This window comes from Oenanthe melanoleuca, chromosome 8 (assembly GCF_029582105.1).
Source record: "Oenanthe melanoleuca isolate GR-GAL-2019-014 chromosome 8, OMel1.0, whole genome shotgun sequence".
NCBI lineage: Eukaryota > Metazoa > Chordata > Aves > Passeriformes > Muscicapidae > Oenanthe > Oenanthe melanoleuca.
The window spans coordinates 18,721,619-18,859,849 of NC_079342.1; the positions used below are offsets into that span (position 1 = coordinate 18,721,619).

The 138,231-nt window shown below is 48.2% G+C and overlaps 7 protein-coding genes and 1 long non-coding RNA gene across 12 annotated transcripts; 3 read left to right on the forward strand and 5 right to left on the reverse strand.

Annotated features, from left to right (window-relative positions):
* The first annotated feature begins 20,276 nt into the window (after positions 1-20,276).
* RAD54L (RAD54 like) lies at positions 20,277-38,086 on the forward strand. Its single transcript, XM_056497689.1, has 18 exons — positions 20,277-20,359; positions 20,518-20,607; positions 21,618-21,737; positions 22,452-22,512; positions 24,088-24,223; positions 24,987-25,056; positions 27,110-27,398; positions 27,810-27,934; positions 29,288-29,438; positions 30,576-30,702; positions 32,847-32,921; positions 33,243-33,373; positions 33,473-33,583; positions 33,728-33,851; positions 34,169-34,247; positions 34,353-34,532; positions 35,924-36,087; positions 37,209-38,086. Exons 1-18 carry the CDS (start codon positions 20,357-20,359, stop codon positions 37,408-37,410), a joined length of 2,238 nt encoding a protein of 745 aa, XP_056353664.1. The 5' UTR covers positions 20,277-20,356; the 3' UTR covers positions 37,411-38,086.
* On the reverse strand, positions 38,087-45,980 carry LRRC41 (leucine rich repeat containing 41). The gene is made up of 10 exons (XM_056497688.1): positions 45,542-45,980; positions 45,370-45,456; positions 45,049-45,119; positions 43,162-44,293; positions 42,528-42,773; positions 41,527-41,691; positions 41,134-41,232; positions 40,550-40,672; positions 39,623-39,698; positions 38,087-38,961 (listed from the first exon to the last, which is right to left on the reverse strand). The coding sequence occupies exons 1-10, from the start codon at positions 45,978-45,980 to the stop codon at positions 38,727-38,729; spliced, it is 2,673 nt and encodes an 890-aa protein (XP_056353663.1). The 3' UTR covers positions 38,087-38,726.
* On the forward strand, positions 45,934-47,166 carry LOC130256231 (cytochrome b-c1 complex subunit 6, mitochondrial). Of its 2 annotated transcripts, XM_056497692.1 has the most exons (4): positions 45,934-46,002; positions 46,086-46,106; positions 46,343-46,504; positions 46,912-47,166. In XM_056497692.1, the coding sequence occupies exons 1-4, from the start codon at positions 45,979-45,981 to the stop codon at positions 46,942-46,944; spliced, it is 240 nt and encodes a 79-aa protein (XP_056353667.1). In that variant the 5' UTR covers positions 45,934-45,978; the 3' UTR covers positions 46,945-47,166. The 2 variants fall into 2 exon arrangements, with proteins under 2 accessions (XP_056353667.1, XP_056353666.1); XM_056497691.1 differs by lacking the exons at positions 45,934-46,002; positions 46,086-46,106 and having other exon boundaries at positions 46,241-46,504.
* A 793-nt stretch (positions 47,167-47,959) lies between these two features.
* On the forward strand, positions 47,960-51,652 carry NSUN4 (NOP2/Sun RNA methyltransferase 4). Of its 2 annotated transcripts, none has more exons than XM_056497696.1 (6): positions 47,960-48,174; positions 48,728-49,146; positions 49,292-49,446; positions 49,604-49,695; positions 50,397-50,521; positions 51,231-51,652. In XM_056497696.1, exons 1-6 carry the CDS (start codon positions 48,052-48,054, stop codon positions 51,502-51,504), a joined length of 1,188 nt encoding a protein of 395 aa, XP_056353671.1. In that variant the 5' UTR covers positions 47,960-48,051; the 3' UTR covers positions 51,505-51,652. The 2 variants fall into 2 exon arrangements, with proteins under 2 accessions (XP_056353671.1, XP_056353670.1); XM_056497695.1 differs by having other exon boundaries at positions 47,966-48,174; positions 49,604-49,758.
* An 8-nt stretch (positions 51,653-51,660) lies between these two features.
* LOC130256232 (vitamin D3 hydroxylase-associated protein-like) lies at positions 51,661-62,070 on the reverse strand. 2 transcript variants are annotated; one of them, XM_056497693.1, is made up of 15 exons: positions 61,685-62,070; positions 60,300-60,413; positions 59,843-59,986; positions 58,590-58,723; positions 57,460-57,666; positions 57,035-57,075; positions 56,699-56,823; positions 55,488-55,613; positions 54,963-55,060; positions 54,700-54,799; positions 54,557-54,600; positions 54,073-54,112; positions 53,560-53,668; positions 53,157-53,302; positions 51,661-52,719 (listed from the first exon to the last, which is right to left on the reverse strand). In XM_056497693.1, the coding sequence occupies exons 1-15, from the start codon at positions 61,892-61,894 to the stop codon at positions 52,540-52,542; spliced, it is 1,818 nt and encodes a 605-aa protein (XP_056353668.1). In that variant the 5' UTR covers positions 61,895-62,070; the 3' UTR covers positions 51,661-52,539. The 2 variants fall into 2 exon arrangements, with proteins under 2 accessions (XP_056353668.1, XP_056353669.1); XM_056497694.1 differs by lacking the exon at positions 57,460-57,666 and having other exon boundaries at positions 51,732-52,719; positions 61,685-62,028.
* A 6,417-nt stretch (positions 62,071-68,487) lies between these two features.
* On the reverse strand, positions 68,488-74,266 carry LOC130256234 (uncharacterized). Its single transcript, XR_008841081.1, has 3 exons — positions 73,902-74,266; positions 73,075-73,174; positions 68,488-69,052 (listed from the first exon to the last, which is right to left on the reverse strand). It is a non-coding gene; the product is annotated as an uncharacterized LOC130256234 (long non-coding RNA).
* A 3,952-nt stretch (positions 74,267-78,218) lies between these two features.
* Positions 78,219-89,973, reverse strand: LOC130256335 (fatty-acid amide hydrolase 1-like). Its single transcript, XM_056497863.1, has 16 exons — positions 89,848-89,973; positions 86,392-86,811; positions 85,383-85,496; positions 84,571-84,714; positions 84,121-84,254; positions 82,984-83,190; positions 82,600-82,640; positions 81,954-82,078; positions 81,684-81,809; positions 81,382-81,479; positions 80,964-81,063; positions 80,627-80,667; positions 80,207-80,246; positions 79,561-79,669; positions 78,602-78,747; positions 78,219-78,518 (listed from the first exon to the last, which is right to left on the reverse strand). The coding sequence occupies exons 1-16, from the start codon at positions 89,971-89,973 to the stop codon at positions 78,390-78,392; spliced, it is 2,100 nt and encodes a 699-aa protein (XP_056353838.1). The 3' UTR covers positions 78,219-78,389.
* Positions 89,974-116,362: 26,389 nt separating this feature from the next.
* DMBX1 (diencephalon/mesencephalon homeobox 1) lies at positions 116,363-135,840 on the reverse strand. 2 transcript variants are annotated; one of them, XM_056497712.1, is made up of 5 exons: positions 135,700-135,840; positions 122,503-122,668; positions 118,719-118,897; positions 117,197-117,551; positions 116,363-116,763 (listed from the first exon to the last, which is right to left on the reverse strand). In XM_056497712.1, exons 2-5 carry the CDS (start codon positions 122,654-122,656, stop codon positions 116,363-116,365), a joined length of 1,089 nt encoding a protein of 362 aa, XP_056353687.1. In that variant the 5' UTR covers positions 122,657-122,668; positions 135,700-135,840. The 2 variants fall into 2 exon arrangements, with proteins under 2 accessions (XP_056353687.1, XP_056353688.1); XM_056497713.1 differs by lacking the exon at positions 135,700-135,840 and having other exon boundaries at positions 118,719-118,914; positions 122,505-122,656.
* Between the last annotated feature and the right edge of the window lie 2,391 nt (positions 135,841-138,231).

A 138,231-nucleotide genomic window follows, 5' to 3' on the forward strand; every position in this document is an offset into this window, starting at 1 on the left:
TAGAAATACTTTGGAAACTGCTGACTTAATGAGCATGAATCCAGGCTCTTCCCAGAACACTAATAGCATCCATTAAAAAAAAAAAAAAAAAAATCCAGGCCTCTATTTTGTGGCTGCTGAAAAGCCTGTCGTTGTTAACTGCCCATGTCTGGGGTGTGCTGAGGGAGACTGAACTCTCCAATTCACAGGAGGATCCAAACTGTTCCCTCAGAGAGCCTGGGAAAGATTAAAAGCAGCTGAAAGCAAACCATGCTGGCTTGATGAATGGCATTTGGATGTTGTCACGTTGTGGCTGCTGGCACTGTCTTCCTTGAGAGCTGTAGCATGATCCTAAAAACCAGTGCTTGGGGCAAAGCCTTGAGGAGTCACAGGGTGAGCTGAGGATCCCACCTTGCCTTTCTACTTGGGTTTTTAGAGTTTCACAGTGATGAGATGGAATTCCAAATTGAGAAAGGTGGTCAGACAGCCCCAAAAGGCTCAGAGGAAAAAACGAATTAAGCAAAGTGGATTGTTATGTTTTGAAGCCATGCATGTGCTTTTTGAACCTTTGAAATTCACTGCCTGGGGTGAGGAAAGGGGAACTCAAGACTGGTCATTCCTTTACTCAGAGAAGGACAAGCCTGTACCTTGGGGGCTTTAATACAAGCTATTGTTTATTTAATCATCCTGCCACTGCCCACAGGGATGGTCTCCATGGCAGGAGACGCTGTGAATGTGTATGATGCAGCACTTGTCACTCCTGCTTTCTGGAAAAGCAGCACTGATGGTGCTGAGCAAACAGCCTGATGCGCATCCCACCAGGAATGACTCCAGCATGTGGCCAGGACCTCCCACCATCCCTGCCGCACTCTTGGGAAGGGTGGCACAGCTGTGAGTGACAACTGGGACAGTCTGGCTGGACCAGAATCGTCTCCAGATGGCTGCTGTCACATGTTTATATCCTCACGTGGCTTCCAAGCAATAAGAGTGATTAATCACAACTGGAAAAGCCACATTTAACAGTGTCTTTTCCTAAGTAGGTTTTGAGAAAAAAAGTTCATGCTGTTAAGGGATGTCTTGGGCAAGTTTTTTCCTTTGTGCAGGAAGGGTGATTGACTCAAAACAAAGAATAAATTCAGCAAATCAAAGTGAAGTTCTGTGCAGACTCTCTAGTCCTTACTGGAATTATCAAATTCCAGATTTTAAGGCTCTGGACTTTATTATGGACTTGGTAAAGCAGGGTTACAGTCTGTGGTTTGTGTGTTTACACTGCAAACACTTCCACACTAAGATTACCTCCTAGCTTGTCCAGCTGGGAATTGTTGGTTTAATTTTCAGATGGAAACTGGGCACATGCTGTTTTGTAGCAAACAGTGAAGAGAATTCCCATATGTCCCTAATGACTCGAATAGGCAGGATTATTCACTCAGGTTTCCCACCCAAAAAAACAGAGGAAACAGCTGTCACAACTAAAATACCTTTCAAGAGCTGAAAAACACTTCCCAAGCATGGGCTGGAATGGAAAACTGAACATTGACTTTTGTCACACTACCAAACTACTTAACCCTCAGCATGGGTCAAATAATATATTTCCTTAAGATACTCTGATATATTTTATTTTATTTTATTTTATTTTATTGATAGTTAAACTTTACTTGAACTTTTATTTTCTAAATTAAATTAACTAAGTTGAAAAGATGAATAATTTTTTTAAAAAGCTGATGTCTGAAACTGGATTTTTAAAATTTCTATAGCCATATAAAGAAAGAATGTGGAATGAATCAGAGTGCTTTTTTGGTTTGGAGTTTTGTTTGGTTTTGGTTGTTGTTTGTTTGGGTTTGCTTGTTTCAGACAAAATAGCTGCCTTAGCAGGGTTTGGCAAACATTTGGCAGGGAGACCCATCTTTGGCCCATTTTTCCCACCTGTAGATGGACCCTCACTACAACTCATGGAGTTAAGGAGAGAGAAGATGGGTCCAGTCCCAGCAGGATTCACTAACTTGCTGATAAACACCCATTACTGACAGGAAATTATTTTCTACATTTCACCAGAACTTCAACTGTATGTTGAATAATCTGCTTTATTCACCAGACAGCACAACGCAGGAATTTCCTTAACATTCAAGTGGCAAATATTTAAATACTGGTTTCACTGGCAAACAGCCCCTGGGCCAGAAAGGACTTGCTTGGTTTATTTATTTGGTTGTAGTTTTCTTTTATTGAACACAGCTGTTCAGAGAAAAAATGGAGAAAACACAAAAATACTAAAGAGGGAGCTGCCCAGGCATCCCAAGAGAATCCAGACTTAGAAACCTTCTCTTATCACCAAACAGGAAGGATTCAGATGAGAAACACAGAAATTAGTGCTTAGAAGTTCTTTTGCTTGAGCTTAGTGTCTGTTCTCCAGAGACGCACAAAGATGTTTGAGTTAGAAATAGGTCAAATTAAAATGAAAAAATAGGAATTTTCCTGGCCAATCCAAGATAAGGCAAATCCCAAATAATAGCATTTTCTCACATAGTATTTGTATATATAAAATGGTGGGAGAGAAGCCTCAAGAATCTTGAATAGAACAAAAAAAAAAAAAAAGACAATTAGTAAATACATCATGCTCCTCACATCAAAAAATAAAGGGTACCAGTGAGAATCAGAGGATTTGAGCCAAGCAAAAAATATATATATTTTTCCCCACATTGAGTTATTTAGTGATGAATGTTATTGCTCCAGGCAAAAATGTAATAGATCCAAAAACTGCCTGGAGTTTTCACGGGAGAAGCAGCAGGGCCTGTTAATAGCTGTGTGTCAGCGTCCACTTCAGGAGCCCATCAGCCATAAACTGCTTGAAAGAAGGAAGCAATTCCAAGGAACAATCACTCCAAACTCGGGGTTTTTTTATTTTAAACAACATCCTGCTAGAATTCCCTACTGGTGCCAGATACAGGTGCAGGATCATACGGACTTCTGGTAATCTTTTTTGGTTTATGCTTTTCATTGTCAGTGCCTTAATTCCTACCCATGACAGCTTTTCCTTCCACTAGACTGGAATTTCTCACCAGCATGCGGCTGGTCCAATGCCAGGAGGAACAGGCTCAGCCCACCAAGCCTTTGGAAGCCCAAGTCCCCAGGATTCAGTTTTGACTCAGAAACCATGAACACTGAGCTGAGTTTTTCCTGGTGACCAGACCAGGTTTTGCCCAAAGCCTGTGCTCAAACATTTTTCTGTTCTGCAAGACCAAGGAACTTGGATTTTCTTGCAATTAGGAGACAAAGAAGTGCCAGAGCATTTTGTTCACGTGCCCATGTACCACAAACTTTTAAATGCCACCTTGGAACCAAGCTGGCTCCTCTCTGGCTTGAGAATGTCACCAGCTCCCTCTTGAAGGCACCCAGGGATACTGAGGCCATTCTCCTTGAGTTTGCTCTTCCAATTTATCTCCCCTCTGCTAAAGATATGCTCCCCATGTCTTATTTGCATTTGTCTGCCTTCATCTCTCAGCCACTGGCTCTTGTTCCGGCTTTCTCTGATAGATTAAAAAGCTCTTTAGAAACTGGTGTTTTCTTCTGCTGACGGCACTTAGGCACTGTAATCAAATCACCTCTTGACCTCCTTTCTGATAAGCTAAATAGACTCTTTCAAGGTCTTGTTGAAATTTTTTCTGTTGCTCTCAGATTATTTGCAAGCTCTCTCCTGCAGCACTCAGCCTGTACGCAGCACTCCCGGCCTCCTCCTAGGATGGGGAGGTGGAATATGTTTTTTTTTTAAGAAATGGGAAAAGTTGTGGACTAGCTGAGGCTTGACTTTTCTTCAAGGGCATCTATGTGCCCACAGCCTACCTGATACCCATGGCATGCTCCTTCTTTATCCACACATGCCCAGATTCCCCCTTCTTAAAATGACTTCTCCTATTAAGGTACAAATGGTCTCATCACATGTCAGCCCCAATTCCCAGGCAGGAATCCTTCTCTTCACCTGGAGCTCTCAACACCCACTGAACAGACCTGTAGACTCGGGACAGAGCTGTGTCCCAACACATCTGGTGCTTGCTACTCCTCTCTGCAGCTGTCCCCTTCCCAGAGCACATCTTCATCTCTTCTCCTGCACCCTTCACCCCCTTTATGGGCCTGCAGCCCTTCTCCTCAGGACACAGAGCAGCATCCTCACCCTGCACTTGTCCCCTGCAGAGGTGGCTCCCTCCCTCAGAGCCCTTCCTTTGCCGCAGGATGACCAAGCATCTTCTCTGCAGTATTATAAGAACTGCAGGATGTGGAAGATCCTGCTTTTGCAGCCAGATGTTGTCAGCCTTTAGTTTCTAGCGCTGTTTTTATTAGAGATCCTCCAGTGCTCCCACAGCCTCCGCATTTTTTCATCGATGAAGCAATGAGTTCCAGATTTGAAGCCCTTCCTAAAGTGTGTCAGACTTGGAATGACTCCACCAGCTTTTCCCACAGCTCAGAGGCATTCAAAAGATATTTAATTAAACCCACATCAGATTGCTGTTAGCAAGCTTTCTCCAATTAGCAAGGTGGAGAAGACTACATGTCATGGGGGGAAATGAGCAGACATGAAATGGTTTTGTTGCCTATGACTTCCTCAGTGTCAGATTAATTGGCACTTTTCTTCCAATTTGAGGCAGAGCTCTGGGTGCCCACGGGTCACAGCATCGCAGAGCAATCCCATCCCATTTCATAGTTTCCTCTTGCTCTCAGTATGATTGAAAATTTCCTTAGGCACTTGAATCATGTTGTGCTCTGTCTGCCAGAGGAAAAAAAAAAAGAAGGAAAATTAGTGGTGCTCAGACTGGTCCTAGGCAGAGTTCTTTGAGGATCTCCACTCTCCTCTTCCTTACCCATCTGTGTGCAAGTGTGTTGGCTTTTTGTGCTGTTTGAACACGTGCCCCAAAACACAACTGGTTAAAGTCAACCTCAAATGGACTTGCAGTCACTCAGGCCCTCTCTTGATGAAACAAGTTGAATTAGTCAGAGGGTGATCCAGCTTGACTGAGCATCTGCCTCTGTGTTTGTCACTTTGAACTTCCAGGGATTACCTGCAAGGAGAGCTGCTCCTTCAAAAGCAGTGCCAAGAGACTTGCCTAGCACAGGTGCTCTCTCTGTGACCCCAAAGATCTGATGGCTCTCAGGATGTGTGTGACACTCATTTAAGTCCTTCCATGCACTGTCACATCCTGGTGTTGTGTCCCGGTTGGGGCTGAGTTTGCATCCTTGGAGCTTCTTTCAGAGGTGTCCTAATGGTGTTGAGAATCAGCTCCACTTTTTCTCCCACAGTCACAGTCCCAACACAACAAATTCTCTTCTATCAAATTGGGGCACCAGGCTTTGTTTATTATTTGGAAATTGCAAACCAAACCTACCTTGATGTGTGAGCCCACGATGAGGACATGCTGCTATGACAACACGAGGCTGAATCATCCAGACAGACAAGACACACATAATTGTGTGATCACCTGTTCCTGCTTGTTCAAAGGAAATTTTATTAGTGCTGCTGAAGGTACATTAGTGAACAAAGCATAAAACATCCACACATCAGTTGGGGCTCAGCTAATTGGTGCAAGCACGGCCTGAGCCTGGCGCCTCATTGTTTCTGCCACTCAGCGTTTCACAGGATTTAGAACAGAATTTACAGAAACCTGTGTCTACATGTAAGGGATCAAGGAAAACTCACTTTCTACTCATATATCACATTTATACCTTCTGTTTTCTTGAGAACATTGGAGTTTTGACTGTAGGATATTTGTGGTCAGTGGAGGAACAGCCTGGATCCAGGACGATGGTAAGAGAATGGACATGACTGACGGAAAACATGACTCTTTTTAATATTAAAAATCCCAAACCAGCAATAATTAAGAATGGTAGGTGGGAAAGACGGTCAGTTGTACTGCATACAAACAGGAATATGCAGGGCCATCATTCATTCAGCCATATCATAAATCTGAATGTGCTTATACTGTGCAGGTGCATCAACCACAGCATCCATTTCCAGCTGCTGAGAGCACAGTTCCACTTGATTCCTTGCTGCCTTGTTCCTCCTAACTGAGGGTGCCAAAATCACAACTCCAATCATGGGACTGCTTTGTATGTCTTTTTTTTAGCCATATAACCCCCAGGCAGCACAAAAATGGCCTAATGCCAGAATACTCCTAAATGGGGGTGTCTGGTGCTCCTTTTAATGCTCTGTCTTTTCCAGATCTGTTGGTGGTTTTGCTTCATGAAGTCTTTCATACCTTTATCTTGTTCACCCAGAAGACTCCAGCAGGTATAAAGAGCTGCTCAAGTGGAAGAAAAAGCCCATTGTGTTTATTAATCACACTCTTTTTGAAACGGTGGTCAAAACATTCATAAGGAACTTTTTTTTTTCCAGGCTTTTTGTCAAGATTTCAACACACAGTGACAAAAAAAAAAAAAGCAATTTCAATAGTGTATTTACAGCATTTGAAGATTTTCTACCAGGAGAATCAATGGCATTTTTACATGACTTGGGGAATTTTCTGCCAGTGCTCCATTCTGATAGTGCCCAAATAAATATCAGTCAAATTTCCCCAGAAGCTGACAGGGGGCATTGTTGGCAGCAGCAATAAGACCTGAGATGTGGATATTTCCTCTGTAGATAATGCGCATGCATGAGTGTCTCACAGAGAACATTTCCATCTGCTCCATGGTGAGCGGAAAATGTGGGTATTCCACAAGAACCATGCTGAGACCACTCAATCAACCACTAATAAAATCAGCCTTGGAGTAATCTGAAAACAAGAGGCTCAGATGCACAGACATGAAACATTGCTGGATGAGCCTGTGCTACAAACTCCAGTGACAGAGCACATTGTGAAGAGCAGCATCTCTCCCACCTGCCCCTGCATGTGGCACCAAGGCTTAGCCAGGTCCAAGGAGGTACTGCTTGAAAATCAGCTTCAAAAGGCATTGAGGAAGGAAAAAAGTCCCAGAAGGGAGGATAGTGAAGCATAACAACAGATTTGCAGACAAAAGCAAGACCTCTGTGCGGAAAAGAGAGTGAAATGCATTGAAAACTGTCTGAAGGGCCATTCCAGGGGATGGTCATCATCAGCTCAAGGTTTAGTTGGAGTCCAGCAGGTCACAGTGTGTTCCAGGGGTCAGTACTGGACCCAGTCCAGTTCAACATCTTTATTAAGGGTGTGGATGATGGGGTAATAGTGTATCCCCAGAAAGTTTGCTGATCATACAAGACCAGGAGGAGTGGCTGATACCTGAGTGAGGGTCATGCTGCCATCCAGAGGACCTTGATGTGCTGGAGAAGTGAGCTGACAGGAACCCCGTGAAGTTCAGCAAGAGTGAAAAGTCCTGCACCTGAAGAACTGCTCCAGGCACCACCAGTACACTCTGGTGGTTCAGCACTGGTACAGATTGCCCAGAGTAGAGTCTCCATCCTTGGAGATATTCGAAAGTTGACTGGACATGGTCCTGGGCAAGCAGCTTTAGGTGGCCCTGCTTGAGCCATGCAGACCAATTGATCTTCAGTCCCTGTCAGCCTCAACCATTCAACACTCTGCCCTGTCATTCTGAGGAGGTTTTAAAGGGGAGGTTGAACAAATATATATTCAGATTCTTTTAGAAGCATGGACTAACCTTGTGAAGGCTCCCCCAGTCCTGCCTGGGTTCTGGCTGGGGTTGAGAGGATCTTCACACCAGGTCTGCACCAGCTGGCAGTGTCTCTGACTGCCACCAGAGCAGATCTAGCAGCTGCGTTTGCTCAGTGACACTGTGCTGTTAATAGGAATCTTCAAGAACAGATGGTGCTAGGAGATTTTTTGCTTAAGAATGGGGGAAATCTTGACTGCTTTGTTAATATTTAAACTGAAAGCTGTGTGGGAAAAAAAAAAAAAAAAGCCATTCCACCCTCTTTCTGGATTTGGGTTTTCTTCTGCAACTCCATCTCCGGTCACAAGATCGTCATGTTGCTGCACAGCTACAGAAGAAGAGGGGCACCTGAAGGCATGGCTGTCACCTCTTTGCATGTTCTTGGTGCTACAGGTTTGAGTTAGAGAGACAAATTCTCAAGCAGGAATCTAAAAAAAAAAAAGACAAAAGGAAGCAATCCTATGCACTGCTTAGAAATCTGGGGATGCCTTTTGATGGCATCCTCTTGCCACAGGTGAGGCAACCTTTTGCATTAGCCGTTAAGCTCAGTTTTCTTCCACAGCTTGGCAGATGGATTTCATGATTTGGAAAGGTCTGAATAAGCTATAGAGAATGGATGTCCCTCAGATCTATGCCTTGAACCCCTCTCCTGTCAAACAAAATGCAGGAGATGGACACAGCGTGAAGTGTGGGGGTGGCTGTCATTCTGCTACATCATGTCATCAGTCATCTCCCCTCCCCCCAGCCTGACTTGGGGAAGATGGGATCCTTTCTACCTGTCTCAGTGAACAGAGCCAGGGGAACACACACACATACAGCAGAGAACAGAAATAACCTAACCTGGCAGAAAGCAGGCAGGCTGTCACACCTCCAAGGGGAAAACTGATACAGCCTCTTGCTTCTGTTTCAAAATCAATTTCAAGCTGGTTCCACAAAAGAAACGGCATAAAGGGCATTAGATCTGGCAAGAGAGGCTGCTGTTCCCAAGATGATGTATGGGAGATGAGTACAATTACCTGCATGCCTAAAGCTGGTACACAGCCTTTTAGGTTCAGCAGACTCTGGCTGTCCTTCCCCATCAGCAGGAAGATCAACACAAAGTCTGCAAAGCCTCTTATGGGGCTGGGCTTGTCTCTGCTCCTGCTGTCTTGGAGAACAGAACAAGGAGCAGCAGTGGCAGCTACTCAGCAAGGACCATCTGTAATGCTGTACCAAAGATGATCTGCTGCAGTGATGCAGGGGAACCTCTTGTGCACCAGCAATGAGTGCCATGGCTGCTCTGCCACTCTTCCCTACGCTTGCCATCTCCCAAACTCACCATCCCCTTCTATTCTGCACCCAAGGAGAGAAGCAAAGCAGAAACTACAACACTAATTCCTACGCACACCCTGTTGCAGGTGCCACCTTCTTTCCTTTGAAGGCTCACCTGGAGTTGGCATGGACAGTGGGACCATCATGAGCTTGTGGGGAAAGAGATGCTGAGGTCCTGGCACCATCCACTCAGCCACTGTTTAGTGGGCCACCCCACAGAATGGGGACACCTGCTCAGGAGCTGTGTGATCCTCACAGCAGCAGGTAGAACATGGTAAAACAGCTGAACACCTCTGACCCCTGGATTTAATTTCTGTGGAAGAAGAAGACATAGGCAAGCAATGGTTGCTGCATTTCCCCCATGAGCACCAAGGGCCTTGCACCGGCTTCTTCTCTCTGCTTTTGTTTGGAGGCCAAATGCAATATGAAATACCAAAAGGTGGAAGTTGTCTCCAGCTGGTGGCTCTGGCTTTTCTCAGGCTGACAAAAGCTTGGAGATCTACAGCCCATTTACGAGAGATGGGGCCAATGGTGTGTCATGTTATTTGGTGAAATTAATGAAGTCTAATCTTTTTTTTTTCCTCTTGAAAATTGAAATGCCTTGGGAAAACTGTATCCTCTGTCTCATGGCTACAGGCAGCTCTCCTGAATAAGCTATTGTCAGGCCTCAGAGATGTGAGTCACAGCATCTTTAATCTCTGGGCGGGAGCATTCTCTATGGCTTTCATGCCTTGGAATAAATCTTCAGAGATGTTCCCAAATTAAGCATGATTCCTTTCTAATCTCCTTGCACTTCTTCCTCTCCCCATTTTATCAGCCAGGCTCAAACACATTTCACATGGCCTACTTCGAAGCAAACTGATTAATGTGATCGCTTCAGGTTTTAGGAGGGATCAGTGCTTACAGCAGAGGAAAGGGCTCCTAGTGCTGCTGGCAGCCCCAGCTCCACAGTGACTTGGGGGGCTTAGAGAGGTCTGCCTGAGCAGAGCTGACAGCAGAGGGTGGAATCACAGACTCACATGGGCACCTTCCCAAGTCCAGGAAGGACTTGGTGTCCAGGTGATTCCCTGAGCCCTCAAGGACCAGAAGCAGCATCACGCTGTATAATGTGGCTGGTGCTTCCTGGGCTTGGGGCAGCAGGAGGGAGGAGCTGCTGGTCAGCAGAAGGGCTGTGCTGTGCTGCCCAGGGCTGGCCTGCAGAAGGGATGTGCTGTGCTGCCCAGGGGCTGGCCTGCAGAAGGGATGTGCTGTGCTGCCCAGGGGCTGGTCAGCAGAAGGGATGTGCTGTGCTGCCCAGTGGCACTGATTCCCTTTGGGAGCAGCTGGGTACCACAACCTCTGCCAGTTCCTTCAGCCAGAGGCAGCTGAGCAGAGGGTCACAGCTCGTGCTGCTGTGCTGCAGCTGGCACACATCTGGTGTAGAACAGGGGGTTTGGGTCTGCATCACTGCCACGTGGGATCCAGGCCCAGCTGTGGGGTGTGAAAAGTTTGAGTTGGGAAGCAGTTGTCTGAATGTCAAGGATAGAAAAGGATGTTGGAACAGGGCAGTGAAATCCTTTGGAAAAACACTAGCTGTGGATCCATATGTGTATTGATGTTGCTTACAGAGAGAAAACTGCTCCTCTTGGCTTTTGTGAATCAATTTTTCTGATAAAAGATGCAATCTCTCTCTGCCAGCCTGCCTGTGTTCAGCTCATGCAGGTCATCCTCTGTTGCCTGACAGAGGGGCTGCTCGCCTGTGGTGTCCTTGGACAGCCCCCAAGAACTACACAGACAAAAGCTGTGCAGTGATCAGCTGTGTTTTATAGACAAGGAGCTAGAGATAGAAGAACTATGAAGGAAAGAACCTCCCTCTGCAACTGCAGTTTTGAAGCAACAGGATCCTGAATCCAGGGCTACATTTGCCTGGGGCTGGAGTCTCAGTAGAATAAGTGTCCTTTGATTTGCCACCAGGCTTCAGAGAGGGACAGGCTACAGTTTCTGAAGGTGAACGAAATAGTAACTAAAATGCTGAAGTAAAAAACCATCTTGATGGGTAACACCAAATGGGACATTTCCCATGGAAAGCTGAACCTCGTGGAGCCCCACAGAACTCTTGGAGCAGAGTAAATATTGACAGTGGAGGAGATAGGAGAAGCACAATGAAAGAAAAGAGAAGTCTTGACAGGTGTGGGCCTCCTGACACTGCTTGTTTCCTGCAGAGTCTCTGCCTCGAGCAGAGCAGGGTGATGAGGAGCCCTAGAGCTCCTGCCTTTGCAGTCTGGCCCATGTGTCTACAGTCATGAGCATTTTTTTGCCTTGATTGACAAGAGTGAAGGACCCTTGTGTTTTAGTGAGTGTATAATGGCTGCCTTGATGTCATTTATTGAAGCTTTGGAGTAACTGTGCTTTCTAATTACTTCTTCCCACCTGCCTGAAGAGCACCTTTTGCTTTCAGATTAACTTCTTGCTGTCTCTTTGAACTTGTGCCTCTGTACTCCAAGCACCCTGGGTTTTGTGAGATCAAGGCAGGCTTGGTTAAGGTAAAAGGCAAGTAGTGATCAAGGTGGTTTTTATTTCCTTTCCTGCATGGAGACGTGCCAGGTTTGCTGATTAGACTGTGTGTGGCACAATCAGAGCCCTTGTGCCTTCAAAGAGACCCTCCAAGAAGAACAAGTTAGTAAGTGGCCTTTGAAGGGGAAAAGCCTTCTTCCTAATCTTCAAAGGGGCATCAGCAGTGTCCAGCATGAGCATCCATATGCACCGCACATACATCCTGGATGTGTGCAATAGCTTCTTTGCTCCTGCAAGCAGAGAGATTTGGGGGCTGTGTGATAGGTGCCTCCTATGTGAATAATGTTTGCAATTCAAGATGCAAGGGCGGATTTACTGCACAGTTAATGTCCTGGATAGAAATGCCAATGTCCAGATCCAGACCACTATATAGTGGGATAGTAGTTTGACTGAGTTTAAATTGGCAACAATCACATTGTCCTTACCAAATATGGACTCAGTGGAGCTTTTAAAATTACAATTCACTGTAGTTTAGTTGTGACATGGAGCAAAGTCCTAAGGTTTTCCTGAATACGTATAAGACATTTAGGCATGAATGATAATCTGGAATTTCCAGCATCCTTATTGTCTGAAGCAATGGGGTAGGAGTTGTCCTTGGGCTTTGTGCAGTACTGAGCACACCAGGCAAGCTGAAAAAATGACATCCTCTCTTGTAAGATTTGTGTCCTACCCAACTATTTCAAGCAGAGCATTAAGTTGCTGGTGGTCTCCTCAGAGATGGTGCTTTTTTATGGAAAACTAGAAATTAAGTCACGAGGGAGGTCTATGGGTCACTTTCATGCAAAGCATAAACCCAGCTGAAGGGTGTACTGCCTGCTCTTAAAAACTGCAGTGGTGGAAGGCCACCCCTGTCCAGACAAGATTTTACCTAATTTCTGACCCATACATATTCTCTTGAGCTGGAGCCTACCACCTTCCTTTCTTACTTCTCATCACAGAGAAGACGCCCTACTTTGCAAGAAGTTCTTACAAATTTGCAGATTGATCTCACATTCCCCTTCCCTGAGATTAAAACAATCTATCCTTTTCAGTTTTCCTCTGCACTTCCTATTTTCAAGGGCTTTGATGATGCTGGTCACTTCTCACCTCCTAACACACTGAGACTGGGTACCCAAAACTGGACATGGAATTGCAGTGTCGAGGGAAAGGATGCAGTGTGGCATCTGATAGTTAATGCCTGATGATACAGTCCAGGATGCAGCTGAGCTCTTTACCAGCTTCACATGTGGTGGCTCCAGCAGCTGAGGACTAAAGGAGCCCTGAGCACAACCTCCATCCCTGCTAGAAATTATCACTGCTTGCACACAGGCATTGCTCAGAGCAAACAGCAAAACCCTGCTGTAAAGCAGGACAAGTTACTTGGGATAATCTGAGCACAGTGCATTTCCCATGGAGTTATTCCTGAAGGCTGAGCTCTGCTTGGAGTCCATGGTGTCCTGTAAATGAGATGTTTCATGCTCTGGTGTGGCTGTCAAGAGGCATTTTGCACTAGCAGAGTTTCTCTCTCCTCTCTCCAGCTGCCTGTTTACTCCAGACCTGTCAGAATGGCACGTCTGGCTCCCCTGTGAAAAATTTGGTGCAAGCAGCCAAGGATTTAAAAGTTATTAGGAAAAAAGAGAAAGAAAAAAAAGAGAACAGCAGAATAATTCCACTTCCTTCAAAAATAAAGCTTAAAAAAGATGAAAGGTATTTGCCTTCACTCTCTGTAGGCTCCAACTCAGCAGCCAGCTGGAGAGAATTTGGGGAAGCAATTCCAGGAGCCTGGAGCTCTTACTGTCAGTAAAACCTGCCGCTGGGACAGCAGAGCCACCTCACTGCAATCCACTTTCCTCTGCTTCCTGGCAGTTTCAGCCTTTTTTATAGTGTTTTCTTTGAGCTGAAAGACCCCAGTAGCTTGATCCACTTCCTGTGCAAGATGGCAAGTGATTGCTCAAAATTGGCAAGTCAATTCCTTGCCTAGCAGTCCAGGCTGTGGCATTGAAGTTCTTCCTTTTTAGTTGTTTTTTTTTTTTTTTTTTTTTTTTTTTTTTTTTTTTTTTTTTTTTGCTGCAGAGACTCATAAATATTCTCATACAGGAGGAGAAAACAAGGATGACAAACAAGGTGTCAGAGTTTTAGAGTTCATCTTGAAGTCTGTGTTGTGGTGGGGCTCAGTGTGTCCAGCACAGCTGGACAAGGCACCCACACTCAATTATTCATGTTCCTGCTGTGGACAGAGCCTGAATGTTTCAAAAAGTTCACATCTCTTCCTTTCAGAGGCTCCTTCCCCCATGACTGTAGATGCCACTGCACACCCCAGATCTCCTTCCATGACAATCCCAGGGCACTGAGGATTCCTCATTGACATTCTTCATCAGGGCACTGATCCAGAATGTGGAAAACTCGAGTTAGTGTGAGTGGGATAAGGGGTTGGGGTGCCCATCCTCAGAGGTCTTCAAAGCTTGACCAGAAAATGCCCAGAGCAAACTGATTTAATCTTTGAAGCTGGTCCTTGGAAACTGGAACAAGATGTTGGGCCAGAGACTGCCAGAGTCCCTCCTTACCTAAATAAGACTGTGACTGCAGCCAGGTTTGGGGTAAAACTCTTCCTTCTGGTCCTGAGGTCTCCATCTCCAGTAGAGGAAGAGTCACCTTCCTGATTCTGCATTACCCATCCAGCTGAAATTATAAAGCAGAAAGTCAAAAATAAAATACCCAATCCCTTTTTTCAAGGCTGGAAAGATTGTTGTGCTTGTCAGACATTTCATTTTTTATGACACTTTCACTGATTTTTTTTTCCCTGAAAATGTTATTGCTTTTTAGCTTGACTGAAAACCCTGCTTTCAGAGTGAACTTCTCAATACCCATCTTGATAATGCTTTCTGTTGTTTTTTAAAAAACCCCAAATGATTAAAAGCCCTCATTACAAATGCTGAAAAACCCCTCACAGTCTGCCTGTTTTGAACCCAGCAAAATGAGAACAACAGATAGTTCTGTATTTTTCACAGAATAGTTCTTCCCCTGTACTTTTTTAAGTCTTTCCATTCAGGCTGGGAGCTTTTCAGGGCAAAAATTGCCTCTTTAACAATGTCATTTTCCAGCTCCCACTTCACCAAGGTTTTCAATTTGGATGGGAACTCTAAGTCAGATAATCATTTAAGACCACAATGTCTCTGGTTCAAAGCAGTGCTGACCATTTCAGCTTACAACTCTAAACCTAAGACTTTCAGTTTATTAAAGCCCTAAGTTTGATGATGTTTTGGTTTGTTTTTTTGTTTGTTTTTCCAGTAGCTTTGTTCATTGGTGCCCTGTTTGTTTTGCAAGCTATCATAAAAAAGCTTTTTTTTTTTTTTTTTCCAAGGAGATGCTCTCAGCTCTTTGCTTTTCAGGAATTGCAGATATCAGAAATGATTGTCATAGTGCCTAAGAGATCTGTCATGTCTGCCCCTTCCCTTAACACTTACAAACATGTATCATGTTGATGAATTTAGATGGTCATTTAAAGGCAAATTGCTTGTCCTACTTTTTGCTTCTTATTGATTGTCATATAATTAACTGATTCATTTTGTTAATATAATCCAGAGTGCCTGTAACCCAGTTAACCAGCAGAGCCTGATCGGAAGACTTGGGTTTAATTAGACTGCTCTAATTGCCCCAGTGAAATGATGTTTCCTCTGTCCTGAGCCATTACTTACAGAAGGCAGATTTTTTAATTTTATATTGAGATTTAATCAGGGGCAGAGAGAATAATATGTTGCCTCCTGCCAAAGACAAAGGGGTTAGGGAGAGCAGTCCCACATGGTTAGAGGTGACACATCCCTTATTACCTGGTGAGCACCCAGCAGGATCAGGGGCGGTCCACGGTCCATGAGGCTGAGATCTGCCCTTGGATTTGCTCTGCAGCTCTCTGAGTGCTCTCTAAGTGTCTGAGCTTGGCAAGGAAAATTGTAACTGATTGTGAATTTCTTGCAAAAATGGACCTTCAGCAGGGCTAAACCAATTTGCAAAATCAAGCTGAATTTGGGAAGCCATTTCTGTCTCGCATCCTCCCCATAAGAAATGAGGGATGTGCTTTTGGAAGTGCCAATATAGCTTGACTCTGATGTTCCCTAAATCCAGGCTTTTTCATATTCACAGGTTGTGTTGTTGGCTTGCATGTGCTTATAAAGGTGAGCGAGATAAGACTGGCTAATTAGCTGGTAAACAAAACAGGACATTTTGCTTTGCATCAAATAAAATATCTTGGGTTGCTGAGTCAGACTTATGCATGTTTAAAAACATTCTGGCAAAAAAATTAAATTAGACACAAAGGTGGTGCAGGGGAAAATACCCTGTGGGGATTGCCTTCCTCTTGAAGGAAGGGTTGGCTCCTGAAAGCAGTCCCAACTAGTGGGAAAATGCCTGAAGCAGTCAAACTGCTGATGGCTTTTCTCAGAGTGGGGGGGACATCATTTGGCGGGTGAGCCTCTGTTTACAGGTACTTTTCAGCCAGTGCCACAAGCCTGAAGAGGAATCAGCTGATTAATGTGAAATTAGTGCCAAACAGTGATTAATGGTGGGTGCAGGAACAATGTAGAAGGAGAGAGCCCAGGACTTTGCCTCTGGAGGCAGTTCTTGCATTATCTGGAGGCCATCCCTCTTCCTGCCATCCCACATTCTCCTCCTGTCTCTGTGCCACTGGCTCTTCTCCACCTCATGACTCTCAAGCCATGGCTTGTAGCTCAGCATGGTGTGCAGGTCTCTGTCCTTAATTTCCAGCACAGGGACAAGGAGGTATCTGGAGAGGGATGCAGCAAACCCATGAGAAATAAAGTGAGCTTGCAGCATTTCTTGGGCTCAGAGCTCACTGAAGCTGTGGCTGGGGAGATTTTTCCCTGCTCCTTTTGCCTTTGCTGCTTTAAGAAAACAGGATCTTTCTTTCTTTCTTTTCTTTCTTTCTTTCTCTGCCTCTCTCTCTCTTTCTTTCTCTCTTTCTTATTAGCAAGTATTTATTTTTTCCCTTCTAACACTAATAAGGATTAGGCACCACTGGAGCTAAAGGGACAGCAGTCAAATGAACCAAAAGAAACAGTGAAGTCTGGTATGTAATGTTTGAAGGTGAAGGGCCCTCAGAGTGACTCAGACAGGGTCACCCAGCTGTGCCACCCCACCGTGGGACACAGAGCTGTGCCCTGGGTGTGCTCAGGCTGCAGTGGGTGATGGAGGGGGTGAGGGGTGGGATGAGGGTCACCCCCCAGCCCTTCCCTGCCAGGCACAGCTGTAAGAGCTGGAGGCTGTGCCAGCTCAGCATCCAGACACCGGGGGTGGGACGTGGCTCAGCCGCCTGACTCACATGGCTCTGCACTCGTGACTCTTCTTTTGGGTGGTAATCATGCACACGTGCCAAGAGCAGCAGCACTGCTGGCATCCTTGCTGCCCATCTCCTGTCTCCTTCCTGCCTGTGACCTGGCTGCATGTAGAATGGCACCTGGCCTCCAGAAAGGAAAAGGATTTTTCTCCCTGAAGTTAATATTTTCAAAGCACTCAGTGTTTTCCCTCTCAGTAAATGGCTCTGTTGGAAGGGCAGATGAGCTGTCTCTGGTGGTGATGAGATGGGATCACAACTCCAGCTGGCAGTAACTTGGTATGATCATAGTTTCCCTCTCGTGGTTTGCAAAGGAATTAACTGGAAGAATATATAATTACTTTCTCAGGTGAATATGATCAAGCTATGCTGGAGCATCCTGCAGTTCTGGTCCCTTCATAGCTTCACCTGGGAAGATCCAGGTGGCACTGCTGAATTTTGTTAAAGCTGTACCTCTGCCCTCCTGGTCATAATTACAGATTTTTGCCTCTCCTTTCCATTGCAGAATGGCTGGAGCTGTTAGACAAGGTCGGAGGTGTCCTTCCATTAGGAGATATTTTCTTACATTATCTCTCCCTCATGGTGTTTTCTGCCTACTACAAAGGTCACAAGTTCTCTTGCCTATGAAGAGCTGGGTAAGAGGCCCCAGTTCTTCCAAACATTTCTTAAAAGTTTCTGTGGGGAACTGGGGGAGGTCTGCATTCCACAGAAAAGGAAGGAGCCTCAAAAAGAAAAGAAAAAAAGGGGGAGGGTGTGAAAGGAGGGCGATCCCACTAGTCAGGGAGGTCAGCATCCACAGAGTCTCAGAGTGCAACAGTGGTCCCAGGGAAATGTGGTGGTGGTTGACATCCAGGGAGTATGAGCTCATACTATGGTGGTGACTGGAAGACAGGTTCTGATTGGACAAAAAATATAAGCAATAAATATTTTTAACTGCCTTTTTTGCCTAATTCTAGAGTCCCTAAGGAAGATGTTTGGCATCCTCCCCTCTCCTTGCTTGTACTGGAGGGACTCACTATCCTGCAGAGACAGCAAGGGAAATGACAGGATTATTCCCCATGGTGATTATCCTGTGATCTCTCAGGGCTGTATAAATGGGACCTGATTACAGTAGAAAAGGAGTAAATTGTGTAATTAGAGAGGGGGAAGAGGGGAGGACTTAACCTCTGCCTGAAGGTGCTGGTTTGGAGAAGAGTGGAAAAGAGAACACTGAGCAGTGTCTGTTCTGGGACAGCCCTGGAAAGGGCTGACCTGGTCCCTGGCTGCTCCTGTCGCTTTGTGCAAGCCCTTTGATCTTCCCTTCTGGAGGAAGAACAAAATATTTCTTTCTGCTGGAACTCTTGGCCAGTTTCTTTGTGAAGAAAGTCCCTCTTGCATGTCCACCTTGCCCCAGGCCTGCAGTGTGGTTGCCTTATGAGGGGACTGGCTGCACACAGACATTGGCATCACCCCAAATTTCCCTCTGGGACTTGTCATGAATGGTTAGAAGAAAAAAGCAATCACAGGATGGAACCCACAGCAGTTCTGTGTTGGGTGTAAGATGACTAAGATCCTTCCTGCTGCATGGAGCAGGAATTTTGCCTCCCCTTCCCTTTATTATTGACCCAGCCTGGTCTGGGCCATAAAGTGTGTCTGTTCCCATTGCAGGGAAAAAAAGCACACAGCAAAATGGCTCTCAGAGCCACGGAGAGGGAGGCTATTATTGTTAATATTATTCATGCCAGGAAAAATAGCCAATTACCTTCCTATAGAACCACTCTCTGCCCAGTGAGCCAGTAATTGCAACATCTAACATTCATCACAGAGCTCTGAAAGTGCTTTGGGAATAAAATACTGGCAAATGAATGGACTTGAAAAAGACAGAGGAAAAAAAGTAAAGTTAAGGCACTAAATATTCAGGGGGTATAAAATGCTTGCAGGGAATCTATGCCCACTTACCCCTCAAGTCCTACAGATGCAAGAATTTGGCTTTGTCTTATATCCACTTTTTTTTTTTTTATTTTAAAGGTACATAACTGTATTAATGTAGATGTTTAATAAACTGAACAGTGAAATAGGATGTAACTAAGATGGGACACTGCCCAAGGTGCTTTCTTGATGTTTAAGAAGGTCAGCTGGGCAACAGTGACACAAGGAACTTCTTGCATTTATTTCCCAGGTTTACCAGTGAAACAACCAATGAAGGGGAAATCCATCTTCTCCTTTCTTCTTTTCCTCCTCCTTGGAGGAAGAAAAGACAAAGTCCTTTCAAGAGCTGCAGGGCATTGAATATGTTTGCTCTGCTGGACTGCACTAAAGGCCACGTTTCACTCCCTGCCTGTCCCCAGGGTGATCTGTGAAGAATGTCTGGAGATTTGTCAGGTTTCCCAAAATCTATTAAATGCTATCAGCTGCTGAAGCCTCCAGGAGCCCACAGGCTCTGGGGGATGTGCTCCAAGGCCTGCAAGCAGCACCTCTTCCCCACAAGCTGTGTGGGAATCTCGTCCCGAGGAGGATGCCTTTCCTAAGCAGCAATGGAAGGGTTAACCGCATGTGTCGGAGGACTTGGCTCATTTCATTGTTTGGGGCTTTCCCTGTGTAGCCAGAAGGATAATTTAGCTGTGTGTCTTCAAAAAGCTGCGGTTTTGCACCCTGTAAAACGTCTGTCCTTTAAATTGCCTGGTGAGCAGCAGCCCTCATTTATCATGTCAGCTGTGATCCATGGAGCAGCCACAGCCCGGCTCCTTCCTGAGGACTAGCCTGCCCTTCTCTTTGAAGGAAAACAAATCTACGCTGAAATTGCTGCTGCCCTGAGTTTGCTTTGTCGCCCTCAACCCTCACAAACAGCCTGTAGGGCACTCCAAAGGGATTTTCTCTTTGTTCCACGGGTGCAGAAAACGATGCAGAGATTTTGGGTCAGCCATAATGTCACACACGGTATAGGTAATGTCAAACCTGTCAGAACAGGTAAGCTGGCAAAATAACCTAAGATTGTGCCAAATTGAGACAAAATTGTACAGGGACAGCTTTCCCCTCAGCACTGCTCTTTCCAAGGGTCACATCACAACACCCAGGGCTGCAATTGCTGCTGCCAGGATTCACCACAGCCATGGCCCCGCTCTCTGCTGCACACCTCTGTGTGGAGATGGCTCCCTCCACCTCAGAAGAGCCAAAACTAATGGCTTAACTGCTTATTCCCTCGTACTGATTTCCCTACCACAGTCTTACACCCTGACTCTTTCGCGGCGCAGCTTCTGTAGGCCAGCACTACTCCTACTTGAAGGGAACAGACCGGGCGGGATCTTTCTTTGGACATCAAGAAAAGTCACTTTTTTTTTTTTTTTTTTTTTTTTTTTTTTTTTTTTTTTAAATTCTCCCAGTCCCCCCTCGAACACCTCCACTCGACACAGAAATCCACGATAAATCTCAAGGCACACGGCCCCTCCGCGGCGCCCCGAGCGGGTCGATGCGGCTCGGCGCTCGCTTGGCCAGGCCTGAGGGCGGGGGGCGGAGCCGGCCCCGCGCTTTTCCCGCCAGCGGCGCGCGCGGGCCGTTACCACGTCCGCGCGCTCCCGTGAGGCGATGGTGGGTGCTGGGGGTGGGGGGGGGCACCGGACCCGTGTCCGTGTCCGTGTCCGTGTCCGTGTCCGTGTCCGTGTCCGTGTCCGTGTCCGTGCCGGTGCCCGTGCCCGTGCCAGGAATCTCCCGGCTCCTCACATGTGTGTGTTGTGCCTCTCTTCCAGAGGAGGAGCCTGGCCCCCAGCCAGCTGGCCAAGAGGAAGGCGGGCGATGAAGATGAGGAAGAGGAGGAGGAGGACTGGCAGCCGCCGACGGTGAGCGAGAGGCGCCGGGACGTGTGTCTGTGTGTGTGTGTCTGTGTGTGTGTCTGTGTGTCTCTGTGTGTGTGTTCTCGGCCCCGTGTGACCCCGCATCCCCGCCGCTCGCCGGTGCCTGCGCCTCCCCATCCTCTGGGCATCGCGCCCCCGGTTTGCGCTGCCGTAGAACTCCGTGTCTCGGCATGTGGTTGGTGGGAGAACTTCATTGCACAGATGGTGCTTCGTGGTTATGGAAAAGCTTCTCCCTGTGAGAGCTTCGAGGGCAGTGTGTAAGGAATGGTGACTGGGTAGCTAGGAATAGGCTGTTTAAGCAGAACGTTACGTATTTTTGTAACAGGACACCGGAGGATCAGTATCACCGATTATCTGTAAGAAATAGTAATAGCCATTTATAATGAGTCCCAGCCCTAATCCTAATTTTCAGTTTTGTTCTATGTCTTACAGGTTAAAGACTCTCATGTAATCTTTTCTGTGTCAAATCCATTTTTCTGTGCCAGCAGATGGTTGAAACTGTGCCTCATGCTGAAGAGGACTGTGCTAAATCAGGAAACAGATCAATAATCTATTTATTTTCATGCTTTTTTAAGTGTTTGAAATGTAGGGTTCAGTGCAAGGCCTTTCACCTGCATAACACCAGGTGCTCTGGAGCCTCTGGGGACTTTGATGTAGTTTGTTCCATGCTACTGACCCTTCCTTTTCTTAATTCTGCTTTTTTCTTTTAAGTGGCGGGACAGGACAAATCTTAGCTTTTACAGGCTAAAATGTTATTTCTCCTAGTTATTTTCTTAACTAGGAGAATGTTTTAAGCTTGGTGTAAATTAAACTTTAGGGTGCAGTGACCTTGCTGTGTGAGTCCTGTGGCAGCGGGGGTGAGTGATGGCTGTGTGTGCTCAGAGCTGCTCGGCTGCCTGGGCCATGGTCTGTGTGCTCTGGTGCTTACTGGGTGTGACTGCAGGGCATCTTCTGCTCTCCCCAGCTGCCCCCGAGTTCTTGGTTCTGTTTTCCAGAGCCGGAAGAGGCAGAAGGCGGCCGGTGAGGTGGAGAGTGGAGAATGCTACAGGTCACCTTTCCGCAAACCCTTGGCTCAGCTGACCAACAGACCCCACTGCCTGGACAGCAGTCAGCACGTGAGTGGGGCTGCTGCTGGGACACACAGCTCACTCAGCAAAGAAGACCAAGTGCCTCCGTGGTCCCATTTAAACTCGGTGTTATGGAAGTGCTATGCAGACACAAAGTCTTTCGGAGAAGCTTTTTGCCAGCTCCAGCCCTTTGATGTTGAAGAAGCTGTGGTGGGGGAGCTTGCTGTAGTGGAAATCCTGAGTGAGGGAGTTCTGTGAGACCCAGGTGAAGGACAGTACCCAGAGATGTGAGTTGCTTTCCATCCTGTCTGCCTGCCCAGTTCTTTCTGGGCTTCCACTGCTGGACTAGCTGGGTACTTCCTGATCCAGCATTGATGTTCCTGCAGTGGTAACCCAGCTTATTTACAGGAAATTAGTTTCCTGACTGAATTACCAAGGCAGGACGAAACCATAGCCTTTAAGAAATTAATAAAGCCAGTGGATTTAGGAAGATGGGGGCTATGAAAAATCAGTTTTATGTATTAGAAAACCCAAAGGAAAATAGTTTTGAAAAGCAGAAGTGGTGGAGGAAATTGTGCTGAATTGTTATTTTTTTCCTTTTGGATAGTCTTGAAAGTAGTTGGAGTTGAAGCTTGAGTAGATTAAATAGAGGGACTCTGAGTACTTGGCAAAACTGAGTTCTCAAAAAATGTCCTGGACTTGCTTTCTTGAACAATCTCTGATTTCAGACTTCTGAAATGTGTTTTCTTTCTGAATTCCTAGGAGGCTTTTATCCGCAGTATTTTGTCCAAACCCTTCAAAGTCCCCATTCCAAATTATAAAGGTAAGATGAGGAGGTTTAAGGATTGTCTGTCTTGGCTGACTCGGGTAAAACAGATGATGCTTAGGCCTGTCAAATATATCTGTGGGGATTATTGTTATTTTTTGCACTGATGCATATGTTCCAGAAATCCTGACTTAATTTTAAAAGAAAAATACTGGCATATTAGCAAAGTCTTCATATTTCTTACTAGTGTTTAGTTTGGATAATCCTACATTTCAGAATTGGATTTTATAGTCTTACTGCTATGTATTTGATGTAGTGCCAGGAGATTTTACAGCATATCACAAATACAAAAGCAAAATGAATTCCAAGCCACTAAGGTTTATCATTTAAATAATGATGCTAACAGACAGAAGGCTGAGGTGAAAAAGATTTGTATGTGCCAGTTTTATTTCTACTTGGCTTGGTGTGTTGAGCCTCAAGGTGATCTTCAAAATGAGATTGTTTTGAAGTTCAAAGCCTCAGCTGGTTCGAATCAGTGAAACATAAGATCTCAGAAACAAATAGGCCTGTTCATGTCCCCTGCTTCCTCTTCACCCTCCAGCTGCAAAACTCGAATGCAGATCAACCAGTTTCACTCAAACTTGGGTTATAAATATGTCTGTAAGCAGCCACTGAATATGGAATGACAAGCCCCAAAAGAGTTTGGCAAAGCTTGCTTCTGGAGAAGTGAATTTGTCAGGAGACTCAAACAGAACTGTAACTGGGAAAGCTGCTTTCTGTGGCTGTTAACTTGCTCTATTAATTGGGAAAAGTGGCAGTTCTTGTGCTTTCTTTCTTGCTGTCTGTGCATTGCTGCCTCAGCTTGTGATACACTCCTGTTTTGCAAGGAGCTTTAGTAAACAGTGGACAAACAGACTGATAAAATATTTTTCAAGCAAAATCAATCCTGGAAGCACAGTTGCCTGAATTTTGATGGGAAAAGGGTTTTTCTGTATGTTCTTGTGTTCATTTCCATTTCAAAACTATGGCATCAGAATACAGTTCTAGGAAAAGGGACTGATGCTTGGTTTCTATTTTTCACAGAAATTGGCTCCAAGGCCAAACATCTACTATTGCTCAGCAGAGAGAAAATAATACCCCAGAGCAAGTAGTGACAATATGATGCTGGCTGTGGTGCTGTAGAACTTCATCACTGTTAAAGATCAATTCCTGACCTTGCATCAAAGATACACTCCTACATATAGAATATGCTGGGGGAAATCCTCTTTTGGGGCCACCTAACCCAGACTTAGCCAGAGTTGTATTTGTTGAGCTATTGAGATGTACATTGTGGAGCCCTCTTTGGCTTTCAAAAAACTGAGCAACTGCCTTGGGTGAGCAGTGCCATTGCTCCATCTTCACCTCTGTTCCTTCGTTCTGTTTTTTCCTGCTGCAGAGCTTCCCACTGTGTGCTGCCAGAGCGCTGCTGAACAACAGCCCCGCTCAGTTTGCTGTCTGCACCAGCTGTGTGTGCACCTCCACTCCAGCATCCAATTAATTCACTGTTCCTAGGTGTAATCAGACTCTGCTGCCAGGCTCTGCTTGCTTCCAGGAAGATGTTGTTGTTTGAGCTGTGCCTTTGTTTGCTTTCAGGGCCCCTGGGCTTGCGCTCGCTGGGAGTCAAACGAGCAGGACTGAGGGGTCCTCTCCATGACCCGTTAGAGGAAGGAGCTTTGGTTCTGTATGAGCCCCCAGTGCTGAGTGCCCATGACCAGCTGAAAATAGACAAGTGAGTCATCACCTGGCATGAATGATGCAGCTCTGACCTCTTTCTTGGTATAGGTTTATGTGCTTTCCTCTGAAATGTCTTTGAGCTGGGGTCTGAACATCAAGGGGAGTTCAATTCCAAGTATTCTGCCTGGATTGGTTCAAGTATGGTTTCAATCAAAGAAGGAATGTAGCCATTTTGGATTGTTTGTGTTCTTTCACTGACTATTCTATCTCTCATGCATCAAAAATTTAAACCTGTTGCAGGGAATGAGCATACATGCAGGGAGAAGTTGCTTAGAAGATCTCATGGCTTAGTCGTTAAGCAGGAAGCATCAGCATCTAAGGACAAGCAAAGGGAGATAACTCTCAAATATTAGGCTGCCTACTGGTCTATATTCTGACATAGTAGTTTCTTTTGTGCTATTGTTGTAACTTAAAGGCTGTCAGCTGGATCTTCATGGACACAGGGAGGGGTTTCTCTCTCCAGAAATTTAGTTGCAGTATTGTTACAGAAACAACAAAAACAATACTGACTTTTTGACTGTGTCTCTGAACCACAATCTGCCATTGTTTTAATTACAGCCTACGTACATGGTTTCACTGATGTTTCAGACTGTGCTCTAACGTCATTCTCAAAGCTGAATTAATTGATTTTTCACTTTCTTGTTTGAAATTGCTTCCCCTGTGCCACAAGAGAGTCCTCAATGTAGCAGTGAGATTTAAACCTAAACATGTGCCAAATTCCTTATCACAATCTCTTCTTCCTTGACTGCCTCCTGCAGGGATAAGATACCTGTCCATGTTGTGGTGGATCCTGTCCTCAGCCGTGTTTTACGACCCCATCAGAGAGAAGTAAGTTTTCCATTGGGACTTGAGGGTGTGGCTGGAGGATTTGCTCCATTTCAAAAAGCTGCATTTCCTCTGCTGGAATTTGTTACAGGTCTGCATAGACCTCACAGACTGACAGTCTAACAGACTCTAGTCTGTTGCAAATACCAAGTGAAACATTTGTTTTAAGCATCCTCTGAGAGGCCTGAATGCTGACGATACTCCCTGTCCCTTTTCAAGTGAAGAGTCAGGGCTGAAAGTCCTGCTTTTATTTACCTTGAAGTCTGGAGATGTAGCTCTGCTGGGTGGAATTCAGTGTGGAAGATCATGGGATATAGTTGCAGTTAACTATATTGCAGCCCAGTTTTGAGTCAGGCAGGGCAGACTGTCCACCACTGTTTACTGCTCAGCAGAATTGATTGGATCTGCAGTCCCTGAGCCAGGAAACACTAAGGCTCCAATTTCTGGTACCATGGTTCCCAACAAAGTGTAGAGTTGGTTCCTACTTCAGTGTGCTTTGTTTGGAGGCTGCCCTTGGTAGGTGTGAGCTGTACCTGACCTATGCAGACTTGAAATTTGACAGTGGAGACTGCCAAAAATATTTTATGTTGTAAATATGTGCAACACTGTAATATGGCAGCAGTGGGTACAACTCTCCAAATATCTGATGTAGGCTTCTGGACAGCTCAAAGTTCATCCCAGATGCAGTATATTATCATTTAAACCTGGAGGGAGTACAGATGGAAGCTGTGATTGCTGATCTTGCAGGCTAAGCAGGTCAGGCTGGATGTGTCCCTGCATGGGAGATCTTCAGATGGCTCTGAGAGCATTGTAGGCTGGTCATGTAGTTTTGTCTCAGCTCTGGTAATGAACTTGTGACCCAGTGTAATCTACATCTATGGCTACATAGCTGGAGGCACTCTGGTTTTGAGTAAGCTGCTGCCTGCTGCTGCTTTTGTCAAGTAATCAAAGTTGTGTTGGTGTCCTAGGCACACTGTTTATTGGCAGGTAAATGTCGATGATAAAGCAGTTTCTGCTCTAGGCTGACTAATAAGTCTCTACCTGCTAAGATTCCTATGCTGCTTTATTCAGCTGATGCTCCTATGTAGTTGTACAGGTCTACTCCAACTTTGTTGTGACATTTGCCTAGGTGCTGGTTCTGCAGCAAAATGCAGTCTTATAGCCAGTAATGTACTTCATAATTGTACAACTGGCTTAAATAAATTCCATTAGCCTGTTACTAAAAGCCTAAGAAATAAAGAAAATGACTTGAAAGTGCAGGTCAGGGTGCTCCATCTTCAAGTCCTAAGTAGTGGAGTAGAAAGGATGAATCCTTGCAAGTTTAGCTTATACATTCCCAGCACAATGCCCTGGTTTTCTTTGACTCTCTTATCACATGGTATGGGAACATTTTGAAGTTTGTCTCTTGCCCCCTCCTCCCCACTTTTTTTTTAATCTGTCTCAGTGATATGTCAGAGCCTAATGCAGGGCTGAGCTCTTCTCTCACCATGTGACATGGGTTATAACCTCAGCTCTCTGTCTTCTCTAAAGCTAAATCTGCTTTGGACCTTGAGCTCCCAGGTGAGTCACTGCTTCTAGGCAGAAATGATGAGGGCTGATGATGGTGTTCTGGGAATTATTTGGGCAGCAGAAACAACTCTCTCACTCTGATTCTTTAAAATTACCTGATTTTATGGTGTTAAGATGATAAACCTCTTTGAAATGATTGATGCATGTTAGTTCATGGCCAGGCCCTGTCTAATGCAGCCAAGGGTAGAAAATTTCTGGGAATTCATGTTAGGAAGCTGGTTAGAATTGTACAAGTAAAATGTAGGAAGATTTTGTGCATGTTGTGAGAAACACATTGGCACCAGTAGTGCAGATTCACTCCAGATGTGACAGCATTTTAGCTGTGCCTCAGGTGATTTCCCTGTCTCATTAGAGCACTGCATGTCCCAAGGGATGAGTGTGATACACAGATCTGCTTGTTGTGCTATCAGTCCTGTGCATTGTGGTAATGAAGTTGTCACTCTGCTTGATGTCCTCATCCTGCTCTGAGAGAACAATTTTTTGGCAGGGGGTGAAGTTCCTCTGGGACTGTGTGACGAGCCGGCGGATCCCCGGGAGCCATGGCTGTATCATGGCAGACGAAATGGGGCTGGGCAAAACTCTGCAGTGCATCACACTCATGTGGACGCTTCTCCGGCAAAGCCCGGACTGCAAGCCCGAAATCGAGAAAGCCGTGGTGGTGTCTCCCTCCAGCCTGGTGAGAAACTGGTACAATGAAGTGGAGAAGTGGCTGGGGGGAAGGATCCAGCCACTGGCCATTGATGGAGGCTCCAAGGAAGAGATTGACCGTAAACTAGGTACAGCAGTGTTTGCAGTTCTGGGCGTTCGGCTGGTTGGGGTCAAAGTCTTGCGCTGGAAGAAGGCTGCAGCAGCTCATGTTTACTGGATCTCTGCACACTAACGACTGTCTTTCCACTAACGTGTTTAGATCTGACCCTTGCATGTTTGGTAATAGTTGATCTTTTGCCACAATCCAAATCTAGTCAGGTGTTAGGGTAGTCCCTAACACCTCTTATTTTTGCTTTGCTTTGTTCCCAGAAGGCAGGAAAGGAGGCAGAAGGGACGTGGAAATGGGAACAGTTGTGAGGGAAGGAGAATGGGTATATGTGGGAGGATGGGTTTGCATAAATTTTTAAGGCAGATGTTTTGACCTGTTTTCTATTAGATTTCCTGATCCTTTTTTTTCTTTTTCCCTTTCCCATCTGCAGCTGGCTTTATGAACCAGCGTGGCCTGCGAGTGCCTTCACCCATCCTGATTATCTCCTATGAGACATTCCGACTGCACGCTGAGGTGCTGCAGAAGGGCACTGTTGGGCTGGTCATATGTGATGAGGTATGGGGGCACCTTTCAGGGGAATCCATTCCTGGTGTTTTCTCAACATCTGGGTGAAACTGCATCTGCTTTCTTAAAAGGAGAGTGGACAATAGCATTCAAAACTTATCTGTGGACAGCACCTATTCTGATGTTTCAGAGGCTCTGAGTAAGATCAGCCATACTGTGTGAGGTGTCTTCATGAGCCAAGATATGAAGAAAATCCAGTTGGTGGTAACTGCATCCACTTGTAGGTTCCTGATCCGTCCCTACTCAGGCCCCCTCTCCATGTGAACCAGAAGGGATGTCCCTGCCTGTCTCTGTTGGTAGTGCCAGGTGGCTTACTGGTTTTTGTGCATTGCTGTGCATTAAGCTCTGCTTGCACATGGCCTAAACTGAGTTGTTTTTTCACTTGTCATTCCTATCTGTGGTTATAGGTAGTGAGAGCCAGAGATGATTTGAAGGACAGAATAAAACAAGTGTCCTCTGCCTCCTTGAAATGGTCAGGCTAAGGCCTGGCAGGGGTTGAGGTGTCCTCTGCTTCTGGGTAGAAGGAATTTATTAAATAGGGGTGCCACCCAGTGGCTTGGCTCTGTATTTGCCAGAACAGAGCTGAGAGTGGCTTAAAGAGAGTGAGTGTCCTCAGGAGTGTAGCTCCCATTTTATCTATGAGTCCATGACTGCCTATGCCTCTCAGTGTCTCTGGAAGGGGGCCAGCACCTCGGGAGTCTGGGAACCCATGTCCTTGGCCTTGTGGTTTCTATATGGTCCCAATAAATACCTCTGCTGTAGTCTGGCACTCATGAAAAGCATCTTATCTTGTGCTTTGTCCTACCCAGCACTCAGATGCTAATAAAGTTGCTTTTCCCAGGCATGAGAAATAGGGCCTGTATTCAGATTACCCCTGTAAGAGGTGAATAACCCATTTTTATTAGGGTGCAAAGGAATCCTCTCTATATGTGGTCTGAGTGGCTTGGGGTCTTGTCCTTGAGTGAAGCAATTTTACTGGTCCAGAGTTCAGTGCTTGTGTTGATAGCTGAAAACATTCCCATCTTTGAACAGGAAACAGTTCTTAGTTATATTGTGTGATGGTTGTTATTTTCATGGTAGACTTTCTTGCCGGGTGGAGCTCAGATATTTCTGCTCTGGGAATCTTGTAATGTCTTGCTTCCTCACATAATGGCTTCAGGCTTTTCACTAGATCCTTGTCTTTGAAACAAGTCTGTTGCAACACTTACTCCACTACCAGGAATAGGAAAAGTCGTGAGATACCTTTTATCAGTGCTGATGTGGTTCTCCAAGCTGCTTCCTAACAGGGTGACTGGATTTATCAGCCTTATTCCTTTTCTCTGTTATTTTTTTTTTTTTTTACAGGGCCATAGACTGAAAAACTCTGAAAATCAAACTTATCAGGCTCTCAACAGCTTAAACACACCTCGACGAGTCCTTATCTCAGGCACCCCTATTCAGAATGACCTGCTGGAGTATTTCAGCCTGGTGCACTTTGTCAATTCGGGCATTCTGGGTAAGAGATGAATGTGTGGGAGATGGGAGGGAGGGGGAGGTGCTGGCCAGGCTTCCCTCAGTGCCAGCAAAAGCAACAACTGAGAAGTTGCTGCAAAATCATGCCAGGGGCTTATAACTAGATGATCCTTTAAGGTCTTTTCCATGTCAAACCATTCTGTGATTCTATGAGACTCAGTCTCTTTCAGTTTGTATCCAAAAAGCCTAGGTCAGAGTGCCCTGTTCTAGAGGCCTATGTATAATCTGAGCTCTGTTGCAACAAAATTCTAATGAAAAGTCTAACAGGTATTTTAGAAGGGGAATCAGTTAAAGTAAAATGAATCTGTGAAACTGACTGCTACTGTAAATTATTTATATTTTCATCACCCATGATTGTCTCAGGTTGTTAGGCATCTAGTCCAAGAGGCTTCTCATTAATTCTAGTCTGTGCACATCTCTAGTTAAACACAATTCATCAGATTTGTAGTCTTACAAGCACAATTTTGGCTGTGTCTTTTTCTGTTCAGCTGTTTTGCTCCCAGGAGTTCTCAAGGAGAGGATGGAATGGGATGGTAGATGTTCTACATCTGCTTTTTCTGTGTGCTTCAATTTTGGGTAGTTATTACAGGGAGCTGATGGGATTTCACCTGTCGCCCTTGACCTGTACTTTGGGCAAGATTACTCTCCCTGTACTTGCAGTTCGTTCTCTCTGAGATGAGGTTAATGGTGTAACTACTGCAGCAAAGCTGCATGCACTCAGTAGGCATTTTTTCCACTTTCAGCCTGTGGCCAGTAACAAGCAACTGATTACAGATAATTTTGGACTAGGCACAGGTAATGCCTGTGCTGTGGTTTCCACGGACAAAAATAAAAGTATAACTGGAATGTGAGCAAAAGCAGTATGTGCATGACTGTTTAAGTAAAATTCTATAACCTTTGGCTTTGCATTGTTGTTGGAGTACAAAATGATTATCTGTTGTACTGATTTGTCTGCCTTGTGTGAGTCTGTCTTGGCTAGAAAAAAATACCAATCTTATGGATGGGATGAGGGTTTAGATCTGCTGGGCTCAGTGTTTGGGGTGTGGCAATCGGGGCTGTGGGAACCTGATCAAAGGTGCTTTGGTAGTGGTTGTTACCTTTTCACTTCTGTTTTATACAGGAACTGCACAGGAATTTAAAAGACATTTTGAAATGCCAATCTTGAAAGGAAGAGATGCAGATGCAAGTGAAGCTGAGCGACACAAGGGAGAAGAGAGGCTTAAAGAGCTGATCAGTATTGTGAACAGGTGAACTTCATCCCTCTTCTCTTTGCAGAGCTTTTGCATAAGCCCTTTGCATAAGCTCTGCTATCTTTCCAAATTACAGTTGTAGCTGTAATGAATTCTCTTGCCTGTTATGTATATTCAGCAAGTGATTGTGGAAGTATTTATTGCCTAAGAAATCCACATAGCATGGAGCTTTAGTCTGATAAATGGAACTGACATAGCACAGTCAGCTGCAGTCACCTCCAAGCAGTACTCTCAGGTACTGAATTATTGTTTGACTCCTATGTTTCTGTTTTCTCCTGTGACCTGAATAATCAGGCAGCATCCTTTTATTTATGTTAGCTAGAAATGTGGGCTGGATCAGACTTGAGATCCATCTGGCCCAGATGTTGAGGAGCAGGAGTATGAGGAATGTCACTCAATTCTGCTGTTGATTGCTCAAGTCACAGAAGAGTCCAGCTCACCCTTCCACAGTTCTGTAGAGCTGATAGGACAGACTACAAGTGTCAGATGGGACTTCTGACCCCCAAGAAGCACCTCTGTGATATAAAGTGCTGTTTTATTTATCTTTGGCTGATTTGTGGTACTTGTTTAAACCAGTTTTTTCTTCATTAATGCAACCAGTTTATCCATGTCTGCTGGTAATTGCTTGGCTCTCTTTAAAGAACTTTCTAGAAAAGACTCTTAAATTCTCAGCATTGCTGGTGTCTTCAGGTTTTTTTTCTGATTTTTTGTTTGTTTGTTGTTTGGTGGCTTTTGGTTTGTTGAGTTTTTTTGTTTTTTAGTCTGATCTTTTGCAGCCATCAGAAATACAATCAGAAATTCAGTTCACAGTCATGGTAAATTAAATTGCACACTAAGTAGAGTCACTCCATAGAGACAGTCTTGACCTTGACTCAGATCAGCTTGCAGGAGCCTAAGAAAAAGGGAAGGTTGGGAGGAGAAAAGCTTATTCCTTCTTGAGGTGCATTGATTTCTGTTTATAGTTGATGAAAAATGGATGTAAAAGTGTGCTCAGGAATGCTTGTGCCTGGCTCTGTTGGAGTCTGTGTCCTTTCCTTTATTGTTGGACAGTCTTGGTACACAAATGGGGAAGACAAAGCACAAAAGTAGTAACAGATGAGTCTGTTGAATTTGGTAGGAATTGCAAATGGGACAGTGATGCAAAGACATATGGAATCATAGAGGTAAGGCTGGAAGGGCCATGGAGAAGGCATCTAACCAGTCTTGCTGTCCTAAGGTAGAAGGTGTTAGACCTAAACCATTTATTAACCTCCACCCAGCACTGAAGACATTGCAATTTTCCTTGGACACCTTTTCCAGGGCACCGCTGTCTTTGCAGTTAAAAAAATGCTCTTAATATGTAACATAAATCTTCCTTACTGCAGTTTAAGCCTATTAGTTTTCATCCTGCTGCTTATGGGTTCAGAGACCAGATTATTCCTTTATTTACCAGTCTTTGACTGATTTCAGGGTTGTTATATATCCCTGCTGTCTTTCTTCTGTAGATTTTGTAACATGTTTTTGATGCTTCCTGGCAGAACTGGGTTTCTGCACCTCTTACTCTGGTTGCTCAGCTCAGCACTTTTTCTAGTCCATTCCACCTTTTCTGAAGTGTGGCAAAACTGCTCCATGGAGCATTTCCAGAGGCCAAAGGATATGTCCTTTGCTGGCATTTTGGGCCAAGCCATGAGCCCATCTTGGGTGAGGATGGCTACTGAGTTATTAAATGGGAAGTTGCCTGCCTGTACTTCGAGTTATGCCCACAGTTTGAGGTGGTCAATCCCTGTACTTGTTTGCTATCCATGCTGCTGATCTGTTGCAGCTCAAATTGCAAATTCTATTGGTGGTCTGAGGAAGAGCAGAGTTTCTCCTGTGACTGAGCTCTCTCTGTGTACGTGGAATCATGTCCATCCCTCCAAATCTCATGAACCACATGGAAGCCTTGCAAAAAAATGGGTTGTATGGGGCTCTGTAATATGGCTTCATGTGGGTTGTGAGTCTGGCCTCTGCCATGTGTTGAACACTCACAGACCTTTGGGGAGAAAATATAAAAGGGACTGTCTGTTGACCACATGAGGAATAATAGTGATAAAACAGAGTTTTATCTGTAGAAGTGATCCAAGAGTCATCTAAGCATCTGATCTTAATTTCTCTCCCTGCAGGTGTTTAATTCGGAGAACTTCAGACATCCTGTCCAAATACCTGCCAGTGAAGATTGAACAGGTGGTCTGCTGCAGGTACCAAAAAGATTCTGCTGTGTCTGGGAAACAGTGGAAGTAACAGGAAGGACTGAAAAAATGCAAAAAGCCCTTCAATTCTTGTAGTGATTGCTTCCCTCTAGGAATGATGTTGTAGCCATTGGCAATATGTTGCCAATGTGCTCTGCAAGCTTCTCTTCGAGCTCTGGAAGATAGCAATACTCTACTGGCAGCCCTGGGGCAGTTCTAGGCTGTCTGTGCTGTAGCTAGAAAAAGCAAGCTGAAAGGACCATTCTGTAGATGGAGCAGGGCTTTTGTTTGACTGCAGGCTGGGACTGCAGAGTTCTTGTTGTGTTTCAGAATGACACCTCTGCAGACTGAGCTGTACAAGAACTTCCTGAAGCAAGCCAAGCCAGTGGAGGAGCTGAAGGAGGGCAAAATCAGTGTGTCATCTCTCTCTTCCATCACATCCTTGAAGAAGCTCTGTAATCGTGAGTTGATCACGTGGGTTTGGGTTTTGCACTGTTGGTGGACCTTTTTTGGGTCTCCCTTGTCCACTCCATGGTCTCTGAGCTCTGTTTATTCTCTAGATCCTGCTCTTATCTATGATAAGTGTGTGGAAGAGGAAGAAGGCTTTATGGGAGCCCTGGGCTTGTTCCCTTCTGGCTACAGCACCAAATCTTTGGAGCCCCAGCTTTCAGGTATGGTGGAACTCAGCATTAGACATATGCTGCCTAACACAGGCAACATGAGACTGTATTTAGCATCTTACTAAGTGCCCCTCCAGGGTCTGGAATTTGGAAATTCTGCTCTAACTTTTTCTTTCTTTCTTTCCTTTTATCCAGGAAAGATGCTGGTTTTGGATTACATCCTTGCCGTTACCAAAAGCACCAGTAATGACAAGGTGGTTTTAGTGTCCAATTACACTCAGACACTGGATCTATTTGAAAAGCTCTGCAGGAACAGAAGGTTTGTCTTTGAGTTTCACTGGTTTAATCCTGCTAGACTGTTCTTGTTGCCTGTGCTGTGAAAGAACTGGCTATTTCTACACTTTCTATCAGCAGGAACTTGTGATCTGTCTTTCAGCTCAGGTGTTCCTGAATTGGAACTAATGTAGCTTGTGCTTTGTCTGCTGGGGTCACTCAGCAGAAAATCTCTGGCCCTCTGCTAACATTTCTAAAGCCCGTTCTGTTGTTGCAGGGCTGATGGTGGCAGATTTTTCTCTTTTAAGTAGGATGCTCTAAAGATGGCAGCAGTGTGATTGCAGTAAATGCTGTGTGTTCCAGGTATTTGTATGTCCGGCTGGACGGCACCATGTCCATTAAAAAGAGAGCAAAGATCGTGGAGCGATTCAACAGCCCCTCGGTGAGTAGAACCTGCCAGACACGAGCAGCTCTCCTGCCAGCTCTGAGTGCTGTGGGTAAAAGCATGGCTGCCTCTGTAGCCTAATCCAAGTCTGCCTTTTTCCAGAGCCCCGAGTTCATCTTCATGTTGAGCAGCAAAGCAGGTGGCTGTGGTTTGAACCTGATCGGGGCCAACAGGCTGGTGATGTTCGACCCCGACTGGAACCCGGCCAACGACGAGCAGGCCATGGCGCGCGTGTGGCGCGACGGCCAGAAGAAGATGTGCTACATCTACCGACTGCTCTCGGTGAGGCAGCCTCCTCTGCCCTCCTCAGCACAGAGCTCTGGGGCCAGCCCAGACTGCAGCTGCTGTGACCGGGGCCAGAAGGGAAAGAACTCTTCTGTCCTGGTGACCAGAATTGATTAGTTGCTTCCTACCCTTAGATGTGTTGCCATGGAAAACCATGAAGGTTCTAGCTGGAGGGTCATTACTGCAGTCCTTGGTTTTCTAGCAGTGGCTGGCTTCTGAGAAATAGAAACAACTGTGGCTTTGCAGATAAGATGTTCCTTTGAAGTCATTTAGGCATCTGACTTCTTTAATTTCATGGGGTGTCTGATGCAGAACTTGATGTTTTTCAGTCAGGTTGCAGTCTGTTTTGGGTGTACGTGTACTTTAGAAACAGCAAGTATGTTCCTGGAATTACCAGCAGCATTTGGGATGGAGCTATCAGTGAGCAGATGGGTAGCTGCTCTGTAGAGGAAAACCATGAAGGAGACTGCTCTTTTCACTTTGTCCAGCAGTGCCAGTAGTGATTACTGCTTAGAAGTGGCTCCTCTGTCCTTGTTCACCTCTCATTGATTTAGACTGTGGAGTTGTTTTGTTTGAGGGAGAAGTTGTTGAGTGGGTTTTGTGTGTGTGGTCTTTTGTTTTGTTTGGGGTTTTTTGTGTAAACTTAGGTCCCTTGCTCAATTATTAGTTTTACTTAGAGAAAACAGACATTCTTTGCCCATCTTCTCTTAATGGACTTCTCTGACCTTGCTGCACTTGGAAGCAGGGAGCTCCTTTGCTTTTAGAAATAGAAATCAGTCTGCAAATCATGACTAATCATCCCCCTCCTTGGTATTACATTTGTTTGCAAAACAGACATTTTGCTTTTAGATTTTTGCCTTAGAAATACAGCACTCTGGGCTTTCTGCACATCTGTTCTGGAAGCAAACATCTCCCTTCAGGCAAGATGTGATTGATCTGTGTGTGGGTGAACCAGAAAATAGTGCTGATGCTTGTGTCACCCAGGGCTAGACCTTGTTGCTGCTTCTTGGGAGATTGTGGTTGGGATTTTTTTGTCAGGGAGCAGCTGTAGCTGCTCAGCTTCTTTCCCTTCCTTCCTTCCCTTCCTGTCAGCACAACCTGGTGCAGTGTGTGAGCTTAGCCATGAATGGCAGTTCCACCTCTTCCTAATCTGTATCTCCCCTGAATCTAGTCCTGCAGACACAGGGAAGGACAAGCAGAGTTGGGTTAGATATGCAACAAAACACATGTGGTTGGAGTGCAGCTGCTAAAACTTGCCTGCCACCTGTACTGGCGAGGCACTGAGTGGTCCCAGCAGCTTAGTGCCATTTTATCTGTGATTCTTTCCCCAAGTAGAGCTCCTTTAACACCAGTGTTCCAACTGTGCTTCATCTCTGACTTGCCTGTAGACAGGGACCATAGAGGAGAAGATATTCCAGCGCCAGACCCACAAGAAAGCCCTGAGCAGCTGCGTGGTGGATGAAGAGCAGGATGTAGAAAGGCATTTCTCACTTGGGGAGCTGAAGGAGCTCTTCACGTTGAATGAGACCACCACCAGTGACACCCATGACAAGTGAGTATTCTGAATGACTCATGGCTGGCATAGCAAAAGTTTGGTCGTGTTACTCAGGGGTCTCCCAAGCAGCAGGAGAAAGTCCAGAGACTGAGCTCAAATGTTTCTGCTTCTGAAGCTGTTAACCAATTAGACATGAGCACTTCCTTGCTGTCCTGCCTTTTGGTTGTCTAGAAAAGCTGTTCTGGCTGGACTATCTTGTAGCTGCCTGTTTTGGAGACTGAAATAGTGCAGCTAATGAAAAGAGAAAAACTGGTCAGAGCTGTTCAAATTGGTGGAGCTTAACTTGGTTCTTCTTTACTGGTCTCTTCCTGGTGAACTGGTGAAAAAATGCTGAACTGTTTCCATATTAGGGCTTCTCCATTGGCTAAGAATTCATGAAGCCAGCCCAAGGGCTGTTCTGGCAACTAAAAGAATACTCTTCTCCTTTGTCTGCCCTTCCCCCCAGCCCAGACACCTGTGGTATTACAGCTACCAGAAGGAGAACAGGGAGTGCAGGAAAAGTATTTCACTGTGAAAATTAAGACTCTTAATTCAGGCAAGAAGTGAAGAGGATTAGTTTTAAGCTGTATCAAAGCGTAGCTCAGTGTAGGTATCCATTCTGCATGGCAACAGCCCTTGCTGGCCTGGCTGCTGCTGCTCTTTGTCTCCTGAAGTGACAGCTCAGTGGGGCACCTCCAAAACAGCCTGAGCACAGCCTGGTGGCTGTGATGGGAGACAGGATGGAGTGTTTTGAATTTAGGAGTCCTGATGCAATACTAATAAGGTGTTAACAGCAATCACTTGAGATCTGCCTTAAGTAACATCCCACACCTTTCAAGAGAAACTCCTGACCTTCCTCTGGGTCTTGCTGGGCCATTCCCAAATGATTAAACATGAAAAGGGACTGCCATTAGAAACAGAACCCCCAAGCTTTCAAAATGTGTGAGTCACTCCTTACCTCTGGTGTCACACACACCAGAAGGTAGTTGTGTGTTTAAATGAAATGCAGTAGTAATTCAGAAACTGAAAATCCAGCTCCAGGGGAGTTAATCCCAATGTAACTGGGCTGCAGTTTTAAGCAGCCCAAAGGCAGGAAGAGCAGAGGAGCCTTTGCTGATATGTGGCTGACCTCGTGGCAGGATCAAGTGTCGCCGCTGTGTGAACGGGCACCAGGTGCGGCCCCCGCCCGCCGGCTCCGACTGCACCTCGGACCTGTCCCAGTGGCAGCACTGCGCCGACAAGAGGGGCCTGCAGGACTCTGTGCTCAGGGCTGCCTGGGACGCTGCTGTCACCTTCACCTTCCATCAGCACTCCCACGAGGAGCAGCGAGGCATTCCCTAACAGGTTACTGTCCCCTGTGGGGGCAAGGGCAGGCTCTGTGGCAGCCTGCCCCACTTTCATCCCTTTCAAAGAAAGGGGCAGTGGGCATCTGTGCATGCTGGACTGTGGTGTGGTTGTGGGATGGCAGAACAGTGTGGTTCTGGGGTGGCAGAAGGCCCTTGGCAGTGTTCAGTCTGCTACAGCAGCAAGGAGGCTTTTTCTCTGCTGTTGTATTGTGTGCCTGAAAAACAGCCCCTTGGGAACTGGGAATAGCAGGACTTTGCATGCTTGATCAGATTTAGCACTGGTTCTCTTGCCTTTGGTATCTGTGCCTTCTACTCAGACAGGTTTTGTCTTCAGGTTTGAGTCAGGAGTTTTATAGCACTTGATGTGCAGTCAGGCTTTTTTCTTTGACACCTCTGGCTTACAGCTACTCATCAAAACTTGCAGGATCCATTTTTGCTGTGAAATATGAACCTCAGTTTGGGAACAAGAGGATTTTGTACAGGGGGAAAAAATTTTAGCTTGCATGTTTGAACATCTGGCCTGAAAGATCATGCAAGCAGTAGGAAATCAGGCTCTATTCTAGTAACTCCATTTCTAAAACCGCTTGCTTTATTATGGGCAGGATCCCCTGATCTAGCAGTGTTTTAATGAGATCACATTACATGACAGTAATAAAATTCACTTTGGTACATTCTGGGTCTTAATTATAATTTTATTATAAAAATGTTACAAAATAACAGACTATTCAAAACCTCTGTAAATTTACTTCAGACACTGGGAAAAGGCAGTGTGATTGCAAATAAACAGCAAGCTACTTGGTACACAAATAATTTTTTTTGGTATAAAGTACAACTTTCCAAATGGAAAAGGTCAAGCCTGGGGGCATTAGCTTGTCTTCTACTCCCTTTAGTGGAGGGAGGAGTTCTTACTTCATAGACCACAGAATGATGGACTTGGAAGGGATGTCAGGTGATAGTGTCCAATATTCCTCCTCAAAAACGAGATCACCTAGACCTGGTTGCCAAGGACCACAACCCAATGGCTTTTGAGTCTCTCCCACGCTGGAGATGGTTATTGGTGAGACAGTAGCTGAAACAAGATCAAATTTGTCACAACACCCAGTGACATAAACAACTGTTTGTTCAGAAGCTCATTTGATGTGTGCCCCATTTATAATACTCAAAAAGATGGCAGAGTCAGATCACCTGGAAATACAGCTGTTGTGGCATGGCAGTGCCACAGCCCTTTGTCAGATGAACAGCAGAGTGAAAAGAATAGCTCTGCACTGCTGGAACTGTGCAGTCAGAAGCTGCTGGGTTTGCTGCTGTCCCTCACATGACACTGATGTAGTCAGCCAAGGCCTGGGAGCAGTCCCAGGCGTCGCTGACCACGCTGCACAGGGCTCTGAGGCGCCGCAGCGCCTCCTGCGCCGTGTCTGCATCCTGCTCCAGCCAGTTCTGGAAGAGGCGCAGCTGTGCGAACGGAAGCTGTCCCCCTCTCTGCTGCATGTGGCCTTCCAGCTTCTTTGTGAACTCCAGCAGCCCATCAGGTTTGATGCAGTTTGAGCTTCCAGGGAAAGAAGAAAAAACCATTAAGAGTCTAGGCTATAATTTGAGCATGTTAAATTCCTGTTCCTTCTAGTAACTGCTCGTGCAGGTACCTGAGGATGTTTCAAGGCCAGGTGCACCTTTTTTCAGCAGTACAAAATACAAATGTTTCTCATGAAAAACAAAACTGAGTATGAAGGGCTGCAAACCTTTTTGAACCAAGATGGTAACACTGCTAAGTTAAGGTCATTATCCAGACCTCTTACTACTGACTTACGTAGATCTAGCTGTGGCCTTAAAATAAATGTTGCAGCTGTCAATTCTCTGGACCAAGGGGCCTGGTCCAACCTACAGGTCCCAATGCAAGACTCAGCAGTAAGTGATAATTTATCTCTTCCTGCTGAGAAAATCTGAAGGGCATGTGTCAGAGTCTGGTATTTCTAGGGGATTAAAAGGTCAATTCCCATACAGAGATGCATAAATAAATAATCAAGTTGCATGCTGGATTTAAATCTTATCAGAAGCACAGTAATCTGGCTTCAAGCCTGCTGAAGGAGTTTGGCCATGGTTAAATAAATTGTCAAGCCTATGTACTCTGAGCAACTTGACCATGAGGATGTAAAGAAGTTCAGCTCTGTCCTTCCCATAACAAGGAATTCAATGTTAGAGCAGCAGAATACCTGACATCCAGCTGACAGAGAGAAGAGGAGGAATCTTCAGAGAAAATGTCTGCAAGGGCAACCAGCCTGTGATTCCCTGAAAGGGAGACATGCACTATTAGATGCAAATTGGAAATGGTCTTAAAATTTAAATTGCCATGGGGCTGGGATAATAGTGCAGAAAAGGAGCCTGCAAGCATATGAATGCAACACAAAGAGCCCACCTCTGCACTCTTAGTATGTCCCCCTCAGTGACATCAAGTGAATCCATCCCCCTGAGCAGTGTTTGAGGCAATGAACACATTTGTTGATAGGATAGTTTGTTTCCCTAGAAAAATCATGGTTTTGGTTGAGAAGTCCAGATGCAGCTTTGTTTTAGAAATTATGTGTATTCAGGTTATCCCAAGCTTTCCTGTTTTAATTAGTTAAAACAACAGAAAACAATATTCTGGATTTATCTGCATTTAATTTTTTAAACATTTCTACTTCGCCTCCAAAAAGCCTATCACTTCTGTAAATTCACTTCTACTTGTTTTCCTCCACAAATTCCTCCTTGAATTGTTCTCATCGCTCCAGTAGCTGCTAACAGCTGTCAAGACACAAACTGCCCAAACTTGGGCAAAATCTGTGCCTCTGAATCAGAGGCAGTGCATCTGATGCTGGATCTGTTCCTGTTCACTCAAATCTGGATATATGCTGGAACTTATATTTGCTGCAAAGAAAAGCAGCCATTATTCTTGCAATGTACCTTGGTACACTGCTGAATGCAACTGAAATTCTGCCTTTAAAAATGGATCCAGTGCTCCTTATTTTGTGAATTAAATCCCCCTCTGTTCCTGCAGATATGGAGAGTTCAGCAGTGCAGTCAGCAGCTCTCAATGGCCCTGACTCCAGCCCTAAAGTTCCCTCCAGAGAGCTGCTCTAGGGCCCCCCACACACAGTACACACCAAGGCGGTTCCCAGGCAGTCTGAGGCTCTTCAGTGATGAATTTCTTTTCACTGTATTGATTATTTCTGACAAAAACTCAGCAGTAGAGCTTTCGAACAGCCGGCAGAAGGAAAACGTGATTTCTGTGAAGAAATGGATTTACAGTACGTATGAGTACTCCCTGTGCTCCATTATTCCATAATTACATTCTGCACACAGCCCCAGCCCCTAATCCATATGCAAGAACAAAGCTCCCCCAGCAGTGGGTTGTGTATAACAGCACTTCTGCTGCATCAGGAAGAGAGCAGAGATCACACCCAGCCAAGTGGCTCTGCCAGCTCACCCAGTTAAAGGCTGATGTGTTCTGAAGGTTAAAAATCTTTGTTTTATAGCTGAGACTGCAGACACTTCCCTGCAGGATCTGCCAGCAGCTCCTCTGCTCCACTGGCACAAAGAACCAGGCATGTTCCCACTCTGACAATACCTGCAGATCTGCTCCAGATGTCTGAGACTTGGCTAAATCTTCTACATCCAAAGATCCCCTCTTAAATGCCAGCCAACCACAGCACCTTTCCAAGCAACAGCACCCAGGAGCTGACTGTACCTTGTAGGCCAGGATCCTGAAGCAAAAGCAGAACTTCTTTCTGGTGCTCAGCCAGGTTCACATCATGAAAGCTCAGCTTCTTCAAATTTGGAGTACACTCTAAAAGCAAAACAAGTTCTCAGGTAAAGCACTGTACGTCCTTGGGATAAAAGGACTCTAACCTGGCTGACAGCTAATACACAGAACTGGCTTAGATTGTGGGTAATTTGTGCTGGATTGTGAATAATTAAAAACATTGTACTGTGCAGGATCATCCACATAGCATGGCATGTGGCATGGCTGACACCCATTTCTTGTTCTTGGGAGACTTCAAGGTGTCCATGCTGAAGAGACAAACCACCACAGCATGCAAGCTACAGTGTGTGCTCCAGTGATGCTGGGTTAGCAAAGTACCTTTGAGCACCTCCAAAAGGAGCCCAAGCTCCTGGGGGCAGGGCAGTGTGGCACTGTCAAGGGACAGCTGCTGGAGAGACTTTGTTGCCTTGAGCACTGGCAGCAGGAATGCAGTGTGCAGAGGTTCCCTGGGGAATCGGATCTCCAGCACCTCCAGGCAGCTTTCTGAGGGAAGAAAAACAGTGAAAGAGTTTGCTCTGGAGTGCCTGTGTTCAGTGTAGCTGCAGCAAGCAAGGAGTCTGTATACCCAACACTCCCATCCTTTAAGTTGGTAGAAACTGCCTATGCACTATGCGCTGGCAACTCAGACCTGCGATAATGCCAATCAGTTACAGCTCACTCCAGGATTCCTGCCAGGCCACAAGGCCACCAATTACTATGCTTACCAATGCTTGAGAAAAGGTCACTCTTTAATGCACAAGTAAATCAGTGTCTTCCCAGCACACAGGTCTTTCCTGACCCCACTCCAAACTCACTCAGGCTTTGGTCACTGCTTTTCTGGCAATTCAAGGGCTGATGAAGGTAATGGGAGACCTGTGAGCTGAGCACACACTGCTGTAAGTCCCAGGCTTTAATTCAAAGGCCTGGGCAGTGCTTTGCCATCTCCTGTGGTATTGTGATGCTCAAAGGATGCTTTCCCTCTGCTTAAGGGTGTGCCTAAGGCTGAAAGCTTCACAGTCAATGGGATAGAGAAAGTGGAAGCTCCCAGTCAATTTCCAGATCAGGTGAGATAGACTCCCCATGGACAGTCACAGGTGGCAGCCCTGTACAAAGCTGATGTTGCAGCAGGCTAGGATACAGCAATAAAACATTTCCTCTAAGATTCTGCCTCCACAGAACATCTCAGACGGGAAGGGACAAACTGCAACAACTAAATCGGAAAGGTAATGCTGTAATTGCCTAACAAACCACTATAACAGTGTTGAGTGAAGCCTGTACCAAGCCTTTACAGCTCTACCTGCCTGCCAAGTCCTGCCATCACTCAGAATGATGATTCCTACCTGGGATTTCTGCCTTGCCACAGCTCGGATTCGCCTCTGGCCTGCTGCCCTCCAGCTGGTTTTTGAGGTCGAAGCTGACAGAGAGCGTGTGGAGCTGGGGAAGGGCGCTCAGGATGCAGCGAACGAGCTCCGTGCAGGGCATGTGGGAGAACATGTCGCTCACGCGGAGCACGCGGAAGCGGCACTCTGGCTGGCGGGCCAGGGCCCGGAGCCCGGAGAGGATGCAGGAGATGTTGGCATTCAGGCCTGCAACAGCATTTGTACAGAGAAGTGTGAGCTGTGTGTGTAGGCACTGACACACAGAGCTGGAGCTGCAGCAATGGCAGCCCGAGTCAAAGGCTAAACTGTCAGACTGCTTTATCCACGCACCCTTAAGCTACGCTCTGTGCAGGGGAGATGGAGGCTCTTCCCTTTGCCCTCTCTGAAGGGCATTTAAGCACAAAGCCAGGGGCTGTTCTGGGACAGAGGGATCCCATTCTCACCCTCAAGTCCTCCCACTCATTAAACATCTCACCCAACACCTTTCTCAAGATGGGGCACCTTTCCAGCGAAAATTAACCCAGAGTAAACATGAGCAGTAGGCCCAGACCGTTAGAGCAGGGCTGGAAGGAAGTGCCTTATTCACAGCACTGACCATTGTAGGACAGAACCAGGTTTTCTAAAGACACCCAGGAGCTCAGCAGGTTACTCAGAGTCCGACATGTCTCCCCAGTCAAAGGAATGGAGAACAATTCCAATGTGGAGACACTTCGGAAGCGGTGAGCAGCTTTCAGAGAAAGGATTCCAGCAGGTCCTCCTCTTCTCTTACAGCCAGCATGCCCAGTGCAAGAAGATCCTGGGGAGGAACTAGTCCAGTTCTCAGTGTTTTCTCCCTCTGTGGTCCTGGTTTTATCCAGTAACCCTGAATTTTTCTCTCTAGCAACAGTAAAAACAAAATCATACAGATCTTCTGGGTCAGCATAGTGTGCCCTGCTCCGTCTGAGGCAGCGACGTTTCCTCCCCACTGCAGGTTTCAGCCGTCTGCGTGTCTTTCGGGGAATGGGGTGACAGGACAGCTGCTCTGAGCTGGAACAATGGGAAGAACCCCCCTGGGTGCTGGTGTGGCCACAGGGCACCTCGCTGCTTGTCTCCTCACACGCTGCGTTTCGCAGGGGAGGACTTCTGGGGCCAGAGAGCACAGAGTTCATGGGAGCATCAGCCTCTTTTGGGCATCTCTTCTGGTCCTTGCCACCGCTCCCCTCCCGCTCAGCATCGCAGCCCCTCTCTGCTCCCTCCTGCACTGACTGCTGGCTTTGGGCTTTGTCCTCCTCTCTGCAGAGGCCACACGGGCTGCTGTGATAGGCGAGGGCATTTCCTGAGCGCCAAAACCCAGCACTCATGGTCAGGATGAGAACAAGCAGAACCGTGTCGGGAACAGGCCAGGAATACATGGACACCTGGCTGACAGAGCCGTGGTGGATCAGCCGGTGAAGGAGCAAAACCAGCGAGCGCTTGATGGACTGGTCGCAGGAGAGGAGGTGCTGGAACTTCAGGATCCGCAGGGAGCCAGCCAGGTTTTCAAGCACTTTGTGGTTGTGCTCAGCAGTGAGCTCCACGGCCCCCTGGAGCATGTTGCAGAGGGTGAGCTGGGAAACGTGCGGGGAGCTGTGCAGCAGCGGCGAAAAGTGACGGTCGTTGAGGCGCCAGTCAGAGGAAACGTCCAAAACACCATGGAGGACGTTGGAGAAGAATGTTTCAAGGAACTTCTTCCTCCAGCACGTTATGCTCTGCAATCGAACAACAGGGTGTAGGAACAAAAAGTCAGCATCCATTTTTCATGGTTTTTTTAAAGTTAAATTATTGCTGTCTGCTAACCTGGTGTCCAAAAATTCCCTCCTGCTAGCTCCACTGAGACCACCTCTAGTTCTCAGCATCTTTCTTCAGTATATTCCTGAGTATATCTGAGTGAATCCCATTGCTCTCTTCATCCTCCTTCTGGCCTCATTTAAACACTCAGTGGCTTGAAGCTGGGCCCTTTTTTTTTGCCTATTAAAAACCAAGTCACCAGCAATTTTCTTCCAGAGCATCTATTTACTGGCTGTCATTAACTTGTCTGTTAATGATTCTTTTATGATGATGAAGCAATGAAGCTGCTTCAGTTCGTCTACATAAAACCATTCTCCAAACTCACTGTCTTCTCTATTTTTTTCATGCTTTCTAAGACATCAACATATCTTTTTTTGCCAGTGTAGGTACAAACACGATAAAAGATACTGTTTTTATCCTCTGAAGACAAAGATTTGCTCTTTTGGCAAACTCACTGTTGGGAGATGAAGGGTGTGGCTCTACACTATGCTTCCTTCATAAATCCCATTTCCCAAAATGTTTGCATTATCAGGGTCATGCCTTGGTCCAGAGCTCTATGAACGTTTATAAACAGGTGCCAGGAATTGACTGGAGGCAGCCAGAAAGAAAACCATGGAGAACAACAGAAACAGGGCACCTGTGTCGAGCCCCTTCTCCCACCGGAGGGTTTCCTCACCTCCGAGTTGGGTGGCCTGGTTTTCATCACATCGTCCCACAGCTTGCGCCAGATGGGCTGTGTCGAGAGGCCTGGGGGAGAGAACCATCATCGGGGCGCTTTCAGCTCTCTCTCTCTCCCAGTGCCCTGCTCCGGGCTGATGGGATGCTGGGGCACAGGGCGGTGTCCCTGGGCCCCTGTGTGTCCGGGCTCCCATTTCCAGCCTGGAGGAGCTCCTCTCTCCAGATCCCTGCGCCGCGGGGCACCCCTCCACTCCCACCCAGTGCGATGGGGTCCCTCCCCCCGGCGGTGTCCCCACGGGCTCGTCCCCGCCGCTGTCACCTGCTCTCCGCGCGGCGTCCTCGGCCCGCTCGAGACGGAAGACGGTGAGGAGCGGCAGGAGGCCCCGCAGGAGGTGGCCGGGCAGCGCTGCGGAGAGCCAGAGGGAGAGGGCGGCAGGGTGCGGGCCGGCCCGGGCCCCGCGCCCCGCCGCCCCGCGCCGCCCGCGCCTTACCCCAGACGTCCCGCTCCAGGGCGGCCATGCTGCGGCTCACGGCGGCCGCGCTCAGCGCCAACAGGCTGCGCGGCCGCTCGGCCGCCATCGCCGCCTCGGGCACGGACCGACCGCTCCGCGCCGCCATCTTGGGGGGCGGCAGGAGCGGGTGGCCATGTTGGGGAGGTCGTGTCGAGCAGCGCAGCGGACAGGCCGGCGGAAGCACCGGGCCGAGCCGGCTCCGAAGCCGAGGGACACAGGAAGAAGGGAGAGGAAAGGCGGGAGCGCAGCAATGGCCCTCTTGGCGCGGCCGCACGGGCGGCCGCTGCGGGCTGCCATGTTTGGAAGGACGGCGCCCCGAAGCACCGCCCTGCGGAGGGAGCGCTTCCGCTTCCGGCGCGGGCGGCGGCGCTTCCGGCGGGTGACCCTGCGGAGTCCTTCTGTGCGGCGGGAGCGCCATGGGGCAGCGCGGGGAGCCCGAGGTGAGCGCGGGGCCGCGCCAGGCCCGACCGGCACCCCGGACCGGCGGGCGGCCCGTAACGCTGTGTCTCTTTTCTTTCCGCAGGAGGAAGAGGAAGAGCTCGTGGTAAGACGGGGAGCCGCGGCGGGGACTCGCAGCTGCCAGGGGCGGCTGCCCGGGGCCCTCAGCGCCGACGAACAGGCTCGGGGGGCTGTGGCGGGGCCGCGCTGTGCCGGCGGTGCGGAGCTCCGCGGGGAGGCCGGGCCGCGGTGTGGATGCGGCGCTCTCTGTTAAAGCGCTGGGGCTCGGGGGGAAGCGGCGTGCGGGGTGTCCGTGTGCTCAGCGCAGCGCCGTGTCCGCAGGACCCCCTGACCACGGTGCGGGAGCACTGCGAGCAGACGGAGAAATGCGTGAAGGCGCGGGAGCGGCTGGAGCTGTGTGACGCGCGGGTGTCCTCCCGCTCCGAGACGGAGGAGCAGTGCACAGAGGAGCTCTTCGACTTCCTGCACGCCAGGGACCACTGTGTAAGTGCAGCGTCCCTGCTGCTGGCTGTGCTGCCAGGTTCAGTATGAGCTGTGGTAGCTGTTCAGTCCCGTCTTCTTGTCTAATGTTTGGTTCCTCCTTGTTACAACAGATCTAGCTGAGATTCGGTATGTTACTAAACAGTTATATAACTCAAACCCTGTGTTTGTACCCTGTAAATGGCACTTGGCTATTTCTGTCTTGTATTTGCTATTTTAAAGTTAAACCTTTTGAACTTGAGCTAAAGCTTTGTAAGGCATCTCAACAGCTTTCTTGAATGACTTGTTGAAGAACAAAAGCCTGTGTAGCTGTGTGCATTGGTGGCCCAGAAAACCAAGAGGCCGGTGGTGACACTTTGCTGATTTCCATCCCTAAACTGTGAATTACTGAGGGCTCTCTTTCTTTCCAGGTTGCTCACAAGCTTTTCAGTAAGCTGAAGTGAAGGAGGGCATGGTTGTCCCATCTGCTTCCAGTCAGTGCCAGCGGTTCCTGAATCACAGTTCTGCTTCCTGCAGTCCATCCTCCATGCTGAGCATGAATGAAACGGCTTCCTGGCAGCCTGTCACTGCCTCTGTGCTCCTGGAAGATGTGCAGCTGTGCAAGAAATACAAACGTGTTGATGTTCTGTAATTTTCCATATTAAACATTGAGAGTTCCTGTGGAAGTGCCCTGTGTTTATTTCCTAGTTCTCATGCTTTTGACTTGTACTGAAAGATGAAATCAGTGGGTGTCAGAGTCCAGTTAAGGGTGGGAGTGTTTCCTTGCAGGAATGTTTTGTGCTGCCATGATGGACAGCTGCTGCAGCCTGATCCCATGGGGGAGAATTTGTCTGTTGGCGCCACAAAGATTATTCCTAAGTCCCACAAGACCAGTGTTGTTCACACAGTATGTTCTAAGTTAGACTGAAGGGAGTGACCCTTTTTTAGGAGAGAAAAGTTCCCCACTCTCAGGGGAAAGCTGTCACCTGTCCCTCATTGTCTCCTGCTTCTGCCAGCGGCTGGAAGAGCTCCTGGCAGCAGCCAGCTCTGCCTTCTTGCCCACGAACCCAAACACGTGGCTGTGGAGGCGCATGGGGCTGGTTCACCTGCTCAAGCCAGGGTCACCTGGGGGGAGCTGGAGCCTTTCTGTGTGAGTTACCAGCCCGTTCTGCTCACTCTGGGGCTGTCCTGTCCGTGCTCTGCCTGCTCCTTTTGCGAGAGGGAGTGTTTAGTAGGAGGAAAGCTAGAGTGTCTCACGGGATAGAAAATTTCTCTGCTATTCTTCCAAGTGGAATGAAAGCCACCACCTTATTAATTTGGCTGTTCTTTATCCATGTAGTGGTTCATGGTTCTTTTGGCAGGGGTAGGCGTACCATGTAAGTTCCAGTCGGTTTTGGTGTGGTTATGTTTTTGTTTCCCCCGTGGCACAGGGCAGGGCGCAGCTGTTCCCGGATCCTTCTCCGCGGCTGATGGCCAAGCCCAGCTCAGCAATTGCCGGACGTTGAGGTTGGAAGGGGCGGCTCGCAGCCCTGCCGAGCGCTCCCCGGCGCCGCCCCGGAAGGCGAGCGGCGATGGCGGCGCTGGGCGGGCGCGGGAGGGCGGCGGTGCTGCTGCGCCGGGGATTGGTACCGGGAGCGGGGCCGGGATTGGTACCGGGAGCGGGGCCGCGCCGCCACCGGCACAAGGAGAAGTGGGTGAGCTGCGCCGGAACGGGACCAGAGCACCCGCACCCGGGGCGCTGCGTGCGCCCCGCTTTTGTCCCCGCTAACCCTTCCCACTGCGAGTCCCCTTCTCATCCCCCCGTTTCACCCTCCTGCTGCCGCTCTGCGTGCAGCCGGGACCCAACCACATTCGGCCATTGCAGAATCCTGGAATCACTGGAGATGCTGAGTTGGAAGGGATGCATCAGGATGAGCTCCTGGCTCTGCACAGGATACTCCCAACAATCCTGCCCTGTGCCTGAGAGCATTGTCCGAAATGCTCCTTGAACTCAGACAGGCTTAGTGCTGTGACCACTTCCCTGGGGAGCTCCTTCAGTGCCCAACCACCCCGTGGGTGAAAAACCTTTCATAAGTCACAGCTTCATGCCATTCCCTCTGGCCCTGTCACACTCCGGAAAAGCCTCATGGGCTTGTGGCAGCACAGAACCCAGTGCTGGATTCTCCCAGAAAAACATGCAGGCTGGGTGGGGGAGGGCTGGGTTTGGGTATTTTGTCTTTTAACACCCGCGCTGTTTTTCCCCACGAGGCTGCCACGGCGCCGCGCGTCCCGCCCACGCGGCTGGCGCTGCACCACTTCGACAGCAGCTACAGCCTGCACCTGGGCGCCCTGTGGCCCTCGGTCCGCGCTGCCCTGCTCTGCGAGCAGAAGTACGGGGCCCTCCTCAACAGCTTCGCTGCTGCTGACCACGTTCCCCGAGAGCTGCAGCTGCTCAACGCCGCCGATTTCATTTCCGAGGCGCCCCAAAAGGCGCAGCACTGGCAGCAGGATGCGGCTGTGGGGGAAGCCAGAGGGTGCCAGGAGGGCTCTGGTGAGGGCAGGACTGTGGTGCAGGAAGGAATGATGACACAGGCAGAGATGTCCCCACCACTCTGCACTTCCATCAGCTCCAAAATCAAGTGTTACACCTTCCCCAGGGGTGACATCACACGCTTCCGCCCTGCACGGTGAGACATCCCTGACTTTCTGACATTTTGTCTTTGCCAGCCTCAGGGGCTGCTTCCGTGTGTCCCCATCCTCACTTCCAACTGCTCTTTTATTTTCTTTTCCCCTCCAACATTTGCTTTTGTTACACAAACTGATGGTTTCCAGGCCGGATGCTCTGGGGCTCCTCGACTATTACCTGCTGGATGCCGCCTCTCTCCTGCCTGTCCTGGCACTCAACGTGCAGCCGGGTGACTTTGTCCTTGACCTCTGTGCAGCTCCGGGTGGGAAGACTCTGGCTCTGCTGCAGACTGGGTGTTGTGGTGAGTGGGGATAGGTGTTGTCTTGTTCCCATGTGCAAAACAGGGCTGCACAGTGTACTGCAGCTATCTGTGTCTGACCATCAGTAATTTCTGTGTGTAAGAGCTGGGGGTCAGGTGTGTTTTTGGAAAAGTGACATTCCCAGTTCTGTCCTGTCAGGGCATCTGGCAGCCAACGATGTCTCCATTTCCCGGACAAAGAGGCTGTACCGGATTCTCCATAGCTATGTCCCCAAAGAAGTCAGGGATATTGTGAGTGTCACATCCTATGATGGAAGGGTCTGGGACCAGATGGGAGGTGGCACTTTCCATAAGGTATGTGTTTGGGAACCAGTGAAGATAAACCCATTGAGTTCACTTCCCTCCTCTTTTTGAGGAAGACAGCAGCTTATCCTTCCATATAACTTATCCTTCCATATAACTTCCATAGAACTATAAATGCAGTGAAAGAGAGAAGACCAAGCCACAAAAGGAGTAATATTTCTTCCTGCTATCCCTAGATGCATATGTGCATCTAGAGTTTTATCTTTATTTGCCTGTATAATACCCCTTAGAAATCCTGTTCTTGTCCATCACCTGGAAGAGGTTAAATGTAAAGATGAAATAATTTTGGCTTCTCAGCCATGTCCAGCCACAGGGACTGGGTTTGCTGTTCCAGGGGCTGGGTTGGGTATTTTGGGAGGCATCATTGCAGCAGCAGGAGCATTGCCAGGGACACACACAGAGGAGGGACATTAAGTGAGGACATGAGTTAGTGCAGGATGTTTTCCACCATTTTTGCACATTCCCAAAATGCCAAAGCAGGCGGATGATTACAGTTCAGTGTGGTGCACACCTGTTTGGGCACTGGGAGTGTTGACAGGGATGGAGGAGGTGGGCATGGGGCTGCTGCAGGAGGGCACTCGCTGAGCTTGACCTGTGCAGGGGGCTGAGCTTGACCTCTGCTGCTGCAGGTGCTGGTGGATGTGCCCTGCACGACAGACAGACACTCTGCCACGGAGGAGGACAACAACATCTTCCACAAGAGGCGAACCAAAGAGCGTCACATGCTGCCCATGCTGCAGCTGCAGCTGCTGATGTGAGTGAGCTCAGTTGTGGTGTGTTCCCCAGGTGCTGGGAGCAGCTCTCCAGCACTGAAACCTCCTCTTACTCTGTCCCCAACTGGGAAATGTGGAAACCACGTGTAGTTGGAACACATCAAGTTACAATAAGTGTAAGAAAATGCAAATGTTCTTGTCCAGATCACTTGTCCTGTCCCCAGCAGTAGCTGTAGGATACAGGGAGAGGGTCTGAGGTACAGGATGGGTACAGTTGTTTTGGGTGGTGGTCTCCTGGGTCCTGGCAGTCAGCCCTGGAGGATTCCTGGGTGCCCACCTGTCCCAGCACAGGACAGGTGGTGTCCTCCCACCAGGGAGTGCCACAGCTTTTCACTGTGTGCTGTGGCAATAGGGAAGCAGATGAGAGAGTCCCATGGCAGCACTTGAACTGCAAGAATCTCTTCTCCTGCACATATATCCCGTTCCTTTGGCTGTGACTGCAGGGTTACACCTTCCAGCTGCTCTCCAGTAGCACCTCCCACGTTAAATTCTTTATCAATACAAGTATCTGTGTGACTCCCTGCCCTGGCCCAAACTCTGCTTGTGTTGCAGTGACAGCCAAGCCTGTGGAGTTCAGTGGGGTCTGTGTGTCCCTTCTCTGAGTCCCTGTTGGTTTCCCAGTGCCAGAGGGTGGGGACGGCCGTGTCCCTCCCCCAGCCCTCCCCTGACTGTGCTCTCCCCTTGCTGCAGGGCTGGGATCCTGGCGGCCAGGCCGGGAGGGGCTGTGGTGTATTCCACCTGCTCCCTGTCCCCGCTGCAGAACCAGTGTGTGGTGCAGAGGGCTCTGGACATTGCAGCAGCCCAGTTCAGCATCAGGATCCAGGCTGAGGACCTGAGGCACTTCCGTGTGCTCTTCCAGGACACGTTCTGCTTCTCCCCGGACTGCGGGCTCGGGGAGCTGGTCCTGCCCCAGCTCACTGCCAACTTCGGGCCCACCTATTTCTGCAAACTGCGCCTCCTCTAGAGGGGCAGCAGCCTCTGTTTGCTGCCAGGAAACAGCCCAGGATTGAGGGGAAAGCAGAACTGCTTTGTATTTATTTCTCCTTGTAAAATGTCCCAAAGGAAGCCTGTTTTTTTACTGCAGAGATAGGGAATAAATGAGAAAGACCTGTTGTGATGTTTCCTGAATATTTATCTGACTGAGATGTTTAATCTGGGAAAGAGAGAGAGGGCTTATGAGAGGAGGGAGTGATTTATCCATCTGTGTGGGGCAGGATAAATAGCCCTGCTCTCCTCCTCCTGTCTGACTGCTTTGATCCTACATGAGCAGGTTTGGGCTAACAAACACCATCTGGGGATCTCAGCCTTTCTGTCCCAGATCTCACCATCTGCATAAATGAGTTGCATCTGCCTGTGCTTATCTCCTGCCTTCAGAGAGAGCGGCCTGAGGTCCTGAAATCAGAGGTTCCTAAGTGCCCCTCCTGTGGGGTTGGAAATGTGCTTGGGATGCTGGAGTTTGGTGCTGTGTAGAGGCCACTGCTGATGCCATCCCTCACAGCTAGGAAGGTATGTTAAATGTGAATGTTCCCATGCTAGATGCCATTTAATGTCCAGTGGGCAGGTGTTTGTATGATTCTGAGTAATAACTTCATTTATAGACTCATCATAAACAGTGAAGGATTACTGGAATTTATGGCAAGAGTTTCCTAATAGTTACATTTTTATTTTTCTGAGTGGTGGGAAGTAATGGACAGGGCTGTAAACCTCATGAGGCAGCCCATAGTTATATCCACACAAAGTTTCTCCAGTGCCAGCAAGAAAATGCTATTGAACTTTTGTAATCCTTTCCTCTCAGCACCGCCCTGCTTCTGCAGCAGGCAGCACTGGTGGGAATAGGGGTGAAGGGGTGAGCACACATGCATGGCCATCCTTGCCAGAAGGGCAGTTCCTGGATTTACCAGTCTGAGCCTGTCTTAAGCCAGTGCTGCAGGACATGTCACAGGATCTGTGTTGATTGGCAAGGAGAGGGGGCAGGAGGTGGGTTTCCCTCCTGCCCTGCTCAGGGTGCTCTCTGCACTGCTGCTGGCAGTGGTGCAGCACTGTCCCTTCTCCTTGGGGCCAGTCTCTGGTCACGGCTGAGGGTCTCCACCTCCTTCATGAAGCGCAGGCACAGCTCCTCCTGCCAGGGCAGAGCCACGCACTGCACGGCCACGGGCATCCCCCCGGCTCCTGACACCGCCTGCAGCGGGGGCGGCGTCAGCCTCACCTGGGCTCCACCTCCAGCACAGCTGGGGCTTGGCTCAGGCCTGTGGCTCATCCCAGAGACTGGGGGCTGGAGCTGGAGCCCTGTTAGTGCTGAGCAGAGGGAAGGCTCTTGCTGTTCTCTGATAGAAATGTTTGCCAAATCTTGGGTAATATGCTTTCCTGCATGGTCCTGGCTGGCTTCAGCCTACCCAGCCTGCCATAGATACTTTAGTTCCCCCAGAGCTTAGTCACTTACCTTTGGGGCTTGGGAGAAAAGCAAGAGGTGTGTTCAAGGTGGATTTGAGGATTAGCAAGGGGTGTATAAAGAAGATATGATTTTTTTTTGCACTGTGCCCATAGTGATGGAGATATTTAGTATTTAGGAGCCCCTGATATCATTGAAACTGTTGTCTTCTCCACCACTTCCCATACCTGTTTCAGTGTCCGGTCCCAGGGGTCATCACAGCATCCTTTGTAGAGCTTCAGCTCTTCCTCATCAGCCTCTGTCACGGTGCTGACAGGAACAACCCCAGCAGGGAAGTCCAGGACGTTGTACAGCATCGTGGAGGAGATGGCAGCTGGGAGAAGCAGGAGAGGATGCAGGCAGTCACAGCCTCCTGTTTTCAAACTTACACATTCCATACTCACAGAAGCCCCTGAGAACCACGTGTCTATGTCCACCTGCTCAGAGAGCTCTCTGTAGTTACTTTTCCTTCCTAATTCCCATGAAATGCTTGGGTGGGCAGTGAAGCTCCGTGGCAGTGGATGTTTGTTTCCCTCCAGTCTCGGCCACTGTGCTTCCCTGCCCTCCTGGGAAGGCCCCAGACTCACTTACTGAGCAGTTTCCCAGGGTATCCCTTGGTGAAGGCAGGGCCCAGGACAGGGCACAGCACCACGTCCAGCTGGAGCTCCTTCCACTGGGCGATGAACTGGGCACGGTACTCCTGGAGGGGAGAGGGCACATCCATGCTGGAGCCCCTCAGCCTCTCCAGGCACACCTCAGGGGCAGCAGCACCCACTGGTGCTCAGGGGATGAGGAGTGTGTTTGCCTCCACAGCATGTGGCCAGCAATGTGGAAGGTCTCACTCTGGCCATCCCCGCTCCCAGGAGAGCCTTCCCTGTGCCTGGGCACCAGCACTGCAGGTAAACAATGAAGTTCTGTCTGGGCTGACTCAACAGCCCATCCACCCATTCCTGTCCTTCTTTGTGCCTTTCCCTCCATCCTGTCTCCTCCCCAGCAACCCCTCCCCTGCACAATCCCTTTCCAAAACGATGACTCTGACCTGGCGCCTGCCACAAACCCTCAACTTGTAACATGATGCCAGAGAGGAAAGTCCTGGAAACACACCTGTATTTGATGGTGATGATTCCACATCTCCTTCACTGACCTGCAAGTGGAAATCATAGCAACATCTTTAAGCTTTAAGAGGAGGAGGAATTGCTTAAATAGTCCTCTGGGTTGATAAGCCCTGGTGATTTTAGCAATTGCTTAAAACAATACAGCTTTCACAATCCTCCTGAAGTTTCCTTTGGCATCTGGCCAAGCAATTAAGCAGCAAATGTCTGGAAGTGCTGGAGAGAAGGTTTCCCTGATGGTCCTGGATTTAATACTCATCCCTTCCACAGGCTTCCTGTAATGACCTTATCCATTCAAGTGCCTCATTCCTGTCAGGATATCACTAGGGGCAGTGAAGCCATGCCCAGGAATGAAGGACAGCCCCTGCAGAGAGCAGATCACAGCCTGCTGTGAATCCAGACCCCCCCAGCCGTGGCCACCTAGAGGAGGAGGTATCACCCATTTCCATGGACACCTGGGGACAATGGCATCTCACCTCATTCCAGCCAAGGCACTCAGGTAGTCAGCCAGGCGGGGAAACTGGAAAGGCATGAGGTTCCTTAGGGACATGGCATGGGCTGCAGGAACTCATGTCACCCTGGGAAGCCCCTGTTCCTGCCCTGAGGGACAGGGACTCACCAGAGGTTTAACAAGCAGAGCCAGCAGCTTCTTCACCAGCCTTGGGATCTTGCAGGAATTCACCTGGGATTTCAGGCCTGGATCTACAATACCTCCTGTGCTGAGAGATGACAAGAGGATGCCAGAGGAACTGTTTGCCCTTTCTCAGAGACCTGAGTGTTGCCTGTTTGGGGTGGGAGAGCTGGGCTCATTGTGCCTGTGCTGTGCTCACAGTGTGGGGATGGAGGTGTGGGCAGCACTGCTGCCAGAGGGCTCCTACTTACAACACATCCAGCCAGGAACGGCCTCCATCAGCAAAACACGTCTTTATAAACAGTTCTGTCATGACATAGGGCACCCGGGGAGGAGAGAAGAGCACCAGCTGCACCAGAACACAACATTATGTGGCAGCCTGGGGATGTGAATAGTTTCCAAAACCCAAATGTGTATGTTCCTCAAAGGCAGAGAGGCACCTCCCTGGGCTCCATGTGCAAGAGAAGCCCTGGTTCAACCATTTCCCATCCAGGCATCTCCCCATGAGAGGATTCCTGCTGATTGCCCAGAGATGCTCTGCTCCCTTAGGCACAGGGGTCGCTGGTGTTGTGTGGCTGGACTAACATAACCCCACACCTCAGCCAGGTCATTATCCCACAGCTGTGCTTGGGAGCTGTGGCTGGACTAACATAACCCCACACCTCAGCCAGGTCATTATCCCACAGCTGTGCTTGGGAGCTGTGGCTGGTTCCTGAAGGGTGATTTCCTCAGCCTGGGGATGCCCTGGGGAGCAGAGCAGGGGTGGTGGTGCTCACCTGGTGCCCAGCTGCCTGCAGAGCACGCCTGGTTTCCTTCACTGCCCTCCTCATGCAGGGGGGCAGCGGGAAGTATCCATCGGTGTCGTAGTACCCGACCCGCAGGGGAGTGGAGCTGGAGTACACCTGGGACACAGACACCAGCCTGGCATTCCTGTTCCCAATGGGATTGCTGGGAAAATGCTTCAGACACCACCATTGCCCAGGCCTGGGACTGAGACTGGATCCAGCCACGCCCACACTACATCAGGAAAGCACAGGGGATTCTCTCTGGATAGGGTCTCCCCTACCTTGTACTTCCCTATTGAATTCTTAGATATGAGCTGTTGGTCAGTCTGGGACTAGGACTGGACTCAGCTGTACCTAGGCTCTGTCAGGAGTTTAGAAAGCAAGCAGGTCCTTTCTGAACCTTGTGACTCAATCTTCCTGCCCTTTGCACCTTTGCCCTTTGCATCCCCAGTCTCCATGCAAATCATTCCACAGTGACACTAAGCTGATTCTCCTTTGTATGCTCCACCTTTGTAATAAGTAACAGAGTGAGCCCTGTCATTGAACTATGTCACCCTTTTGCAAATTTATATTAAACCTGCTTTTTCCACTGCCTTTGGAGTGATTCTTTAGGTGACCTAAATCAGTCATTCATGACACCCACCCTGCTGGGACAGGTCTGCTCCCATGCTGACACCCACTGCAGAAGGGGGCAAGAGCTCCAAATGCTAAGGAGTGGCTAATACTCTGGTTTGCTGTTTATAGTTCCCCTTTCCAAATGTTTTTCTCCAGTCCCTCCTTCAGGAGGAGCACAGCCACTCTAGACAAGTGGATTCAACCACTGCTAAAGAGTGTGGAGGTAGAAAAACCTTCTGAGGCTGGTCTGCTGCAGAGAGAAAGGGAATCTACCCTTAACAAAGAGATTTGCTGCAGCAGTCTCTGATCCTGTCTCATCTGAAGACCCTGAAGATCTCCAACTATTTGTCCCAGTGTCACCTTCTTCCCCACTCTTTCCTGGATCCTCTCAATTCCATAAGCTGCATTCCAGCTGAGAAGACATAGGATAACTACTATTTGCCTATTTTTTTTTTAATGAGAATTATGAATTGTGCCCTCAAAGAGATTTGTTTTACTGAAAACCAGTACTGTAAAGATAACTGGACCCTTCAGGAGGGTGTGTGGCACCCTGGAAGGAACCAGGGCTTGCTGAGTGAAGGCTTTACCTGCTCATTGAAGGGGATGGGGGGCACGGTGGGGTCCAGCTGGAACATCTCCTGGCAGAGCAGCGCCTTCATGCACAGGGCCAGGCTGTCCACGTCCCTGGCCATGGGCCCCAGGGCACAGGGGACTGCATGGGACAGGAAAAAACACCACACTGAGCAGATGGATGTGCCAAACACCGCCCGCCCCCTGAACAGCCACGCTGGGGTGAGCAGGCAATGAGGGAAGTTTCAGATGGACTCCAGACAGGCTTGGTTGTCTCAGGTTTTCTTCTGGCCTGCAGGAGAACATCAGGCTCTTCACAGGATATAGGGAAAAGGAATTAAAAATTCTTGTACCTGCCAGGATGCCATTGACAGGGCCAATCACTCCAGACAGGCTATGGGAAAAGAAGAAGTATATTGTCATTTCAGTAATGGGGAAATATTCACAATGTGTTTGAAAAGCATAGCGAGGAACCAGAAAGAAAGGAAATTATTTCAAAATTTTGAATTGAATAGTGCAAAACAGGAAATTTTGGCCAGAATAAAACAGACAAACAAACAATCAAACCCAAACAAATCTTAGCTCTGGTGTAACCAAGACTGTTCCATTTTGGCGTTATTTAACTCCAGGCTAGGTTTACAATGCAAACCTAAATGCCCATTTCACAGTCTAACCATCCTGGGAGATGTTTTGAGCAAAGCAAGCCACCCTTCCAGAGCCACCCTCTCCCTCCAAGCACCCACGCAGTGCATTCCCTGGAGGGCAGGGCAGCACCCACCTGAGCCTGCCGGCCGTGGGCTTGAGGCCGCAGAGCCCGCAGAAGCTGCAGGGCAGGCGGATGCTGCCGCCCATGTCGGAGCCCATGCCCAGCACCGAGCCTCCCCCCGCGATCAGAGCGCCCTCCCCGCCCGAGGAGCCCCCCGGGCTCCTCTGCGGGCCGAGGGGGTTCAGCGTCTGCCCGAAGATGGGGTTGCTGCAGCTGTAGCTGGGGAGGAGAAAGCCGGGAAAGAAACCGTGAGGATCGTGCATTGGGTTTGCTTGTTCTCCCTTGCAGAGAGCCTGTGCGGCATAGCCAGCCCCACCCTGCCATCCTGTAAATCCCTCGGGACACAGCTCATTCCCAGCAGCTCTGCTCCCCCTCCCATGCACAACTGCACTCCCCTTAACTCACTGTCCTAGGTTACAATGTAAAGATATCCCCAAAAGTATGTATTCTGTCACCATCAGGTGGGGCAGTGATCCTTATCTACAGGGAGGTATTCTCTGCTAATGGGCCATGTGTTAAAACCAGGTGGGGCAATGTTCTTTATCTTTCCCACAACCCATCCTCCCTCCAGGAGATACCTTCTGTTAATGTCCCATTCAGTCCCACTGTATGACTGATAAAATTACATCATCCCACTGGGAGATGCTCCACCCAGGGGAGGAGCCAAGCCTGTCCTACCTAGATAAAAACTGAGATTTGGAACACCAAAGCAGCCTTTACCTGCTGGTTTCCAGAAGACAAGAGCTACCAGACCTTTCTGCAGGATCACTCCAAGACCACTTCATGGACTGCTACCACCACCCTAACTAGCTGGGTGTCAGGTTCTATTCTGACTCTGTCAGTGATTTTTCTTTTGTACTACTGCATGTATTTTATTTTTTCCTTTTTCTTCCTATTAAATTGTACTTCTGATTTAGTGTCTCTCACTGGTTTTGATTTCAAAACCATTGCACTCATGGTAGGTTTTTTCCCCACTTTGTCTCATTTGACAGCTCCTTCAGCTGAGATTGTTGCCAGATAATGGAGAGGGACTCTCCAGGCCATGTCTCAGGAGCCAGGCAGGAGCCTGTCCAGGGACCTGCAGGCTGGGATTTTCCTTCAGAAGCACAAGCAGAGGGAAGGTTTCTCATGGTGTGTGTCACCTGAAGAGGGATTGTGGCACATTGGTCATTGCAAATGGGATGGCCCCTTGTCTCTTCAGGACCTTGACCAGGACGCTGTCCTCCTTCATCACAGTGCCCAGGAACTGCACAAGCCCACAGGTTGCCAGTTGGCCCTGCAGGGAGGAGAAGTGACAAGGGAATGGTCAGTGCAGTTCCCTTGCTCTATTGGAAGGATCATCTGGCATTCCTTCAGGGGTTGTGTGTTTGGTACCAGCCCTTGCTCGAAGCACTGCCTCTCCTTCCATCCTTGGCAGAGGGCTGCCAGGCACTCATTGGGTTAAAGCTTCTCCTGGAGCTCTCCTTGCTCTTTTCCTTGCTCCTTTTCTGCCCTGACCCAAATGCTGCTCCACACTCCACAGGTGCACCAGCTCAGGATCAAACCTTGCCCAAGTGAATCCACCAGTGTGTGTTCAGGGAAGGAATAATCCCATGTAAGCAAAATGTGTGAGCCTTTTTCAGTTAGCCTTGGTATTTGGGGCTTGCTTTGGGCTTAAAGCCCTCAACTTTAGTGCAGCCTGTACTGTGTCACGTATCAGAGGAGAAATAATTTGTGTCTGTAACTATCCATCCCTGGTTTTCCTCTGCTGATGGAGGTTTGTGCTGCCTTTGGCTGGGTTAATTTTCTTCACAGTAGCTACAACAGGGCTGTGGTTTGGGTTTTGTGCTGTAAGCAGTGCTGATAACACAAGGATGTTATTGTTATCACTGAGCAGGGCTTGCACAGAGCTTCTCATTCCAGGGAGCAGGCTGGGAGTGCATGAGAAGTTAGGAGGGGAGAGTCAGGACAGCTGACCCCAAGTGACCAGAGGGACATTCCACACCCTATGGAGTCATGCTCAGCATATAAAGCTGGAGGAAGAGCAAGAAGGGTTGGGGTGATGGTGTTTGCCTTTCCCAGTTACCATCACACATGAGGGAGCCCTGCTTTCCTGGGGGTGCTGAGCACCTGCCTGTCCATGGGATGTGGTGAATTAATTCTTTGTTTTGCTTTGCTTGTGTGCAGAGTTTACCTACGAAACTGTCTTTATCTCAACCCACAATTTTTCTCACTTTTACCCTTTCTATTCTCTCTCCCACATCCCACTGTGTGTGGGGTGAGTGAGTGAGTGAGACACTGCCAGGTTCCCTGTGGTGCAAGTAGGGAGGGATTTGGCCCCTTCCCCATTCTCCACACCCAGCACTTTCCCAGCCCAGCCCAGGATGGGACACTCCACAAGCACAAAGGGAGGAACCTTGTGGCCGATGTGATCCTTGATGCTGACGGGGACGCCGTAGAGCAGCCCCTTCTCCTTGTGCCTTTCTATTTCCTGGAGCTGCTCCTCACACTCTGGGATAAAGTGTCGCACGCAGTTTGTCTGCTGGGTCACTTCCAGGGCCTTTGTTGGACATGAGGAGGAGCAGGTGTTAGATAAGAACAGCATCATTCCACAGCTGCATGCAGCAGCTGCCTTGATCTACAAAATCCAGCACAAATCCCTCCCCAGAGCATCCCAGCTCAAGCCATCTCAAAGGACTGTCCAGTGATGCTCTGACCCAGGAGACAGAGCATGTTTTTCTCTTAATATCTGCTGTATTAAAGGCTGGTCATAATCCAGCTCCAACAAGCCCTTTCATTCACCAGCACACACGCCCTGGCATGGAGATTGTAAAAGATTTGCTTTGTGCATCTCATTGTGGATGGACACTCACCTTCTCTAAGTAGGTGTAGAGGACAGTCCTGGGGGACAGAGACCCTTCCTGGAGTTTTGCAGTGAGTTCCAGCAGGGGCAGGGACAGAATGGCATCCCTCTGGACACTGGGGACCTGCAGAGGGAAGGAAGGTGAGGGGGATCCAAGGCAGCAGCTCCAGCTGCCCTTTGGCTCAGGGGATAAGGCTGTAAAGTTTTGTCAACATTATCAACAGAGCTTGCTGGAAAGGCAGATCCTGCATGTGGGGGTTCAGACCTTGAGCTGCCAAGTGTTTTATCCTGAGTCTGGATATCACAAACAGGATGCAAATACAGGAACCCAGGTGTAGAAGGGCTTCACCCATCCACTGCAGCAGAGGAGATGGCAATGCCTTCCCCCTGGCACGGTGGGACTCACCCACTGACCAAGATGTAACCTCAGCTGAACAAACACTGCCTGGGGCAGAAGGTACCAAAGTCCTTGTCGACAAGTCTCAGGCTGTCCTTTCATCCCTCAGAACAGATACAGGCACTGCAGGACAGCCTGGGCTGAGAGCAAACATTTAACAGCTCAAACCCACCAAACTGCAATGAAGTCAGCAGGAACTCACAGGTAGTCTACCCAGGTAAAGGAGATGGGCAGTTCTCAGTGCCAGCAGGTTTTTAGAGCTTTTATATCATATATTTATATAGATCTATATTTAAGAAAAAAAGGTTGTAGATATATGTCTCATCTGTAGCTGGTATGCTTTATCTCCAGGTGTGTTACCTGTACAAACATGAGCTGGTTTACCCAGTATGTGTTCAGAAGAGCAGAAAGGAAAGGTGGTTAGAAATGATGTTGCAGTAGGAATTCAGGGCTGTACTGGCTGGATGCCTGGCTCATTCACCCCCATGTCATGTTCCCTGCTCCCAGGGGATGCTGAAAACCCTGTAAAGTTAGACTGAGCAGCCTGATGGGAGGTGCCACTGACTGAATGCTGCTTTTGGAGACACCCCCAGAGCTGTCCAGAAGCCAAGTTTTAGAGACAAAGGTGTGAACAGATGTGCAAACTTAGAGTTAAGTAGAGGAAAAAGCTTTCTTGCTTCTACCCATTATTGGCAAGGGACATTTCCAGGTCATGAAAGAATTGGGGTTTGGATCAATGAAGATCCAGTGCATCATCACCTGTGTTGTCCAAAAACCTCTTCTCAGTGAATAATTCACATTCCCACAGCTGCAGACTCCCACTAGATCTCATCCAGCTGGAGGAGGGCAGTGATCTCCCTTGCTCCCAAGGCAGCCTTTCCTCTTGTTGGGCTGCTGGCACATCTTGTAAAAGCTATGGGGGCATGAGCTGGAAGGGGGAGCTGAAGGACAGCATCAGACACCCCAGTGGGACTCAGACCCCCGGGGAGGATGGTTACCTGCTCCCTGAACTGCTGGACAGCCTTTGCCACTTTCTTCATCCCCTCATCCCGGGTCCTCCGAGCCTCTTCCATTTTCTTCTGGACCATCTTTTTGCCCAGCCATTTCCAGACCACCAGGGCTGCCACAGAGCCACCCAGCAGGGCGAGGGCAGCAGAAGTGTCCACCTTCCTCTCTGGCAGGAGCTGTCCCAGCTGCTGCTGGATCATCGTGGGTATTTCTGGTCTCTGAGGATGCAGTGAGAAAGAAAAGCCAGGCAGGGGCAGGAGACTTTCCCTGACCCCCCAGGCCCATCCCACCCCACAGCACCCCTGTCCTGGGTCAGCAAACAGTTCAGAGAGTTCAGCCCAAAGCTGACCTCTGCAAAGCTCTGTAGGTGGAGCCTGCAGTGAAAATGATTAACCACCAGATGGAGAATGCAAAGTTTGGCCAATGAACCTTGTGTTCATTGGGGTATGGGGTTTATAGGGGTTTTCTGGACTGTGGGAAGTTCTCTGCTGGGGAGGACTGTAGGATCAACTGAACAAATGAAGCAAGGAAATTGCTGCTCTCCTATTTCCTGTGCAGCCTGAGAGGACAATGGGAGAAGAGGAAAAACAGCTTGAAATAACAAGGCTTCCCTGCCCAGGGCTGGGGAGTGGTGTGCTGAGGGAATGCATAGCTGTGGGGCACCCTGGGCTCACCAAGCCCCTTCTGTTGTTGCCATGGTGGCCAGAGGATGTTTTGGCACTGCTGTGGTGCCCTCATGCACCAGAAGGAGAAGCTGTTCCACCCTGTGACAAAGCACACTGGCCTTAGGAGTGGAAAATACCGCAGGCTTGCAGTCCAGAAAGCAAACTATTTCCACTAACTATTGGAATGGCTGATGTCTGACATCTTTCCAGCACAGAGACCTCACAGTACAAGCACCAAGAACCACACACTGAGCTGAAGGCAACAGCCCAGCCAACATCAGCCATGGTCTGTCTGCAATCTCCTCTGTTGCTTTTGGATGGTGGATCCTCCCTATGGGTCCCCTCCTTGGGAAGAGTGTTTGGATTGTGCATTACAAAACTTTGCAAGCTTCCAGCAGAGTGTGGAACTGGATATGGAATGGAGGCTGAAGAGCCCTGTCCCTTCAGGGCTAAGTGGTCCTCTAGTGCTCAGTTTTCCATTGTCACATCCATCCTTAGCAGTTGTAAGAGTTTACTGCTGTTCTCTGTCACAGTTTGTGTCAGCTGGGAATGTTCTTATCTTAGCTCTTAACTAGAGAAATTTATGGGCTCTGAACAAATCTGGCTTTGGTGTCCTTGAAGCATCTGGAGCTGGCCTTTTCCTGTGTCCATTCCAGGGCACCCTTCCTTGGGGGACGCTCCTCAGCTCTGGCACTGCTGGTGTGAACAGAGCTGCAGCCTGGGGATGTGTCTGCAGCTCATCCTGCTCCTGAGGGATGCACCTGAGCAGAGGCAGCATGCAGCAATGCCCAGCCCTCTCTAGTCCTCATCCAGCCTCCAGGAACCATGCAAGCATTTCCTGAGGCAGAGGTGGGCTCTTTGCCTGTGTGGCAGCACCACAGCCTGTGTTCTGGCTGAGCAGATGAGGAAGGGTTTTCTCCCTGTGCTGGGAAGGGTCAGGATTTTGTCCTCCCACATCCGCCCGTGCACTGGGATCTGTGCCCTGATCCTGCCCTTTAGACACTTGGTGAATGTTTAACACAGACAGACACAGCTGTGTCTGGGCTGGCTGGGCATTTCAAAGGGCACATTTTTCAGCAGGCACAGCTGCATTTCCAGATGGCTGGATGTGCTGGGGAAAACCCTTCTCCTATCAACGTGCCAGCATCTCCATGTCTTTCTTGAGCCTGAGGTATGGCTCCTCCTCCACCACAAGGCCACAAATCCAAGAGAACCTCAAGGAGGGAAGTGGAGGGATGTCCCCAGTCAAATCTCAAGTTCCACAGCAGAGGAGACAGACCTGCCTACTCACAGGTCAATATTCACCTCTCCCTGTCGGTTTTGTCACTTGAACTGATCCAAGACCAAGGTCAAACCCACTAGTGGAATTCAGATGAAAGCAATGACACTTTTCACAAGGAGAGTCAGCCTGTAACAGCTGGTCTGGGATTTCATTGTGGCATCCACAACATGCCCTTCACTTTGACCATCCCAGAAAAAGGAAGTTAAACCAAGTCAGAGAGTCCCCTCCTGTCCCCAGCAACACCTGCCCCATCTTTACTTGCAAGAGCAAAACTTCACTGATTCACTCTCAGCAGGTTCAGCTCTCAAGCAGGCTGGGTCTTTTCTGAAATTCTTATAACTGAACTGTTTTCTCTCTAAATTGGTAAAGAAACATTTTTCTCAGTTTTGACCCTATTTTGATTAAAATGACAAAGAATAAATCCTGACAGCTGTGTCTTGTGTTCATGTACTTATAACCAAACACTCTGATGCTCTTTTAAAAACTATTTACAAAATGAGGCACGTCAACTATGCTCCTCTGAAAGAAGGACAAAATACCAAAATCATAGTGAAATGGGCTGGACCCCTCCGGGGAACTTGTTCAACTTGGCTTGAGGGCTGAATAAATGTTTTCTGGGAGCTCTCCAGTTTCTGACTCATTTCAGCCTGGAATATCCATTGGAAGCATAACACTTTCCTCAGTTCCAGTCCAACTCCACCAGTACCCATAGAACACAACAGCAGCTGGGAAACTTTCCCCTACCTAAGCTGCAGCTTTCCAAGCACCAAGGGCATCAGCTGAGAGGTCAGGGCCTGTCTCTAACAACCCTTTTTCATGTTGCTCAGCCCTGTTGGCTTTTCCTGAATAAACTGTGATAGGATGGGAAGAGAGAACTCCCATAGCAACCCTCAGACCTCTGACAGCAGGAGCTGCTTTCTCTCCTGACCATCCCTACATTTTCCCCACTTTTATGGGTATTGCAGTATTTTCCTGCAGATTTTCCATAGCCAAGCTGTATGAATCCTACTCAGAACTTGTCCAGCAAGGCAGAGGCATGATCAGAAAGGGTTTTGCAGAGAGCTGTTAGTTCTTCACCAGAAGTCCAGGAGCATTCCTGTTCCTCCCATGGTGTCTTGCACAGGTCTGTCCCCACCGAGTGCCAGCTGTGACTTCAGTGCCCTGATGTGAGGGACTGGGGTGCTCCCAGCTGCTCCATGGCTGGGCACAAATCCTACAGCAGGAAGCTGTAAAGGCTTTCCCTGGTCTCCCATGGGCAAGCAGGGAATGTAGGAAGCTGGAGAACAGTAACTGGAAAGAAAACAAAATAAAAAAAGAGCAGATTGAGACCAAGCTTGGAGGCGTGAGGATTTGTGCAGTAAGCAGCTGTTTCAGAGTGAAAGATGTACCAACCCTAATTCTTGCTTTTTTGTGTGTTTCAAGAGTGTTCAGGTATTTCATTTCACCCATTTTTTGAACATTTGCTTTAAGCTTCTTCAACTACCACCTTCCTTGAAACTTCTTTGAAGTGAATGTCTGGGATCCTGGGAATGTTTGTGTCCCTAATTTTCTCTGCCACTGCCTGCTACGTAGAGAGCTCTGTGTGTTTTGGATACTGTAAGGAGACACCTGACCCATTCTAACCACTCATGTTCTGTTGCTGTAAGTCCTTCTGGGGAGTTTTATTTGCTCCTGGTCTTGTGACTATGCAACAACGTGAACTGCAAACTAAAGAAAAAGTCCTGCAAAATAAAGGAAAACCAAATAAAAAACCTGGATTTTCTGATGCCTCAATCTCTCAACCTTGCTTGTTTATTTATCTGGCCACAGAATGAAATGGGTTAAGGAGGACAGATTTAAGAGGGAGGAGGAAAAATGATCAAAGACCACAGCCAGGATATAGTGCTGAAGATGAAAGAAACATAAAAACAGAGCCCTTTTGGCCCCAGCAGCATTTGTACAAAACCCTGAGGCAGAGCAAGGCCTGGACTTTGGTCAGTGCAAACACATGCTGCAGGTCTGCAAGGGCTGCACAGCCCCAGCCAGCAGCTCTGGAGAAGGAGCTGCAGCTCTGTGCTGGGGGTGTGGGAGGGGCTGGCATTCTTTCTACAGCTTGGAGGAAGAACTCTCCTGAAAACCTGCTGTTATGCCCTGCTAAGGGCCTTTCTCTGCTGGTGTTTCAGCAACCACCCTCACCAGAGTGCTCTCAGCATCACCCTCTCCACTTTCCCTGCATTTATGGAGCAATGACAACTGATGTCATGGACAACCTGGCTGGAGAAGGGCCCTGCATTTTACCCAGGAAGGTGCTTTGCTGTCTGCCCAGCTGAGGCATTTACCTTATCTGTAAATTTCTGAACAGACCCCTGAATCAGGTCCAAACATGTATCTTATTTCCCTCACACTTTTTCAACATTCAGTCTTCTCTACCTCATCCACTTCAGTGCCAGGAGAGTTTTATGTGGGCATCCATGCTCTCTCCTTCAGCATCTGCTGGATGACAGGGAGAAATTCCCTTTGGCTGCTGGGTCTGGGAGTGCTGCAGGATCCTGAGTTCCAGTGACTGGCTGAAGGCAGGAGAGGGGAGAGCAGGAGGATCAGCAAATCCCTTCTAGAGCCATCCACAAGGAGCAGCTGGAATGCAGAGCACAAGTATGCCTGGAGAAATTTCTTTCAGAAACAGGACTTTTTCACTTGGTCCAGCCTTGCAAAGATATGGAGGGATACAGGAGTGAAGGACACAGACTTTCCTTGCAAAACAAGGTCTGTGCATGCTCAGGTCTAGCTAGGAATGCTAGATTGTTTAATGGAGAGCTCCAATCTTCCCTTTGAGAGGACAGCTAAAGATCCTTTTCTCCTGGCCTGAGAGGGTCATGGTCACTCCACAGGCTCCCCCAGGCTCTGGCTCCATGGCTGTGCCACAGTCCTGCACAGACAGAGCATCTCTGAGCAGGGCTCACTCCATGGCTGTGCCACAGTCCTGCACAGACAGAGCATCTCTGAGCAGAGCTCACTCCATGGCTGTGCCCCAGTCCTGCACAGACAGGACATCTCTGAGCAGGGCTCACTCCATGGCTGTGCCACAGTCCTGCACAGACAGAACATCTCTGAGCAGGGCTCACTCCATGGCTGTGCCACAGTCCTGCACAGACAGAGCATCTCCCCTGAGCAGGGCTCACTCCATGGCTGTGCCACAGTCCTGCACAGACAGGACATCTCTGGGCAGGGCTCACTCCATGGCTGTGCCCCAATCCTGCACAGACAGAGCATCTCTGAGCAGGGCTCACTCCATGGCTGTGCCACAGTCCCGCACAGACAGAGCATCTCCCCTGAGCAGGGCTCACTCCATGGCTGTGCCCCAATCCTGCACAGACAGAGCATCTCCCCTGAGCAGGGCTCACTCCATGGCTGTGCCACAGTCCTGCACAGACAGAGCATCTCTGAGCAGGGCTCACTCCATGGCTGTGCCACAGTCCTGCACAGACAGAGCATCTCCCCTGAGCAGGGCTCACTCCATGGCTGTGCCACAGTCCTGCACAGACAGAGCATCTCTGAGCAGGGCTCACTCCATGGCTGTGCCACAGTCCTGCACAGACAGAGCATCTCCCCTGAGCAGGGCTCACTCCATGGCTGTGCCCCAATCCCGCACAGACAGAGCATCTCCCCTGAGCAGGGCTCACTCCATGGCTGTGCCACAGTCCTGCACAGACAGAGCATCTCCCCTGAGCAGGGCTCACTCCATGGCTGTGCCCCAATCCCGCACAGACAGAGCATCTCTGATCAGGGCTCACTCCATGGCTGTGCCACAGTCCTGCACAGACAGAGCATCTCTGAGCAGGGCTCACTCCATGGCTGTGCCACTGTCCTGCACAGACAGAGCATCTCCCCCGGGCAGGGTGTGCCCTGGAGCCCCTCCCGGCCCCGCACGGGTCCGAGGGGGTGAGTCAGGCTGTGTGACTGTCACGCTCCCCGTGTGACTCAGACCTGCTGCTGGTGGCCACCGCAGGCAGCTGGATGACTGCAGCATCCCTGCCCAGCCCCAGGGAGGCAGAGCGATGCCAAGGGCAGTGTCATCCCTTCTCTGTCCCGGCACGCTTGGGGAAGGAATCACCCTGATCATCATTGCTAATGATTGTGCCTTATTTCAACACACACTCGCTTATTCAAAGCATCTCCTTCCTCCCTTCCCCTTTGTCCTCCAGCCTCTTCTTGAGAGTGAAGAGTCAAGAGACAGCAAGTCACAGTGTTGTTGGAAGCACCAAACCGTGGAATGCCTAAATGTAGCCACAGAAATGCTTTCTCAGTTTTCCCTGCAGCTTTTGTAGGCAATAAACACCCACCTTTTCCCATTGCTTAACTGGAAGAAATAATGAGGAACAGGAGTGATGATAGACCAGTTAACATTTCTCTCAGCTTATGGTTAAACAGAGAGCATTAAGCTTTGCAGGACTCCCTGCACAGCTAGACTGCTGGATGGTGTGGAGATCTAGACAGCAAATGAGTTCAGGAAAGGGACAAGTTTGTGGAGAAGAGCTCTCTTGGCAGCTATTTAAACCCATGGGCTGACTGCAAGTCTTTGCCAAAAAGTCTCTTGGCCAAACAATGGCACAGCCAGAGAGGGAATTCTGCACTTCCCAGGTTATACTTTCCCACAAACATCTGCTCCTGCCCACTGTTGGAAGTAAAATATTGCAATAAACAGCTCTTTGGTTTCACACCAAACAGATAATATTAAACTGTTGTTATTGGATCTGTTTGACCCAGCATTAACTCTTTTGGTTTTTTTTAAACTCAGCTTAACTCTAACAATGAAGGACAATTTAGACAGAAACGAGATTTTTGCTATTTCTAAAAATGTAGTGCCACTTTATTAAAACATTAGTTCAGAGTTTTCAACTCACTGCCTAGTTTGCTTCATATCATGTAGAAGGTGGCTGGAGTGAAGGGCAGGGGGTGAAAAGCCACACTGGAGGCTGGCTCCAGAGATGCCACACTTCCCTTGGTGCCATGGCAAGAGCCTCCTTCACGAAGGGCAGGCAGAGCCGTGCTCATCCCATGCTCCTGACAGCCTGCCAAGGAAGGGCAGTGCTGAGTCAGCCCGGGGCAGGCACGGGACACTGAGGAGGGGAGGGCAGAGGAAGCCCAGCGAGGGCACAGCTGCCAGGCTGACAAACACCAGCCCTGCTGCAGCTCTGGGTGCAAACTGCCCTGCTCCACCAGCTCCCACCCAACCCAGGAGATGGGGAGATGAGGACAAGCCTGGGGACAATGCCCCAGAGGTGTCTCTGCTTGCTCAGAGCTGGGCTCTTGTCCTGCTGGCCTCTTCCAGCCTCCTGTGTGCCCTTGGAATTGCTTCAGCTCTTCTCGTGACCCTGCTGACTGGCACCACCCCAGCAGGGAAGTTCAGCACAAATTGGTGTAGGAGGATGCAGCTGGAACACAGAGCATGCAGAATGGCAAAATTCAATGTGCTGGGCCAGCAATGACCTTCAGATGGTAACATGAGTTGCAGGAATTGCAGACTGGAGTTGCTGGTCCACAGGAGGCCCTGAAATGTGCTGCCTCAAAGGGACTTTTAATGGAGAGGTTTGAGTGCCAGAGAGCAGAGAGTGACCTGTGCCTTCACCTGTCACCACTGGAGATTTGGTGTGCTCTAGGAGGGACCAGTTCAGAGTCTGCATCTATCCCTGTGAATATCTTTTATATCTTTTCAAGATATTCCTGATGTCCAGTTATGTAACATCACTGTGGGGATTTTGGATCCCAAAAGGTCATTGCTAGGGGGATGGAGGACCCTGACTGGTTGCTGGAAGCTATTAAAAAAGGGCCTTTTTTCTGCAAGTCCCACGCAATGAGGCTTCCTGCTGTTTGCAGAGTCTTGGGAAATGTGAGACAGCTGCATCCCAAAGAGCCTGGTCCTGTACCAAAGCCTACCACAGCTGTCCTCACTGCCACTGCCTGCTGCAGGAGCAGCTCTGGGGCTTTCTGCAGCAGGGAAACAGGAAAACTCACCAATGAACACCTGGGACAGAGGGACCACTAATTGCTGCCCCATAATTATCCAGACATCCTCAGCTCAGATGAGGTGGGGTGTGAGAAGACCCACCCAGAGGCCTCTCCTTGGCTTTCTTCCAGAGGGAATGGTTTGGGGAATGTCCAGGGGACCCAAGTGTCCTGCTGCAGCTCTGCCCACAAACAGGACCATGAACTCAGTGCAGTAAGCCTGGCAGGAAAGGCAGAGATGATGACAGACATGTCTGTTGGACAGCAGGGGCCCATCAATGCTGACACAGAGGAAAAGGAGGGAGAAAGCCTTCCTGGATACAACAACAGCAAAAAAAAAGAGATAAAATCTGATTTGTGCTTTGAAAGGGGTGAGGGAGTTTGTGCTTCCACTTTTAGGTTTCCTGTCAGAATACCATGTGCTGCCCAGACCTAGGCACTAATGCTAGGTGTGTGTTGCACAACTGATTTATTTGAGTGTTAACCCAATCCTCTCCATGAACAGCTTTGTTTGAAAATGATAATGAGTTGATTGGATGACTAAAAAGACACATTTCCTAAAAGGTTATTCTGGTCAAAGTATCAAAAACCATGAATCCAAAATACTTCCACAAAACCTCCTTTCATTCTGCATGAGGATACAGGTGAGGAAAGGAAGCAGCAGGAGACATATGGTCAATGCCCAGGGCATCCCCACAACAGAGGAGGCAGAGCTTCAGGATTTACTGCAGCTCCAGGAGAGATCCACACCTGCAGTCTGGTTCTCCACAGCCTTGCTGAACACCAGGCAGTGAATGAATCCATCCCAAAGAGATGTCCCACTTTGCCTCAGCAAATGCACTCAGATGGAACCACAGCCCAGCTGTTTCTGCACCCATTTTCTGGCTACAGGGACACATCTGTCCCACAGCCCAGCCCCTGTCCTGCACAGCCCCTTCACAGCCAGTTTTCTGCACAAGTGTCCTCCAGCTCTTTCACAAAAGACCTGGCCTTGGGGCTATTTTTGAGTCTGACCTCAATTTCCACCTGCAGTCTGAGATCCTTCCTGCTGAAAATTCAACAAATGAGATGTGTTTCCAGGAAACACAGTCATGCAGCTAACCTGATTATTTTTTTTTTTTTTCTGAGAGAAAACTGGTCACTAGCCAAAACTTTTGAATCAGCTCTTGTTTGCAGCAGATGAAAACACGGTTTCATGAAAATATAGTTTCAGTGAGCTGCAACAATTCAAAATATCTTTGAAGCCATCAAATCTTCTCAAGTATTTTTTGGTGTTTTTTTATTTATTTTTTTTATTTTGTTTTGGGGTTTTTTTGTGTGTGTTTTGTTGGTTTGTCTGTCTTGTTTCTTTTTATGTTTATTCATTGGGTTTGGTTTTCTGTGGGGTTTTTTTCAGGAGTGGGAGGGGAATCTGTTTTCACCTTAAAAAACTCCTGCCCATTTCATTCCAACCACTCCCACCAATGACCAAGGCATCATTTTAAAAGTTTTTCCTCTGCCCTATAATTTGCCAGACCACAGTGCACATCCCTGGAGTGAGTGGCACTGATGGAGGCTGGGGATGTTTCTCCTCAGGGAGGACTGTGAGGGTGTCCCAGGGAACACAGATCCTGCCTTGTGGGAGGACACCAAAACAGCTCCTCCAGCCTTGCAAAACAGCAGCTGAAAGAGGATACTCTCTATAAATAGACTCTGGAAAATACCAGAGAGGAGAGGTGCTATTTAAACCCAAGGACAAATATAAAATAAGGATAAACTGGAAGGGAGTAAAGAGCACAGGAAACATGAAGGTTTCCAACCATCAGAGCAGAGACAAGAGGAGGCACTCAATAAAACCAAATTGAAGTATAAAACTCAGCTGGTTTAAAAGAGGAACCTGGTCAGCTTGTGGCAGCACTGGATGCAGCTGTCCAGGAAAAAGCTTCCTGTCTGAGGTTCCTGATCTCAAATGAGTTCATAAGGAAGCTACCTAAGTCACAGGGTTCATAGACAACATTTTTGACTTCTATTGTCTCTGCTTGATAGTTTGAGCACAGCCTTAGCTCAGAACAGTAACACCTAATACCTGAAATGAAGAGATTTGCAGCAAGAGACAGAAAAGTGAAGCCTCATCTTTAGTGGCTGTTCCTATGCTGGTTTTACTTAGACAATGCAGGGCAAGGAATGGTGAATAATTTTCAACCCCAAGTCCATCACAGAGTGCAAAGCAATTGCTTAGAAGCTTTGGAGACCTCTCACTATAGTAAGAAAAATAAAATAAAAGTCACATTACTGCCACTGCTCCATGCTGATCCCAGAGGTTTTTGGCAGATCTGGAAAAGTGGCAGAATTAATGAGCTTTGTGATTGTGGCAACAGAAAACAATTAAGAAAATGCACAGACAGCCCATTTTTAAGGTAGGTGCCTGACCCTTCTGGGAACAAGCAATGGTACCACCCAGCTGATCCCCTGGTGCACACATGCTTACAGGCACATCAAAAGAGCTTTTGTTAAAGCATGCCAGAAGACCTGGATAAAAATCAGTCTTCTAAATAGATTTTCTACCAGTTTGGTGTGTCTTGTGGAGGTGCAGGTACCTCACAGCACCCTGCACATGCAGGCAGAGACCTCTCACTAACTTGGCACCTGATGCTCTGGGTACCACCCCGTGGGGAAAACAGCCCTGATCTCCCTGGAGTCATCCCAGCCCTGTCACTCTGAGCATCCTTAAAGCAGCCTGTGGCAGAGGAGCCCTGGATAAGGCAGTGCTGAGCCCAGGTGGTGCAGAGGCAGCACATGCCCACCTGGCTCAGCCTGTGGCACACAGCCCCAAGGCAGGGCTGGGCACAGCAAGACATCCCCTCTCTCCAGGTGTGCCTCTGTGTGTCTCACCCCACTCCACAGAGAGCTGAGAGCAACTCGAGGACACTTTCAGAGGAAAAACTTGGGATTGGTCAACAACAACACAGCTGGAATAGCTGGCTACCCTGTGACTGCATTTTGGGCTTCTGTCTTGTCCTAGCAGAAGTGGCTCTGAAGGACAGGACAGTTCCAGTGAAGTGGGTTTACTCCCACAGTAATTTACACATTTAATTACTACAACTCATACAAATAAGTCTCTAGGCCACACTACTAGTCCTGGAAGGCATCTTGTGGATGTGGGAATGCTGTTTAGATCCTCACTAGTGATATTCTCCTGGAGCTCACTGCTGGAAGAGCTGTATGCTCACAGGTGTCCCGAGAAAGGATCATGTTTCAACCTTCCCACACAAAACTCCCACCAAAGGCTGTCAGACTCGCTTGATAAGTTCAGCTTGGGTTTGAAAAGTAAATGTGTTTCACTGTGAAGCCCATCAGGCACTTGACATTGCAGCCAAGCATTCCTGGGTGGTACAATTTACCTCCCTGTAGAGGAAACCTCCCCACCCTGCAGATCTCCTGTAACACAGGTGAGACACATCCACACACTTACTGTGGGTTTCAAAATCATAGCCAAGGTCCTTTTCACCAGAGCAGGAAGCCTGTGAGTGTTGTACTGGGATTTCAGGTTGGGATCCATGATGTCTCCTTTGCTGGAAGGGCAGAAACAGTCAGGACAAATCACTGTTTTGAGTTTGATATTTATGGGAACACCAAAAAAAAAAAAAATGCCCAAAAAACAGTGCTTGGGGTGACTTGGAGATATCTGAACACAACTAGCCAGAAATATAAGCAAGGTCACTCCAATTCAGAAAACAAGCTGCTGCATTTGCCTTTCTCTTCTACAAGGAGCAAAAGTGGAGATGGGAGGAGGCATGTGTCAGAGTGTTTCCATGAAGGCAAACATGGCATTACTTTGTGGTCTATGGGATGCTGGTTTTCACAAAGGGGATGGTGCTTTAGAACCTGGACAAAGATGCTGTCTTCTTCCTTCACTTGGTCCAGAAACTTCTTCATCCCTGCAGAGAAGATGTGGCTCTTGAGGATGGAAACAAAGCTCTTGAGGTGCAGGAGAGATGCTGTTTGGAGCTGTCACAAAAACTGACCTAATTCGTGGTGCCTCTTGTGGCAAAGCTCCCCCCTAACTTTTCTCAGAGACAGAACAAGGCCAGACTATCCCAAGGAAAACCAGACCAGAACAGGTTAGACGTTTCTGCAGAAACCAAAATTTTAATCCCATGAAAGGCAGGTTTGCTGGTCCCACAACACTGGATCCAGAACATGCTTGTCTGAGGAAACTCTTAGCCAGTCCTGGTGAGGATGGGACATCCTGGCCTGTTCCCAGACCCAAGGCAAAAGGCAGAGGAGCTGGGGATGTACCTTGCAGTTAATGTGGTCCTGATGGGAATGCCATAGAGCAGCCCCTTCTCCTTTTGCTTCTTCACTTTCTGGAGCTGATCCTCACACCATGAATGAAGTCTGTCACACAGTTCACCTCCTGATTCACCTCCAAAGCCTCTCCAGAACAGAGAAGAGCAGCAGGACAGATGAATGGATGGAAGGAGACATTACATATTGAGTTTTCAAGCTGAATTTTCAACCTTCTCAAAACTTCATCATTATTGCGATCTTACCTATAAATTTTATGTTTCTTTCTGAGATATCTCTCTGCCCTGGATTCTCTCCTGCTTATTTGCCTGTAAGCCACCCTTCAGACATCACAGTACCAAAACCTGTAATCCCCAGCATTGCTGCTCTCTCAGCAAATGAGGTGATTTTTAATTTGAAAGTCACACTGCAGGAGAGCCCTGCAGCCTCTCTGGTGTGCTGGAGGTTCCACTCTGTCCATGTAGGAGCAGAGGACACTTTCTGGGGACAGGGACCCTCCTCTAGCTCCTCTGCCAGCTCCACCATTGTCAGTGAGAGGATGTGTGAGGTCTGGGTGCCTGGGCTCTGCAGAGGGTGGGGAATTGGGCACAGAGGGAAGAAAATAAAAGGTTTGTTAAGGCTGCAAATACCCAACTCTAACATCTGCCCAGCAATCACCTGGAGTGGAAAATTTTAGGATATATGCCCTGTAGACATGCAGACCTCCCACAGAGCACTGTGTGCTGCAGTGGGGAATTTACAGATGGGGAATTTGCTGAGTCTTAGTTCATAAAACCAAAACCAAAACAGGCAGAAAACTGCACCTTGACTAGAGAGCTGCATGAACCTGTAGGTGTGGTTTGATCTGTCTCTGTTTACTCTCTTACAGGCCTTCACTCCCCTTCTAACTCTAGCTCACTGAATACCAGTTCAACCAGCTAAAATTTATCATTAACAAGGGGAAAAAAATGGGTGTGGGCTGTTTGCAATCTCCCTTCCAAGAAAAGAAAAGCAGGAGGCATTTATTCTGTGTTGAAGACAGTTCCAAAGGCCTGACCTCCTAAAATCTAGGTGCTTCTTTACCTGGACTTGGGCAGGAGGAAATGGCTTTTGGTCACTGATGTGCAGATGTTGGAAGGATGTGGAACCTCCTTGTGCTTTGATGGGGCAGACAGATCCTTATGAAGGGGCAGAGGAAAGAGATGGGAGAGGAAAGGCTGGGCATGGATGGATGCCAAGGGATGCTTGAGGAGGATGGGCAGGGAAGGTCTGGGGTGGTGACCTGAATGAGAAGGTCCCAAGCTCCAATTTTTCTTTCATTCTCAGGAATTCCTGAATGGGTCTGTATTGAGAGATACTTAATTTGCACTGTCTTTTGTGGGAGGGCCTTTTGAGGCAATGGAGGTGATGACCCTCACAAAACATGTCTGTGCCCCATCCACCATTCACAAGGGATTGATCAGAGCTCCCCCATTCCTTTGGTTATCCAATTTATAATCCCTGCCTTGCACATACCCCAAATTTACCTCTTGCTTAAGCCTGTGAGCTGCCTTCTCCATTCTCTCCAGGGCCAGATGCTGAGACCTCCTTGCCCCATCCGTCTTCTTCTGGACCTGCCTCCTTCCCAGCCATTTCAGAAGCACCACAGCTGCAGCTGAGCTGCACAGCAGAGCCAGGAGGACACAAAGGTCTCCTAGGATGGATCCAGGACCTACCACAGTCACTCTTGGGTCATGATTTCTGTCTTTCAAGTCCAGCTGCAGACACCTGGCTCTCCCACCTACTCCTTGGAGGGCTGATGAAGGCAGACTGCACTGCTGTGCAGGGTCAGCTCTGAAGCAGAGCTGCTTTAACAGAGTGCAGGAATGGACTTTGCAGAGCGTGGCTTTGAAAGGGTCTGGCTGCTGGAGCAGCCCTGTGGGTCAGGCTGCAGAGCAGTGGGGGGTTCCCAAGGTGGGGGTGTCCCCAGGGCTGTCTGCCCAGCCAGTGCTGTACCTGTGCCTGGCTGCACACAGAGCTGGATGGCAGCAAAGCCCAGCTCTGGGCTGGCCCTGCTACACCCACGGGTGATAATTAATGGGCACTGAAGCCCATCAGCAAGAACTGCTCAGCCATCACCCCTGTCCCTCAGGCAGCACCACTTGCAGCCCCCTGAGCCTGGGAAAATGTGGTTCTGCTTGTCCTGGGGAGCCTCATGTAGGCAGTGGAACTGTGCCTGTGGAGATGGGAGCCCAGGAGAACCAAGAGAATGAAGGTGCAGCTCTGGAAATGCAGGAACTCTCTGAAAGTGCCTTCAAGGACTGACTGCTCCGTATCATGTTCAAGAAAAGCCCCTTCAAAAGCATTTTGGCAACTTGAATCAAAGGGTGAGCACTTTTGGAAATCCCCTCTGATGGATCCAGAGTCTGCTCTCCTGTTTCTAACCATCCTGCAGCCAGCAGAATGCAAAGGAGCTGGACCATGTTGTCTTACCAGCCACAGGTGCTCCCCCTGCCCAGCACTGCTCTGTGGCTCAGTGTGAAAAGCAGAGGCTGCAAAAATTAAGTTTCTCTCAGCTCTCAAGCACGTGCAAGCTGTCAGGGAAGGGACAGGGGATGCCTCTGAGAGCTCATTGCCAAGAGGAAAGGCAACCCCCCTGTATCTGGAGAGACACTGGCTCTGCTCCAGCCTGTAAGGGGAGAGCAGTGGCCCATTGCTCTCTGGTGGAGGGGTCTTTTTGGGGACTGAAGGCAGTGGTTGTGCTGCTATATCATGTTACCCTCTTGCCTGTTACAGACATGTCCATGGGATTATTCCTGAGGAAGACGTGAGACCTTGCAGAGAAACTGCTGACTGAAAACTGAGGAGGATCCTCCCTATCAGCAGCAAAATGAGCCAAACAACTCAGTGGGGATGTCACCAACCTCTCCCCACTGACTGGTCTTCATTGCCCCATCCCAGCCTTTAGTGCCTCAGTGCTGCCACTCACACCAACCTGGGAGCAGCCTGCAGCTGGTCCCTGTGTCCCCAGAGCCCCCAGCAGCTCCAGCCCTGCCTGCTGCTGTGCATGGATGGCTGGCTGGAGGGCTCTGCTCAGGGCTTCCAGTGAGGAATAATTACAGGCTCAGGCTCAGTGCTGGCTCCATGGCTTGGCCTCCACACCCTGCACACCTCAGTGCCAGGGAGAGAGTGGTTAAACTAACAGTGATGTGGTGCTTGGCTCGGGGAGCAGGGCTGCACGTGGCACTGCTTTTCCTGGGACAAGTCCTCCAGGCTTGGATTCTAAAATAAACATATAACCACATCCAGCATTTTCTGTGTGGGAAGAAAGCACCTGTAACCACACCCAGGCTCTTCAGGGCTTGGCTCTACATAGCATTCAGTCATGGGATGCCTGGAGCTCCCTCCCCCCTGTTCCCAAAGCCTGCTGATACAGAATGGGGGTCCTTGGGGGCTGCTTTCTCCTTGGCTGTGATAAACACTGTCCCAAGCCCACAAAGTGAAAACACTCCATGCTTTTGCATGGTTTAAACTACAATAATAAATCAAAAACCCAAACATTAATCCTGCCAGAGCTTTTTTTTTTACAATCTGCTTTTGACATTCCCGCATTAGGAAAACACTTTTGCATTGTGGCATTCCCTTGGAAACCTGCCAGGAGCAGCCAGTGCTGCCAATCCCAGCAAAAGTGGGTGGAAAATCCTGCTGGAAAAGCTGGCATGGGCCAAATGGGAGGAGAAGATGTGCACTGTCCATTTGACCCTGGCATGCTGCTCAATACAGGCTTCCAACTGCAAGGGGGTGGATTGAGGTAAGAGGTAAGGAATTCTTTTCTTGTGGGTGGTGAGGCCCTGGCACAGGCTGCCCAGAGAAGCTGTGGATGCCTCATTCCTGGCAGTGCTCAAGACCTGGCTGGGTGGGACTCTGAACAGCCTGGTCCAGGGAAGGTGTCTCTGCCTGTGGAAGGGGATTGGAAGGAGGTATCTCCAAGGGGCCCTGCAACCCAAAGTGTTCTGTAATTCCATGATTTCTCCTTCCTGATGTGCAGGGTGCCAGCAGCCCTATGCTGTGGGAAGTGGGCCAGCTCCATCCCTGCTTGCCAGAGTCTGCATACAGGCTCAGCTTTCCCTTCTGACTGCTCTTCTGTGCTGGGAAAACGCCAGATCTCATCCTCAGGGGAAAATCCCTGTCCCCACAGTGCTCCAGTAATCTAGTCTGAGCATCTCAGACAGAACCAGTTGCCCTGCCCCAGTTTCCCCATTTGTGAGAGAAAGTTCATGTTCTTGTATTTCCCTGGGGTGATTAACATCCATCCCAACCCCACACACAGACAGAGATTTGAAATACCACTCAGATAATAAAAATTACTGTGTTAGGACAATGATTGGAAGAGCTCCACCACATCAGAGCTTTCCCCTTGCTCCCAAAGCTAGCAGCCAGCCCAGGCATCACTGAGCAGAACCACAGTCCTGTGGGTCAGCTGCTCTTAGCTGGGCTCCTGCTCCAGCTGAGGCTGGGGGCTCAGAAGAAACTGTTCTTCTTCAGGCTGAGGGTCTCCACCTCCTTCATGAAGCGCAGGCACAGCTCCTCCTGCCAGGGCAGAGCCACGCACTGCACGGCCACGGGCATCCCCACACCGCCGCGGAACGCCTGGCACAGAGAGGGACAGGGCTTGGGGACACCAGGGAGGCTGGGGGAGCTCCAGCTGGCCCTGCAGACCTGGCAGCACTCACCTTGGGCAGGGTGCGGTCCCACCAGTCCCGGTAGTAGCCCCTGTAGCCCTTCAGCTGCTCCTCGTCCTCGTCCGTCACCAGCGTGACGGGCACAACGCCGGCAGGGAAGTCCAGGGCGTTGTACAGCATGGTGTAGCTGACTGCCACTGGGAAAGGGACATGGAGAGCTGCACAGGAAAGCCTTCACCCCTCTGTGGGAGAGCCTGGCTAATGGGGCACTGCACTGGGAAATGGGCACTGGCACTGGGAAATGGGCAATGGCACTGGGAAAGGGACATGGCAGAGCCTGCACAGGAAAGCCTTCACCCCCCTGTGGGAGAGTCCAGCTAATGGGGCACTGCACTGGGAAATGGGCACTGGCACTGGGAAATGGGCGCTCACACTGGGAAATAGGCACTGGCACTGGGAAATGGGGTACTCACACTGGGAAATGGGGCACCAGCACTGGGAAATGGGCACTGGCACTGGGAAATGGGGCACTCACACTGGGAAATGGGCACTGGCACTGGAAAATGGGGGGCTGGCACTGGGAAATGGGGTACTCACACTGGGAAATGGGGCACCAGCACTGGGAAATGGGCACTGGCACTGGGAAATGGGGCACTCACACTGGGAAATGGGCACTGGCACTGGAAAATGGGGGGCTGGCACTGGGAAATGGGGTACTCACACTGGGAAATGGGGCACCAGCACTGGGAAATGGGGGGCTGGCACTGGGAAATGGGGCACTCACACTAGGAAATGAGGTGCCTGCACTGGCTGAGGGATGGAAATCTGCCCTTTGGCTCCCACTACACCAGGGGGCTGTTCCAGGTGCATCCCCTGTCTAGGCTGCAGCTGTCCCAAGAGCTGAGCTCTTCCTGCTGCTGGCCAGCAGCCCAGGGATGAGAGGGGAGGAGGAAAGCTGCTCATGGACACTGGCACAGTGCCACAGCAGAGGTGCCCTGCCAGTCCCCTACCTGAGAGCTTTGCAGGGTAGCCAATGCCAAAAGCTGGGCCCAGCATGGGGCAAAGCATCACATCCAGATTCAGCTTGTTCCACTGGGCAATGAACTGGTGCCGAAAGTCCTGGGGAGGAAATGTGCTGGTGGTCAGTGGGGTGGATCTACTGTCCCACAGCTGCTGGCTGAGGCTCCCTGGGCATCCAGCTGGGCTCTTGGCTCTTCTCTGGGAGCAGCCAACAGGCTGCATCAGGCTTGATGCTGCTAAAATCCAGCAATGCTTTGCTGCCTGGACAATACTCCTCCCAGCTCACAAAGCACCCTCTCCCTGGGAAGCTGGAGGTGGGCAAGGGCTGAGTGCACAGGCACAGGGTGATTTGGAAAACCAGAAGGGAAATAAAGGCATGCCCGATTACCTACATCTTTATGTGCAGGTGTCAAAAATTCAGGTCTGGTTTGGCATCATGAACTTGCCTACATGTTGTCCTAATCTTTATATGTGCTGAGAACTTGCACATCCATTGAGATCTGTTGAGGAGTGATGTGGTCCCACCTTACATCACCAGACACCTGATCATCTCCTAACCTTGGTGAGTGCTGAATCTGCCTCTTCCCACAGAAAAATAAAATAAAAACTATGTAACCCCAAACTGTAATATTTTACCTCAATTTCTTGATGAAGATTCCAGACTTCATCCACTGTGCTGTAAAAGGAAACAAACCCAATGAAAAGCATCCTTCTCTGTGCATACATATTCTTTCTGCCTTATGAGGTCCCTACCTCTTGGCATGATGGATGCATTAATCAGTGCTGAAACCAACACCATAATACTTCATCCCCATAGGCTTCATCCTCTTCCTAAGCAAAAGGCTATGACCCTGCTCTCATTCCCACCCTCAATTCCCAAACAGTTTTCTAAACCCTGCAGGGTTATGGTGATGACACAAATTGCTCTGTTTTCTCCCACCCTTGCATCTGCCTTGCATTCTCTCAGACACATGCAGCTGCAGCAGTATCAATAATGCAGCAAACACTGCTGCAAAACAAAATTTCACACATTTGCTCAGGCTCAGATTTACTCACTTTTCTTCCATACTTCTTATGATACTTGAAAGTCGAGGCACCTGAGCAGGAGAAAGTGAAAAAAAAATTATATGAATCTGATGTGAATCTCTGTCCTCTGAGACAGCTCAGTCACAAATAGAAGCTGTTTCCTCAGTGTTCAGGCCAGACTTGTGGGTTTTCCCCAAAGTGGGGAGAGAAGGAACAGAAATAGCATCACTCCAGTTTGGAGATGGGTTTGACCACAGCCAGGTAACACCGCCCAGAGACTTCTCTTTGAGAAAGCCTTGCTGCAATGGGGCACAAGTCACTCACATGCAGCTTAACTCTGTCTACACTAGAAAGAAATGGACCTTACGAAAGGTTTGGAAATCCAGCAGAGGAGGGTTTTCAGCCAGTGAGGTGCCTTTGCCAGCGAGAGGAACAGCGCAGAGCCGCCTTTCTCCAACTCCCCTTTGCTGAAAGGACAGGGGGATTATCTGAGCAGCGTAGGAAGCAATCACAGCACATCACCTTTTCTCAGCCAGCCCCTCTGAACAGCTTATCTGAGTGACAAAAAGAGGTTTGCTCCATTCTGCTGGGCAACACTTGATTCTCACAGCATTTACAGGATGTCAGCTCCCATCCTCCTTCCAAGGCTGATAACAATCCCAAACAGAACCAAGGTTACCTACATCCACCAGATCTGCTAGCTGTATCCCACGTCCAGCCAGACCCTAGGGAGGATTTTTATAGAGCTGTACCAATCCCACCAAACCATTCCAGGCCACACTTACAAGTTCTTGACAAAGGACCTGCCTCCATCGGTGAACATCCCCCTGACACAGTAGTTAAAGACCACGTGGTCCACATTTGTGAGTTCGAAGGGCACCAGCTGGAAGGACAACAGAGAAGGGGATCAGTGGCACAGGCACCGTTTGGGAGAGGCCATTGAGGGCTTGAAACAGGCCGAGCTGAGAATTTCCTGACAAGCCCACAGGAAAACCACCATCCTTCCTTGAAAACAACGTTTTTTCCCTTTGAGCAACAACTGCTGAGTCAGAAGGCACGGGCTGGGCTCGTCCCCCTGTGTCCCTACCGTGTGGCCAGCCTCCTCCAGGAGCTGCTTGGTCTCACGGACCGCGCGCCTCATGGCCGGGCTGGGCATGGTGAAGAAATCCGTCTCGTAGTAGCCGATGCGGAGGGGCTGCGTGCTGGAGTACACCTGCAGGGAGGGGAGATGCTGCAGGGCCGGCAGCACACCCCCCCGGGGCTGCTCTGCAAGGCAGCGCTCGGCTCTGCCCGAGGTGAGGTGCTCCCAGCCCGCAGCTGTCCCCTGACCAGAGGTCTGTCCCCGCAGGCTCTGCACCTCCTGGTTGAAGGGCAGGGGCGGCACTGTGCTGTCCAGGCTGAACATGTCCTCGCACAGCAGCGCCCGCAGGCACAGCGCCAGGCTCTCCACGTCCTTGGCCATCGGCCCCACTGCTGCAGCCACTGGAAGAGACCACAGGAGGGATTCACAGCTGAGGGAATGTTCTGTAAAAACAGGACATCTTGGCATTGTTTTGTCTTAACCTAGTGCTGGCAACAGTTCCTCTCTAAGAATTGGGCAGGGGATGCCCACAAGTGTCTTCCCACCCACAGGTCCACCATGAGTTGCTATCCATTAATATGCACCCTGACATCTCCATGTCATGACCTAAAAAACAAACCAAACAAAAGCTTTGTCAATCGTGACAGGAGGATAACATCAGACACTCCCTTTGACGGGTAATCCCACCAAGCAGTGACAGACAGCCACACCCTGTGGTAACAGGTTGTTTTGTGGTTTATGCTACACAAACAGCTCCTCTCAGCTATGTAGAAAAACAAAATCACAGTATTGGGGCAGCTCTCTGAAAAAATCCCTGAAAGGAAACCTGCTTCTCTCTAAAGGTGATGGAGAAAGTCCCCCAGAACCAGCTGAGGGTCCTTCTCACCCCTGCCCTGCTGCTGGGGCACAGACATCAACCTACCTGCCTTCTGCCCAACGATCCCAGACATTACTCCTCTTTTGCTGTAAAGAAAAGAGACACACAAAATACAGCAGCTGAGTAGTTTTCATTAGCAAGAGCAAGTACTAATTAAAACTGAAGATATGAAGGCAGGGCCAAGAGAAAGAGACACAGTCTAGGAAGAACCTTCCCCTAAGCATGCAGATTAAGAGGTTTCCCCACCTCCATTCTGGGGGACTCATGCTTCCCTCCACATAGGTCTCAGATATTGCCCAGGCAGGAGGGATAAAGGAGCTCTTCCCAGCTCCTCCCAAGTTTCCCTTGCCCACAGGAGCAGGAACATCCCAGCACAGTGGTTGGTAGAGTGGGTGTCACCCAGAGACATCACTGCATTTCTCACAGTACCTGAGCCTGTTCCCTGTGGGTTTGATTGCACAGATCCCACAGAAGGCAGCAGGAAAACGTAGGCTCCCTCCTACATCTGTCCCAATGCCCAGGATGGACCCACCACCTCCTACAAGTGCTCCTTCTCCACCTGAGGAGCCCCCGGGGCTCCGGGTGTACAGCAGAGGGTTGCGGGTCTGACCAAAGATTAAGTTGTTGCAGTCATAGCTGAAAAGAGAGAGAGAAATATTGCAAGTGAGGAGCTCAGCTACCTGCTGCTGTGGAGCCCAGTCACTGCTAAAAGACCCTGAGAAGGCCATCAGGTAATTCACATTGTTACACTGACATCATTTACAGTGGTTGTGAAGACCATAAACCTTTCCCTGAATTCACTGACAGCTTATTTCACTGACATTAAACCTGTCCCAGAGAGAACCTCTGGCAGCACAAATACATTAACCCTCCTGGAAAGTCTTCCTGTTCAGGTAGCCAAGTGCCACAGGTCACCCGAAGCTGAGCCCCTGCTTGAGCACAGGCCAAATGCCAACTGCAGAGGTATTTGACACTGGAATTTACACCAGAAAGTGGTGTAAAATCTAAAAGTGGGGCAACCTCTTTGTGTGGCTTTTTTGAACTGTGATCACTCATTGCCACATCACCTTAAGGAAGGCACAGGGCTTGGGCAATAGTCACCCACAGAGGAGCTTTGTCAGAGCTCACTCAGCAGGACACAAAGACACTCAGAAGGATGGCTGTACAGCAGAGAACACCTGAGCACACCACATATCAGTGACTCCAAGAGTGATCTTACCAGATGGAGCAGGAGGTTTGGGGGCAGAATAATTTAAGGCCATTAGCTTAACTAGCTTCCCCTTCCATGAATATGTGTTTGCATTTTAGAGTTAATAGGATCATCTCTGAGAGGAGATGTTTCTCTCCTCTTCTCCTCCTCTTCTGCTTCTTGATTTCATGTGGAACTAGAGACCATTTTTATCCTCAGTGTAAATGTTTACTTTTTAAAATGAAATTTATAGACACAAAGAATGGAGTGTTACATAAAAAGAAGTGGGAAATGAGAATGAGACCAGATAGAACCCCTCTATTGAGAGGAGGAAGAGAGCACTGCTGGTGTGCTGAGGGAACAGAGCACCCACCTACCTGATGAGGGACTGGGGAACATTGGTTTTGACAAATGGAATTGCCCCCTGTCTCTTGAGCACCTGCACCACCACGCTGTCCTCTGCTGCAGGTTTATTGAGGTGTTTTATGAACCCCAACGTGGAATCATGACCCTGGAAAAGAGGACAATGAAGTTTTCAGATAAAGGATTGCAATTCTCCCTGTCCCCACACTTTTATCTACACATTTAAGTGCATACATGCACCTCCAGCCATCACACACACGTTAAAGGTGTGTCAATGGCAAATCTGACCACACTTCTCTGTTGGCCCACAGGGCATACAGGCAGCAAAGCCCCTCTGCTGTGCAGGCAGCCCATTCCACAGCAGCTATGACAAAGTCAAGCCAGATGCTGAAGCCAAAGCTCCCTCCTCCCAAACTTCAACGCACAGGGACTTTGGGACACATGTGGAATTGTGCTGGTGGTACCTGGCAGTCGATGGAGTCTTTGATGCTGACAGGCACCCCATAGAGCAGACCCTGTCTCTCCATCAGCTTGACTTTGCGCAGCTGGCTCTCGCTTTCCTGCAGAAACTCCGTGATGCAGTTGGTTTCTGTGGCAATTTGGAGGGCCTGGGGGAAAGCAGGACAAGGCCACAGGTGAGTCACAGCCCATGGTGCTGCACAATGACCTCTGCTCTGCAAAGGACACCTGCCTGTTCCCCCTTTTCCTGCTCCCATCTGCACAGCTGGTATCAGGGCAGCCCTTCCTGCTACTTTCCAAGCCAAACTCCAAGATGGACACAGCAGGGCCATAGTGCCAGCTTGTGTGTGATGAAGGGAGGCACTCAGCTCAGATGAATTCTCAGAGTATTCTCTTCTTCGAGCTTCTGGGGTGGCATAAATGATAGTCCCAAAGAGGGAACCCAGGAAGTGATCAGAACATTGAGCAAAAGTAGAGAATGAACACAAACACTGACTTTTTGAGGTTTAGCAACCCATTTGGAGATGGAGAGGAGACAACAGCAGCACTCTGCAATTTCCCTGCAGGCATACCTGCCCTAGGGAAGGTGTGGGCTCTGCAGATGCTGCCTGCTGCTCCTTTTTCCTCCAAACCAAGCTGAGAACTATGATGCCCATCTAGCCAGATGCCCAGCCCTCTAACCACTCACAGAGAGCCCACCACTGGTTAGTGAGCAGTGACAGCATTCAAGCCAGGTTTTAACCTTGTATTGCACTCCTCCCCAAAAAATCTAGCCCCAGAGTGGGTGAGATGCTGCCCCACCACCCCTGCTCCTCACCTTGCCCACATAGGCATAGAAGACGTGGTCTGGAGGCAGGGAGCCATCTCGGAGCTTCTTGGAGAGCTCCGGCAACGGCAGAGACAGGATGGAGACCGGGTTCACAGAAGGATGCTGTGGGAGAGGTTGAACAGGCAATGTCACACCTGTGCTTCAGCTGATGGATTCCTCCTTTCTCACCCAAAAAATATCTGCCATTTAGTCACTGAAGGTGCTATCTGCTCAAGACCACATCCGGCTCTACCTGACACCAATGAGCATGGTGTGAAACCCTCAGGGCCAGTACTAGCCCTGGCTTTCTCAGCATTTTTCCTGTTCAGACCGGTCTTACCAAGCACCTACTAATTAAAATAAAGCCTTTCACAGCTTTGTTCAGACAGGTCACGGCCAGGCCTGGGGGAACAGCTCAGTGCAATGCTCTTGCTGAATTACAGTAGGAGTTGGCGGCATGTTTATATAAATTTTTCCATCAAGGAATAAACCAGGAGCCAGTAATTCTCCTGGCACTATAAGATACTTGCACAGGGAAGTGTAAAAACCAGGGAGCCCCTGGGCTGGTAATTTTTGGGTCAGCAGAGTTTTCTTCACCACTTACCAAACATCATGAAAAATGTATCAAACCTCACGGCTGCGAGCTGGACTCTGGACCTGAGCGGCTTTGCTCCAGCCGCCTGCAGGGACCAGCGCATCCCTGCCTGCAGCTGCGGCTGCACTTTGGCCCCTGCCGATAACACACCGCATGTCGCCTCTTCCTGCTGCCCCAGCCTCCCACCGGGGCCACGGGGAGCTGTCACACAGGGATTTCCCGAGCGAGTGCAACTGGGATAACGCGCGACCTCCCGCTGCCCCACGCCGCGCTTCTCCCCATCCCTGCCCAGCGCCCATCGCCGCGGTGCCGACAGCTATATATCGACTCAGAAAGGCGAAACACCAGCACCGCATCCCCGCGGGGCCCTGCGGAGCAGCCGGGCTGGCAGCCCGCCGGGGCGGCGGCCCAGGTGCGGCTCACCTGCTCCCGAAAGCGCTGCGCCGCCGCCTCCATCCGCACCAGGCTGCGCTCCTGCCGCTCCTGCGCCAGCGCCACCTTCCTCCAGAGCGCCCGGCGCCGCCGCCATCGCAGCAGCAGCAGCAGCAGCGCCGAGCCGCCCAGCAGCGCCGGCAGCGGCACCCGCATGGCCAGCCCCGGCAGCGGCCCCGCTATCGGCACCGGCACCGGCAGCGGCAGCGGCAGCGCGGCCCAGCCCCGCACCGCACCGCCCGCCCGGCCGGCCAGGGGCACCCGCCCGCGGCGAGGGCGAGCCAAAACCTGGGCGGGATTCCGAGCCGGACAGACCTTAACCGGTTTGCTGCCGTGCGGGCACGGCGGGGAGGCTCGGCAGCAGGAAAAGCGGCTGGAGGAGGGCTCGCCCCTCCCTGTGCTGGGTGGTCTCTAGATGATAAGGTTTATTGGTTTTTCTGTTGGCCCAGGGAGGTTTTGGTCTGCCTGTAATTTTTCGGCTCCTCTGGGAGGAGCAGTCTTGGCTTGGAGGACCAAGGCAGGACGGAGGGGAGTCCCAAAGGTACCCGACTCTTCTGAATTTCCTGGAGCCAAGCGGCTGTGTGGGAAAATTCTATTTATTTATTTATTTATTTATTTATTACTAATTTTATGTTTCTTTTTAGAAACAATACATGGCGCAGGCAGTGCCCAGCGGAGTTCACTTGTCGCTGGCAGAGCACGAGTGTGCCTGTGCTGTGCAGAGTGCCGTGGCTCCTAACAGCGGTATCCGGCACCCCTGCTTTCTGCTGCCTTGCACTCCGTGTTGAGGGAAACTCCAGAATAATTTCTTCATCACCAGCCTCGCGAGGGGTCTGTCCTTAAAAAAAACAAAACAACAAACCCTCCACGACTTCCAAAAGTCTGTCAGAAAATATTTCAAGCGATCCAGTTTAGATACTGCCCGTAGGGTTGTGTAAAACCTGTTGGGAAGAATCTGGGATGTTTTCTCACTTCCCAGCAGGATGAGAGCCTGCCAAGCCGCCCCTGGGCAAGATGCTGAGCTAGAAAATGAGGTGGGACTTGATGCACCCGGACTCGATTTTGCTGGCATTATTGCTCAGGCCACTGGCTGTATTTCTTTCAGTCTGCAGGATCTCAGGGCTCCTCTGGCAGCCACTCGTGCCAGAGCCTGGCACCCTTGGAGGGAGCTGCTGTGCTGTGCATCCACAATGTCCTGGGGTGTGCTGGACGCACTCCCTGTCCTGGGGCTCTTTGCTGAAGGATACTGAACCCTCAAAAATACTCAGTCCTCATGAGCTCCTTCTTGCCTTCTCGCTCTGAGGATATGCAGCTGCCTGTTGTCTCCTGCGTCAAGGAAATCACATGCAAGAACAGCGGTTTTCCCAGAAGTTTTTTCTTTTTCTTTAACTTCTTATTTTTCCTTCCCCCTCCCTGCCCTTTTTTAGACTGTGGGGTTCCGAGAGTTATAACAAGATTGCAAATTCCCAAGGGCACTGCAGTTGGCTCCGGAGAGGAATGGGTTGGCAGGAGTGCCCTTCCCATGAGTCAGGAGGATGTAATGAGCTCAAGGCTGGCAGAGCACACGATATCTGTGATCCCTATCTCCCTTTTCCTTCTTTCTCACCCTGGAGTCTCCAGGCACCTGCACTGATCTCACCCCATGGCAGCACAATGCCAAAATGAGACTGTTCCCTTGCAGGCTGTAAAACCATGTGCACTGAGGTCTTTCAACATGAAAACAAGAAAGGGAACTTTGGTGAAACAGAAGTTAAAACTAGTTCTTGTGGAAGAAAAAAAATTACATCTCCAGCCTTCTTCCCTCTAATTTAAATCCTTAGCTTGAAGTCTCTCATGCAGGAACAATTTTCAACTTCTGTAGGTCATTTTGTGAAAGGGAAGAAAACAAAGTAGGAGAGTTATGCCTGGAGCACCTGTGCCTGCAGGAGCTGGAGATTCTCCTTCTCCCCTTCCCTGGAGAAATGTGTGGGGGTGAATAAGTGAGGTTGAAGCATCATTCAGGACAGTGGTAAGGGTTGGCTCTCTGCTGGGGCCAGCCAGGTCCAGGAGGATGACTAGGGCATGGTAAATCCCAAAACCCAGCAGGTCTGTGCTGTGGCCCAGCTGCCAGCAGAGCTGTGCCAGGGGTGGCCCAGGGCAGAGCTGGGGAGCTGGGTGGTGGCAATGCCTGCCCAGGACAGCTGCCTGGCACTGGCTGGGTGAGGTGAAATGGGTCTGGCCCTGTTCCCCATGGCCTGGGGTGGCAGCCAAGGGCTGGCTCATGGGCCAAGTGATGCCCTGGTGTCCCTGTGGGACACTGGTGTCTCCTTGCAGCCCTTTGCTGCTGTTGTGTCCATAGAGCTGCCCATATGCTACTGCAAATGGGGCTTGGAGTGCTGGAACTGAGGACTGATCCTACTCCTGCTCCTCCTCCACTGCCTGGCAGGCAGGGAGCCTGTGGCTAAGGGAGGATTAAAGGATCTTCTGGATCTGTGAGGCTTCTTTCCCCATTGCTCATATACCTCCTTGTGTCCACAGAGCTGTGACCTGCAGTTACCAAAGGAGGAGCACTAAGTTGTCATCTTCTCCAATCTGTGACAAATCCCACAGGGTCAGCCAGCCTGGCTGGGGCTGAAGGACCAGCTAGTTCCTGTTCACCTGACACCAGACAGTGCCAAGAGCATGGCAAACACAGAGTGGTGTTTTCCTTAGCATTGTCTCCTGGCTTCTGGAGTGCTGTGGCTCCTCAAGCCAAGGTTAGGTTGGAGTGATTAATAGCTGTGTGCTCACACAGATATTTCTTATGTGAAGCAATCCAATTCTGGCACTCCCAGCATTCTGGAACAGGGAGATCCATGGTTTATCTGTGTGCTGTAGGGAAGCAGCATCTTCTCTTGGCCTCCCACAGCTGATCTCATTTACTCTTCTTATTTCCAGGGAGGAAATAAGAACTTGTTTGCTATTCACCCAGGAGTTTTACACTTCTTCCATTTCACCCTGTTGCTTTTAGACTGTTTCCTAGAAATTAACAACCTGCTCCTGCCTCCAATTGCCAGTCACCTGCTTCCTGGGATCTGGCTCTCTGGAAGAAGATCCAAGCTACATTTACAACAGCCAGCAGTCCTTCTTGCTTTGTTTCTTCTCTCCTTGTGGGTCCCTGACTCTTGAGTGGAGTTAGTTAACATTATCTGCAAGAAGCAGCTCCACTCAGAGCTGGAGTTTAACCCCTGCAAGAAGGTTGTTCAGCAGCTTGGGCAAGAGCAGGGCCACGTGGGAGTGATTTCTTTTGTCCATGCAAGAAAACTGCATGTTTCAACCAAATTGCTCAGTGATGCTTTTATTGATCACTTTGTAGTCACTTCACTCTCAAAAAGGTGCTTGTCCTCCTCACTGTCTGTGCCCCAGAGCTCTGTCAGTGCAAGGGCTGGCTGCTCCCAAATCTGCTTCCAGCTGGAGTGAGTGAGTTACCACAGTCAGTTTGAACACGTGGTTTGCTGCCAGTTTTGTGGACTCTGTTCTGAAGCAGATTAGAGAATAATCACACTTTTTCTCCACCAGCAGAGTGGAGGAGGAGCTGTCCTGGGAGAGGACCATGACTTGCAAGTGCAACTTGCATTTTTACAAACTCTCTTGCTCCTTGTGTTCATAGCAGCTGTTGCATGGTAGCTTGAAGGAAAAACTGAAGAGATCATAACAGAAGGGTCCCTAGGATGGAAGAGACCTCTTGGGAGACCCCTGATATTGCTAAAGGCACCTTATGCAACAGCCTCTTTTCTGTATAAATGGGGAAGTAGGGACTTATTTCTAACAGATCTGTGTTCTAGGAATCTGAGTCCAAGCATCTTTGCATTAAAAAATAAATAAGAAAAAAAAAAGATTTTTTAAGTGGGTAAAATTACTCCTGTAGTTGTTTTACACAGCTCAATGAAGATAATTTTATTGGCAATCATGAGTGATTACAGTATTATCTGCCATCAAAAAAGTTATTTTTTGAACGCTAAAGGAATTAATGATACATAAAACTGTGCTTAGATTGAGTGCATTCATCAGCAGAAATGCCTCGTGCTGGCACTGCTGCACTGTAATTACTCTGTCTGCTAGGAGGGGGAGAGCAGGAGATGGGGTGTTGTGTGTACTGCCACAGATTTACAAACACTTACACACTGAGCAGCCCAGGCAGGGGAGCAGAGCCAGCAGAGCTGGTGAGCAGGGGGACAAGTTTCACACATCCTTGTTCTTTATCGTGCTTTACAGAGTGAAGAATGGGGGTAATCTCTGTTTAAAACTTTACAGGGTGACAGTGTGGAGCAGATGATTAAATGCTCCACAGAATATCAAGGGATGAGCCCAGTCTTTGTAGGATGCTGGTTCATGGAGTTGATAAAACCAGTCCTGGGGTCACAGGCAGTCACTGCCCAGCCTTGGGAGACTGATGGTGATGGTGGCAAGGTTATAGGGGCTGTCCCAAGGGACATCTGCTCGTGCCATGAGCCTTGGGACAGCCCCTTGTGCTGCTGTTTTTGGGGCTGGGAACGTGGGCATGCCTCAGCAGGGGTGGGGTGAAGAAATACAGAAGAAATTCTCCCCAGCTTGCTCCCCACCCTGTGGCCCTTCGAGGGAGATGACACTGGGGAGAATGTTTACAGGCAGGGACATTGCAGGAAAAGCTGCTGCAGGGGTTGTGGGCAATGTGTGCTGAGCAACATAAAGCTTTCCATGGCTTTGGAAGGGCTTTTAAAATAAATGTGATGGAGACCATGCAGGGAGGGACCCATGCTCTGCTCAAGCAGGGAACGTAAAACCATCTGTGATCTCCATCTCCTTGTGCACAGCTGCCTTCTGAGCCTGAGCTAAATGCAAAAAGGGCAAAGAGCATTTCCAGTGCAGGTGAGCATTCCTTGGAGCACCGAGGAGAAATCGCTGCTGGATGCTTTTGGCCTTTCGGCTGCAGCCACCAGAGAGCAGGATTGAGCTGCTGGCCCGGCAGGAATCTCGTACGTGGAGACTTCTGCATCCTAAACCCTGTGTTACGTGCTCTGAACGTGCGGTGTTGCAGGAATAGGGCTGTTTGTGTGATGAGACAGCCCAGGCTTTTGTGGGGAGCAGCATTTTAATTGCAAGGTGGGTTTAAGTGCTCTTGTAAAGTGCTGGGAGTTCTGCTGTTGGTCCATTGGGACCATGTTGAACCTGATCCTGCCCATTGTCAGCTTTGCTGCAGCCAGGATTTGTTGCTGTGGCCAGGACCGTGCCTCTAGTCTGGCAGGCTGCCTGCCCTTTCGAGGAGAGCCACGGAATCATTTGGGTTGGAGAGGAGCTCTGGTCAGAGCCTTAACCACTAAACCACAACCCTGAGTGCCACATCTGCACATCTGTTAAGTGCCACCAGTTTCTGTGACACAGCCACTTCCCTGGGCAGCCTGTTCCAGTGCTTGGCATTGGAATGAACTGGATGAGCAAGGGCATCTCCACCCTCTCTGAACATTGCAGAGAAGGGGAAACACTTGATACTATTTGTGTTTGAAGCCTCACAGCCCAAGTTTTGATGTAACAGGGGCTGCCCCGAGTTTAAACCTGTCTTCCCCAAAAGTGACACTGTTCTGTAGTGTGGAGCCTGGATTCAAACGGGGTCCTGGGTCATAGCAGGGTCCTGAGTGACTGGGCTGAATCCAAACCTCCTTGGCCACTGGCACTGTGGGTTTGCTTGCCTGGCAAAAAAAAGTACACACAAACACTGAGGTTTCCTTTTTTGTTTTGTTTGTTGTTTTTCCTCTTCCTTTTTCCTCTTCCTTTTCTTTTTTAATTTCTCTCTACCTCTTAATCTCTTTCTCTTTCTCTTTCTCTTTCTCTTTCTCTTTCTCTTTCTCTTTCTCTTTCTCTTTCTCTTTCTCTTTCTCTTTCTCTTTCTCTTTCTCTTCTCTTTCCCTTTCCTTTTTGAGATCCCTACTTTCTGAACAGGCCAGGAGAGGGAGACAGGCAGCCAGTTACAGCGCAGCCCAGACTTCCAGCTCTCCCTGTTTGCCCGGGGATGGAAGGTAACACACTTTAGACATACACACTGATTTTCCCAGGGGGAAGGTTTCATCTGTGCAGGCCTCCCCCTGACCTGCAATTTACATTTACACAGTCAAGGCAGGCATTGGGCAGGAGGGGAAACTGAGGCACAGGCCAGGACCATGGGGATGTGGTTGGTGGCAACTTTGTGATGAGCTCCTGGGCCCTATTGCAGGTTGGGATTGCTCTGTGTTGGGCAGTTCAAACATCCCTGTGGTCTGTGGGGGTCCATTTGAGCATCACCACGCGTGTCACCTCTGCAGGGACACACAGTCACAGCAGGGGAGCAGCCCCCAGCATCTCTGCAGGGTCTGTACAGCCAGCAGCTGCTCCCAGGTTCACACCCTGATGGAGCAGTGGAGGGCACTCACCGTGCCAAGCTGGTTTTGGTGGATTCAACCCATCACTGTGGAGGCCCAAGGGGCAGAGATATGCACAGGCAGTGGTGGGGAGGCCCTTGGTGATTCCTGCCATCTGTGTCATCCTGCCAGAGCCATTGGAGAGCTCTGGGCATCATGGCCCGTGCTCACAGCAAACACCTCAGAGCATTGATCAGCCCCTCCCATTGCCTGCATCTTCCCTTTCTTCTCATCCCTCCCGGGCCAGCACCACCAAAGGACTGGTGAGACCACCCCTGCGCTGAAAATAAATAAATAAATAAACAAATAGATAACCAAATAAAAATGCTGACGTGGAGAAGTCAATCAGCTTTGTGTGGCCTTGTAATATCTCATTTTATCCGCGCCACGCTTTATTAAATTCTCATAAACCTGTCAATGAGGACAGATACCATTTCAGTTTACCCCATTAGTTCTACACAATGACATCGGGGGAGAGGAAGATGGGGAGGTGGTGGGGAGGCACTCGGCGTGGAGAAAAGAGGAATGAATTTAAAGAAAGGAAAAAAAAAAAAGAGAAAACCAGAGCCAAAACTCGCCTTCGTGACAATAATGTAATAACATCACTGCTCAGGGAAAGTAATTGAATTAAGTGGCTTTTGTTAATGGTTTTAAGATTTGGAAATGTAAATAATAGGTAGGACTCTTTAGTGGGACTCTAGTTTAGGTAACTGCATCCCTGAGAATAAGAAATGCTTTGCTGTTAAATGTGATGTCAGATAGTTTTGTTACTCCTCCGGTTTCATGCCTGCAAAGCATATTTTGCAGTTTTAAAGCCGGGTGTGTTTATCATCTTTCCTTTCTAACTTCAGACGGAGCTTAATTCAGGAGTATTTGCATGAACCCTTCTTAACCAGTCCCTATCAGTTATTTGCACCGCCAGGAATAAAGTATTATTTCTCCCGAGCTGCTTTGGAGAACTTCCTGACTGCAGGGTCGCTCTGCTGGGAAGGCTGCTGTCTATTTACATGTTCATTAAAGGCAGCAGCAGCAGCGCTGCTCTCTGCAGCAGGGCAGGGCTCAGCTGCTGGAGTAAAGAGCTGCCAGCAGTGAGGTTACACCAGGCTTAGGGCAGTGGGATGCAGAATCCAGCCCACAGGTAGGATGAGCCGGGCGATTTAGAAATTACTTTCATGGGAACCCGTTCTGCTTAAAATATTATTGGATTTTCATTTAGGAGCCCATCAAAGTGCAAGAATAAAGTCTGAGCTGCCTAACCCACATAGGTCTAAACAAACAGTCCTCCCTTCTGCTCCGGGATCTGTCGGCTCGCGGATTGGGAAAGGTCCTTCTTTTTCCTGGGCTGAGTATCAGGGAAACCGACTGTGCCAGGCAGAATAGGGGGCTTTGCATTTATTCAGGCTGAAAATCTTCCCCTTTGCAGGATGAAGGCTCTCCCTGCTCTGTGCCACAGGGATGCTCCATCCCCACTTGTCCCCTTAGCTCTGCCCGCAGCTGTGTGGGCAGCAGCAGCACGGGGTGGAAAAAGTTCTCCCACGGCTTTTGCTCCAGTCCCACAGCAAGTGAGCAGCTCTGCATGCACCAGATCACTCTGACACGTCCTTTGGGGGCCTCCCTTCCAGCTTCACCTGTGATCTGCAGTGATCTCTGCTAGTGATGGCTTCAGCTCTGCTTCCTTCCTCATAGCTGCCAGCTGCTTCCCGTCCAGCGGGATCTCAGGACCCACACAGCCTCAAACACCTCATTAGCCTTCTCCCATCACCTTCCCCAGACTTTCTCTGTCACCTTCATAAACCTCTTCCCATCACCTTTATAGGCTTATCTGGAAGGATCCTAAATGTGCCAAGTCCAAGCCAAACCTGACCCAGCTTGTGGGCAAAGGAGAGAGTTGCCAGTTGTTGATGCAGAAATAGAGGGTTCAACCAAGCAACACATTTTCCTCATGGTGTTTCTTAAGCAGGTTGTTTGCAAAAAGACCCAAACAAACAAGCAAAAAAGGGAAAAAAGGGTACTTCAGTCTTCCTGGAGAATTTGATGATAGTTCTTACTATTGTCCATTTTGTCATATTGCTGTAAAGGGGAGCTGGGGTAGAACAGAAGGATTTGTTTCTTCCTTTATGGGAAAATAAAGAACAAGAAGAATATTGCAGTTAAACAATTCATTCACTACTCTCCCTGCATTAGAAAAGAGAACCCAGCCACCCTATTAATGATGAAATTCTTAAAACCAGCCAGCCCCTGAGTTAGCAACATCCCTCTGACGTTCCCTTTTTTCTGACCATACTCCTGTGGCAGAGAAAGAGGCAGCAGCAGGCTGGGCTCCTGCCCTGGGCTCTCCTGAGGATGCTCTGGCTGTGTGCAAGGTGCTGGGGTGGGATCAGTGGCTTTCCCTTCTCCACAAACAAGTGGAACTCTGCCTCCCTAGAAGTGGGACAGTTTGTGGCTCTGCTCTGCAAGTTGAGGTGCTCAGCAATGCAGCAAGATAACAGCTGGAAGGAGACTTGCACAGTCCTATACACAGGGAGGGACTTTTTTGCTTGTAGAGCTATTTAATGGTTTGCCATTTTAAGACCCAGGCAATGCTATTTTCTGCAGATGAAAAACAGGTTATTTTCATTAGCTGCAAAAGGCTGCTGGTGGTGGCAAAGCTTGCCACCAGGTCTGTAGCTCGACACAACGTGAGCAGATAGGAACAATATCATAAAAATAACTGAAATCCACTGAGGGCTCTGTTGGAGTGCCTTTGTAAAGTGCATCAGGTGAAGCAAATCCTGATCCAAGAAGTGGTGCTGTTGGATTGGGAAGTGCATGCACATTGAGCAGGAGATGTGAGCATGCCAGAGCCACCCCAGTCTGCTGGAACTGCATGTGGATGGGAGCCTGGCCCTGGCTGCAGCATTTTGTCTGATCAAGACTGAACTGAAGGTTTTCTGGTGGGACTGTCCTGGTACTGTCTTCCCTGACAAGGTCCCTGCTGAGCCAGGAGCCTGTTAGAAGCAGACAAGGAGAGAACAGCCCTGCAAGCCAAAGAAATCAGACTCCAGATGATTTACATGGAGCATGAGGGGCACCAGAAGGGCAGCCAGCCCAGAAAATGAGATTATAAACTCTCATCCCCTGTTACACGCTGGGACACGACTACAGGGTGGCCCTCTGGCATCATTTGGGGAGGCAGCCGTGGTCTGCTGCTGAAAGCAGAAGGCTTTTGTCCTGTCAGATTGGAAAAGCCCACATCCTGAGGAGTGTCTGAGAATGTCTGCAGTCCTGCCTTCCCTCCTGCAGCCTTTTCCTGACCTGTGTGCAGTGCCTGACACCTGCAGAGGCCACGAGAAGGTCCTGACTGCTCCCTGCCACGTCTTGCTGTCCCCATGGCAGGGACTGGAGAGGTTTGTGAAGGGGCAGGCTGGTGGACTGAGATGGTGGAAGAGAAGAAGCCCTTCCTCCAGGTGGCCAGGCCATACAGAGAGCAGTACTTGAGGTGGACCCACCCCTGCATTCAAACTTGCTGCTATGGGGCAGGTGGTACCTGCAGGGCATCACCTGAAGTAGTTTAAACATTGGCTTTTGTGGGGAAAGGAGAGGTGAAAGGAGCCTGGAAAGGGGATACAGGAGACCTAATGTGGATGCACCCAGATCCTTAAACTGATTGAGGGTTCAAGCTGGGTCAGTGTTGCACCTGAGCCAAGAAAATGCAGAATATTCCATTTGCTGATGCAGGTGTGAAACCTGCTGGTAGAGGTTTGGGTTTAATGTTCTTCACCTCTGCAGTGTGAACCCACAGGAGGGAGAAAGCAGCATGAAAAGGAGTCCTCAGAAGAGGCAGAGCCCTGTGTTTTATCAGAGCTGGCATGGATGTGGTTAATAAGATAATCTCCGGACCCTCCAACACAAAGAGAAAGTGAGTTTTCTGATCCATAAAGGATCAGTCTGCAGGAAGCCCCATCAGACTCCTCAGCGTGAAATTACACCACAGCAGGGGGGTACAGTCCTGCTACTGTACAACATTAGAGAGATGAATTAGGAGTTGACATTCATGTGCTCAATATGCCTATTGCTGGCATTATCCCACAAGCCCGGCCCTGCCAGGGACCCACGGTCGCCGGCTCTAGGAAGGTATTTAGGGTTGCTCATTTGCTCCTTCCAGAGCCAGGCTATCAGGCTTCCCCATCTAATCTCCCCCCATCAGGAGCAGGGGGAGCACAGCCCAGCTCTTCTATCTCACAGCAGTCTGGTCTGGGGAATAACCACCAGGTGCACCCTTGTTCCTGGAATAAATCACAGCGATCCTCTGGACTGCTGAGTGTGGAACGAGGGAAAAAGCACATAAAAGCATGACTTGGTCTTCAAGGAGCTGAGAAAAGGGGAAGAGCCAGCCCTAAAAGTATGTGTCTTGCATAGCTGCTGCTAACAAAAATAAATATTTACTGGAAAGGGAAGTCTCAGCAGGTCTGTATTAGGAATTATTCAGACTGGGTTTGCCTCTCCAGTGTTAAACTGGTTGGAGGTGTGCCTTGGACAAACATGGGCACTCTGAGCTCTTTCACCAAATGGGCTTTGTCAAGAAGCCAGAGTATTTCCAAGCCCCAGGTCTGGGCTGTGTGAAAATTCCTGCCTGTTTGAACTCTGAGCCAGGACAGAGTGCTTTTGGTTTGTTTTTTATCCATGAAATATTTTGTTGAGGACAAAATTTTAGGGGGAGGGGGAGAATCTACCCCAAATTCTGGAAGAAATAAAAAGAAAAATGTTGGCTACGAGGCTGAATAGTTTTTGAACTGATCATTTTCCAAGAAAAAATCCAAATTTTTTTTTTTTTTTTTTTTTTTTTTTCAGAGAGTAGCTGTCCTGCAGGAAATTCCTGATTTCATGGACGTGCCGCACTTCTGGCAAGTGCACTTGTGATCAAACTGATTGAAAAGCCATTTAATTGGAACTGTTTTCAGCATGCAGAATGAGCTAAAACTTGGCAAAGCTAATGGGGGGGAAGCATGGACAGGCCCAGAAGAAATAAATGAGAAGCAGAATCCTCCCAGGAGCTGATTTTGCAATGGTTTGTCATGGAGAAAGGGCAAGAGCCTCCCCAGCATGAGCACATCCTTGTGGCTGAGATCACATTGTGTGGCATGTGGGCACTTTGCAGCTCACAAATCCTGCTCCTGCAGCTCTCCCCTGCAGCTGTGCTCCCTGGGGAAGGGAGCAGGAATATGGAGGGATCCTGGCACTCATCTGGAAGTGATGCTCAGCCAGGATCAGCCCTGAGCCTGGCCATACAGAAACACCTCCTGTTCTGGACAGACACAGGGAATGCCCAGATTTGTAACCCATTTCCACAGCACTTTGAATGTGGACACATTCCTGCTTGCCCTGCTTGGGGAGGGATAAAGCAGAGAGGTGATGAGACAAATTCAAGGAAATGGAGTGAATTGGGACTCCAAAACACAAAGCTGCTGTACCAATATGGGGACAGCATCACCCTGCCCCTTGTCTGGGTCCTTCTTCTCTCTGTTAACACCATGGTAACCTATGGGGCTGAAGATGAGGATTTCCATGGGCTCTTTTTTCCTTAAGCACAGATTTGTGGGAATATAAAATCTAAATCAGAGCTAATGTTGTCATGGGTGAAATCAAATAACCATGTACAGATATCTTGACTCTTCCATGTGATGGAATTTCTGGATCTGGGCTCCTACACCCTGACACCAAGCCAGGCATGGAGATGTAGAGCAGACTGTGGTTAGTGCAGTTGCCATCAGACAAACAGCACGTGGAGCTCAAGGCTGAGGTGGATGGATAACCCATCCTTGTGGACAGGATGAGCTCCCCCCTGTTGCTCCCCCTGCCTAGTGGCACCATCTCAGTGAGTGATGTGTAGCCACCACTCCATCTCCCAGATCTTCAACAACCTAGTCCTCAAGTCCAAATAAACACTTCTGGGATGCCTTGTGTGCAAGGAGCCTTGAACACTGAAAACCACACAATGTTTTGGTTGTTCTGCTGTCCACACAAGCCAAACACAAAGTATTCCCAAACCCATTCTGTTGATTTAAAATAAATCCAAGGAAAACATCCCTAAGTAAACCAATGTGTGGAGGCCAATGCAGCACTTCCCACCTGGATGACAAATTCCCATTTTCTGAGAGAGTGACAATTTTTTTTTAGCATGTTTGGCTTTTGTCTCCTGTGAAATCAGAAGTCTCCCACTGAGGGTTGGGTTTCATGTCTGGGTCACAGTTTCTACTGAAAGGAATTTTCATTATGGTCCTGGAAACACTTAAGCCTCCCTGTGCAACTGATCTATCTGAGCTTTTCATATCCACCAGGACCATGGATGCCATCAGCAATCAGGGGTGAAATCTCGAGCAACCCGAGAAGGAGGCATGAGCCTTGGGATGAGACAGGATCTCATAGTGAGATTAACATGGGCTGAGGGAGTAATTAACCACTGTAATTATTTGCTGAAGTGAGGTGGGGGGTGCCTCCTTGCTGGCAGGCTTTGGACTGGAGGATGGGTTCCCTGTTTCAAGGGGGAGTCAATTCACTGAGGCTTGTGATGTGCAGAGTGACAGACTAGATTATGAAGCTGAAACAGAGGTTTGGGGACCAGTCTAGCAATAGCTGAGTCCTCAGGCCACACAAAGTGTGAGAAGTAAATAATTATTCCCAACATATCAAATGACGTGGGAGAGAGAGAGGAGACCTAGGAAATGCTCACAGGGCAGAAAGCCCTGGATGTATTCTGATCAGCAGAATTCAAAGATTGTGTTTCTATTCCTGGATCTTGTCCTGTTCTTTGAGAACATGGTAAAGGGACTAGTTCCTGCTATTTAACAGACCTTTATGTAGTTACAGCACCCAAGTATCTGAAACTCCCTTTGCTTTCTCTTTCCAGGTTACACAACATCAATAATCTGAATTTTTCTTTATGGATGCTGTTTTCCAGTTATTCTCATTATTTTTTTCTGGACCCCCTCAGCTAACACATATCTTTTTTGACCTGGTTCTCAAAACCAGACATGTTTTTCCCACCTCAGGTTTAACCAGAGATTAGCAGAAAGAAGATGCATTCCTGTATCCTATGGCCTCTCTCAGGGCTGTCTATGGTTGTAAGAGTACCCTGTGGGTGTTGTATGGCTTTAATAAAGCAGTTACACCAAAAATCTCTGACAGGGGTTGTGTAGGCTGGAAATGGAACACTCTTTTGTGACTTTTTCTTTCTTGAATGTGATGGAAATGAGGAAAGTGTCTCCGCCCCCAACTTTCTCTGCAGAGGTGAGGTGCCAAAACCACAAAATGAGTTATAAGAAAGAAAAATAACTACTGTAAGGTGGACATCTTCATCACTCCTCTATATTTAAAGGCTTTCTGCATCAAATAAAACAGGTTTTGACATAGAATTGTGAGAGGAAAGACCTGAAAGGACTCCCCCATTGCTCCTCCCCTGTTAACTGGAGATGATCCATCACAGTCCAGGTGAGACCTGGAGATCTGGGGTAAACCTGACAAGCTGTGAGTCTACAGCATCAATAAATGTACAGGGATATTCAGCCTCCTTTGACAAACAGGAAAACCAGAACCAAGAATGCAAAGCTTTTTCTCCAAACCACCTGTAATGGGACAGCAGAGACAACAGTAGCAAGCCAGGCACCTCTGTCCTGCTCAAGGTCAAGGCTGTCCTGTTTCCCACCAGAAAATTAATCCTTTAGTGTGGGTAGTGGGAGCTCTATTTTTAGGCCTCTCTATTCTTTTATAGCTCATCAGATTTTTACCTCCTGGAAGCTGCTACACAGTCTCAGAGTGCTCCTCTTAAAACAGCTTTTTAAAAAAAATTATTTTATTTTATTTTTTCCCCTATAAAACCTCTTTGTAAACATTTGGGAGCTGAGGAGCACACTTGGGTGGGGTTAGAGCACCTCTGAGCAATTCAAACCCACCTCCTGCCTGGAGCCAACACCAGGTCAAGGCTGTGTTTACCCAAGTTTCACAGTTGGAAAGAAAGTGCAGGTGGAGTTTGTGTGAACCTATCTGTGGACTGGGGCCAGCAGGAAGGAGAGACCCCAGGGGAGTTTGTAAGGGGATGCTTTTGCAGTGCTGGGGATAAGTTAGCCATCTCAATTTTCTGCACTCTTTTTAACAACCCGAATTTTTTGTGCCCTGTTGTCAGTTCCTCTTGAGTCACAGTGTTTGCAGCAGTAATTTGGGTTAGAAGGGGTCTTGGGAGGGTGTCTGGTCCAGGTGTCACCTCAGTCATGGGAAGCAGCACGAGAATTTTGGGGTGGTAGGAGCTCATTCTTCTTCACCAGCTGCACAGTAAGCAAGGAGCAGAGCCCTAATTTCTGGAGGACTGAAGTGAGAAAGGATGGAAAGACTGACACTGTCCTCAAAATCCCACCTTTTCCTTAACCTTGGAGGTGACCCATCAGAGGACACCACAGTTTTGTGACAATGAATGGCTCACAGGAAGCTCCTTCCAAGCTGGTGTTGCCAACCTGCTGGAATCTCTTTAGGGAAGGCCTTGGGATTGTGTCTGTGAGAGCTGAAGGCTCCTACTTTTCCCTGATGGGAATTGCTGGGAGCTCCCAAGTTTCTACATCAGACTTCTCACGTGCTGCTGGGCAAATCCATTGGTTCTCCCCATTTCTGCTTCCTACCAGGAAAATGTGCCCTCCTTGTCCCGCCTCCATCCTCTCCATTTAGGTGATGCCCCTTTTTGGGGAAGGAGTGTTTTTTTACACACAGTGGCTGCGTACAGAGCTCTGCATGCCCAGGTTCTCTTACTCCCAAGGGAAAAAAAAAAAAAAAAAAAAAAAAGCATCAAATAGGATAAAAAAAAATTAAAATAGGATAAAAAAATCCTAAAAATGGCACTCTGCTGAGCAGGTTTGGGGGTCTGCTCTGCACAGATCCATCCCTGAGGAATGCAGCCAGGGCGAGGGCAGGGACAGCCCTCTCCACCAGCCCCCACCTGCCCCTCTTTCCCCCACTGTGTGAACCTACTGTAGATTTCTTGAATTTCCCTTTGATGTTTATCTCCCCCCAGCCATTCTCTCTGGGGGGATTTGCTGGAGCGGTGGTTGGAAGAATACAGCCTGGAATAGGGCGAGGGAATGTTCGAAACAGGATTAAGATCATATTCTACAAGGGCTTGTCACTGGTGAATGGGGCTAAAGTTTCTTATCGGCCCGGGGTGCCAGAATGCCTTTGGATGCTTCTCCCCTCTTTCCCTCCCCTCCTCACAGGGCTTTCAGCCTGCTGGGGACAGCACAATCGTGGCCCTGAATGGGGAGGGGGGATCTGGGGAGCATCGCCCCACGGCGCAGGAGCCGGGAGAGGGGTCGGGGCAGAGCTCGTGGGCAGCCAGCACAGCAGCCTGGGAAAAAATAACAACAACAACAAAAAAAAAACACCAAAAAAACAAAAAACAAAAAACCCAATATCCCAAAAAAAAAACCCCAAAAAAAAAAAAAACCAAAAAAAACAAAAACAAAAACAAACAACAAAAAAAAACCACCCCACGAAAACCCCCACCAAACCAAAAAACAAACAAACAAAAAAAAGAAAAACCCAAAAAACCCCCCAAAACCAAAAAAACCACCAAAAAACCAAAAAAACCCCAACCAACCAACCAACCAACCAAAAAAACCACAAAAAATCAAACAAACAAACAAACAAACAAACCAAAAAAAAAAAGAAAAAAAAAAAAAAAAAAAAAAAAACCAACCAAAAAAACCCCCCAAAAACCCAAAAAAAACCACCCCAACCAACCAACCAACCAACCAACCAAAAAAAAACACAAAAAAATCAAACCAAAACCAAACAAACCCAAAAAAAGCAGTGGTGATGCTGAATTAATGCTGAAATGGCTGGAGGATTTTTAGGTGCAAATCTCTATTTTAAGAGGAGAATATTCCCTTTTGAAAGTCTCAAGATCTCGGTTTCTTATTTTTTTTTTTTCTGGCATGGGATTTCATGGCTTTCACTGGGCATTTTAGTTCTTGGGTTTTTTTGTTTGGGCTGTTTTTTTGGTTTTTTTTTCCTCCTTCTTAAGGTGGAATTGAAATCCTGGTTGGAACCTAATAGGAAATATTTGGGGCTTGCTGCTGAACATTCCAGGTGATAGGAAACAGAAGTTCCAGAAAAGCAGAACAATTTTGAAATAAGGAGAGGGTGGTGGGGGGAAGGAACCAGAACGTGTATTTTGAAAATCAAGAGGCAAAAATAATTGCGAAAGAGAAAAAAATTAGAAAGTTTTGAAGCTACTTTCATATAAAACAAAACAAAAACACACTGAGCTTTCCTGGAGAATGGAATCAGGTAGTATCAAATTCCCCTGTGTGCTCATTTCAGAAAGCTGAGGACATGCATTGATGTTTCCACCTGGAAAATGCTTTTGTCTTTTTACAGTTTAGGAACTTGTGATGGAGAAGATTTTGGAGGGGTCAGGGTCCTCACTTTTCCCAGCCTGAAACGTGACAGATGAACCTGTGTGAGCCCTCTCAGATCTGGAGATTTCAGCAGAAAAGAAGAGTTTCTGGTAAAATATTCAGATCCATTTAGGAAAATCTGGGTTTCTGGTTTTTTGACTCTGTGGGTGTGGAATGTTTTTCACTTGTTCTGCACAAAGCAAACAGAAACCTTGCCAGTGCTCCTGGTTTGTGTTGGAAAAGGAAGTCCTGCAGGTAATGTCATTTCTGGGCTGCTCAGAATAGCTGGGGAAAGGAACAGCTGCTGTCTTTTTAACTTTCTGGATCATGACTACCTGGAGCTATTCTATAATGATGGTTTGTGTTTTTCAAACTTTGTCAAGAGACCTGCTGATGAAAAGAACTTTGCAGAAGCTGGAGAAATCCAGCAAGTGCTGCCCATAATTTGCACTGTTTGGGGAGTGAGGGGTTAAAATCCAGCCCCTGGAGATTGTGAATATGAAAACATTTCTGGTCTTAAATTAGTTTTTCTCTTGTGGTTTACAGAAATTTGAGAGTCAAGTACAGAAATCAAGTTGTCCTTTATCTGCATGACAAAACCTCATTAATTATTTTAGAAACTCAACAGTAACTTTCTTTATGCTTGTGGCTGGCAGTACCATGAAACAGTCTGAGTGACATTACTGTGTCCAGAAGCAATGAGGGTCAGGAAAGTTAAATAGTCCACACAAAATGATGTAAAATAAATTAATACTTTAAAAATTCCTCTGTTTTTCTTAGTCCTTAACAAATAATGCTTTCAAGTCAAATTACAAGGCAACATTCTGTAGTTCTTATTGATTTCAATTGTAACTTTGCCTAAATAAAATATGCCCTCTTTATTTTTGACTCTTTAAATCCATCATTTCTTGCTGTTATTCCTAGACTTTCTCAGCTCACTCATTGCTGGAATCAGCCCTTTTTGAGTGAGGGCCATCTACTTTCAAACCCTAAGAGTTCCTGCACTTAAAACTTGCATTTCCAAAACCCCTTGTTCCTTTAAATACCAGAATATGAACAACCACTGCTCATCCATGGAGAAGAAAAGTCAAGAAATTGCAGCAACTCCTAGAAGTGAGCCAGGAATGCTCCTTCCTCAGCAAACTGCTGCCCAGAAATATTTCCATGAGCTTCCCTCCTGGTTGCATTGCCTGTGGTGGTACCAGCTTCTCCTGAACATCCACTTCTGAGTGGCAGGGCCAGCTTTCTGAGGAATTTATCAACTTTCAGAAACTTTTTCCAACTTCTGGAAGTCAGCTGAGTGCAAAGCAGGGCTGGACTTGGCAGTGTTCTGTTAATGGTTGGTCCAAGTGATCTTAGAGGCCTTTTCCAGCCTAAATGATTCTGGATCTGGCTCCTTAATATTCATAATCCCATTTTTACAGCAATGCCTCCCCCTTTTGCAGAGGCAGGACCATGTCCAGTCCCCCTCTGACTCAAGCAGGTAAAGCAATATTGAGTATTTCTTAGAACTATCCACAACATATATAACCTGTTTAGTCTTCTTAACCACTTTTTAAAAATTTTTGTTATTTTAAATCAAGCTCAAGACATGATAAAACAAGAAGTGGGAGAGGAGAAATGTTTTCAAGATACACTGGGAGATGGACTGTTATCCCAAGCCCATAAAGGACAAGACTGGTGTGAAATTTCCTTTCACCTCATAGATTTTTGATGCAAGCTGCTGTTTTGCCACTGCCAGCAGGGTGCAGAGTGCTCTTCCCCCTCCCTCAGTGTCACCATGGCTCATCCAAGCAGGACCCAAACCAGGAGTTTCTCTCCCCAGGTGCTGCCCTGGGCTGGGGCCACCTCGAGCCATTCTGAGCCTGTGGAGCTGGCTGGTGGCAACCAGGGCAGCAAACAGTGGCCAGTGCTGGGTGACATTCAGGGGGACAGCTGGGAGCTGTGGGGGGACAGGAGGCTCTAAACACATGTTTAAACATGGTGCTTTCTGCCCAATAATCTGTAACACCGAGAGGGCGACATTAAACAAAATAATAAATCGTGTGCTGGCCCTCAAATTGGATCCCTCCTTTTTTTTTTTTATTTGATTTTGCTAGGATTTATTCCATTTGACAAACCATGCTGTTTAGAATACAATAGTGGCATAATCACAGCCTAGGGCCCTCATTCTTCAAGATAATGGGATACTTATTCATCTAAGGCAGGTACAAGTCCGTCCTTGGCTTTCATTTTACAAGATTACTTGTATTTCTGTCTCATTTGCAATAGGTGATATCTGTCAGAAAGCAATTTTCACCCAATTTGGGGTTCTTAATATTTTCTCTTTAAGCTCCTTTATTGTTGATTTTTTTCTCCCCCCACAGCTTGACAAGCATTTTGCAATCAACCTATGGACAAGCTTTTATTTCCCTCCCTTTTAAACAACCAAATAAATAAATAAGTAAGTGAAGGGCATCCCTGTTTACACAGCTCAGTAATTTATTAGTTAGGTGTGACAGCACAGGAATTTTTCAGTGTATGAGGCATCCTGGCTTCTCAAGAAAAGGAGAGCAGTGCTCACTTTTGTTTGGCCTGACAGTCTGAAAGTTCAGAGGTAGGAGCCCCTCGTGCCCCCAGAAATGTGCCAGAAAAGCAGTGATTTAAAGGCCTGGGCTGAGGTCCTGATTCAGGCTTTGAGGGCTTAACCTCAGCATTTTTTTCAACTGAAGATGAATGAAAAGCAAGTTGTTAGGTTTTGGGGTTTGGGGGTTTTGGTAGGGGGGAGAGGTTTTTGTAGGTATTGTTAGGAAATGAAAGCAAAAAAAAATTGCTCTGCTAGCAAGATTCTACTTGGTGGTAAAAAGAAGTATTTGGTTGATTTTTTTAAAGTTGAAAATGAAGTGAAATGGAGAAAAGTATGTGATAATGTGTTTGGACCTAAGAGGCATCCAGATAAAATTCTAACTATTTGGGACTTCAGCCCTTCCAGATTCCCTGTGTGAAAGGCTCCTCTCCTTTCCTTGCTTTCCTCTTCTCCCTTGCTTTCCCTGCAGCCCTTCCTGCTGTTTTTGGATACCCAACTTGCCTTAAATTTTATTTGGGAATTGCAATTGCTCTTCTGGAAGCGGGGCAGAGGTGGAGCCCCCTCCCAGCCCTGGCTGCTGGGCTGAGGCTGATGCTGACATTCCTGCAGGTGACAGCCCTGCAAACCTCCTGGGAGGTGCAGGGGCTTAAAAACCCCCAGGAGGAAGCAAAGCAAACAAATAAAATTCGGGAAATGGAGTGAAACCAAAAGCACATCTCTCGTCTCTCTCTGTTTGAGCTGTTTAGAGGAGCTCTGTGTGCAGAGGAATTACTCTGAGGTAACTCAGACACCTTTCTTTTCTCTGTGGGCGTCTCTGAAAGCAAAACTAATTCACTTCTGCTCCACCAGGTCTCCCCTCTATTGTTCCCCACTAATGTAATTTATTTTTTTTGTCTTCAGAAACATTCTTGCCTGGGTAATCATCTCCAGCACAGAGAGCAAGGAGAGGAAATTAAGATGCTACTGAGGGTTTGAGAGATATCTCATGTTTCAGGGTGGATCAGAGGCCTTTTCTTATTTTTTTTTTATTTTTTATTTTTTTTCTCCTTGAAGGTGCTGTTATGGGGAGGTGTGGCAAATATTTTATATGGTTTGCTGGGGTGGGAGGGCTGGGGTGAAGCAGGGCTGGTCTTCAGGAAGCTGTGATGCTTCTCTCTTCTCTTGACACAGCAATAAATATGTCCTTAATTCTGCATGTGAGTTCCTCTACAGCAGATAAAAAGCTCCCAACTCTTCTTGAGGAAGAGAGGACTGAACTACATGAGATATCAGACATGATTTTTTTTTTTTTTTTTTTTTGGTGACAGGAAGCAAAACTGAGGCTGACAAATAATTTCTGAGGTTTTTTTTTGCCTTTAACAAGGCTGAACTGGAGGGAGCTGAGCTGATTCCACCAGGCAAGTGATTTATCTTGTTATAGGAAAGTTCATTTTTTAACTAAAGAATGAGACTGTACACATGAAAATCCATCAGCAGAGGTTTTTCCAGGGTAACACAGTGTATTCCAGTTTTCCTCCTGCTTCCCAGGGCAGCTGTGGAGACCTGCATGGAGATTTTAAGGTGGCTTTGAAACTTTCTCTGCTCCTTTTCATGGTGTCACTGGGGAGAGGCCTCCTGTCCCCAACAGCCACACTGGCCATGGCCACCAAACCACCGAGGTGGACACTTGGCTTAACTCACAGAGCCTTTGTGATGCTTGTGACCTATTCATTGACTCCAAAGGAAAGAAATAATTGGAAAATTAGCATAAGTATTGCATGTCAGACTAAACTGCTTGTAGCTGCCTTTGAAATAAGGGGTGGTGTAAAGTTTACTGTACAAAAATGGTAGGAAAAAGTCAGCCTGGGAATTGCAGGTGCCTCACTTTCCTGTTCTGCTGGAATAACCTCATGCTCCCATGTCTCAGTTTGCCCATGTGTTTCCTTGTGGACATGGTGCAGTTCCACACTGATATTTCACCTTTCTAATGCACAGGGAATGTGCTGGAGAGAAAGCCAAGCTGAAGGAAATCTGTACCTTGCTTTTTGCCTCTGTGTGTGACTGAACTAACTTTGCTTTAGGCCACTGCATTCCCTGCTCAGCACTTGCCAGGAAGGTGATTTGGAAAACTATGAGTGGATGCTCAAAGGCCTGTAAACATGATCTCTGCTCTGGTGGCTTCCAGGAAAAAGCAGAGTTGAGAAATGGACTTGGCTTGTCCCAGCTCTGCCCTGCTCCCAGCAGGAAAACCACTTGGGGTGCAGGTGTGTGATAGAGGAGCAGGATTGGGGCTGCAAGGGGGCAATAGATCACCCTGCTCCTAGCCCTGCAACGTGGGTGTGAGCCTGGGACTAACTGGGCTTGGCTGAGCCACCTGGATGGGTCCCTGGTAAATCAGGGCTTGGAGAAAACTGTTTCCCTGATATCTGCTGATTTTCATGGAAGTCAGAGAGTTAAACCCTTCCAGGCTCTGTGTCTAATCTGGTGAGGCTGGGGCAGGTGAGATGCAATCCTGCCATTTCTGCAGCTGGGCACTCTCTCTCCACTACAGGAATGGAAATATTCTCCTCCATCTGCTGCAGAAGGCAAAGAACAGGCTGCAGACTGACAGTGGAAAGGCTGGGATTCATCATCCCCATCCTCATCATCCTCATACCCATTCCCATCCCCATCATCCCCATCATCCCCATCATCCCCATCATCCCCATCATCCCCATCATCCCCACCCCATCACCCCCCATCCTCACCTGGGGATGCTGGTGGCACAGACTGGAGGCTCAGCACTGAAGATTTTGCCAGGGCTGAGCTAAAAGCCAGCTTTAATCCAAAGAGGGGCTACAAAGCCTGGAGACACCAGGTAAAATGTAAGCAAAAGCCCCAAGTGCACAGACAAAAGCTGCAGGTATTTAAGTCTCTTAGGCATTATTAATAGATGGGTTTCTCTATGTGTGCCTTGCAGCAGGTTAAAATAAAACACCAGCACAGTCCCTGCTGGAGTTGCAGCTCCTGAAAACAGTGGCAGCCCCAGTGTATAACAGGATCTTCACTGCTCTTCTGGGGCTTGAATAACATTATGGTGACTTTGCATAGATTTTTGCCCTTAATGCAAATTGGGAAATGATTTTCTAATCAGGTAAGATTAGGCTGAAACATGATAGCTAGAGTTTGGTTTGTTAGTGAAATACAAAGAAGTAGCCTGTATCTTTGTAAACTATTCTTAAAAATAATGCAGTGTTAAAAAAAAATTGGTTTCTTTGGCTACCAGTCATGTGAGAGAGCCTTGATGCAAATCTTTGTAATGAGTGCATTCCGAAGAGCATTTGAAAAATATATATGTATTTATTTGCATTGATATGTTTATATGGCTTTACATATCAACTTAGTCAGGAAAAATTGAATAAAATGTCTCAGGTCTGGGAAATGAGAAGAGATTATGAAAAGCAGATTTAATATAGCACCGTTTTTTGATGTTTGTGGCACATTTCATCATATTGCCAGAGACACCCAATTACACAGCTTGCAGAGTAATCAGCAAATGGGGAATCCGAAGGAGAATATTAACTCTGGTCTTTTTTTTCCCCTTCCTCCTCCTCCTTCTTTAGCAAATATTATGTTATGCCTTATGGAAATGGATCAAAATGCCACATGTGCAGTTAATACTGAGCTCTGGAGCTCTTTCAAATCTTATTTTTCCCTTCACATTGTATTTTTCTGGAACAAACCTCCTGATAACTTTAGGACATGGTCTTCAAGGCCAAAACACCACCTTAAACTTCCTGCAAGTTTGGGTTTCAGTTTTAGCTGGTGGCTGACTTTACTTCACCAGCCTTGTGTGAGGGAAAATTTGACTTATTAATTGGAGATAGCCACATACAAGGACATGATCACAGCTCATCCATTTATTTCTTTGTGAAAGCAGGAATTTACTGAGCACTTTGGTGTCCTTGATGGTCACAGACACTCCTTACCCACTTGGTTTTTATTATTCAAAGCAGACCTGCAACTGCAGTGGAAAATGATATCTAATGATTAATATTTCCCTTATTGTGGATTAAAAAAAAATAGCAATGGCTGCAGTGTAGGACAGTTGTGGCTGGCTGATATTTTGGGTGCATGTGATCAAACAGTCTTCAAAGGCACTGATGGATCTGGGTCAAAACTATTAGCACTAAAATTTTTGCAGGCAGGGGTGTTCCCAGCCTCTGCCCACATTCCCACTGTTCTGGTTCTCTGCCTGGTTTAAGAAAAAGTCAGTTTTCTTGAGAATGTCTGAAAAGTTATTAATCATTGCTACAAATGTATTTCCTTCCAGATTCCTTTTTCCCTTCTATGTGTTTTCCTTCACATTATTTCTACAGCTGAGAAAAGATATTGGGAAATCATATCAATGGGGGATGACATTCTGAAATTTAATATTTTGATTCTTTTAAAAAGAGCTTCATTATCAGATGGCTTCAGGAAAATATCAATAAGCTCAGAAAAATATTTTTTTTCATCTGCTTCACCAGACATCAAATTGGGCCTATGCCCAAGGTGAGAAGCCCATGAAATCACTACCAACTTCTTACTCAAGAAGTAGTTTCACCTTTTAGGTTCAGACTAACCTGAAGGAACAGGAGGCAGAGGAACAAGTTTGGAGAAGTTTTTCTGCACAGCCCCCCGTGGCTGGGTGCAGAAAAAAGGACAGGTCTTCCACCAAAAAACCAGAAACATCCTCAAAATCACAGAGAAACCCCTTTTTGAGAGTGCTCACATCCTGCACCCCTGTTTTAGAGATGTGCTGTCTGGCCAGGTCTTTCCCACCATCACCTCAGCAGGCAGGAATTTTTTCCTGGTGATGGGAGCTGCTGCAGCCACTGCTTTGGTGTCTTGTGCCCAGGGGGGCTTTTCTCCTGTCCCCCCAGCTGGAGATGTCAACCCCAGCAGCAAGAAGCTGTTACTCAGAACCTTTTTGTGCAGCTTTTTCTGTGTGGTCCAGCCTCAGGTTAATGAATAATTCACAAGAAGCATTTTTCTTGATTTTTTTTTCCTTTTTATTAGCGGAGTATGAAAACAGGCAATAATTTTACAGAAAGCAGGACTGGCACAATTGGTACATAGCATCATGCTGCAGCTTTTCAGAAATGAATATAAATTCTTTTTTTTTTTTTCCCTTCTTCTTTTACCTACCAGAATAAATAAATATGATACACATTTGAGTTCCTCAATAGTGAATTCTAAAGCACAAGTTCTTACACTACAGCTCAATTTTACAGCAATCTGTACAGTATATTACTTTGATTTCCTTTTTGCAATTTGAAAGCCTTTGTTCCTTTGCAAGATGGGTTTGACATACAAACACAGATACACTTTGGAGCTAACTGTACACCTTGGGTCAGAACCTGGGAAAAAAAGAATAAATTGGTTGCCTCCTGGCATGAGAAAATAAGCTAAAAAGTTATTTTCCATTGCCCAGACACATCTAAAGTTCTTCCTTTTGATATGGCCCCAGTCAATTGCCAGGGCAGTTAGAAAAGGCTTTGGCCATTCATAGGGCACCAGCTGCACCATTTAACTTCCTATGGGCTTAATGTGTGTGTCTTACAGAGATTTTGAAGATGACTTCCAGCCTGGAACCCAGACTACTAAAAATATAATCTCATTTTTTTCATTAACATACAAAAAAATTGTCTATTTTTTTACAAATTAACGTGGGGGTTAAGTGTTGACCAGCTGTGGCATTGCTGCGGTGAAACCGGTGCAATAATTCCACTCTGGCACCACAGCAGTCATGAGGGCCTTAATTTGTGCATCTCAGCTTTTGCATCCCTTCCCCAGGAGCCTGGGAAAGCCAGGGGCAATGTGGATGCTGAGCAGCTGGGAAGCAAAGAGCATCCACAAGATCTGTGGAGAGCAGGGAACCTGGATCACTGCTGGGCTGTTGTGTAATGGGGGAGAGTCGCACGGCAGGGCAGGGGATTTTTTGTTTGTTTGATCTTGCATTGCTGACATTTTTTGGGGTTTTTTCTTTTTGTTGTTTATTGCACCAACCTCTTCTTATCCTTCCACTCTGGATTTGGGCTAAGAGCAGACCTAAGCAGAGAAATAGCTTTTTTCCACTCAAAAGGAAAAAAAAAATAAAAAAAATCAGGAGATGTATTATGCTGCTCTAGAACAGATCATAAAAAACCAGCAAGGGGCACATGGAGGGCTAAGAAGGGAGGAAAAGAAAAATCAACACAGCTTGTAAAAACCAGCAGGAAAGTTCTGTAATTGACTTCTTTCAAGCTTAATTGAATTAGGTTTCATAGCTACTGTAATTAAATTAATAGAATATGGTGGATTTTAATTTGCATTCCTTTTCTAGAGAGGTTTATTTAATCCTTGATGCATAAACTCTTCAGAAATGTCCTGATGTTGCTCAAAATTGTCATATCAATGGAAATACCACATGTAGAACACGGGGACAAAAATAATTACAGTTTCCACCTCTGTGTCCACTCAATTCGGTGTTTCTTCAGGAAAAACAAGCATCTCTCTGGCTGGCTGCAGTGGCAACACACATCTAAAGCCCACTAAAATTCTTCACATGGTGAAACATCTAAATGAGAAAGGAGATGTGGAGAGATCTGCTTGCTGATGGTTATTTTCATGTTTGGCAGCATTTTTTTTGTGTTTCCTACACAGCAAATGATGATTTTTATTGGAGGAAATACACACAAAAAAAAAGCCTATCTTTATCCCATATTCACCATCAAGGACACTTCCCCTTCTTAGCCAAAAAAATTAAAAATAAAAATAAAAATTAAAAATCAAAAGAAAGGTAAAAAAAAGTTTCTTTTCACTGTATACTTTCTCGTCTTTCTCATTTAGCATTTCTCCTGCACTGTTTAAATATTTCCTATTTTTTTAAATTAATACATATTAGACTTCTTTTGCAGTGTATAAGACATTTAACTGTAAATTTTTGCCTTCAATATCGTGTCTGATTTTCCCCTGGGCTGTGATCCTGCAAGGACCATGTATAAAACCTCTATAAATTCTCTTAGGAGGGTTTGGAGCTGGAGCTGCTCACCAAGGAGAGGCAAAGCAAACAAAACCACAGGAAGGGCAAGAGGCTGTTTGGATTCTGAGACTCATCAGTGACTTATTTTCCTGAATATCTGGGGCTGGTGGAAGGAGAGAGGACAAGCAGACCTCACATCACAGATCAGGACTTTTGCAGGGGCTCTTCCCAACTAGAGAAACATCCAGCTTTGCACAGTTCAAAGAGGAATGATGCAGAATCAGACCCTTCAGCCTTCCCAATACATACACAGGATTAAACTGAATGAGGAGTTTCTCCCTATGTTTTTTCACAATTTTCTTTTGGTCAGAAATAGCCCAAGAGCTCAGAGACCTTACAACAATACACAGGAAAGAGTCTGTTTTGACAGATAGTTAATTATTAAACTTTAGCAAGCTGTGAGTCTAAATTCTTGCATTTTTGCATTTCCAAATCAATTTTGGCTCTTCAGGTAAGCTCACTCATCTCATGGTGAGTTTAAGCTTGTCCATAAGAAGTAAACCCCAAACTTTGCATAAAATACTGCAGGGGCTCATCTGTCTTTAAGGCAATCTCCATTTTTTTTTCTATTTATTTTAAAATGTTAGAAATTTTCATCCTGATTCAGAATGGGAGAAATAATCTCCAGGTGGGAATTATTCACATGCCCTGGTCCAGGACCAGCTGCAGCTCCTGGCAGAGGCAGATGAGGATGGTGCTGAACCAATATCCCTATGGACTGATGGAGATCTGAATTCTCCTCTCCCAGTTTGCTCCCTGAGCCGTGCTGGCCTCATCCCAATGTTGGTTTTTAATGGAGGGAGGGGTGCTCCACTGGGGAGGTTCCTGCAGCTCCAAGCCTCTGTGAGGAAGGAGAGCAGCAGTAACACAGGGATGAAGGGGGTCGGGCTCCAGGGCTGCTCGAGACGTGTCAAGGCTGTGAAGTTAAAATGAATTTTTGCACCGAGGCACAGGGAAGAGTTTCCCTCCTTGGTCAGTGGGGAAGGTCTTGACTCCCTCCAGAGGATCATGGAAAATCTAGTGCTGGATCAAGTGAGCTGATCCTGCCTTGCAGGAGCTGGCCATAAATCCATGTGCTCTGACCTTCCCAGGGCAGCTGCTGGGGGCTCCATTGTGAACCATGGTAAGGCTCTGCATGGTGTGAGCTGATGCCTCCCTTCCCAGCCCCATGGGCACAGAAGAGATGCCTGACCTACCTGGGATGGTGCAAAAACGACCTTCTGCTCTCTGCCTGAAACACCCATTGACACGAGCTGCAGCTTCATGGGCATCTTTCATTAATTAAACAAGAGCTCAATGCAGATCTGATCTCACACTCAATTACCTCACTTGTTCACTGGCACCAGGGAACAACAACAGGAGGGGTGTTAATTAAATTTGTGTTTACTCTGCTCTGTTAAAGCAACTCCACAGCCTAGAATGGTGCAGAGGTTAGCAGGGCACAGAAAAAAATAGAGGTGAATAGAGCTTTTTGAGGAAGGAGGAGAAAATTAAAGCTTTGTTTGGGTGTCCCTGGTTTGGGTGACAGACAGCAAAAAAATGAAAGCTGGGACTTTCTCTTTGGACTGAGTAAATGTGCTTTGGTGGTTTTAATTTACTCAGACTCCTTTGAAAGGGGCGGCCAAAAATCTGCTTCCTACAAATACATTTGGTTTTGGCAAAGTGGAGAATTCTGCCGGTCACGGGGGCTGATTTGACCCAGTCAGGAAAACTAAAGCATGAGAGAAAAGCCCCAAACTGAAGCATTTGGCACAGCAGAAACACTTATGGAAGACAGTCCATTTTCCTTGGAAGCTGATGAGCTGCCCCCTCCAGAGATCTGCTCCTGCTACAACTTTATGAGGGATAAACCATTATATCCCATCAAACAGCTATTCTCATCTCTCTATTTGTGGGAGTTAGATGCTTTTTCATGAAGAAATAGTTGAAAACATTCTTTCCCTCCACGTTTAAATAGGCAATTTGACCCCCAGCTGCTGCTCCTGTATGAAGCAAGGTGGGAGTGAGAGGGGCCACACTTGGGTGGTTATAGGTCTACACTTGAGGTTAAATAAATTATGATTATTTGCAGAGAGACAGCACAGCTCTTCCCATCTGTTAGTGACACACCCAGTCAACACCCTTGGGATACAAACATACACCTGCCCCAGAGGCACTCTGGTTTTTTTGGCCCTAGGCAATATTAAAGATGAGATCTGAATATCATCCCTCCTTATCCTCAGAGTAATAGCAGTGAGTCCAAAATATTTATTTGGTTAGGAAAAAGGGAGAAAAAAAGTGATTTAAATTGGCAGAAACATTCCTTCTCAGCAAGGAAAACCACCCAAGGGTGAATGATGGGTCATTCCAATGAAATGAGACTGAAAGTGTTCCATGCAATAATTCTGAAGCTGGTGAATTTTGGTTACTTGCAAACCCTGCATTTTTGGCAATGCATTTCATCTGTCCCCACTCAGTTCCCAAGAAAATATAAAACCCCTGCTTACACCTGCTTTGCCTCCAGCAGTTCATCGTTTTTCACTTGTTACATTTTCACTTGATAACCACTTTCTGGATGAGGGTTTGAGAACAGAATTTGTTGATCAGAGATTTTTTTCTAGACACAGCTTGCATTAATCAAGTTTTTTGTCAACCATAAAATTCATGGTGTATGAACACACCAGGAGTCCATAAGAAATTTTTATTACTATCTACTGTCAAAGTAAGATCAAAATGCTCTCCATAAAAAAACCCCTGTAACTTGTAAATAAAGTTTAATCTTCATTAAAGATCAAAGAGGAAACAGTATCAATAAAAAATAATCTGCAAATTTGGCTTTCACTTTCTCCCAGCCAGCAGCATTTGGCCAATACTTTATCCTCTTTGAGCAAGTGCTACTTAAAAGAAAATGAAAAATGCTTTCATAATAAGAAGTGCTTAAACAGGAAATTCACCTTGAGATAATTTCCCAGTTAAAAAACTTAGGTTAAGCAGAGAAGGGAGAAGTGGAGTGGTGAAGTGCACAATCATTTCTCTTCCTCATGAACACCTTTAGGATGCTGACCCAAGAAGAGCAACTAGCTGCCAGCTGAGGTCAAGGTGATGGCTGATTAGTAACTCTGATACTAGCTACTGAAACTGAAAAGAAAGGGGAATAAAAGCAAAAGAGGTCACAGTTCTGTAGCACTGACAGTAACACACAGATGATGGGTGCTGTCAACATGATAAACTATATACAGGACAAAGCAGGACTCTTTCTCCCCCAAAGAATGCAACGACAACAACAAAATAAAAGGTGAATATAACACAGCTGGCACCTTATCGAGGGATGAGGACAAGGGGCTCCTCCTGAACGTTACTCACGGCAGTCCAGAGGACAGTCCATGTGTCTGAGCACAGATCCTTTCCCCCTTCCTCATTAGATATGCAGTGAAGGCCAGGCAGTGGCAATGTCTGCCGCTACCGCGGCGCTAGCAGGACGTTCGTAAATGCCGAGCTGTCCCTGCCAGGCAGCCCCTCGCTCCTGGAGAGGTGGGACTGGAGGAGTGCCGAGCAGGGCCGGGCTCTGCTGCCGTCCCCAGGGCGCTCAGTTGGGCAGGGTGTCCAGCCCCAGGGACGCCGCGTGCTGCTTGGCCCGCAGCCTCAGGTTCTCAATGCTGGTGGTTTTACTGTTCAGGCTGGGCAGGGAGCTGGAGGCCTGCAGGATGGGGGAGGACCAGACCTGCTGGGCGTGCGACAGCGACTGGTAGTAGGACTGGCAGTGCAGGGAGCTCAGCGGGGCCATGTTGACGTTCATGCCCAGGTAGGGCATGGCGGGCGGCGTCCCCATCTCGAAGGAGGAGTAGTGCACCAGGTTGTTGGTGGCCGCCATGTGCTGGCGGAACTGCTCCTGCAGGCGGAAGAGGCTCAGGGGCGAGGAGGAGTAGGAGTGGGTCTGGGCCAGGCCGCTGCTGGAGGAAGGCGTCACGGCCGCGCCGAGAGGGGACTCTGCAGGAGACAGAGGGCAGGGGTTATTCCTACAGGCTGTTCACACCCCAGAAAGGCTCAGGCAGCAGCAGGGGCTCGACTCTTGCACTGGAGGGCAAATGAGAGAGGGTGTGACAGCTCACTGGGGATAAATGCGTGCGTTTCCCATACGTGGCACCTCAGAGGGTAGAAATGGGGCTGAGCTCTCTGCTGCTGCTGCTGGGCACTGCTCTGCCCAAGGTCTAACCAGGGCAGAAGGTCTCTGTTCTTCCAGTGCTCAGCCCCCTGTCCAGTGCTGAGGACAAGAGGACAAGCCTGGGCAGCCTATCCATGAGCACCCACTCCACAGGAATATGGGACTGTACCCAACCACCAGCATCCCCCTTGCAAAGGGGTCCTGACCATCAACCTGCCAGGTGCTGACACCAGCCCCCCTCCAGATGCTGCCCCTCACCTGCTTTTGGGCTCGCTCTCTTGCAGTTCAAAGCCTTGCTGTCCACACCAGGGCTCTTGTCCACTTTGGCCTCATCCAAGGTGCTCTTGAACTCCTCCTCCCTGTCGGTCTGGTCCTCGGGCGCCGACTCGCTGGCAGACTGCTCCGACAGGGTGAGGGTGAGGTCAGTGCCAGCCTCGCTGGGGAGGCTCTGGACCTTCTCAGTGTCCGGGGTGGGAGCCTGGCTCTCCAGCACAGGCGGCTCCATCTTTCCCTCGCTGTGGCTCCCCTCGCACTCCTTCTGCTTCTGCAGCTGCTCCTTCTGCAGGCTGCGCTGCTTCTTCCGGAATTTGGCTCTCCGGTTCTTGAACCACACCTTCAGTGCCACAAACAGCAAGGGAGAAAAATCAGTGAGAATCCTGCTTGGTGCCAAATTCAGTGTCATTCAGCCTCAGAGCTTCAGGAGAACCCCAAGTAACGGGGTGCTGCAAGCCCAGTGTGCCCAAAGGCCATTCCACTTTGCTGGTCCTTAGGGCTCGACTGTCTTCAGTGAATCAACAGAAAACATTTCAAACAGACTAAAAAATATCCAACCTCTATATTGATTCTTTAACAGGCTCCACTGCTGGTGTTTTCTGGGGTTTGTTAGTTTTTTTCCCTTAAACTGGTCAGGCAGTTGCATCCAAAAAGAATGCCTTGCAGCAGTAATGTCTGATGACATTACATTGGCTTACAGTCTATTAAGTTTCTAAAACCATTTGGTTATAAGTGTATTAAAACTATGATGTCAACACTCAAAGAAAGTCATTACAGGCATAGGCTGTTGGCTGGGAACTGCATTTAGGAAAGGAGGAGAGAATCCATTATTTTTTTAACCTAAATCAGTAGACATAGATTAGAAGAAATAGATTTGCAAATCTTGCTTGTGTTGTTTGGTTGGTTGGATAAGGAAACAAACTACTTTTTAGATGAAAATGCTTTAATACTTATATAAAATAACTAATTTTTTTTCCACTACTTTTTCTCTTTGCAGTGAAGAAGAACGTCTTCACCAGCAGGTTATGAACCAGCACATTTCAGTAGTCAAAACTGAAAAAAAAGCAAAGAAAACCAAAAAGCAAGCCCAAACCTTGGCCCGAGATGTTATAAATATTGACACTGGTGGAAAAGAGCAGCTGGAATTACTTGGGTCTCTACTTTTTTGAGAAAGCCAGAAAAGCCTCCCAAATAAATAAATAAGTACCCTTCTGTTGCTGTTTCTAAAATTTCCCCCAAAGAAATGTGAAAGAACAAATGAAAACCAGCGTACACTTCAGACAATCCTAAATTTAAAAAATGTGCGCGTGGATTAGAAGTTTCTTGAGCAGATGTGTGGCTTTGGATAATTTTATCCTCCCTGCCCCTGCCTTTGACAACTTTACTGCCCCAAATTCTTTGGTTGCACTGGAAGGATCCTGGAAGGTCAAGGGAGCTGTCATCCCTCTGGGAGCCCGGCTGTGTTCTTTTAAACACCCCCACTGGCAAACCCACCAAACATGGGTACCTGGACTCTGGCTTCAGGCAGGTTTGTGCACATGGCCAGCCGCTCTCTCATCACCACGTCGGGGTAGTGAGTCTTCTGGAAGGTCTTCTCCAGGGCCTCCAGCTGCTGGGCGGTGAAGGCCGTGCGGCTTCGCCTCTGTTTGCGGTGCTGGGATCCATAACGTGCCTCCAAAATGATGTCTTGAAATGTACAGCCGTTGGAAGACAAGGAAAGTGGCCAATTTAATTATTGGAATTTGTACGCTGACAGCTGAATAAAGCACTTGCTAACATCAGACAAAACTATGGAATGTTTTTTCCAGTGCTTTGGAGCTAATAAAACACATACGTATGGATTTTGATGGTTAATTGAGGTGTCCAAAGAGATAAAATCATAGCAGAGGGGTTAAAACTAGATGACCTTTGAGATCACTTCCAGTCCAAACCCTTCTATGATTCTAAAGCCTGCTCTGGAGAGAAAACCTCTTTCTGTGACAGCTGTGAAAGCTGTTGAGACTCCAGTGCTGAATTTGGCTGAAATAACTCAATCTGCTCCAACATCAGTGGGGCAGGACCTGCAGATACCCAGTCCCACCATGGCATAAGCACCTTCCACTAAGAAACACAACTAAAAATGATGTGGGGAGGTTTACTCTTGTACTTCTTTGATGTCTTGTGCACGGCTCACTGTAGTCTTCAAGGCATTATATTGGAGAGCTGTTCTGGGCTCCGGTTCAGAGAGCATTTAATCTCATGTGCTTTTGTGCATTTTGCTCCAAAGCACATCCTTTACTGAGCACGGACACTCTGCAGCATCTGGGGTGGAAATACCAGCCAGGGCCACGTCCAACCTCACTGGTTGCAAGCCCAGAGCTCATGTGCTGAGCTCTTCTCAGCACAGCACCTACTCACAAAGTCTGACTTTGCAAACCAAGCTTGGAAAATTGAGGGCAGAGAAGAAATTCAGACTGAGGAAAATCTGAGGCCAACAGTTAAGGGCTTATTATTTTACCAGAGGCATTATTATTGCACAACAGTTAGTGGGAGTAGAAAGATCTTAAATCAATGAAAATAAGTTACTTGAAAATGAAAAAAACCCACCCTTTATTATGCAAGTTGGGACATGCTGTGCTACAGCCCTGGAATGAAACAGTCTGGCAAGAGGTTTGCTCTCATAGAGGAAATGCAGAAAGAGCAGTGTCTGGTATCATTTTTAATTCGGTTAAGAATGTGACTTCCAGTAGAAGGAGGAATGAATACACGAGAAAACAACAGCACAGGGAGAAAAGCTGGCACTGTCAGAGCCCAACGAAGGCTCTGGCTGCTGTTTATTTGCGCTTTTGTCACGAGCATCGTGACATGAATGTAAACAATAAACCAAAACCTGCTGTGGGGCCACCCCAGCACCACACAGCCAGGTCTCAGATCCACTGGCTAACGAGCGTAGCAAATCAGCTTTGCACTGCTCAAACATTCCTCTTCCCAACTTCCAGCTGTTCCATTCCAGGTCAGCACTCGCAGCGCCCTGCTGGGGCACTGCCAAAGCTGCGTGGTTCTGGCAACCTGGCAAAGATGTGATCAGGCTAAAGGTCTTCAACAATATAGTGCTGGCTGCATACAAGAGGATTCTGTGTTTGAGTTATCAGAGCTCCTTGGGGAGTTCAAATGCTGGTGATAAAGCTGCCCCTCTGGAGGCAGAGGGACCATCCTTGGGCATCCAGGCACCGCTCACAGAGCAGCCAGGCGAGGACAAGGGATATTCCAGCACAAGAAATGAAATTGAAGCTGCCCCAAAACGTTTTAAAACGCTAATATTTGTGTTTCAAGTACACAAGAAAAACAGGATAAAGGGCACTGGTTAAACACCCTACCTGCAGGCTGGAATATTCCCAAATTTCTAGAGTAGAGGTTAGACCTACCAGCTCCCCAGAGGCAGCAGCTCATGCATTAAGTTTGGCCACTCCAGCGAGAGGCAGACAGCAATTATTTTAATGTTTTAACTATGTTTTCAGGCTTTGTGCAAGAAGGAGAATATAAATTGCAGGTGAGGCTTTGCAGTTACCACCAGAAACCTCTGTTTTCTGACTTAAGGTCATTTGCTTTTGTGCTGCTTTATTCTGACTGTCCCTGGAAGGCAAATGAGATCTATAACCTGCACTGAAAGATATTCAGAAGTAACAGAATGTAAGGCAACTGCAAAGGAAAGAGCTCGTAGGTATATAATGCCTACACTGCCAATGATAAGCAGACAAGGGGACTGTGGGATTTAATTTGGAAAGTCTTCCAGATGGGTTATTAATTTTAAAGATAAGAGGTCAGGAAACCAATTGAATCTTCTGGTCAAGAATATGAGAATATCTTTTTTATTCTTTTTTATCTTCTTCTGCTTTAGCCTAGTTTGGGCCAAAGACATTAAGTCCTCCGTGCTCTACTCTAAAGATAGAGATCATGAACATCTTTCAAGAGATCCTTGCAGCTAGAAAAGAGGCGCCTTGAAATCCAAGGTCTCTCTGTCATCATGCCTTTGTGGACTGCCCACCAGGGAGGACCTTCCTGAAACTTCTACATTTTTTAAATTTTTTTTTTTTTTTTTTTTTTTTTTACTTCAGACAACTAGAAAGCTATTTTAGAACAGATACACATTTTCAGACAGTCAGGGAAGATCATTCCATTCTGGGAAAGTTTCTAGAATGACAAGTATGGTAACATTTTACTTTAGCTTCCCTGTCCTGGTTGTTAGATCTGCTTTACATCACTGCATCCAAGTCCAGACAAAAACAGTGCTGCTGCAGCTGTTGATCACTTGCACTGCAGGAGCCTGTGATAATCTCAGCCAGATCTGGATGTTTTGTGGCAGGCTGAAATTTAGAGCAGATATATGTGCTCCACCACACCAAATATTCTCAAGCCTCTACCCATTATTTTTGAACAATTATCTCTACCAAATTATAAAATACTGTCTGGGCTTTGCAATCCCTATTAATGAGAGCACCAGTGCAGTGCTGTTACAACCATGACTGAGAACAGAAAATCAGCCCAGATGCTCTGGACCAGCAGCTCCTGTCCTGCTGTGTAAATGGCACAGCCTGGGTAAAATCACATGTGGCTTGATTTGAGCTAAAAAGCTGTTTTCTGGAAGGCAGCAGGATCTGCAGGAAAGTGTCACCCAAGGCAAGGTCTAGGATCCCCAGAAAGAAACAGGTCAAGGTGAAACCCAAGCAAGATCCAAATGAAGATCATTTCCCAGAGAGAAAAAGGGGTTTTTAGGAAAGAAGTGGAAAATAGCTGCACGAAGAGACAGCATGGAGAAACAAGCTGGGATGGCAGGAGGTGGCTGTTGGGGAATGCAAGCCTTGGGTGCCTGAGCTGGGGAATCCAATTTACTTCATGATCACGTTCATTCTGCCCTTATTTACTAACAGGAAAGGGAAATTCTTTGCTGTTTCCTGCTCGCTTGTTAAAAGACATTTCAGTGTGTTTTTAATTCTCTCTTTTCAATCCCATACAGCGGAGCCACGTCCCATCTCTCCCCTGAGCTCCCCAGCTGTCGGAGGCCAGTCTGAAGCAAGGTGCCAGCAAGCACTGGAGGGCAGGTGCCACCTGAGAGCTTGGCCACAGGACAGCACTGAGGAGCTCAGCTTGCCCTTTGGCTCTGTCCCCCTGCAGAAGAGTTTCACCCAACGCAAGAGGCAGCGGGGTTTTTTGTGTTGGGGTTTTTTGGTTTGGTTTTGTTTTGATTGGTTGGCTGGTTGGTTGGGTGTGGTTTTCAGTGCCAGGCAAGGGCAGAAGCCATGAGTTGTTCTTACCAGCCAGTCTCTCAGCCAGGGTGAGGGCGTGCACGGAGGGCCGGTAGTCGGGCGCGTGCTGTGCCTGCTGGGCTGCCTGCTGGTGCAGGTTGTACATGGCGCTCAGCGAGTTCATGGCGTGCAGCGAGTAGCCGTTCACTCCATAGTGCTGCATGGTGCCACAGACCTGAAAAACATCACCCACAGCACACAGGGCGTTAGGGACGTGCTGCTCCAGCACCCTGGGGCCTCAGCAGAGCTTTGGAAACGCTCAGAATGGAAGCGCTGCGTGCGAGGCTCGTGTCTGACCTCTCAACCCCAGCAGGTTTTGGGAATGGGAATGCCTTCTGTGCACCTGAAGCACCATCAACACCAGTCCAGCTTCCAAAGTTAAAGCCCAGAATCTGACTATATCTCACTCATGCTGATCAAAATATGGGAAATTAATTCTCTTGCATACCACAATACAGTTTATCATATTACAGTGACTTTTAATGCTAGCTGGGATTCTGCCCTTATCACTGCCTACAGTGGACTATTTGTAATCCCAGTGCTGGAATGTCAAATAATGTTTCTCATCTGAACTCACTCATTTATAATTTGTTTCCATTCATTATTCATTTTTCTAACAGGTCTTCTTAAGAAAACACAAATGATATTGGGGGTGGGAGGGGGAGGGGAGAGAGTATGTGGTGTAAAAGAAAATAAATCTGCAGCATAATAGCACCAAAAATGTTATGGCTAAAGAGGGAATAAGGTTTGCAATAAATACCGACATTTCATAGCTCAGTAGCAAGGAAATTATTTCAGAAAACTAATAGCTTTTTTTTTTTTCCTAGTGTGGGCTCTGCATGAAACTTCAAGCTCTTTTTCCTTACACACCATCTGTAAAACTGAGCTAATATTGATCTCAAAAGCTGAGCAATGCTTCATTCATCCCTGTTGTAAATGACTGAGGGCCTCCAGGATGTCGTTTCTGCAGTTTGTAAGACATCAGAAAGGAAGTTGTGAAACATTACCCACAAAATAAATTTTTTAAACCACCGTTTACATCAGCAAGTCACCATCTGGAAAGTCAGTGCAATGAACAAACGCTCAGGGAAAGAGGGTCAGCTGGACTAACTTAAGGAAAGCAGACATCTTTTCAGGCAGCCTCTTAGAAAACAATTTAAACACTGGAGGAAGCAGATTATTTTAGGAGAAATGGTTTTAGGAGGAATGTGATGCACTGAACAGTGAAAATTTGGAAGAACAATTATCTGCTGTATTTCTGTACTGTGAAAAGACCTTAATATTTGTCTGTAGATTATTTATACCATGGAGGGACAGACTCATGGTGAAGAGGGAGAGATGAAAATGAATTGGTCCCACTGCCCCTCATGCTCTGAACATGAAGTGACCTTGTGTAACAGCCAGAGACCAAGCCCTAAAATGCAGCTGAATTTAGTATAACAGGGTCTGGAGCATCTCACGGCTTCACCCTCACATCTCTGCACTGTGGTGCCAGAACAGGGAAGGGAAACATGCAGCTGGAGTTTGGTCAAACACTCTGCCAGCTCAAGGATGACCCTCATGAATGTGAGTTCTGTTTTTGGGATTGTCTTCTCAAAGAGGCCACAGTAACTATAAACCCATAATTTTGGAATTTAGCACTCTGCTTCATTCATTTCCCCAAGCCCCTCGTGCCCTGCCCCTGCATCATTTCAGCACTGAGTGCCCATGGAGGGTGACAGGTCTGGGTGTGGTTACACACAGAGATTCTGACACACACCCTGATGCTGCTTCATCTGCTTTGTGTCTGGTCACCCACTCTGCAGTGACTCCCCTTTATTCTAAGATGAAATGTGACATTGGACATTTTCCTTTCAGGTGCCAACCGAAACGCAGGGATGCCACAGCTCTGCTCTAATGGAGCTCTGCAATGACAGAATTGTTTGCTGGCTCTCTGATCAAGGTGATGGGCTTCACACACCAACAGATTTTTGGCATTCTTGTCTATTTTCCTCACAATGGGGCTCACAGAGAAATTACAGCTGTGGTGTTGTTTTCTTGGACAGCAGCAGAGTTTTGCTGCAGGTGGCACGTGTTAAGGCACATGCACCACAGAGGACACCTGCCATCACCTGGGAAAGACTGACCTGTGCTGCAGCCTCACACCAACCTTGGTGAGGCTCATTTCCCAGGAGCATCATACCACCCAACAAAGTTGCTCTCTGCCTCGCTGTCACAAAGGCAGGACTGGCTTTTCTGGCCAGCACAGGCAGCAAAACAGAGGTTTGCAACTTCATTCTGCCTCCTCCCCTCTCACCACCTCACTTGTGAACCAGCAGGCTGGTTGCACCAGCTTTGGCCAGCAGGGTGGAGGTCTCAAAGCTTATTAAGCTCCTGCATGTTTCGTGAAAACCATTTGAGGACACAGAACCTATTAAGTGCCCTGGGCTGCTGCCAGACCTCTGTCCATAAATAGAGGCTGGAGAATCCACACCGGGGCTCAGCCTTGCCAGAAGATACGTGGGAGGCCAAGTGTCTTTGACTCCCAACTCACAGAAATGCCTGTTTTCCTTTTCTAATCCCCCTTGCATGTCGTCGGCTGTGTAGCAAGCTGGCACATTAAAGGAAAAACAAAGAGGGAGAGGAGGGGAATTTTCCCATACTGTACAGTCCTCCAAGGACACTGCCAGTGCTGTTGTGTCTGGAGCCCTATGTTTCCACTGAAACACTTGCTCCAGGAATATTTCAGTGTTTTTGATTGTTAAAAGATGATTTTATGTGTGCATTTTTGGGTGGCCTAGAAGAAAGTGCATTTAAAAAAAAAAAAAAAGAAGAAAGAAAAAAAGAGAAGGGCTTAAAGGGGTGGACTCAGGATGAGGGTCAATGCCTATCACAGCTTTGGTGATAACTGGCTAACAGCAGGCAGAACTTCCTACTCACTTGTGCAGCAAATGTATCATCCCAGATCCTGTATAAAAAATGAGGGAATTTACTGAGCGAAACGGTTCAGCCGGGTAAGCAAAGTTAACTGAGACCACAAATAGCTCCTGTTTAACTGTCAGCTCCGAGCTCACTCCAACCCCAATAAATTAAATATTTAAAAGACATCATGCAGCAATTTTTTTTTAATGGAGAAAGCCATTCATCAAGGCACTGCTGTGTTTCACAAGCTGTCGAATAGTGCTTACACTGGTTAAAATAATCTTTATATTTCATTAAGCAACCAAATAAGCTGATCCCTTCCCACTGGCTGTATAGATGGTTTTAATTTTCAAAATCTGCAAATGCATCTTTTATGTCTCTGCGTGGCTGGAGGGCCTGAGGAACAGCCACAGCCAGGAGGAGGATGAGAGCAAAGTTTGAATCCTGCCTTATGGAAGGGTATGGGCTTGAGCAGCTCTGGATAAGCTGGGAGGGTAACAGCATCCATCCTGAAAGAAAGGGGATTCCTCACCCTGACTTTGTGCATCAAAGATCATTGAAGAGTTGGGAGCAGCGAAGAAAGGAGATGGAAGCTGAGGAAAGGTGCAGGAAAATAACAGGTGAGAGAAGAACGCCCCTGCTGGGATGGGAGCCTGTGGGCTGATGCTGCAGCTTGCTCAGCACAGTGTGGATGCTGCTGGGCAGTGCCAGGCTGGCACCTCCTGGGGCTGTCTCTCCTCCTGCACAGCCTCCCAGGGCAGCAGCAGAGACTCTCCCACCCCCAGCACCACAAGTCCAGCCCTCTCCCAGCTCCCACATCGCTCAGCTCAGGGCTGGGATGTCTCCTGGCATGCCCTGCTCCAGACCCTGCTTGGGTTCCCACTCCTCTTTACAATCCTGGCATTGCTGTGTCAAAAACCCTCCTCTGCCTCTTACCTCTCACTCATGCTTTCACTATGGAAGACTCAGAGATACTGTGCCCATTTTTCATCCCAAGCCTGCAGACTTCTCAGTGTCCTGCCAGGATCCAGGATCCTCACAGACACGACATGGGATTCCCCCTAGCTTTAACTGCTGTCTATGAGAAATCCAGCTTCCTCCATTCCTGCACTGCTTTGAGGCCGGGCAATGCAGGATTCTGCCCATCCCAGACTATTTATTCCAGGGAGCCCACCACTCTGCTGCTAAACAATTGGCACATTTACCAGCCAGAAACAGGATCCCTGTTATCCCAGAGCAGAGCTGCACTGCTCCAACCACTGTGAGCCCCATCCTTCCCTTCCCAGCACTGGCCTTGAAAACCTCAGGCTCCCATGGAGTCATACAGCACAACTTATTGTGCACCACAAAACAGTGTGGCATACAGGGGAGATCTGGTCCTGGGTTTTAATATTCTCAGCTTTATACAAGGCTTTAGGTTACCAGGTTCAGGTGGTAACTAATAGTGGCATAATTTTGCATGTAATTCTGTCCTGAGAGAAGATGTGAAGAGAGCTCACCAGGTGAATACTCCTGCTCCTAAGTGGCTTGTGTATATGTGGAATTGAGACAGATCTGAGAACATTAATTTTAAAACGAGGTATTGAAATTTTCTGAAAAGTACCTGGCAAGAAAACATCCATATTTTTCCTTCTAACAGAAAAAAATAACAAACTAAAATATCACCAAAACAGAATGACAAACAAGAAGACATTTGCCCTTCTCAAGCAAACACTGTCAGGTGAGATGAGGCTGAGGCTGGATGCAGGACATGCAGCTTTGCAGAGGCTTTGGACCATTATCCCTTTTCCCTCCAAACAGTGAGCTATCCCAAACTCAAAGAACTACTGAGACTAAATTAAATTATCTTCACGAGATACTCAGGTGCCATCATAAAGGATAGGGCAGTGGGAGGGCTGGTGGTGGTAGAGAGGGTGTATGAGACCTTCTTTACGTGGAAAATAGCTGTATGAAAAAAAAAGCCAAATCTGGACTTTAGAAAGTGGCTTTCAAAAGGGAATTTCAGCACTATAGTTCATTGCTTATGAAGAGATTCATCACAGGTACATTTAAAGTTTGGAAGAGCACAGCACAGCCTCAGGTCTGTGCCCTGATGCAAGGAACAGCTTGAGCACAAGGAAAAGATCAGTTTAAAAAAAATCGAGCATGAAACAGAAGTCTGGTGAATTTCACTGGTGATCAGGGTTCTGCAGGTGACAGAAAAAAATGGGCGTAGCCCTGCAAGGTAAAAGAAAAGTTGTGGTCCTCAGCCTGAGCACCTGCAAAGGTGCTACAAATCACTGCTGGTGTTTATGTAAAGCACAGGAGCTCACTCTTCATCACTAACAGGGAAAAACAGCAAATGGTTTGTGCTGCAAGATCCTTTCTCCCTTATTACCACCAGCAAAAAACATCACTGAAAATAGAATCACAACAGAATATCCCCCCTCACCTCCCCCAGAGCTGTTCTGCCTTATGCTTTTATGCTTTAATTCCTTATTCAGAAGCACTTCAAATCAGAAAGATAAATAACAAATCTTTGACTCACATTCTAGAAAACAGGCTCACTTTATAGACAGGCATTGGGTTTATATGTATTTGGTACTGAATGAATTACATACCTAGGGGTTATGAATAAATGATCCTAGCAAGAGGTTTTCTTCAATCTTTTTTTTTTTAACATATCCTTAAATCTTTCAGATATATAAAGGCCCAGAATCACATAAGATAATAACCAACACGTTATAAATCAGTTTTGTTCCTCACGTGAGATTACTGAATGTCTAAGGAAACAATTTCACCTTTGTAGTGAATGAAATATAAATAATTTGAAATACTGCAACACATCATAGTTTCTCATTCAAACATCAAAGTCCAGGAGCAGCATGCACCATGAAAACAGGCAAAAAAGACTTTCCTTGTATCTGAAATGAGGAACTGAGAACAGCTCCCAAACCCCCTCAGGACTCCGCATTTCTGATCTTCCTGAAATATTTTTACACCTATGAAAAACCCTGGATTTAAATAAAGTTAATTTCTAAGTGCAGAGAGATATCTTAATTAAGCTGGATCTAGTTAAGCAAGTGACAATGCACTGAAAGCAGAACCTGAGCAATTACACCAATTCCTGCAGCTCACACTCAGCTATTCCTAGTGACCTTGGCAGAAATAAAGAGATCTTTTTCTTAAAACCAGGAGGATTGCTAGCAGCTGAAATCTGGAAATACTTCCAGCTAGGGACAGCAGCAGCATTTTTGGGTAGACCTTGTCAAATATCTGACTCTGAGGCTGTGCTGATAATGAGCTCAGAAACTGTGTTGGTAATGTTCATCTGTTTGTAGTGGAAACATTACAGGATGTGTGAGGGCTTGTAATTTTTGTAAAACAAACCTCAGAGCATCCTGCTGAGACAAGGAAGTTTTGTTGCAGGACCCTAGAAATTCTCATCACCAGGCTGTGAGCAGGTAACAGGCCCTGGCTGTCAGGGGCAACTTGCATCAGCAGCTGTGATCTTTATTTAAGGCTTTTGTGAAATAATTATTTTTCACCCAAAAGATAACAGAATGAAGTGGTTGATTAGACACTTCCTGCCAAAAGATTTTCCAATGCTTCTATTTGCAGAGACATTCTTCAGAGGGAAGGCTAGCTAGTTCCAAAAAAAAAAAAAAAACAAACAAACAAAAAAAAAAAAAAAAAAAAAAACAAAAAACCAAACAAACAAAAAAAAAAAAAAAAAAAAAAAACAAACAAAAAAAAAAAAAAAAAAAGAAAAAACAAAACAAAGATGTTCTAAAAGGCTCTACTTTTGAGTGGGAGATAAGTTTTAGGGCTTGGAGCCCAGCACTTGCAGTGTGGGGCCAGGAGTGGCATCACTAAACATCCCTGTAGTGTGAAACCGCTTGCTTGTCATAATTTACACGAGACAAGCAGTGCTTACAGATCAAACCAGGACAGACCTCCCTTCTCCCCTTCAGAGCAGCACTCAAACCTCAGTAGAAGCTCTTGGAAATTATATTGAAGTGGAGAATTTTCCCACGTAAACAAGATAAGCTTTGATATGAAAATTGCTTTGACTCTAGTTTCTCATCTCATTCTGCTTCCAGATCAGCCAGCAACAACAACAAAAAAAATCACACATTTAAGATTTCTTTGATTAACACCATAATGGAAATGGAACCCTGCAGCCCAGCTCTGCCCACACTGCTGCTGCACACTCCTCATCCATGGATATGAGATGCATCCCACTGCAGCCAGGCTCACATGTTCCTGTGCTGCCCACCTGTCTCCAGACCTCACAGCATCTCTGCCTCTGGACTGCCTGAATTCAGAACTTGGAGTAACCCTAAAGTACCCTGTAATCAAACTCTTGAATTCACTAACTGCTTAAAGGGTTTATCTTTGGTGTTTTTATAAAAGAAATACAACGAAGCACCTGCTCAGTTCTTCGCCTCTCTTCTGTGAAAAAGGCTTTCTTGAGAAGCATAGTTTTTTTTTCCCTAATGCTGGCAAAGGGAATTTTCCAAACCAAACTCTGCCCTTTCCCAGGGCTGCTGGAAGCATGAGAGTGGCTCACTGCCTGCTCTCTGCTCCCAAACAGCTTTTGCCTGCAGCATATTTGACTGCAGATTGTTCCTGTCTGGGAGCAAACAGAGCAAACTGACCATCTTGGAAGGCAGCCTGTTGGGATTCTGGTCCAGGAATCTCCCATCCCTGGAAGATGGAGCTGTATCCTGGAGGATTTACTTCATTAAGAAGACAAGGATCTATGGTTCTGTGTCAAAATATGTTTTTAAGGCTGTGACATTTAGTGACAAGGACCTGTGTCTGCCCTGAGCTCCACAACCACGACACTGATCTGACAATCTAACACTGAGCACTAACAAGGGAGATCAAACACCACAAGAAGTGCACAGATAGGCATCATAAAGATTTTCTGAGGCAGTTTAAGGCATTCCCAGCTCCTCTCCTGCTGCTCCCAGGCTGGCAGGAGGGAATGCAGGCTGCTCCAGGCACTCCCAGTGCAGTGCCTCAGCCTCAGCTGGGCTCCATGGGCAGGCACCGGGATGAGGCATGCAGGGAGGGTGATTTCTCCACCCACCACCACTACTCATCAAGTAGAAAGTAAGAAGTTGAAGCTGTAAGTTCTGGGTGTCAAGCTGAGAGAGTTTGGTATGCACAGGAGGAGGGGAGCAGTGATTTCTGCCACATTGCTGGAGCTCAACCTGCTGGCACAAAAGCACTTTCCTAGGTGCTGTCTTAGCTGATTGTGAGGTTTGATGCCAAGTGCAATTCTGCTCAAAGATGGTTTTAAGAGATTGAAAGAGCAAGCAAAATTTGAAAGCAGCAGAAGCTGAGAGCCTGAACTTGGGATATTTCTTCAAGTTCAGGTGGACCTTGCCTCTGCAGATGATTCTTGCAGCACTCCAAGCAACTGTCACAAAACACAGGATGGCAGCTGCTCCTGCTCAGATTTAAATCAGCTATAAGGTAAAATGACAGACAATACTACCTTGGTCTAAAAGAAAAAAAAAAAAAAAAATTCTGAAAGACAGCTCCACAAGCCATGCAATCCTGGGGGACTTCTAACACCTTAAAAGAATAAAACAGAAGTTTGAAGTTTTTCTTCTTTGCAAGTGGCAACACCAATCTTCATCCTACCAGTGAAAAAGATGCTCGAGCTCAGTGGCTTTTACAAGGAGGGGCTGGGGGAAAGACTTGTGGCACCTTAAAGCAGGGCCACAGACTGGAGTTCGGGCAGCAGTGCCGGGGGTTGGCGCACCACGGGCGCATGTAAGGCTTCCTTTCCCGTCAGCGTTTGGATCCCTACACCGAATTAAGCACGGCTGCCAAGGTAAGCAATGTATTTTGGCCACCAGCAGGTGATCTGTGCTCCAAAGAGCCGTGTGCTGTAAAGCAGGCAGAGCTGCTAAATGTGTGCTGGGCTCAGTGGAGCCCCTCGGCAGAGGCACCTCTCCCCACCAGGGCTCACACACGCCAGGAGCTCGCAGAGCTGCTCCCTGCTCTGCCCGGGAATCGGCACAGCTGGACACATCAGCTTCCCGCAGCTCCCTTGGGAACAGCGTTTTCTCCCTGCCGAGATCATCAGCTCGTCTCCCTCAGTGCAATCGCTACTCTTTCTTTGGAAGATCCTAGAGGAGTTCCCAAGCATCACACACACTTTCAGTTTTACAGTATTTGCTCTGGCTATGCAGAGGCTGAGTTGGTGCTAAGAGAGCTGTGCCAGCTACCCACAACTCCTGGTGAAAATACCCATTTCCCTCCCTTCGGAAAACTGCTGGTCCATCCAGCCCTCCCTCAGAGACTCTCCCCTTCCCACGAGCTGTAATTCCACCAGAACTGCTTTAGGAAACAGAAAAAGTCTGATCCAAAACCTAATGAAGTTAAAAGGAAAAGAAAAACCAACCGATTTCAGTAACTCTTAGAGTGAAATAAACTGATGGGAAAAGGTTTGGCTAACCCAGGTGCACCATGAATTAATTCCTGACTTTTTGTCTACATTTCTGAATTCTCCACCAGCACATTTTGATGGAAATTCCCCCGAAGTAGATTAGTTTATTAGTAGCTGTATAGGATTGGAAAATTTGGGATTTATTGAATCCCCGTTCTTCAGCATTTTCCATACTCCTATGTTTTTCCAAATGAAGCAAGGTAGCTATAAACGTTCTGCTCAAACACAAATTGTATAAACCAGCACTCAACCTTTCGAAAGGGTTTAAGCCCAGCTTAAACATTTGTCAGTGCCTCAGTAGAAGCATTTTCAACTCGATAAGCTGAGTTTTGAGATGCCCCTGAAAAACCACTGGAATCTCAGAAAACGTGGACTACTTCTAGCTGAGCAGTTTACCCATAGTGGCACCAGTAAAGCCAGGAGGCAGCTCTATCAGAAGAGCTGGTCCTCGACCTTCTCTGCAGCACCTTTTTTTTGTCAGGACTAGTTGTGAAAATGACAGAGCAAAAATAAACTGTTTGCTCCAGCTTCTTTTCATCCGGTTTCCCTCTTTCTCAGCAAAACATTCTTTTAAAGCATAAAGACACGGGGAACAAAACCCACTGCAGTCACTCCCTCTACAACTATATTGTGCAAAACTTGCCTGGCAAGCCTGCCTTTCTCTCTGATTTGTGGGAAGCTCCTCTGACTCCTTTCTTTGGTGCAGGCAGTGACACTGGCACGAAGGAAAAGCAACATCTGCACCAGCTCCGTGAAACAGAGATGTTCCTTCTGATACAGCAACAAGATCCCTGCTCGTGTGTGAGCATGAGGAGAATCTCCCATTTCAACATCAAGATCTCTTTAAATTATCAGAAAAAGCCGTAAAGTTGATCTAAAGTGTCTGTGTACTGATGGTACCGTTTTGGGTGTATTTTTGCACTGACTATGTTGGCGTAATTTAATACAACTTCTCATCAGCCATGGGGTAACTCAGGGTTGAAGCCATTCTTACCCTTTCAGGAATTTCGTGCCCACTGCAGTTCTTAGTTAGAATGGAAAAACTGAACTTAGAAACACAATCCAAAAGTCAAAGGGTTGTAGGTCCTAGCCCCTCCAGCTGAGGCAAATGGGGAAGTGGGATTGATTGGCATCAACTTACTCCTGGGTGAAAAGTGAACATGGAAGGGATAAGCAAAGCCAGTTCAGAGATGTGGTCAGGAGAAACAGAGCAGTGAGAAACTGCAGATTTACTCTCTGCCAGCGGGGTGTGGGCCAGGGGGATGTAAAACCTCTCATGCTCAGGGTGAGTCCCATCCTGCTCTCCCTAGGACAGGCAGAGAAGCGGCTCCCCCAGCCTGGGGAAGGTCTCACCCCACCCAACAAAAAGCAGATTTCGCTTCTCTCTTGCTTTGTGTTCCGTGCGGAGGTGAGGGAGAGAGAGGGTAAATAAACCCCAAACCCTCCAGCCCTGCCTTTGGGGAAGCGGGAGGCTACTTCAGACAAAACTGTTATCCATTAACATCCAATTATCACTTGGTCCAAGCCATTAATTATAAATCAGCCTCCTAATTGGGATAATTAGCTCTCTGCTACTTAATGTAGTATGACTGATGCGTTTGGAAAGAAGGTAATCAGTCCATTTGTTTAGCGTTAGGCGAACAAATCCAACTCTCATGGTTTAATTTCAGCCGCAGCCTCCCCCCCTCGGCCCACCATCAGCATTCAGAGCTCATTGCAGCTCCATTAATTGTTTGGGAATCACGGCGGGGATGGGCACACGCATCTCCGCGGGGCTTTCGGGACAGCAGCCCCCAGCTCGGGGATGCGACCGGACTCGCCACTCCCTCGGGAGGAATTGCTGGGATTTTGGGGAGGGGGTTAATTAGAGGGGACGGGTTTGAACCTGAGCGCGACCCCACAGTTGGGATCGTTCCTGAGCACCCCGTCACCTCGGCCGGGCCTCGCCTCCAGAAACCATTTCGGGGAGAGCGGAAAAACTTTCCTTTTTATTTATTTTTTTTCCTCTCCTTTCCCCCACTTCCTCTGGATGTCTCATTAATGCCGGCTGCTCGGCGAGCCGCCGATAGCTGCGGGACATGATTAGATATTTATTACTGTCATTTACATGGAAAACTTGAGCTAACCGAGTGGAACTGGAGGGGGCCGCCGGAGGGGACGGGATGAGGCGGAGCGGGGACATTTCTTTTTCCCCGGTGGAACCGGGATGCGGGACACAGCCGGAGAGCGGCCGGCTGGAGCAGAGGGTGCGAGGACAACCCCGCAAATCCCCCAGCCAGGGGCAGGGGTGTTGGGCCGAGCCCTCCCCGGGTCCGGGGCTGCGATTCCACCTCGCTCCGGCCGCGTTTCGTTTCGTGCGGGAGCGGGAATCCCACCGGGAAACGGGGGATGCTGCTCCCTCCCTCTTTCCTGCTGGCGGCCTCGCCGAGGCGACCCTCGGGGACACCAAGGACCTGTCCCGGGATGCGCTGACCCCTTTTTTCCCCCGAGGCGCCCAAGGTCGCCGCCTGGAAATAAATGGAAAGCGCAGCCGGGAAAAGCCGCCGATCCCAGGGACCGGGTGGCTCCGTATGGGGCTCTTCTTCCCCAAATAAAGGGACAAGCACGGCAAGTGTCGCAGTCAAACCCCATCTCCATCGGAGGAGAAACTTCCCCGAGGGCCTTGTTTCGGACTAGAGGAGCCCGTGCATCCGCTCCCCCGCAAGGATTCCAGGAGGTCACCCTCGCCCTCTCCTTGTCCCCTGCAAGGGGATCGGGTCCCGGGTGCCCGGGGCAGCCAGCACCGACTGGGGACACGGACTTTTTTCCGCTCAAGTGCTGGTCGCGGCGGAGCACAACCCACCCCCCTTCCCTATCTGTTATCCCATGGCCCGAGGGGCGACTCTGGCGGAGATGTATGAGATCTCTCGCGGTAAAAATATGCATGCGGATCCCCATTTGGTTAGCCCTATAATGGAGGTGTAAATAGGTTTCGACTGCGAAGCCCTTAATTTATCAAGAAGGGCTGACAGCGCAGGTCCGGGATTTATACACCCCTTAAAGAGGGAGAGCGAGGAGGGGGGGCCGCAAAGACCGGCCTGCGAGCTCAGCTTACAGGGGGCTCCCTGTCCGTTTTGCCGTCTAACCCCGCAACGGGGTGACGGGAGAGTGTGATTTGCCCTAGAAAGGTTTCCTAGCGCTGCCGGCATCTTCCGCGCTCAACTTCCAGCCGCCCCAGAAAGAAAAACCAATCCCGGCGCCACCCCGAGCGGGGCCATGGCCATCGTCCGCGGCTCCCGGCCCTGCTCGGGGGTGTTTCTGCCCTCGGCAGCTCGCCCCAGGCGGCGCAGCTTGCTGAAACATCATTATGTAAATAGGGGAAAGTTGCGCTCTCCTCCCGCGGAGCCCGGCTGGCGGAGGGATGCGCGTCCCGCACCATTCCCGGAGCCGGGTTACAGCCTCGCATCCCCGCCAGCTGCCTAAACCCGAACCGGAGCGGGCTGGAAGTTGGAGTCAATAGGGAACGAGGCCCCGAGCCGGCACTGGGGGTTTGCACTATTTATTTTTTCGCGATAGTTTTTTTTTTTTTTTTTTTTTTTTTTTTTTTTTTTTTTTTTTTTAGCATGGTATACTCAAAAAAAAAAAAAAAAAAAAAAAAAAAAAAAAAAAAAGTAAAAAAAATGAAAAAGAAACAAGGAGGGACAGGGGGACACAGAATCTGCTCTGGAGCCCGGGCTGGGCTTCTCCTCGGCGGTGCGCGCATCCCTGCCAGCGGTGTCTCCGCCGCCGCGCATTCCCCCGCGGACAGATTCCCCTTCTCGCAGGCAATCCCCAAAGTGCTCTCCACGCCCAGCCCAGCCGGCCCCGCGCGTTCTTACCTGGGGCGGTGGGGCAGCCGTTCCGCCCGCCGCGGGAGCGGGGACACGCGTGGGAGCGGCGCTGCGCCCCGGGCCGCCCTACGCCATCCGCCCGCGCTGCCTGCGCGCCCGGCGCAGCTGCCATCTACCGGGAGCCAGCATTGCAGAAGGATTTTTAAAAGGAGCTTCATAGCGACCCGGGAGCTACCCAGCAAGATTTTCAATGGTCCTCCAGGCTGTCAATCAAAACGGGGCTGCTGATGCACCCCCCGCTCCCCCCAACACTTCTTACTAGTCATTTACTCCAAGCCGAGGTGTAAACGCCTAATTAAATCTCTGGAAGCGGACGGGATGCCGGTGGAGGGAGGAGGGCTAGAGCCGGGACCGGGGGGGGGTGATGGGGTCTGTAAGGGAAGAGAAGAGAAGCCGTGCCTCTCCCCGCGCCCCCCGCTAAGCACCGCGCCGGATCAGACCCTGAAGTTTCCCTCTCCCCCGACGGCCCCTGGGTGGTGATGCTGGTGGGGGATAATCTCCCAACTTTAATTACAGAGGGACCGCGGCCCCCCACCCTCCTCCTGGCCGCCTCGCTGTCCCAGCTTAGCCTGCTGCACCCCTCGACTACTCTTTAAAATGGGGGGCTGGGGGAACGGGCACGGCCACAACACGGAGGGATAAAACAGGAGCGGTGGAAGGAGCGCAGAGCAGCGCTGGGCGATGGGTTCCTCGCCCGCCCCGTCGGGGAAGCGGCGCCGCGGCAGCCGGGAGCGCACGGGCGGCCCTGGCGGGACGGGGGAGCCGGGGAGGCACAGGGAACAGGGAGGGACAGCGGGCAGGGGGGACCCCGGAGCTCCGGCGGGGACGGAATGAGCACCTAACGCATCTCCCCGCTCATGATTTTTTTTTTTTTTAATACTTTCCCTCGAAATACTTTTTTTTTTTTTCCCTTCGATATGTAAAAAGTGGAAAACCAGCTTTTTCCTTTTCTTATATTTCCTTTTCTTTCCCTTTTTACTCTCTCTGCGGGATTTTCGCAGGTACCTTCCCGTCCAGCGGCCGGGCTGGTTATCTGGCAGAGCTCGCTAACTGGAGCGGTGGTTGTGTTTGCTTTTCAGCTTTGCCATGCCTTCGCAGCAGAAAGAGCAGTTTAAAGCCTTTAGAGAGATTGCTAATAGATGCCAGTTCCTTGCCTTTAGATTCTCTCCCAGCCCAGGAGGATTTAGGATGGGATTGGGAGACGAGACGCCATTTCAGGCTCCAAAACACCCTGTTTTAAAATGACTGCGGGTAAGAGGATTAAAACAATAATACCCTTCTCTTCTTGAAGGTTTTTTTTTTTCCTCTCTCCCTCCTATAGAAAAGATTTCTTCTCCCAGAGCAAAACCGTTTAGACAGGAATTAAGGGAACAAGAAAGAATAAGAGGGGGGGAGAGGACCTTTTAATTTGAGCTTGATATTTTGTACAAATTCTGACCAAAAGAAGAAAAAGAAGGGATCGGTCTGGCCCGGGACACCAGAAGGCTCTAAGTGCCACTTTCTTGTATTTATTTTTATTGTATATATTGTTCTTTTTATTTTTTTTATTTTTTTTTTTTTTAAACCAGAGGTTATGGGGTACCAAGCGATCGTCTCGGGAAAGAGACGGAGGGGGCGAACCTATTGAAATCTATTCGAACCTATTCCTGCCCTCGCCCCCAGAGCGAGCAGAGCCCCTCGCCCCGTGATTCCCCCCGCACCCTCGAAACCAACCACCCGCTTTTGGCCACGAAACCGATTGGGCGAAACTCGGCGCGCCGAGCGCCGCGATCGCTTTTCGGGTTCGTTTTTCGGGGACCCCAACTCGGGCTGGCCTGGGCACCAACCCGCAAAAACAACGCGGGATGGCCCTTCTCGCCTTTTTTGAGGTGTCTCTGCAGAGAACATCACCACTGCCGCCGCCCCCCGAGTTTGGCACCGGCGCCTTCCCCTCTGCGCTAATCGCAACGACTCGGAACGGGGGACGCCGGGGAGCCGGCTGGCCACGCTTCCCAAAATTCAGCAGCCCCCCTGCCAGCCCCTCCTCGCCTCTCAAAACCCTGTTGGGAGCAGCCCCGCCGACCTGTAGCTCGCAAACCTCAACCCCGGGGGGCAAAATTCTGCTCCAAGGCGGCGAACTTTGGGGGGCTGCTGCGCTGCGGGCAGCGGGGAGGGGGCTCCCCGTGTGCCGGGGGAGCTGTGCCTGGCCGGGCTGGGGGCAGCGCCTCTTCCCAGTTGTTTCTGAATTGTCGTTTGCAGCCAGGCACGAATTCCCAACCCCTCCGACCGCGATGTCACCATTGTCCCCACTCTCTGCTCGCTGACAGCACGGGAGATTTTATAATGACTTAGACGAAAAAGCATTTTTTTTAATTCCCCCCTTCCCCTCGAAGAAATAATATGAGTTTCCCTCTATCTTCAGAATATCTTCCCGAGCGCTCCAGCGACGGGATTTCTGCCGTTTAACCAGCTCCCATAAATTGCGTTTAATTCGGCTCTTGTTCGCAGAAACGAGTAAAGAGCGCGTTTAGCGCAGCTCGG

Excerpts from the sequence above, each read along its gene's own strand:
- RAD54L (XM_056497689.1), top strand. Across the intron at positions 27,399-27,809 it reads AGAGATTGACCGTAAACTAG|CTGGCTTTATGAACCAGCGT; the intron begins GTACAGCAGTGT and ends TCCCATCTGCAG. Across the intron at positions 34,533-35,923 it reads ACATCTACCGACTGCTCTCG|ACAGGGACCATAGAGGAGAA; the intron begins GTGAGGCAGCCT and ends ACTTGCCTGTAG.
- NSUN4 (XM_056497695.1), top strand. The coding sequence starts at position 48,052 with ATGGCGGCGCTGGGCGGGCGCGGGAGGGCGGCGGTGCTGCTGCGCCGG. Across the intron at positions 49,147-49,291 it reads ACACGCTTCCGCCCTGCACG|GCCGGATGCTCTGGGGCTCC; the intron begins GTGAGACATCCC and ends GATGGTTTCCAG. Across the intron at positions 49,447-49,603 it reads GCTGCAGACTGGGTGTTGTG|GGCATCTGGCAGCCAACGAT; the intron begins GTGAGTGGGGAT and ends CTGTCCTGTCAG.
- LOC130256231 (XM_056497691.1), top strand. The coding sequence starts at position 46,256 with ATGCGGCGCTCTCTGTTAAAGCGCTGGGGCTCGGGGGGAAGCGGCGTG. Across the intron at positions 46,505-46,911 it reads TGCACGCCAGGGACCACTGT|GTTGCTCACAAGCTTTTCAG; the intron begins GTAAGTGCAGCG and ends CTTTCTTTCCAG.
- DMBX1 (XM_056497713.1), bottom strand. The coding sequence starts at position 122,656 with ATGCAGCACTATGGAGTGAACGGCTACTCGCTGCACGCCATGAACTCG. Across the intron at positions 118,915-122,504 it reads ACCCTGGCTGAGAGACTGGC|CGGCTGTACATTTCAAGACA; the intron begins TGGTAAGAACAA and ends CTTGTCTTCCAA. Across the intron at positions 117,552-118,718 it reads TGCCTGAAGCCAGAGTCCAG|GTGTGGTTCAAGAACCGGAG; the intron begins GTACCCATGTTT and ends GTGGCACTGAAG.
- LOC130256232 (XM_056497693.1), bottom strand. The coding sequence starts at position 61,894 with ATGATCCAGCAGCAGCTGGGACAGCTCCTGCCAGAGAGGAAGGTGGAC. Across the intron at positions 57,076-57,459 it reads CCCACGGCCGGCAGGCTCAG|CCTGTCTGGAGTGATTGGCC; the intron begins GTGGGTGCTGCC and ends CTTTTCCCATAG. Across the intron at positions 54,601-54,699 it reads CTCTGCTTGTTAAACCTCTG|TTTCCCCGCCTGGCTGACTA; the intron begins GTGAGTCCCTGT and ends ATGCCTTTCCAG.
- LRRC41 (XM_056497688.1), bottom strand. The coding sequence starts at position 45,980 with ATGGCGCTCCCGCCGCACAGAAGGACTCCGCAGGGTCACCCGCCGGAA. Across the intron at positions 45,120-45,369 it reads GGACGCCGCGCGGAGAGCAG|GCCTCTCGACACAGCCCATC; the intron begins GTGACAGCGGCG and ends TCTCTCCCCCAG. Across the intron at positions 41,692-42,527 it reads TGGCAAGGCAGAAATCCCAG|AAAGCTGCCTGGAGGTGCTG; the intron begins GTAGGAATCATC and ends TTCTTCCCTCAG.
- LOC130256335 (XM_056497863.1), bottom strand. The coding sequence starts at position 89,973 with ATGGTCCTCTCCCAGGACAGCTCCTCCTCCACTCTGCTGGTGGAGAAA. Across the intron at positions 83,191-84,120 it reads GTTCCCCAGTCCCTCATCAG|CTATGACTGCAACAACTTAA; the intron begins GTAGGTGGGTGC and ends CTCTCTTTTCAG. Across the intron at positions 78,748-79,560 it reads CTACCCTGCAAAGCTCTCAG|TGGCAGTCAGCTACACCATG; the intron begins GTAGGGGACTGG and ends TCCCTTTCCCAG.